Source organism: Thamnophis elegans, chromosome 8 (assembly GCF_009769535.1).
Source record: "Thamnophis elegans isolate rThaEle1 chromosome 8, rThaEle1.pri, whole genome shotgun sequence".
Taxonomy (NCBI): Eukaryota; Metazoa; Chordata; class Lepidosauria; order Squamata; family Colubridae; genus Thamnophis; species Thamnophis elegans.
In genome coordinates this window covers 50,278,618-50,405,231 of record NC_045548.1, presented here as the reverse complement: position 1 = coordinate 50,405,231, position 126,614 = coordinate 50,278,618, and the positions used below count along the sequence as shown (strand labels likewise).

The following is a 126,614-nucleotide window of genomic DNA, read 5'->3' as shown; positions in this document are numbered from 1 at the left end:
ATCTGATAAAAGTAAAATGAACCAAGGAAAAAAAATAAAAATAATAATAATAATAAAAAAAAGAACCACCGTATATAAATACATTCTTGTTCTTGTTAAAACTATGTTAACACCCCCCCACCCCACCCCCCACAATCCCCATCCCTAATCCTCCCGACTTCCCAGGGCCCACACCTGGCACTACCTTCTATCTAAAATATCTTGTATACATATGGATTAAAAAATAAAAGTAATATATCAAAAAAAAAAAAAAAGAAAAGCAGAGAAAGAAAAAAAAAAGGAAAAAAAAAAGAAAAGAGAAAAGAGAAAAAAGAAAAAAAAAGAAACCACTCTCCGGTAGAAAAAGTGGACTAATTTTTATCAGAAGGGAAAGCTGGGTGAAACTACTTTGAGCTAGATTCTAAAGTAACGTTAGCATAAATTTGATAGTGGTTAAAAGAATGCGGAATGATTTATGTTGTTTAAACTTTGTTAGATGGGACTATTTTAAAATAGAAGGTTAACTGACTCTTGCCGAAAGTATTATTTGAATATGATCCATGCTATTTAACTTTTATTTGAAGGGAAAGTTGGTTGTAATAGTTCTGAGTTATTTTTCAAATAAACGCTAGTATAAATTTGATAGTGGTAAATATTAGACAAGCAAGAGATGAGGGTAAAATGCATGTGAAATGAACTACGTTCTTTGAGGTAAATACCAGACAAGCAAGGGAAGAGGGCAAAATTTACGTTGTTTAAAGCTTATTAGAACAGGAAGCCGCTTGGGATTATCTTAAGATAACTGTAAAAAGAATGTGGAATGATTTATGTTGTTTAAACTTTGTTAGAAGCGACTACCTTAAAATAGAAGGTTAACTGACTCTTGCTGAAAGTATTATTGGAATATGTGGAATGATTCATGCTACAAATCGCTCTGAGTTATATCTTAAACAAATGGTAGTATAAATTTGATAGTGGTAAATATCAGACAAGTGGGGGATGAGGGTAAAATACATGTGGAATGAACTAAGTTATTTAAATCCTATTAGAAGGGGAAGTCGGTTGGAATTATCTTAAGATAGAAATTGATTCCTGTGTAAGGTAATATCTGATCTACGCTGCTTAACCTTACTAAGAAGGGGAAATCTGGTTAGATTATTTTGAATTATTGTTTGAAAAAGGGGTAAAGAAAGATCATTTACGTTGTTTAAATTTTACTAGAAGGGAAAGTTTGATTACTTGTCTGTAAAGTTATATTTGAATATATGGCATGATCCACGCTGCTTAAATCTTATTGGAAGGGATCATGAGGTTTAGGAAGGGAATGGGAGAGCCTACAGAAGGTCGGGGTAAATAGCAAAGAAGTAAGAGATGAGAATAAAACATAGATAGAATGATCTATACTATTTAAGCATAGATAAAGATGGGGGGCTGAGATCAACACAAAGAGTGGTTTCCTGCTACTCTAATCTCTCTTAATTCAGTGGAGGACTGGCTGAGATAGGAGGGCAACTTACTATGTCCTCGGAGACCATTGGAAGTGAGGCACAGGAAGAAGAGGAGAACCAGACATGGGTATAAGTATACATCATTATCAGCTTAAAGCATCCAATAAGTAACTAGTTGATTCTACCTACTCTGATTCATATGAGTTTACCTCTGCCAACAGCACATCAGATTTTTTTTTTACTGCTGCTGAATGCCATTGGATTAAGAGGAGAAATTTTATTGATTATTTTAATTCCATCTTTTCTATTTTATAAGTAATTCAAGACAGGGAGCATACATAATACTCCTTCCTCCTTCTGTTTTCTCCATAATGACAAAACTGTGAATGACAGAGCACGATTGGTCCAATGTCACCAGCCAGCTTTCATGTCTAAGGTAAGACTAGAATTTGCAATCTCATGGTTTCTAGGCCAGCACTCTTAACAACTACACCATACCGGCTCTTTATTGCTACTTTAGTAACACCACAGCTAAGTTGGCAGAAGCTATCTACTCCTGGGTTGAAGATATGATTAAGACAATTTCATGATGATCTATCAGAAAAAAAATACTGTTTGGATATGTTTGTAACCATGATGAGATGCAAGAAGAAAAAGGCCCAAAGACCAATAGGGAAACCATCCTATAAGGATTTGCAATGCTGTTTGCAATTCTTGTAATTATTCAGATTGGTTTTACTGACTGTAGATCTGACAACCCTCCTGTCAAAATAAAGGGCATTGTTTTCTTTATGTAACACAGTATGGTGACTGAAAGAAAATGTGCTTATTTGTGTTGCAAATTGCAGCCATAGTTATTGGCAATTTCATTGTCTGTTCTAAAAGCACAGTTCCTTGTTGGATAATATACAAAGGATAAATTAGAATTTCATTTTTTTAAAAAAAATACCCTTTAATTTTTGAAGCCAAGAAAGAAAGATTTGAAAATTGCAGCCTTCATAGTAAGGCTGGATGGGTAAGCATAATTATTATTGTTCAGGCTTTTCAAAGGTTAGGATTTGTTACCTATTATGAATAATAGTTGTCAATCCTCTTTTCTTCAAAATCTCTGCTGGCAAATTTAACACTGATCCTACACTGAACTTGCCATTTTGGAACATATGCACACACTATCAAAAGAAACAGGAGTCTGGTAGAAAAAAAAGAGATTTTTCTTCTTTATCATCATCATCATCATCATCATCATCATCATCATCATCATCATCTCCATATTAGGTTGAACCTAAGTTTGGGCACATGAAGTCTTTTCCAATGTGATGCTCTCTGGATGTCCTTAGTCAACACCCCTATTACAGTGGCTGATTAAAATTTTTGGAAATTGAAGTTCCAAAATATCTGGAGAGTGGCAGATTAGGAAAGCTGTTTTAAACAGTGGGAGGACCTTATCAGACATAGATGTGACACCATTAAAAGGAAATGTTCTTTCAAATGCCAATGAATGAATATCCTAGTGTTGGGAAGACACAAATAATTTAACCATGTAAAGCAGGGGCGTCAAACTCATTTTCATTGAGGGCCACATCAGAGTTGTGTTTGACCTCAGGGGGCAGGGGTGGCCAGGGTGTCCATGGCTCAACGCCACTCTTGTCAGGGGTGCCTGTGGTGGCCCGAGAGTTTTGCCAGTGAAAACGGGCTCCCAAGCTCTGTTTTCAGATGCAACGGCGTCCTGCAACCTTCTGCCAGAGAAAACGGAGCTCAGGGGAGTTGCATGTGGCAGAGGCACTGTAGGCCAGTCCTTTTCTGTTTGCAGCATGGCCCCATGGGCCAGATCTAAGTACCCTGCAGGCCGGATCTAGCCCCTTGGCCTTGAGTTTGACACCTCTGATGTAAAGAGTCTTGTAACTTCAAATATTGCTAAACTACACCTTCGGACATTCCTTACCACTGGTCAGGATTAATTGGAAGTTAATCATCAACTTGAAATCACTATAGCCAAGAAGATGTAAGAAACAGCTGTTCTTATAAGTCACCAATCTTGTAATTCCAGCCCAATCCTAATGCAAGAGCAAATAAAATTCAAGTGCTACAAACCCTTGTTTAGAATTGCAGGAATAGAAGGTCCCATTTTGGCCATCAAGTCCAAATCCTTTCTTAAATGCAGAAATTAAAATATTACCAATAAATACTATAGCTGTGCAATCTCTGCTTAAATAGATCCAGTGGAGGTGTTCTTTTTCTCTTAGGAGGTGGTGACGGCTCCATCACTAGAAGTTTTTAAGAATAGATTGGAAATCATTTGCTTGAAATGGTATCAAATTCAAGGCCCTCGAGTTGGATCTGGCATGTGGGGTGATTAGATCTGGTCTGCGGGGCTGCCCTGGGAACAACGAAGGACCAACCTGTGATGTTTCTTCCAATGAAAATGGAGCTGTGATGATTTCTTGCAACTCTCTGCCAGCGAAAATAGAGCTTGGGAGGGCCACATGCGGCCTTACCAAGCTCCATTTTTGCTGGCAGAGCACTCAGGCCACCACAGATGCCCCGACACGAGTGATGTCGGGCTGGCCATGTCGATCCTGGTCATGCCCACTCTGCCTCTCCCCCGCCCCCCAGGTCAAAAACAACCCTGATGTGGCCCTCAATGAAATTGAGTTTGACACTCCTGGTATAGAGCCTCCTGCATGAGTGGGAGAGGGGGATTTGAATAGAAAACCTCCAAGTTCACTTCCAACTCTATTCTGTAAGTTCTTCTAACATTTCTAACAATGGAATCTGTCTTCCTGCAATTTAAATCTATTATCTGTGTACTGGAGTCTAGTAAAACAGAAAACAAAATTGATCCTAGCTTGTGAGACATGCTCAAAGCTCTCAACACACAATGGGCTTTTAACAGTTATAACTGTTAATTGATAAGATACTTGTAATCTGTCCCACTTTTAACCTGCCTATGAATAACCGATCTGTGTTACATTTTCTTTTCTTCAGCTGCATCCCTGATTAAATCATAATTAAATTGACATGTAGCCATGCATCTGACCAAAGTGAAGTGCAGCTCATGAAAACATGCCTTTTAAGAAAATCTGCTAATTGGAAAAGGTGCTACCGAGCCCTTCATGATTTTTTTTTTGCCAGCACAGAATAACATAGATCTTTTATAATGGCCTCAAAGATAGAGGGGGGCTGTGTGCGTCTGACAATCTGTCATGGGTGGTACTCACATAATGCCTGAAGTGCTGATATTTGTGTATTAGGATGAGCAGATTCTTATATGATAGATAGACAATTGTTCAGAGCAGTTGTAGTTCATATATAGCCTCAGAATAACATTTGTCCACACTGTCTTGTGGGTGATGTGCCAAGGAAAATTGGAATTTCACATCAACATGAGATTATTAGGCATCGCTCAGTGCCGGAAAATGTAGTTGAATGGCTGAGTCATCTTTGGATGTTTGCTATACAGCATGAAAAGGACCATGAGAAAGGTCAGTGACAACCAATATAGTGTCCAGGTCCTTGTCACATGGCAGGTTCATTAATAAAATTTAAAGTAACTGAGTCCCAAGGCTCCTTGTTGAAGGAAATAAGTGCAACAGATTGGCCAGTCTGGTGATTAAAGGCTTAATATGGCAGCAGGAGTATCAGGAAGACAGAGAATAATCAAAAGCAGGTGGTTCCATATCTTAAATATCCAACAGGGTGACAATCATGACTGAACCATTTAAAGACAGTTCTGGTATAAGAAATGTATAGTCAGCCAATATAGCACAATTTATAGGAGATGACCAGAATGAGCCTGAGGGAGGGGTCAAATGTGTCACCAGTCCCATTCAAGAGAATCCATAGGAAGATGGGGTGGCTTGAACTCCTAATATGGTGATTTTGCTTGGTCACAGACATTATTTTGAGTGTATTGAAGGTCAACCAGACACTACTCTTAAGCAAGGCTTATTAAAATGTTGGAGCAATTAAACTTCCAGAATAGTTAAGGTGACCAGACGTCCTGATTTTGGCAGGACAGTCATGATTTATAACAATTTGTCCTGTGTCCCGGGGCGTTTTTAAAAAGTCCCGATTTTCTGGCTTCATGTTGAAAGCCCAGTGGATTTGCTTAAGAAATCCTAACCGAGACACTCTGTCTAAACCCTTTCTCTGTCTCAGTACTTTCATTGAAGATATTAAAACGTTAAAGCAAGAAAACGGACCCCCCACGCCCCTTTTACCTTATTTTAAAAGAAAAGATGACCCAGTACCATAGAGCTCCAGGAAATACTTGGCTAGAGAAGTCGTGAGTGTTCCTTCTTGGATTTTCTGGAGGGGAGGGGCACGGAGGTTGGAGGTCGGCTCGTGTGGAAAAAATGGTGGCAAAGTTTCTTTGAAAAATATTTCCCTGACTAATTTCACCATTTTAATTTGCTCAGTTCTTTGTATTAACATCTACATCATTCTGGATTGACTTGGAATGCTCACTTGTGCCTGCTGATAAGTGAGCTGGGTTTTTTCTTTTATTTTTTTAATGTATTTTTAAATAATATTTTATTTATTGTGCATAGGCTTTTTTTAAATAGTTTGATTCTGTGTGGATTCTTTTTTTAAATTCTCTTAGACTATTTAAAAAAAGATTCTATCCAAAATAAATTGAAGTGAAACCATTTTTAAAAATTCTATGCACAATACTTTGAAATATATTGTGCATAAAATTTTTAAAAATAGTTTTACTTCAATTTATTCTGTGTGGATTCTTTTTTTAAATTGTCTTAGACTATTTAAAAAAAGATTCTATCCAAAATACAAAATACCAGCTGCAGTTATTCACTTAAGAACTGTGGCAAGAAAGGTGGTATAGTGACCAAAGTTACAATGGCATTGAAAAAAGTGACTGATGACCATTTTTCACACTTAGCGACCATTTTCACACTTAGCGACCGTTGCAACATCCTCATGGTCACGTGATTAAAATTTTGATGTTTGGCAATAGTTACAATTTATATTTGTAAATTGTAGTTATGTTGAAATAAAAAAAATATTACAATACTATTTTTGCGTTGTATGAAAATTTTTGTTGCTCCGTATAATTTTTTTAATCAAGGCCTCCCCCCCGCCCCGGTCAAAGATGTTCCTCTTTACCAATCTGAAAATCTGGTATTTTAGTAGTATTAAATGGAAAACAGATTAAAGAAAAAAGTGACTAGGTTCTCATATTGCACTAAACCAATTCAATAGCAGGATTGATTCCAGGTTAATGCAATTACTAGCAAAAAAAAATTGAATAGATTCTTTCTCTCTATACTATGTGTTAATTTAGATGTCCAATGCTTCTCCACAAGAAGCTTTTCCAGGCAGCATCAGCTGTCTGGGAAATGATCTTCCATTTGACTTTTTTTCTTCAGTATTCAATAATGTTGCAATATCAAACCTAACACCTTCTTAGCTGCTGCTATCAGCAGTCCACAGATGGATGATTCTGTTTTACTTCTGCAACATTAAGAGATAATCTATTGCAGCTCAATAAGGCATTTGTAAGTTAATATCAGATAAAGCACCAAGAGTCTTCTGTTTTACTGTATGTTGTGAACCATTTGATCACTATTGCTGATGTCTTCCATTTTCAGCCAACTGTTATTGGAAGGGTAGTATTCCATCCACGTGGAAAGCAGATGGAATAAGGACTGACTCTCTTGATCATAATCTCTGCAGTAAATTGAGTTATTTTGCAGTTTGATTCAAATCTCAATAAGCAAATAATACCTAAGAAAATGTCAATCATCCTAGTTCTTTTTACTGTAAATGCTTAACCTAGATAAACATGGGTGAAGAATAAGATATTGTTCAACATGTTTAAGTAAGCTATAGCTGTCTGGTTCATTAATTCCAATAGCTGCATTTGCACAACATACTCTTTAATTATGTTTTTATTCCCTATTAGCCACCCAAAGTCATATGTTTGAGATGGGTAATAAATACCTAGAAGCTAAACAAAGTATGCTATTTCTTAGCCTGATAGGGGAACCTTTTCATTGTTTCTTTGCTACAGCTAGCTACTTCAATATTTTTTTGGTCCCATATAATACATGACAAACAATGCAGTTTGTTAATAGTTTACAATAATGTTTAATCCAGCCACTGTGACTCACACATTGCAGTTTATGGTGCGGTATCTTGTACAAGTTCATCAACTTTGATTTAGTAAATAAATAGTGGTCAAATAACTTAGCAAAATGCTTATGCCTTTCACTTCAAGTCTGTGATATAGTTGCTGGAGAATTGATCTTTTCATATATCAGCCTGTTGAGACCTTTTAACATATTGTCTAAGTCAAAATCTTTCTTTCCTTCAATGCTAGAAAAGAGTAGGGTTTGCTCTAACTTTACATACAGGACTGTAGATTTTCCTGTCAGCATTGATAGGGGTGTTGTTTTCTTTCTTGGTAGTTCCTTGATAGGCTGTTACTTACTGTTTGCTTTTTGTTTGGTATTAACCCTGGTGTTAATCTCTGCTTATCTGAGTATTGTTTGCTGGTGAGATGTTCTTGCTTTTACCTTTTTTTTTGTGGTCTCTCTTTTGAATGGTGTGTAAATGTCGTTTATCTCTATGTGCTTGTTGATGGCTAATTTGTCTGAATGCTAGGCTTTCAGGAAATCCCTAGCCTTTTTGTATTTAGCTTGATCTAGGACGACCAGAGTTTTCCAGTTGAAACTATGGTTGAAATCTGTCCATTGTTGTGAAACCAAGGAGTTTTCATCATAACCTCTTTCCCTCACCAACATTGACAGGGTAAGCTACTGTATATAAACAAAGAAGCAAACTCTCTTTCTTTTTAACAGTGAGATGTTACCTAGTCTGGTAATGAAAGCTCTGCAAGCAAACAACCAAAGTCAGAGAGCACCAATTACTCCACTGTTCAATCCTGAGCTACATATATTCCCTTCCATTGGCGCTTTCCTTCTATTTCTGCAAATTTATCTCTTTTTCCCATTCTTATCCAATTTAAAGAACTATATTAATTACAGGGAATAAATGTATCCTGGAACATATATGTAAGCATACATACATTTACTTAAGCAGATGTACATATTCTGAAGTTCTGCTTGTTTTATCTCTGTAGAATTTAAAGAGTTTGCAAGGATTTAAAATTAGATAACATCTGTTCCCTGCCCATATCTATATGCAGTATCCTGCATTGGGAAAACAAATTCTAACTCAGAACGAGACTTTATAATTGATTGTTTGCTTACCTAAATTATCTGAAGATTTCAACATTAGCATTTTGGATTTAAAAAGCATTGGTTTACTCCACACATTTGTTGAACTAGATAAACAGTTAATCTTCAAAAACATAAGGTAGAACAGTGGCCCCCAATCTTATGAGAACCAGGGACCAGTTCCAGGGAGAAAGATTTTTCTGTGGACCAGAGAGGGCGTGGTTTTGTGTACTGCCTGCATCTCACAGATGGGGCTTTGCTTGTTTGCGTGGCCCGGTTGCTGACATGCTGCAGCCTGGTGCCAGTCTATGGACCGGGGGTTGGGATCCCTGAGCCAGAATAGAACTTCCAGTCTCCACATATATAGAGCTTGTTTTCCAGACTTCTTGTTCTTGAACATGCTGAGAAAAAAAAATCAACTAATACTTCAAAGTTACCTTTTGTAGCTCTTGCCAGATTAGTGACAGAATTCATGGTGTTATCTCTGAAAGTCTCTGACATTTATTCTAATGGGTGCATTACTAATGGGAAGTATATAACCAGAAACTAAATACATATGTAAACTGGAACATTATCAATACTGCCCAATATTTTATTTGAAGTTCCTGAGGGACTTTTTGGATCAAAACATATTGCTTTTTGACTATACATTTTGTTTGGGAAGACAGACCAGGCCTTCCAAACTCTTACAACACTGCTGCTCCTTCTTTGTATTAGGAGTGAGATTCTTGTCAAGAAAATACTCATGGCTGCCATGCTTATCCCACTTCCTGTCCATAATTTTATATAATTATTATGTAGAAATTGTTATTAGTAATTTATTAAGTATGTTTCTGATTTTGTATTGTTAATTGGTTATCCTGGCTTGCCTGTACTTGTTACAATACTTGCAGGCTCATTAGAGTTCTTGGTTTAGTAAACAGCAGAAAAATCTATTCCTAATCAAGTGTCTTGATTGCTCAATTAAAAAGACACAGTAGCAGTGCAAGTGATTTATGGGATTATGGTGAACTTAGTCCTGTTTGAAGCAGGCTACTAGCAGTCTATGTTTATGCTAAAATGCCTTGGAGCAAGACGACCAAGTTTACTTGTTTTATTAATTTACTTTCAATAGTTTTAGTTAAAATCCCTTATGTCCTGCTTTAGGGATTTAATTTAGGAATTCTTAATTTTCAGCTACGGAAACTATAGAGAAATGGGAGCATAAAATTCACCTTTTTGTTATGGAACATGAACACAATTCCAACAGTATAAAAAAGTAAATTGTGCATTCACCAATTGGTACCTATAGCACTGATAAATCTTTTATAACTATCTTAGTTATTAATTATTGGAGATGTTCATAGTTACATTCTTAATATTCCTAGAAAATAGATTGGGAAGAAGAACTGGTATAGAAGGTTTAAAGGTAAAGGTTCCCCTTGCACATATGTGCTAGTCATTACCACCTCTAGGGGGCACTGCTCATCTCTGTTTCAAAGCCAAAGAGCCAGCACTGTCTGAAAACATCTCCATTGTCATGTGGCCAGCATGACTAAATGTCGAAGACGCACGGAATGCTGTTACCTTCCCACCAAAGGGGGTTCCCATTTTTCTACTTGCATTTTTACATGCTTTTGAACTGCAAGGTTAGCAGAAGCAGGGACAAGTAACGGGAGCTCACTCTGTTACGTGGTGCTAGGAATTCGAACCGCTGAACTGCCAACTTTTCTGATCAGCAAGCTCAGCGTCTTAGCCACTGAGCCACCGTGTCCCTTATTAGTTTAGGGACTCACTTTTTTTTAGATAGATTTCACAATTCTTCATCTAACATATAAAATTGGGTCTAAACTTAAACATGTTGTTTTAAACTTTTGAAAATTCCTGCAGGGCAGAATAGTATTTCTGAAGGTGGAGTTTTAATGTGGATTGCCATTGCAAAGAGGGCTGCAGTTAATTAATTTCACTTGGTACATCAAACCATCCAGAATAGGTAATATTTAAAGCCCAAGACTTTTCACAAATGAAAGTGAGATATAATTTAATGCATGTCAGCCTTAATTTAACACTTTTGATCAGAACATCAAATGTTCCATTAGTGACACTTAATTTCCTCAGCCTGTTTGATGATAACAATTGCTAGAAGCCCAGCTGTTACTGACTAAAGTTCCTAACCAGTCTGCTTTAATTTTCCATCTTTAGGAATTCCTTCCATTGTCAAATTAAGTGAAGAAGTATGATTTCTTTGAACAAGAATACTAAAAATCATGTCCCACATTAAAAACTGATTTTCAACAATTGGCACTACTTAGAATACATACCATAGTCTTGACTTCAGGAACTCTAAAGTCACTACTGCTTAATTTTCAAATGTTTCTTTTTAGTCAAAAAGACATTGTAGATAAACAGGCAAAATTCTCAAAAGAAGACCCTGAGCTGATATGCTGTAAAGTCAATCCCTTATTTAACTTGTTTGCCTAGTCTTCATCATAGGTTTCACTCTTTTTCTTAAATTGTGATTTCGTGTAGACTTTTAATTCAGCGTAAGGAGTTCATGCCAAGAGATGAGCCAAAAAGACTACACAGGATGATTAGTAGGATGATTAGAATAGAAAAACAGAGTTGGAAGGGACTTGGAGTTCTTCCAGTCCAACGCCCTCCTTAGGCAGAAAACCCTACATCACTTCAAACAAATGGTTATCCAACATCCTCTTAAAAACTTCCAGTGTTGGAGCATTCACAACGTCTGGTGGCAAGTTGTTCCACTGATTAATTGTTCTATTAATGTTGAAGCCTACTATGGCTTAGGTAATAAAGTGATGTCTACATCTTTTAACATTTTTATTTTAAATAAGTTATCCAATTTCTTCAATATTTCTATTGTTTTTTGGGGGAGGGGATTGGTTTACAGAAAGTTAAACTCTGAGAACCTAACACAATTAAAAGTCATAACGAATCATGCCTTAGGCCAGGCCCAGTGTCAGAAAAGAAAATGGTTCTATTAGCTATTGCACTGGTGAGCCATACCTAAAACAACCACCCTCTTAAATGCAAATGGTCATTGGGTTTTTTTACCTTTTCTATAAAGCTCTAAAGTCTGAAAAGCTGTACAATAACCTAAAGAAAGGCATCATATAACAATCTTTTTTGAAGGGGTAACAAGTACCAACTGACCAATAGACAATAGCACAAGGCTATATCCCCCCCCCCTCGTTTTCAGTTGTTAAACCCTTGGGAACTGGTAAGCCTTGATACATCTTGGCACATCATTTCAAAGAATTGTCAACAGACGTGGATCTTCTCTTGCCTCTGGACAACTCCAACTCTTCCAGAAATGCCTATCATAAGAAATGTCATGCTAGCAAGAAATCAGGAGTCATGGGCCACCTTAAGAACACTAATTGGAGAAGGCACTTAAATTCATACCATAGTATTTCTTGACTGGTTTTTCAGATTTCACTATGTGACAGTATTTTTTTTCAAACATTGCGCTAATGTGTTGTGTTAAGCAAGGCACATTACTTTGCAAACCTTAGTTTGTGAATTAATAAATGACTCTGGACAGCTCCCCAAATGCAAAAGAGCAGCAATTGCATAAAAACAAACCCTCATCTATAAAGCAATAACCTTTCAAAGAAAAAGAAACATTCATCCATACCTGAATCAAGTTTAAAGAAACAATCCATCTTAATCCAAATCCTGGGGAAAGAGCCAGTTTGTAAGTACTTGAACAAAAGGGATATGATGGGATGTTTGTATCTAGGACATTGTGGTGGATTCAATTATGCACGCTTATAACAAAGCAGAATTTAGCCAAGTTACTGAATTTCTTTCTTTTATGCAGACCACTACATAAGCATGAAAAACTTAAAGTTCCCCACATAAGCCAGGGATCAACGTTGCAGTGTCCATATAAACCTTAGTATAGATAAATTATTTTAGGTTTTAAAAGTTATGTAATTAAAATATATTTAGTGATCTGGAATAACAAACAATGATCAAGTATCACAAGATTGTATTGTTACCAACTGAAAATTTGTAAAGAAATAAAAATGTTTAACATTAAAAAAAAAGATTCCCGTCAGCAAGATGCAATATTAACACACTTTCACATCTCCGGACCAGGGGAGTTTTTTAAGACGACAAGTTGGGATCCCTTAGTTAGCACAGTATGTAAATCTAACCATTTTTTAAAAAAGAAAACAGTCTCTTCCACTGAAATATTACATTGGATATTTTATTGCTCCATATTTCAGTAAGTTGTGTTCAGAATAGCACCAAATGATTGCATCACGGGCTGCTCTATGATACTGTGCTAGGTCAATTTTTTTTTACTAATGTCAAAATTTGCTAGATGAAACAAAGCAAATAATACACAATTCTTTATATTGTGAAAATAACTCCACAAATATGTCCTCCACTTCTTCTCCAACTAAGGGATAGCAACTATAAACTGTACATTTCAATGTTTTTTTTGTTTCACTTTGGCATTAGAATGATTCATTCTGCCTGGGTGAATTGCGTTTTTTAAAAAATTGCTGTTCAAGAGCTGGTGAACTTTCCATCTGACAGAACTATTGGATAGAATTTTCTTGTCAAAACTATCCATGTGCAATTTACATGGGTATTTTTCTTCCAACTCATTTCTTCTAAAGTTATTGATCTGCTGCTCTTACACACCGTGTTAGAAATCCAGGGTCACCGAAACCAAAACTCCTAATAAATTTGCCCACAAGATCAGAATCAAACTGGTGACAAGAGAGGTATGCCACTTTTCTGCATGGTGGACTTTGTACTTAAAAAGTCCATGAAATTTTGACATAAATGTACAGATTATCCGAGGAAGAAACAGACGGCTAGTCTAGAAAGTAACTCATGCTTGAAATCAGTGTAACTAATTTTATCAAGTTTGCTTTCAAAACCTATCATAGATTTCCAAAATCTTTTATCTCCGAAATGTTTCCTTAAATAACAATGTTTACTGGACCTACCATCTTCTTGATATGGTATATTGATTATAAGATTCATTCATTTGGAACATCTATATCTATATATTTGTTTCTTATGCAGAACATGAAAAATATGTAATCAATTTGAAGCCTTATATCAAAGTGAGAAATTATTGCTACTAATCAGGGCACCAGTGCAGTATTTTGGCCTCAAGAGCTCTGAAGTCTGCTACCGGTTCGTTTTGTACGCACATGTGTGCCAAATGTGCGTTTTGCATGTATGCACACAACAGGCGCTGAGGAGCCTTTTCTGATTCTGCAAAGGTAAGTAGAACAGCAAGGGGGGGGAGGGAACAGCTGTTCCACACAATTTAGATTTGCTAGAAAGCAGGATTTCCTGCTTATTAGCAAATTTAAATTGTGCGACAGCTGATTATTGGAACTTTTTAAAAAAACGTTTTTTAGCATATATATTTTTTTACTAACGGTTGGGGTGAACCGGTAGCAATTCACCCCTGCCTCAGAGGCTAAAAGATATTTTGGAGCTATCAGATCAGGAGACATTTAGTATCTCTCTGAAATTTATAAAAGCAGCTGTGATTTTCCTGGGATTTCATAATTCTAGCAGAATTTGGCTATAATTTAGGATTATTACAGCTCTTGCCTCTTAACTAATAAAGCCTTTTAAACTGTTTTAATTATCTAACAGAACAGCCTTATCAGCATTATTAGAGAATGCTGCTTTCTCAAGAGAGTTATCAGGATAGTTTTCTTATATATTCAGTTTCCTGAGTAGGGCAACCAGGACCACATTTTCTTCCCTTTCATTTTCAAAAATTCGCATCATGCTTAAAGAAACATTTTATATAGATGCTCGTATTCAAAAACACCTGTTTTCATTTAACTTCAGTTACGTGGTATTGTTTAGAGAGCACATTCTCAGAATTTGTAGTATCAAGGTGACATGAAGAGTCAATCTTATTTGAAATTTTAATTGTTTATAGTGCTGATTTTTTTTTAGTACGCCTTATATCTGTGGTTGTGACTATTTTTTTTAACTTGCTGAATTAATACAGCCCATTGAAAGATGTGTTGAGATGTCCTGCCTATGAATTACTTTCAATATTGCTGACATTAAAGGGTCTATCATGATAAATGATTATCAGAAAAGGTGTTTTCTAACTTAAAATAGCGCCTCAAATATTAGCACAGATCTGCAGTCACTGTTCAACTGATTTACAGCTTGGAGATAATTCAACCATTTTGATAATTAGCACTATTTTTCCCTCAACAGCTTCAGAAACAATTGATGGAAACTAAGCAAGGAAAGAAGCAACCTGGAAATAAGGTGAAAGTTCCTAACAATGTTAACAATTAACCAGTGGAATAGTTTGTCTTCAGAAGTTTTAGGGACTTCATCACGGGAGGTTTTTAAGAAAAGACTGGACAGTCACCTATATGAAATGGTACAGGGTCTTCTGTTTCAGCAGGAGGTTGGAATAGAAGACCTCCAAGATCTCTTCCAGCTCTATTCTTATCAATTGAAACAATAGCATAAATTTAAAAATGTTTACTTTGGAATAAAGTTTTGAGTTTACACATTATGTATATTGGATGTCAGCCTGATTTTTTTGGGACCCCTGTTAATTTCCCCTAGTATTTTTTTTATAGAGTTTAGAGTTTTTTAGAGTTTTATTTGGCATTTATAGGCCGCCCTTTTCCCTGAGAGGACTCAGGGCGGCTTACAACTCATAGGAGGGAGTGCAAGAGAAAACATAAATGTGAATAAAATAAAACAAAACAGTAAAACACAACATTCATTCAACATTCGGGCGGGGCGGATTAAAATCTTACCCCCAGGCCTGACGGGCTAGCCAGGTCTTAAGGGCTGTGCGGAAGGTCTGGATGGTGGTGAGGGTACGAATCTCCACAGGGAGATCGTTCCAAAGGTTCGGAGCTGCTACTGAGAAGGCTCTCCTCCGCGTGGTCGCCAGTCGCCACTGACTGGCGGATGGAATTCGGAGGAGGCCCAATCTGTGCGATCTGATGGGACGGAGGGAGGTAATCGGCAGAAGGCGGTCTCTCAAGTATTCAGATCCACTACCATGGATCCACTATAGAGGAACTACTGAAGAGAATTAGTCCATCAGAGGAAAATATTTATTTACAGGAATGTAAAATTTATGTTACAGCATTTGAAACAAAATTGTGTTGAATGTTGACACAAAACCAATATGTTCAGAAGATGAATGCAAATAACCATTCTATGATTGAAAACCTCCATGGCTTTTAAAAATGGATGTAGAGTTCCCTTATGGAGGTGTCATGTTTTGGATTTAATTTAAACAAATTGTTCTGGAATTTGTAGGAGCTGAAACTATTTCCTTTCTGAAACTCATTAAAGCAGCTGTTTGTGTTGCCTTGTGTTCTGAAAAACTCCTTCCAAATTGTATTGTTCAATCCTATATTTTACTTAATATTTAAGTATTTAATAATACTTTCCAGGTCTTAAGATTTCTTTTTCTCATTTTATAGAATTGTTCTAAACCAAAATATAACACAATTTAATGTGTATGGTTTTTTAAAAAAAAAAAGGGGGGGGGAAATATCCGTATCACAATAGAATCAACATTCCATCTCTTTTTCTGGATTCATTCGACTTGCATGCAAGAATATTTGGCAAAGGGATGCAGAAAGAAACCCTGCACATTCTCTTCCTTCTCTTGGTACTTTTATAACCACTGCATGGAGTGAGAAAAAATAATTTATACAGAAAATAGATCACTTTTATGGAAAGATTGTAATAATGCAACATACAGAAGATCAGGGTGAAGGAGCTCTTAATTCAAGTAAAACATGTGTTCTGCCTACAGAAAATTCCAGCTTGAATCTCTGGCAACTGAACTAATGCTTAGATTTAGCAGATGGCAGTCTCACATTTTATTTGCAGGTTTAACTGAGCAACAGGCTGTTCCTTTCCCATAGTCTTTAATCTGGTGATACAATGGTGCATTTAGAGATGCTTTACAGATAAAAGTAAAGGTTCTCCTTGCACATGTTATAATTGTTCCTGGCTCTAGGGGGCGGTGCTCATCTCAGTTGCAAAGCCAAAGAGCCAGCGCTGTGCGAAGACATGGTCATGGTCTGTGGTCATGTGGCTGGCATGACTAAATGCCAAAGGCGCACGGAATGGTGTTATCTTCCCACTAAAGGTGGTTCCTATTTTTCCACTTGCATTTAACATGCTTTTGAACTGCTGGGTTGGCAGAAGCTGGGACAAGTAATGGGAGTTCACTCCGTTACGCAGCGCTAGGGATTTGAACCACTGAACTGCCAACCTTTCTGATCAACAAACTCAGCGTCTTAGCCACTGGGCCACCATGTCACTTGCTTTACAGATAGTATACTGAATATTCCTTCCTGAATCCTTATGTATGGACATTGTAAGAGTCACATTCGAGCATTGTAAACTCTATAATGCCCAACTGAGGCACTGTACAATTGAAATCTAGAGCTGGATAATTCATGAATTGTAAGTGTAAAATGATATAGCAATGAATTCATGAAAGCTGCATTTCCAAAAATGAAGACTGAAGAAATGTTTGTGAAAATACTAAGCAATACATTGAAGCCTTTGAAGGTTTGGGGAAAGATCATAAATCCACTCAGTAAACACTTACACAATGAAACATCTTCTATTTAACTACCAATGTAGACATGATTGAAGTTTTGATTGTTCCTTTGGGCCCTCAGAAAAGTGCTTGTATTTGGTAATGGTGTCCTATTAATTAAGTTGGCAAACTACCTTTATCCTACCCTTATCCAGATTAATGTGAATTATGATCATAGAAACAATCTAGTTTTAAGTCTCGTTCTCTAAGCAAGACTGAAAAAAATCAGAACTATGACATTAACACTTTTTGTATGTTACTGAGAAGAGAGAGATGATGTTTCTATGATAAGTCACACACATACAGTATATATGTAATATATACTGTAGAGTATGTGATATGGTTATACCAGGGTTCCCCAAATTTGGCAATTTTAAGATTTGTGGACTTCAACTCCCATAATTCTCCAGCCAGCGAAGACCTCTGGTCTATGTAGTATGATGCACTCCCCTTATTTTGCAATTCAACTCCAGAGAAACCAATGAATCTAGCTACCTGTCTGGCTAAAATAGGTTAAATCTAGAGTCTCCAGTCTCCTGAGTGAAGAACAAAAGAAAAAAAAAAAGATAGGCATCAAACATGACAACTTTACAACATGGCAACACTCATAAAAGTATTAAGAGATTTTTGAACCACACTGATCTATAGTTTATCCAAAATGTGCTTATCTGAAGCTAAGAGTAGCAACATAGAGGTTGGGGCATATTGACATTAATAATAGTTTTCTACTGATATCACAGGATACTGTGTACAGAATATATTCAAATTATATCCATTTTAGTGTAACGATGCACTGAAAATCTTCAAAGACAAATATTGGTTTGTTCTTTTCTAAAACCCACTAATGTGTGTATTTGCCTTTAAACAGGATTAAGAAATAGTTAAAATATATACTGGCTCATAAAATTTTGATGATCTCATCATTATGCTGTAAACATTTAAGTGCAATATCACTTGACTGTAAATATGATGAACATAAAACATGCTAATCATAAAAATAGCTTTTACAAATATACATTTGTATACAGTATTTCTTTTGCTTTAAATATGTCCTTCATATTATCATACAGGTCATTGGCTATCTGACATCAAAATAAAAAAAATACCAATGATTAGCCAGGAGAAACACATTTACAGTCTAAACCATAAAAATATGACAATCGCATAGTTTTAAACATATGTTTTAAAATTTTGAATGGTGGTCTCCATTTCCAAAAGTAAATTCAGTTCTTCATACAAATTGAGTCAAAGATGTTACGAGCTGACAAGAAACTAGTTTAAATTTTCATGTAGGGAAGTCTATGAATTATCTTCTCAGCTTCCAAAGGGTTGTGTAAGGGTCCCAATTCATTTGATCTGTAGAAACTATAACACAAAATATAGTTGTGTTTTAAAACATTTTGAAGAATAGATAATAACATGTAATTAATAGGATAATTTTTATTTTATAGAAAGCAATTGATTTGGATCAGTTTTGTGGAATGATAAATATTAATCTTTTCACCAATTCAAATTTAGTCACCCAAATTGATATGACACGTGCAAGAACCTACAGTTCTCTAATCTTCAGCACTGACTACCTAACTAAGTGCTCTTAATGAGGCAAAAGTAATTTGGAAGTTTCTTATTCTTGTTCCAAGTTAAAAGTAAATAAAAAATTTACCCATTTTCCTAATTTGGTTCATCCACACAATGGCACTAAACGTGGGTAAAAAACACTTGACCATTAATTATTAATGATGATGTACTTTAAGTTTGACAGCTATACAAAAATTTTCTGCTTCTCAAGTAATGTCCTACCGGTGTATGAAGAACAAAATGAAGTGCTGAAATTAGGTTCCAGTGAAATCATGGAACAGACTGATCAAGTAATCTTCAAGGATAGTGATAGGATTATAAAATTAGAGGCATTAACATATTCCACATATTGTATAAAGGTCAACAAGTCTGTAGAGCTACTATTATACAATTCCTATTAATAAGGTAACTTTGAAAACTCTTATCTGCAAGCTCTTCCTATTATTTGCAGTACCAAATTGACCGAATAGCTTAGAAGAGGTCTATTTTGTCCTCCTTTGGTTTCTCTCCTGCATCAGAAGCACCCTGAAGATTGAATAGCTGTGTTGCTCTTTTGGGAATAAAAGCTCACCTTGCAGAGTTTTTGTTTTGTTTTTATTTGTTTTCTTGCTTGTCTTTTTCTATTATATAAAAGTCAAAAGCCAAATATTACTGAAGATACTATGTTTCCCTGAAAATAAGACAGGGTCTTATATTTTTTACCCCCAAAATAAGCGCTTGGCCTTATTTTCGGGGTGGTCTTATTATTTTTGAGGTGCAGGAGACAGCGAATGTGATCACCTCATGGCGGCTCGTGTGTTGCAATATTTTCCAGGAGGGCTTATTTTCCAGGGAGGTCTTATTTGCAGGGAAACACAGTATATTCTTAGCTCATTATAAATGCTAAAATGCTTCCATATAATTAAGAGCATTATCTATCTATCTATCTATCTATCTATCTATCTATCTATCTATCTATCTATCTATCTATCTATCTATCACCTACCTACCTACCTACCTACCTACTGTCTGTGTGTGTGTGTGTGTACCAGGATAACTCTGGAACTCCTTGAGCAATTTCAACCAAACTTGGTACACAGATGACTTACTCTTTGGAAACAAATATTGTGGGGATAAGATACCCCTAACAGTACTCCACAAGTGGGCTCCTTCTGGTAAGAGAGAAAAATCCAACATTAGAAATTACGTTTGGTCCGGATATTTCCCCCCTATAAATAAATACCTGGGTAACGGGTATTTATAGTGTTATGTTCCAGCGTTCATGTTGCATACATACAGAGATTGTTTGTTTGGTGAAAAACTTTTATCTCTAAGAAACTATGTGATAACCAGCACTAAATGACAATGATACAAAGGTAATCAAATCCAAGTCATTTCTAACCAAGTTAACACCTTCACACACACACAAACACACACACACATATAATTACCCTACCCAGCTCCACCTACAACTCTACCCAGATGACATCCACCCACCATCACCAAGACCCACACCCTCAGCCACACCCCCACTCAGTGTCATCACAGCCTCTTTCCTGGTTAGCCGCATCTGAGCAAAAGAGTTACATCAGAGTAGGCAGAGTAGAAGAGCCACATGCAGAAACAGGCTCAATCGACATCAGAGAGGCAACATCAACATGGCAGCGTGAGTGGCGTGTAAGCATGGCCAAGCGGGCATGGTGATGGACAGGTTCCCCCTAGATGGCAGCCTGAGGGCTGACATATAGTACTATAAAATATACAGTAATCTATATTTTTTTTTAAAAAAAAACCTTGCTTTGCTGTTGCTTAAGAACAAGAGATGGGCACCGGCAATCTCAATAACTAGCAGAAAGGACATAAATATATTTGTAACATTCTCAGGTTTATTTTAATGAAATGGAAACGAAGTTCATACCAGAAGTTCGCAAAGAGTTAGCAACGTAAGTTGATAATGCCATTATTACCAACATTCTCAATCTAAAGGTCTCTTAATATATTCATACTAAGACTCCTAGCAAAATCAATGATACAAATGACAGAAGCAGCACTTTAATACATCTGGAGGCACCGAGATTGGACAAACCTACGTTATTAGACTTATGCTTAGATTTCATCACTGTATGCCAGTCTCCAACTTTTCTGGTAAAAAAAGAATTGCTTTACTGGCCCCTGAAACCTAACCAGGAGTTTTGGTAATCCACGTCCTGGATTTTGCTTGCAATTTTTATGCAAAACATGAACTACCCTATTTTTTTATCCAGGAAAAGCTGCTCTTGAGTGAAAAGTTAAGCATTCATATGAGAACAGAAAGATTTTACAACAGATTCACTATATTCATTAAAAAAATAGAGGGAATTTGAACATGAGAGGAGAGCAATTAAGTCTAGCACCATGCCTAAGACTTTTTTTCCAGAGTAATGGACAGCTGAAACAAATGACTTGAAAATTCATTTGTCAGTTCATTTATACATAATGGAGCAGTAATCTAGTTGAGCGCAATGCTAGCTATATTAAGCACAGAAAGTCTGATGTTCACTTTTTGTAACATAATTTTTTAAGAGTTATAGTTTATTATAAATACAATACTTTTAGAAAGTCTGACACCACAACACTTTCCAAATGGTCAAAAGCTTATTTTAAAAAATTGAATATTGATATTTATCTATTGATATTTATCTAGAAAAGTTTGAATTATTCTAACAATAGACCACACCTGGATAGTATACCTGGATTTAGTTCACAGTTGAACACATTTTTAGAACAATGCACAAAGAAAACCACTCAACCTTTATAGTTCTATAAATTGTGTATAGCAATTGCATTTTTTCTGCACCTACCATACAATTCTGGGAAAAGATATGCTCGCTCTATCTATCTATCTATCTATCTATCTATCTATCTATCTATCTATCTATCTATCTATCTATCTATCTATCTATCTATCTATCTATCTATCTATCTATCTATCTATCTATCCATCCATCCATCCATCCATCCATCCATCCATCCATCCATCCATCCATCATCCATCCATCTCTTATCTTCTATCAAAAGCCTGCATAAAAACATTTTCATGAAATGAATGAGTTACAAAAAAGTATTTGTTAAAAAACTGCATATATTAAGAAGAATTGCTAACATTGGAGCAATGAGCACAATAAAAATAATTTGAAATTTTTGAAATAATTCTCAGTTTGAAAAACATTTATTCTATTGCAAACTAGAAAAAATACTTCTGATATATTTGTGAAAACAATAATTAAAAAGCTTGGAAAAAACTGGATTTCCATTATATTTAGACATTAATCTGACTGAATTCAGTAGATATTACTCCTAGATAGGTAGCATTTCACCTTTGTTGTATTATTTTTTCAAAATTCGGGTAGGGGCGGGTTCAGGCAGGCAAAACTGCCGGTTTGCTCATGTGCACGCATGCTCAGTCCAATTAAAATTAGTCTACACATGCACAGAAGCAAAAAACAAGATGGTGGCATCAGGTGTTGGATTCAATGTGAATCCTATTGATACATCTATTGTTCTCAAATTCCTCATACATGCCTAATATTGTGTGATCACAAGCTTCTGCCAGCCTAAAGACTTTTGAATAGTTATATGGTAAAGATTTCTTTGGAACTGAACTATCTTTGCACAGTTATGTGAGAACAAGTATATTTTTTCACCTTTCAAAAAGACTAATTATAAACTTTTCCTCACATATGTTATTTTTATTTGGTTTTTTTTTTAACCATGGAACACACAATCCTGCAACAGGAGCCTGAAATTGCAACATCAAAAATTCTCTCCCAAGCTTTCAATGTTTACTTCATCATTAAAAGGTACTATCAAGAGTGCTGGAAATGTAGTTTTAGCCAGCCAGTGAAACACATTGAATCTAAAATGGAAGAATTAATGTGAACTACATTTTGCATCTTATAAGGTTCTCTGTAGTATTTGTATATAAGCTCATAATAAACATTTCACCAGGCACTTATATCCATTGATGTAACTCATAATTATTGCAATAATACATGAATATTACATTAATCATTTCAATATGATTGTGGTTCTGACTGAAAATATCCTAATGTCAAAGAATTCATCAGATGTCCTTTTTATATTACAAAAAGGCATCAATTATCTGCAGTGACTAATACTCAGGCATAGTCTTTGAAAAGAAAATTCATGATAGACAGAACCAAAATCATACCTAATAAGAATTATTATTACTGTACTAATAATCATCTGTTGATATCATTCCAAAGAATAAATTTAAAAATCTTAAAAATGTTTTGTTGACATCATTTTTATTTATTAAAAAATATAAAACCGCATTTTAGATAATGCTACTATTATAGTTGAATACTGCACTGCCTTCTAAGTTGTGTTCCTGTTGGTTTATCTAGGAGATATTCTTGCCCTCTCTAGTCACAAAGGCAAACTCCTGAATTCCATTAAGTATTTATCTAACTTTATTCTATTTGTTTCGTTCCATTATTTTGCTCAGGGCAAGATAGAAACTCGAGGAATGTTTGTTTTTGGGGTAATTTAGGCTAAAGGAAGACTAATAATCATCAGCATCATGGAAGAAAGTTCTGTTTTTGGAGAGCAAGGCAAAACTAAGGAATTGCATTATATAATCTAAATTGTTCAAATTAGCTTAGAAACATTTTCTAAGAAATAACTTCTGTTACAGAAACCTTTAACTTTTCCATGTTTTCTTGAATTTTGTAGGGCATAATGCAATCTGCAATATTAATATAATGCTGTTAAGAACCTGACATTTGATCTTTAAATGCTTTGTGACTCCAATCTGAAGTAGCCCCAAGCCTCTGTGCTCTGAAGAGGTCAACTAAACAGACATCCAATATGCTGGGAGCTCATTGTGATTGTCCAAATCTTTTGAAGGAAGGTGCTTTGCAATGTTCCGGAAGGCACAGGGCATATAAAGCAGTCACCTCTTTTCCCTGGTTCAGCCAGCTGCTTTGCAAGCTCTACTTTTTGATTCGGCTTGCAAGAAAAGTGAACCTACACAGATGAGAGGCAGCTAAGAGCAGTTGTTTCCAAATAAGCCACAGCAATTTTGAAAAAAATACAGATGCTTTACTCATTCAAAGAAAAGTGCTTTGTAAGGTTTCCCATGCACTGCAAAAAAAGAACTTGCATATGAGCTTTATTATCACCATGAATATGCCTTATTCCTAAATGTCTTCTGATACGTTACTGACCCAAAGTGTGTGTGTCTCTATAATGACACTATCTTCTTGAGGTAGCTAGATAAGAGGAATCTCAGAGTGTCTTACTGAAATTATACTTATGACTACTGAATTTTGAAACATCTGTTTTAGTATCCAAGGGTTTTAGAAGGTCTCCGAGTTATATATTAAAAAAAATAGCTCTGTTTATTTTTAACAAACTGCATATTCCAGATGTGTTGGGATTCAATTTCCCAGCCAGTAGGCAGTTAAAATTAAGATACATTTGGACAATGTCAAGCTATGAACAGAACAGTGGTGGATTGCAGGCGGTATACCCCGGAACAAATGTACCGGTTCCTGCCGGGAGCACCAAGTACCGTTCCGGTATGGTGCTCCAGAAGGGCCACCCACCTGCCCGAGCTCCTTACCTGTATTTGAGCTCTTTAGCGCTTTCACGCACGGAGCGTACAGCACCTGTGTGATGCTCCGCCGAGCAGCTGGAGCATCGCAGAGGCATCACAGAGGCGTTACAGAGGTAAGGATGCATGTGTGTGCTGCGTGCATGTGCTGTGTGCATGCATGTGGGGGACGCCAGACACCATTGCACTGTACCGGTTGCACCGGGATCCGGAACCCACCACTGGAACAGAACTACCACTACACAATACTGATTCCATTCCCTAGTGAAAGGGATGGAAACAGGAGTGAAAAAAGTCCCTCCTGAGAGAAAGAAAGAGATTAACCTTTTTATAGAGACAACAAATATATGCCTCTGTTAAAAAAAGTACAGAGGAGATATGTGTTGGAGACAGAGAGCACATCGATTGAAATGTTTTTTAATTAAATAATGAGAAGAAAATAATTCTAAGGAAAGATAGATAGCTTCCTTTTTAAACAATATTAAATACTTGGGTTCCACCACAAATCCGTGAAGCCCTTATCCGCGGAGACATAAGCGCGAAGACTAATGCGTGCCGTTCTAAGCGCTAAGGAAAAACATGACCCTACCGCGATGACATAATCGCGGAGGGAAAATCTGCGCATTCCCAAGCACTCAGTACCCTAAACCTAACCCTAAACCTAACCCTAAACTTAACGCTAAACCTAACGCTAAACCTAACGCTAAACCTAACCCTAAACCTAACCCTAAAACAAACCCCTAAACCTAATCCTAACCCTTACCTTAATTGAAGTCGGCTTTCTGCCGCGGTGCCGTTTTAAAGCACCCTTCTGTTGCCGCGCTGTTGTCGCGGCGGTGATGACGTGCGGTGATGACGTCGCGGCTTTAGTGCCGCGATTTTATCACCGCGATTTTGACGAGCGCGGTTTTGTCGTGCCACAAATACTTGCACGGCAATCTCTTTTCATATAGTTTTCATATAGTTAGCCCTCTTATTTTGTAAGAATAGGAACAGAAATCTTTTCAGGCAGTGCAATATTTTGCTGCAGCAAAGAAGCCCAGCTCTCTTACTTAAAAATAATAATAAATCAGATACTGAAAAATGGCGATGATCATGCTGTTTTCATCCCTTTCTGGGGAGTGACATTAGTATTGCACTGGTGTCAGTTCAAATCTTTCTCCCTCCAGCATTTTTGTGTGTGCTTACGACTATGTACTAGATAGAGTGGAGTGAGAAGGGAAATATCTTTATATTTTAATTCAGAATGGCTGCAAGATAAAAGAAATAACAACAAGGCCACACATTTTCTTCAAGGTTAGCTTCAAAAACATAGGGACACTTGAAATTTGAAATCACAGTAGCCTATATACTTTTAAGTGTTAAATCAAACATTACATTCATTTCAAATTTAATCCACCATCTTCAGGAAATAATCTGTGGTACATTCCAGCTGGCTATATAAAGCTTTTTAACAGCTGTCAGTCAAACACATTAATTGAAAGCGAATTCAATCATGATCCAGAACAGCTATGCCCAAGCAGATATTTCTATTGCTTTGCATTAATAACTTGACAAAAGAAGTCATTATGCTTTAATTTGCCAAATCTAAAATATGCAATTGAAATGCTTTCAAGCTAGTTTCAGTAGGGGAGATATGATGGATATTAAATTTGCTATTAACGTTACTGCAAGCATTGAGATAATAATATCCATAAAATATTGCCTCTCTCTAACAAGTCATCAAAGAGAGTGCAGGGCAAAGAAAAAGGCATTATTGGTGTAGGAGACAATAATAGTGATGCAAATAGCAGCAGTCCCTTGCTGCAGATTCTGTCATTGATAGCTAAATGGGAGCAGAAGGTACATCCATCCTCCACACTATCTTCACATTTTGCAGGGCAATTTGAACTCAAAGGTTCTTTCACAATTGCAGGAGATTGACATTGCACCCCTGGAAAAAATTATCTTGACAAAACCGCTTCGTGTCGTTGTTTGTATCTGTTCAGCCAATCTTTTTCCATGCAACAATTTGCTCCTGAAAAACTCTTTAAAGAGAATCTTTTTTGCTTTCTTTTCAGAAACACGTTAACAATGCATAGGCATAGTGCACATCATAGGTTACAAAATCTGATGACTCTTGCGTTTTACTTCTCCTACAGCTATAAAATAGTTCCAGCTATTCATGGAGGTAAGAGATGACCTTGCTGAACTCTTTCATGCTGCTGATTTTTGCTGTCAGCAATAATTCACAAGAGAAAAGGAACATAGCCCCAGCCTTATTCAGAAGCCATATCACTGCTATTCCACAAGGCTAATTGTAGTTCTGCCTATGATAGCCTTATACGTTTCAGATGCACAAATGAGGAACAGATTCCACCACCTCCTTCTGTGCTTTGGTGTCTTCTTAATTATTGCCACTAAGTATTGATGTGCCACTAAATCACATTATCAATAAACAAGATTGCTTAGGACAGGTGTGAAATGCTCCACTGTTTAGTTTTTTGTCCAGCTCACTCTATTAATTTCTCTCATTGGCCCACGCCAGCATTTGGCACCTCCATGCCTGTGATCATTATTTAGAAGGCAAGATCAGTGTGATAGAAAAGTATCACCCCTTTATCACTTCCTTTTGGCCAACTTGCTTTATTCTCTTGTTAAACAGGTTTGCAAATTTGAAGAGTTTCATAAAACGACTTTGTTGGAGAAGACAGTTTAAAGAAAAAAAATGTAGACATTTGATCAGTAATAATAAGTATGATATGACTAAACACATTATTCTCAAACATACATTCTCCCAAAACTCCCAAATCTCTATATGTAATTTTCCTTTATTCCCAGATGCTGATTACATTGCAGGCTTTCTTTGGCCATCAATAAGAGCTGAGCCAATACAATTTGAGCAATGTGTGTTGGATTTGGCTGAATCTAAATTTTGAGTAGGGGCAAATCTGTAGTTTAATGAGGCAAAGCAGGAACTTCAGGAAATAGCATAAAATCAGACCTCATTGCTTTGTGAATGATTCAGGGTGCTGAAGATAACAAACTACCAAATACTGAGGTAGAATGAGAAGGTGGGAGGGGAATTCAATTATTTGTAACCACAAATCTTTCTTCTACTTAAAAACACTTTATGGTGAGCTCTATACTCATCCCTCTTTTGTTGAAGATAGACAGATGGCTCAGAATTCCTCTGAGCATTTTAGATAAGAAATATGTGATTGCAATGAATATATTTTGAAAGTTAATTTATATTTTGAGAGGTTCACCAAATTTATTCTATCATTATTTTTTAAAAGTAATTTTCAGTTTTGACAACACATCTTGAGAGTATATTGTATACATAAGTATCAGCGGACAAATGTACATTTAATTTTCCACATTTTTCAGATTTGTCACTAATAATAATATTTTAAGTTAATATGCTTCTAACTCCCAGTGTCTCTGGGTGATTTATGCTAGTTTTGGACAGTTTTGGAATAAGAATCTTATAACTTAGCTCCTCAGTTCAAGAGATATTATTGACCTCACTGAAATCCTGGCTATTTGAATGGGATCAAATCCAATGCTAACTTTTATTTTGCAGGACACATACAATATATAAAATATGTTTTTATGGTTACTTGTGTAAACCTCTCCTGTGGGATAATCTCAGTTTAAAAATAAATTTTGGTGTAAGCTACATCTGATACAAGGTTACTTTGGATCAACTTACATCTAAGGAAGCCATTTTAATATCACAAAGAATTTAAAAATTAGTTTGATTTATCCCAAATTACTTACTGGCATTATAGTCAACTTAAGCACTTGTTATTTGATTTATAAAGTAGAGATGCAATTGGTGGGTTAGGTTAAAGATTTTAGAAGAATTATCCATACAGTGACCTTTTTTTGAAGGAAGGTGATATTATTTACTTAACCTTTGGAATAATGCTTGAAAACCCTATACTGGTAAGCAATAAAGAATTGCATTAAAGGTATAAAATTCATTTCCTATTATTTTAAAATGGAGATTATAAAGCAACAAAAAAGTGTTTTTATTTATTGTGGATATACCAGAGAATGGTTATAATCACTCTACTACTGTAGATTAAATTGGAAGATATTTGTATTTATTAAACTTGTATGCCGCCCTATTCCCAGGGGGACTCAGGGCGGCGAACAAACACATGGGGAGGGGGCAATACAAAAACGAACAAGACAAAAACAGAATAAAGACAGATTAAAAAACTACCCAACAATCGCAGCAATTCAAGTGGGGCTGGGAACTCATCAGCCCCAGGCCTGCCGGAACAGCCAGGTCTTAACGGCTTTGCGGAAAGCCTGAAGGGTGGTGAGGGTCCGAATCTCCACGGGGAGATTGTTCCAGAGGGCCGGAGCAGCCACAGAAAAGGCCCTCCCCCGGGGGGGTCGACAGTCGACATTGGCTAGCTGATGGAATCGGGAGGAGGCCTAATCTGTGGGATCTGATTGGTCGAAGGGAGGTAATTGGCAGGAGGTGGTCTCTCAAGATGGAACATGGTAGCCACCTCTTGTTATTCTGTTTCCCCTTTTCCCCAATTTTAACTGTTTATAGGATGAAAAACATTATTTCTTTACTGTACTAGGACACTTGTAATTTCTTACCAGCTCATTACTACCATCCTCATCAAAATCTTCCTCTATCCCATCTGTCATTTCTTCTCCATCCCCATCCAGCCCTCCTTCAATAGGCTCTTCTGTAGAGTTGTCCGCATTCTCTGATATGCATTCTTCTTGGATCAACTCTACACAGTCTTCTATTTGTTTCTTTTGGACTTCTGCAATATACAAATTACCATATAATTCCACTTGCATGGCATTATCACATTTATGTCAGAATATCATAATAATTAATAGCATATTTATCAATCAAACCACAAAGTTAATTAACTTTTAGACATTAATTTAATAGAAGGGAGTAGACTATATGTTAGTATAGAGGTCCCTTCTCTATCATCTGGAGACAATGAAAGTTGAGATAATGTGGATAAACAGTTTATTTTAATATGAACAGTGATAACAGAGAACCAGAGATGAGTTTTGGAGAAAAAAAATGTATAATATTCTGATTAAATCTAGTCCAGGGGAAAACAATTCTGTTAACTGCCATGAGTAAATGTTTGGGAAGAAAATAAAAGAGTGCAAAAAAAAAAAAAAAAAAGATATTGAGCAATTTATTGTCCTAAGAATAAGAATGGTGACTACAGAGTAACTTCTTAGAAAAGGTCTATTTTAAATATGCTCTATAAGCATGGGCTTAAGAGGGATGCGATGGCTCAGTGGCTAAGACGCTGAGCTTGTCAATCAGAAAGGTCACCAGTTCGGCAGTTTGAATCCCTAGGGTCGCGTAACGGAGTGAATCATTACTTGTCCCAGCTTCTGTCAGTCTAGCAATTTGAAAACAGAAAAAATGCAAGTAGAAAAATAGGGATCATTTTTGGTAGAAAGGTAACAGCGTTCCGTGTTCCTTTGGCATTTAGTCGTGCCGGCCACATGACCACAGAGACGTCTTCAGACAGCGCTGGCTCTTCAGCTTTGAAACGAAGATGCGCACTGCCCCCTAGAATCAGGAATGACTAGCACAACACCTGTTGCCATTGCTAATAGTGGCATTGATTTTTTAAGAGATACTGTTACAGATTTCATTAAAGGATGCATAAAGGTATCTTATTTAGTTCTAATTGTGAACTGTTTCACTTTTAGATATTGCTTTCATTCCTTTTCTATTTCCATTTTATTTTATTTTATACTGTTGAATTATTTAGCCAATTTGTTCCCATCTTTTAATTCCACTGGACAACAGAACATTTTTTGCACTGTCTTGCAAACAGTCCCATAGAGATTAATCCAAATATGTACAAGACATTGTATGGTGTTTTTTTTTTTTTTTTTGGTAAAGAGGGAATCACATTAACATTACATCTAGCTAGATATGAACTCCAGTGAATCAAGATTTAATCTCAAATAAGCAGAAGAAACAGCCAAATGTTTTGAAGAAACTCTACTAATCGACTGGTCTCTCATGAAATCAATTGACTCAATCTCAAACTCATGAATCAGTTTAAATATTGTCTCTTCTATTCAGAAAAACACTTAAAAAAGCAGTTTCCTATGATGCAGATTATAAATACATCCAATCTGGTCGGTTGCCAGGACCAGAGGTTTAGTCTTCCAAGCTGGAGTCTTTAGACTTGTGCTGGAGCCCAACCTTAGGGAACTTCTTTCTCACCAAAACATTCTCATTCTGGAACATTCTGGTGAGAGAGAAGTCCCCTAAGAAGGGCTCCAACACGAGTCTGAAGACTCTGGCTTGGAAGACTAAACTTCTGGTCCTGGCAACCAACCCAGATTGGATGTACTGTATATATAATCTGCGTCACAGTAAAACTGTGATTTTATTGTTGCTTCTTTCTCACCAGAGAGAGTTTCAAAATAAATTGCCTTTTGAATTTAATTTTAACTGGTGGATCGTGATAGAATGTTCAAGGTTTTCTTCAATTTTTAGGTTTACACCTAACTCTAAAATTGAAGAAAACTTAAATGCCTTAATTTAAACTCAAAGTTTTAAAACTTAAGACACTTTAATTTAAACACCTCAAAATATTCACTGGTACCTATCTCCAACCTCAAATGACAATATAATTGATTTTACAGTAGATTGATTCATGTTTTAATGAGTTACTAAGAGTTATAGGCAATTTTCTTCTACCTGATTGAGCTTTCTGCTGCTTTTCAATCTTCTCCAGTCTCCCTAGCAAAGAATCAATTTTTGTTTTGATCTGCGTTAATTCCTTCTTGATTGTCTGCAATTCATCTGATTTCACTGAAAGTGAAAAAAGAATAGAACAGCAATAATAAAATGATATATTATTATTATTATTTTTAGGAGGAACACATCTTCTGTTAACTAAATAATATACTGCTAATAAAACAAACATTTTGGGAGGGTGGATAGTCACCTACACATGTAATTACCCTTGGTTATTTTTAAAACCAAAGAAGTTAGTTCACAATGTATGCATGAACTCACATTTTGATCCTGATGAAGAAGCTCCACTTGATGTAGACCTTGATGTTCCTTTCATGGAAAAGACTCCTTTTCCTCTGCGAGTTGCTGTGACTGTTACTCGTGGGCGTTTCAATGGAATCACAGCACGAGGTGGGGCAGGAACCCGGCTGTGGTAATCAAATAACCTTAAGAGAAATAGAAACAGAGGCTTCGGAATGTTGAATTGTAATTTTATGTTAGATACATTTTCCATACTAAATTCTGCTCTTTCTCATTAGAAAACTGACCTCCAATATCTCAAAAGGTTTAATTAGAGTTAAATTATATTTCAAGAATTCATCAATAAGCATATTTATATTTCATTACAGTCAGTATGTTGCATTTTCTCTAAATAATTTTATTTCAGCCAACTAATTATGAAAATATAAAAAGCAATTCCACTTTCCCTTGCAGATGTGTTTGGTTTACAATTTGCCGTACTCTCAGACATCATGACCTTCCATAATATCTACACATATAAAGAACACAAAACTAAGCTGATCTTATCTTAACAAATAAACAGAAGTACTTCTAACTCACAAAGAGAATGATTAAGAACTTCAAGTATTTTGGAGAACGATAAAAGTCTTTATCTAAATGTCTTTCCTTGATAGAGGAAATGTCTTTCCTTGGTACAGTTTCATTAACTTCTAATCAAATTTTAACTGTTTATAGGATGAAAAACATTATTTCCACTGATATCATACTACCAATTTCAAATCATATTGGTTTTAAACATATGGTTGTCATTAGATAAACCTGCATAATTCTGTGCATACATTCCTGGAACAAGTTAGAATTGTTTATGGGTAAATATGCTCCCAAATGATCTACATATATATGATAAATCAACGGGAAATGCCAATACAGAAATACTGTATTTCTGATTTGTAGTTTATGTGTTTGAAAATTTTACCTAAGCCTGGCTTGTCTTTTTCCATAATGGTGTTAATATGCTGTACTAATATTTATATGCACACAGACTTCCCAGCACAACTACCAGCGAAGTTCTGTAGCTTGAAGAGCTAAAGAGCTCAAAGCTCTTTTCATGGCTAGGAGAGCTTGGCTGAGTGAAAACCTTGTCCAAAAGATAAAACAACAACAGCTGACAGCTTATTAAATTGAGAAAAAATGTTTTACATATAAGTAACTAACTATAACTATTTAATTTATTTAAGGATATTTAAACTTAACTGTAATTAAGACTATTAAAAATGTACATCAACATATATATTGAAACAAGTTTATCCTTTCATCTAAAGCAAGGGTGTCCAAACTCGGAAACTTTAAGACATGTGGACTTCAACTCCCAGAATTCCCCAGCCAACTATTGAAGTCCACAAGCCTTAAAGTTCCCAAGTTTGGACACCCCTGATCTAAAGGATCTATCTAAAATGTCTTTCCCATAGACCCAGTTCAAATCTCTCACAACTCCTGGTGATTTCCTGAGAAAATTAATGCTCTCTTCCCAATCTCTTATAATAAATAAAAAATGCAGTTCATACATGCAAAGGCAGGAACAAAAGTACACATACCGATTGTAGAAATCATCTCTGTAATAATCATAATCAAAGACATAACCCCTGCAAGAAGAGCAAAGAAAAGTCCCATGAAGAGATGAGGCAAATTATATTAGTTAATAATAATTTGCAAGGTATGAATCACAATAAGAATTTATATCTCAGTTTGGTCTTATGGTTAAGGCACCAGGCTAGAACCAGGAGTCTATGAGTTCCAATCCCATCTCAGGCATGAAAGCTTTGTGGGTGACTTGGGGCCAGTCACTCGCTTTAAACTCACCGACCTCACAGGTGGGGAAAATACAAGAAGGAAAGGAATATTATATATGTTTGCCACCTTGACACAATTATTAAAAAAATAATAAAGGCAGGAGGAAAAAAGAACTACTGTATTTTTTGGAGAATAAGACTCACCCTTTTCCCTCAAAAAAGAGGCTGAAAATCTGGGTGTGTCTTATACACTGAATACAGGATTCACTCCGCCCATTTTGCAAATAGGCAAAGCCTTTAGGAGGCTTCCAGAGTGTTCCTGGGGGCTGGGGAGGGCAAAAATGAGCAAAAAACAGGCTGGTTTTTGCCCCCCAGCCCCCAAGAGCACTCTATAAGCCTCCTAAAGGCTGTGTATGCCCTTTTTTGGGGCAAAAAACAGGCCTGTTTTCACGAAAAATGGGCAGTTTTTGGGAGGTCTGCAGAGTGCAAAAACTTTTTAAAAAAAATTTGCCTCTTCAAAATCTTGGTGTGTCTTATACACCAGTGCATCTTCTACTCCGAAAAATATGGTAATTTTTAAAGCAAAAATAAAAGTAATAACCTAAACTTTGTTTATATGTAGTTCTAAAACCTGTTGGCATAATCTTAATTGTATGAAATGGTATATCATAGGACAACAATTTTTGAACCAAAAATTGGTTCATATGGTCTAATATATAGAATATGTCCAAAATCTGAGAACCATGACTCCTAAGAAAATGACATTTTGGAAAGATGTGGTTATGGTCACGTGAGCTTCATTTTTAATATTTTATGACTGAGTCCCAGCCCTCTTTTTTCTTTACCCTCTGCTAGACAGAATCCAATAATAAATTCAAATAGAGTTGTAAAAATTAAATTTAAGTTAAGGTGCATGGCTATTGTAAGCTTAAGTTGAATCAACCCCCCTCCCCTCCACGAAAATAACTTTTGTGACTCATACAGAAATATTTGCCTCGATTATCTCCCTCACCTACCACATTTAAAAAGATGTTCTTGAAAGTCTGCCAAATATCAGGAAAAGGTTTCAGAAATTAACCCGAGCTACAGTGGGGAGCAGAGATCAGGTCACTTTCCTTAATATGAATATCTAGGCATCAAATAATTCTTTACTTTTATACCAAATAAAAATATTTATTATGTGATCTTGATATATATATATGACAAATGGTAAACATATGAATGACAAAAACAAGTTAATAGTATAAACTTCCAAAATGAAACATTTTCTTTTATTTTGAAAAATTCTGTTGAATCACTCACATCCCCTCTTCTCTCTTTCTATGGTAATGAAAATAGAAAATAAGAAAAATAAAGGAGTAAATGAAAACGTAAAGTTGAAAACTGAAGATAGTAATTTTTCTGAATCATAATAGATAGTGACTGTCCCATTGGCATAATATGATGCATTATTTGCCTAATTCACATCCATATGCAATTTACAGTCTATGTTATTATATATAATACGAGAAACATGGAACCTTCTTATTTCTTATGGAGAGATTACTGTATTGAATTCCATTAATTTAAAAATGTTGAGTTCCTCAGACTATCGCTATGTGGAATTGTCCTGTTTATTTGTAGACAGACTTCACAGAAGGAACATCTACAGCAAATGTTGCCAAAATGATGTATAGCTGGTGACATCAGCATACAAATGCCATAATTGTATGCTTACAACTGGCATCAGATACAAGTATGTAAGTCACAGCGATTGTATTATGATATAGATTTTGTCTTTTGTCTCCCAAGCCCTACAGATGTTTAATTTCAAACAAATGGGTTGAAATTGTTTAATTTCAAACAAATGGGTTGAAATTGTTTAATTTCAAACAAATGGGTTACTGACTTTTATGACTTGGTTGGATTAAATTTTTTTTTTCTGATTTGCCCAACTATTGCTATTTTTTATAATATGGAATAATATTTTTTTAAAGACATTTGTGAAAAGACGAGTGGAAGCTTCCTTATACACAAAAAAAAAGTTACTTAGAATAAGTTTGCTTTAATGCACATACAGTAAGTTCACAAATATAATGACAATATTTTCTATTTTCTATAGTACCAGAAAATGGTATTTATCCCACATCATCCACAGCAGTCATCTCTTTTTAGCTAATTTTCCTGTCCTAAACTCTGGCAACCTTAAAATCATAAAATGAGAAATAGTGTAAGCACAGGCGAACAAGGATGGGAAAAAAGTTCTAATACACCAGCAACTGGCTAACATGAGTCTTTTCTCCTATTATTACTATAAAGCAAGGTAATATAATAATATAAATTAAAGTCTCCTTTAGGTTGGGCTCAGCTCCTGGTGACAGAAACACATCCATGCACCAAGGTGCTTTGTCACTGCCTTCTTCTAGGATGTTTTCTGTCTTCCTAGTCTAACCTATACTCTTGGATTTCCATCCAAATGTTAACTAGTCCTGACATGTTGACCAGTGCATGGCCCAAACTTCTTTTGTTGCACTAGGATGACAGGTTTCTCTCCATTATCAATAAATACACAAAACTGCCTTTAGCTCTATAATTTAGCAGATCCTATTTATATTTTACTGAACTCTTTTGAATTATTTTTCTTAGCTGTAAAAAACAGATAGTGGAGTTGGGAGATATAAGCAAGTTAGAGATTTTGCTGGTGTAGCAACTTCCTGTTACTTAGGTAGCTCCTTTCCTGAGCTTTTCAACTTTGAACTGGGCCAAGTGGTAACTCCCATCTCAGTATGTTGGTGGATTTCTAACCTCATAACTTTAGGTTGGGGAGAAGACAGTTGGCATGGAGCTGCAATGGAGGAAAGGAGAAATGCAACAAATGAATTCCAATACTGTGCTATCAGTCTTCCTTTTATATAGTACAACTTTTATTTTCTGTCTTTCCCTGTATCATTTCCAGTCCCTTCTCAATCTGGATAGTCCCCAATTTCCTAATCTGCATGTAAAAGGACTATAAAGAGATGAACAAATCATCCTAATGAAAAATGTTATCTTAGGGACAACAATTAATTGGATACAGTTCTATATAAGTCTGTGTGTGTGTGTGTGTGTGTGTGTGTGTGTGTGTGTATTGGAATTTGTTAAAAGTCACACGAATCTTGATTGTTTTTTCTGCCAATGATAAACAGCAACAGCACTTAATCTGCAACAAGCAAATAGTAGTTGTAATGAATTGACACATTATAAAGTGAGACATAATGATTCTTTCTATACATAATTAAAGTCTCATTTGTTTTGCACTATTTAGTTATTGTACATAATTAAACATTCACATAAAGGATTCCATGAGGATCAGAAAATTATTAATTCATCTACAATCGTGCAATATACTGCTCACTGTATTATTTTGCTCAATTACCCCAGACTGAATTTTGCAGAATTGTACATTTCTATTTCAAGCAGGGAAAATATAATATTCTCATACTGTGGCATAAAAAACTGTTTTAGGAAAATTCTGCATTCAGAGAAAATGGACTGCCATCAAATGAAACCCATCAAGATTATAACTAGAATGTTTGAATCTGAAGCCACAGTAAAGCCTAAGGATGTCTAAAGCATGAGCCGTTACAATTGAGAGAAAAAGAAAATAGAAATGTGCAACAGTGACTACAATAATTTATGAAGCTGTTTATCCCCGGTATACAAACTATGTGCTTGGCATCCCATTTTTTTTCTGTTGTACTTTAGGTTCGGAAGTTGTGGGGGCTTTATTACTTGAGACTTTCAAGAAGAGATTGGACTGCCATGTGTCAGAAATGGTGTAGGATCTCCTGCTTGAGCAGGGGTGGGGTTGGACTAGATGACCTATAAGGTCCCTTCCAACTCTGTTAATCTGTATCCTGAGGATGCGGCTTCGCTTGTTTGCATGCCGCAGCCTGATAGTAGTCCAGACAGGGGACTCATGTTCTAGACCAAACAAGTAAATCAGTTTCTTCTTCTAAAGCATAAAGATTTCAGACAAAGGTTTTCCATCATCTTGACCTCTGGGTCTTTGAGGTTTTCCTGTCTTCATTTTTTATAGGCCTAAAATGTGCTATTGTGGGAACATCCATGGGATTTTCAGCATGTCCTAGGCTTCTTGAGGCGAAGTATACAATTTGGCAGCTTGTTTGTCACTCTTTGCTTCTCTTAATTGGTCTTAAGGATTTGGTTTCTGGGAAATATAGGCATGATGGGAGGTTACTAGATATCAGAAAGGCTTTGCCACCAGTATGGAAACCCTGAGGTCTTCGAGGCTTAAGATCTTAGAATTTCATGTTACAGGAAAGCAAGATTTTTTTCCCCTGAAAACAATTTGCGTTTTGCTATTGCTTTTGCTCCTTGGTAAAATTTAATCACTTGGGAGATGTAGTTCCTAGAATTCCCAATTTTCCTTAATTGTAAAATTAAGTCTCAGCTCAGATGGATGGGTGCTATCTAATGACATAAAAGGTAAATGAACATATTCATAAGAAAAGTATATGAAGGGTGCTTAAGAGTAGCAGCTGTTTGTCAAGAAATATGCCAATGATACTAAGCTGGCATAGTATAATTATTATTTCATATTGATGGCATTATTATTACTATAACCTCACATTATATTACTGTTTCTCCAAATGGTATATATTGGACAGTTCTTCCAATACAATTAATTATACCTCCTGCTGACATAATAAAAAAAAAATCATACTATGTCTACACTCAGGTGGGGAAGCTGACGTGATATTTCACAATAAATTCGCTGTAACTCCTAAACAACAGAATCTAAGCTCTGTCTGAAAATCTGAAATTTAGTGCATCTCTTATAGCAGTACTAGATGAGTCTTTTAAGGAAGACAGAGGCATGATTCTCTTCTGAAAACTTGTTATATTCTTTCTTGTTCAAGCGTTCCAACGTTGTATGCTCTAGGTGTGTTGGATTTCAAATGCCATAAATCTTAGTTAGCTAGCATGGCCTTTGGGAGCTGAAATCCATTACAATCTGCATAGCACTTGATTACAAAATGCTACTCTAAAATGAATTCTTAGTGGCATAGGATTAAATAAAGCTGAAGCCCCTTCAAAATGAAACACTGATTTTCAAATACACAAAAGTGGACTCGCCTCATCCTGACTATGTACACTTTATAACCAAATCCTTAATAGAATATATATTTTTTTACCCACAAGAAGGTAAAGATGTCAACTTGGAGAAGGCTGATTTACCTAATCAAAATTAACTGGTATCACATTGCAGATTCTTCTAGAAGCATTTTATTCCAAAAGTTAAAGTGTCCATTTGATGACAATTATCTTGTTAAGGTACGGAAAGAGTAAAATTGGAAGTGGTGGAAAATGTTTTAAACTTGTATGTTAGCTCACTTCAATTTAACATCTTTCCAATGCATCTGTTAGTATATTTTTATCTGTCTGACTGTTGTTTGTTCATTCTTAACATAGTTATTTTGAGGTCTACATCAGAAGCAGTTAAAATACATGTGTAAAAGAAAACCCTAAAAACCACCCACTCTATTGGTAATTACAGACTTCCTATATACCATTAACAGATTTGACAATCTGCTTTTTACAAAACTAAATTGGAGGATTATTTTTAGTGAGTTTTGGTCAGCTTTTTCACTGAAAAGTGGCCTTTGAAATGTTCAGAGGATCATCTGCAAGAAAAGAGTTGCTATATGCCTTAGGACTTCTGTCCAAAGAACAATGAGAATGCAGGTTCACAAAGATCCATACTCCATATCCATAGATTATTTATATAAAACCACTACAGGTAGGCCTCAATTTAAGATCATTTGTTTAGTGACTGTTCAAAGTTACAAGTGTACTGAAAAACTGACTTACGATTGGCTCTCGCACTTACAACTGTTGCAGTGCCTCCTCACACGTGATTTGGATGATTTTAAATTTTTTTAGATTTTATTTAGCATTTATAGGCCGCCCTTTTCCCTGAGGGGACTCAGGGCGGCTTACAATAGTAAGGGAAGGGGAGTGAAAGACAAAATACAAAAAAAAAAAAAAAAGTGAAATAACTAAAAAGTACTAAAACACAACATTCACTCAGCATTCGGGAGGGGCAGAAGAGTTTATCCCCAGGCCTGACGGGCTAGCCAGATCTTGAGGGCTGTACGGAAGGCCTGGACTGTGGTCAGGGTACGAATCTCCACGGGGAGATTGTTCCATAGCGTCGGAGCAGCAACTGAGAAGGCTCTCCTCCGGGTGGTCGCCAGTCGGCACTGACTGGCAGATGGAATACGGAGGAGGCCCGCTCTATGTGATCTGATGGGACGCAGGGAGATTATTGGCAGGAGGCGGTCTCTCAGATAGTCAGATCCACTACCATGGAGTGCTTTATGGGTGGTAAGTAAGACCTTGAATTGCACCCGGAGATCTACAGGCAGCCAGCGCAGCTCACGGAGGATAGGTGTTATGTGGGCGAACCGAGGTGCGCCCACAATCACTCGCGCGGCCGCGTTCTGTACTAGCTGAAGTCTCCGGGTGCTCTTCAAGGGCAGCCCCATGTAGAGCACATTGCAGTATTCCAGCTTAGAGATCACAAGGGCTCGAGTGACTGTCGTGAGAGCCTCCCGATTCAGGTAGGGCCGCAACTGGCGCACCAGGCGAACCTGGGCAAATGCCCCCCTGGTCACAGCCGATAGATGGTGATCAAAACTCAGCTGTGGATCCAGGAGGACTCCCAAGTTGCGGACCCTATCTGAGGGGTATAAGTTTTGTCCCCCCAGCCTGATTGATGGTACGGTGGTCAAATTATTGGGAGGAAAACACAACAGCCACTTGGTCTTGTCTGGGTTGAGCACCAGTTTGTTTGCTCTCATCCAGTCTTTAACAGCTTCCAGACCCTGGTTCATCACGTCCACCGCTTCATTGAGTTGGCACGGGGCGGACAGATACAATTGTGTATCGTCCGCATATTGGTGATACTTTATCCCGTGCCTCCGGATGATCTCGCCCAGCGGTTTCATGTATATGTTAAATAGGAGGGGGGACAAGACCGACCCCTGTGGCACCCCATATGTTAGGGGCCTCGGGGACGATCTCTGCCCACCCACCAACACCGACTGCGACCTGTCCGAGAGGTAGGAGGAGAACCACTGCAAGACAGTGCCGCCCACTCCCACCTCCCGCAGTCGTCGCAGAAGGATACCATGGTCGATGGTATCGAAAGCTGCTGAGAGGTCAAGGAGAACCAGGATGGACGCAAAGCCTCCATCCCTAGCTCTCCAGAGATCATCGGTCAATGCGACCAAAGCGGTTTCTGTGCTGTAACCTGGTCTGAAGCCGGACTGGAAGGGGTCAAGATAGTTTGCTTCCTCCAAGGTACGCTGAAGCTGGAGGGCCACCACTTTCTCAACAACCTTCCCCACATAGGGAAGGTTGGAGACTGGACGGTAGTTATTAAGAACAGCTGGATCCAAAGACGGTTTCTTCAGAAGGGGTCTCACCACCGCTGCCTTAAGCTCGGTGGGGAAGTGCCCCTCCCGAAGAGATGCCACAACAACCGCTTGGATCCAGCCTCGTGTCACCTCACTGCTGTTGGCAACCAGCCAGGAGGGACACGGGTCCAGTACACAAGTGGAGGTACTCACAGCTCGCATAGCCTTGTCCACATCCCCAGAGGCAACTTCCTGAAACTCAACCCAGAGATGGTTTGCCAAGTCTTTCCCCTGTGTCTCAGCTGGCTCTGCAAGAGTGGAGTCCAGGTCCGCTCGAAACCGGGCAACTTTGTCCGCCAAGAACTGAACATACTCCTCAGCCTTACCCTGTAAGGGGTCCCCCGTCTCCCTCCTATTTAGGAGGGAGCGGGTTATCCTAAACAGGGCGGCTGGGCGGGACTCGGCGGACGCTACCAAGGAGGCAATGTGTGTTCTTTTTGCCGATCTTAAAGCGCGAGTATACTCCTTGGTGCATGCTGTTACAAGTGCCCGGTTCAATTCGGACCTGTCTGATCTCCACAGGTGCTCTAGGCGTCTCCTCCGGCGCTTTATCTCCCGGAGCTCCTCGGTAAACCAAGGAGGCCTCCGGGGGCCGCTGACCCGGAGGGGCCGTAGTGGCGCAATCCGGTTTAGAGACCCCGAAGCTGCCGAGTGCCAGGCAGCGACAAAGGTCTCCACCGAACTGTGGGCGAGAGTATCTGGAATAACCCCAAGCTCCGTCTGGAACCTAACAGGGTCCATCAGTCGCTTGGGGCGGAACCACCTGGTCGGTTCCTCCTCCCTACGGTGGGGGTTTGGCCTCCGGAAGTCTAGCCTCAGTAGGCAGTGGTCTGACCACGACAGGGGTATGATCTCATTACCCCTCAGACCAAGATCATAACTCCACTGCTCCGAGAGGAATACGAGGTCGAGCGTGTGACCCGCTGAGTGGGTTGGGCCTCAAATTACCTGGGTCAAGCCCATGGCTGTCATGGAAGCCATGAACTCCTGCGCTCCGTCAGAGCGTTCACCGAGCGAAGGCAAGTTGAAGTCCCCCAGAACTATAAGTCTAGGGAACTCAACTGCTAGCTCGGCTACTGACTCGAGGAGCGAGGGGAGGGCTGCTGCAACGCAGTTGGGAGGCAGGTATGTAAGCAGCAGACCCACTTGACCCTTGAGGTCCAGCTTCACCAGCAGGGACTCACACCCGACAAGCTCCGGAGCAGGGATCCTACGAGGTACTAAAGACTCCCGGACTACAATAGCCACACCGCCACCCCTTCCCTGGGCTCTCGGCTGGTGTAGCACCTGAAATCCGGCTGGGCACATCTCAACGAGGGGGACTCCTCCCTCCGTGCCCAGCCATGTTTCAGTAATACATGCCAGGTCTGCGCCCTCATCGGTTATCAAGTCCCGGATGAGGGGGGCCTTATGAACCACAGACCTGGCATTTAGCGACAGCAGCCTGAGACCAGGGTCCTGATCACTCGCGCCATCTGACCTTGGAGTGGGACTCCTAGGGCCGGAAGGAGGGATCTCTGTAATATAGCGAACCCTCCTTCCCCAATGATGGCCTGCCCTAAAGTCCCCGCCATATCTGCCTCTCCCTGTTATGACCGCAATGCTCCGACCCTCTCCCGTGGATATGGCCCCCCCAACCACCCCAATGGCCCCCATATAACCCGCCAGGTCCTCCGAATCATTCATACTCAAACTCTCACACAAGCAGTCCTCACTAATAGAATTAAAACACAAATACAGCTAAATAAAAATAAAAGTGAGATCATTCATACAACCAGACAATCCCATGCACTCAACATACCAATTAAAATTAGAAAATGATAGGGTTGCGCAGGTTCAAGATAGTATTAAGTTCGTAGTAGTCCAACGTAATAATCCACCCTCTCCTGATGCTTGACAACCAGCATTTATTTATGATGGATGCAGTATCTTGGATCATATGATTGCCTTTTGTGACCTTCCCAGCCAGCTTCTCATAAACAAAGTTAATGGGAGTGGCCAGATTCACTTAACAACCATAGCAAAGGTAGCAAACTCTGGTGCAGTCACATGATGACTCACTTAACAACTGCTTAGAGATGGAAGTTCCAGTCCCAATTATCATAAGTAGAGGAAATCATCTATCTTCAGTCTACAACACAGTCCCGTCAACAATTCCAAGAAGACTCCACACCCATTTGCCCTATTCAGGTGACCCTGATGACATAGATAAAATTTAATGACTCTCCAAAAGAATGCAAATGCCCAGCTGTGTGCACAGAATATGCATTCTTCCATTCACCACCATCCAGTCAGAACTAAAGAAGCTTCTTGGATGAGAAATGAAACATCTTCAAAGAAAAACCAGAATGTCCAGTTGCCTCTTTAAAAAGCACTTTTGGAACAAGCATGACTAAGGATCTCCATAGACCTCTGGTATTTATGTTATTTAGGTTGTGATAACAATATTGATAAATATTTAGGATCTCTGTTGATTCTTTGATAAGACTATTCTTTAGACAAGAAAGCAATTGGAAATGATATTGTACTGATTATATATACAGGTAATCCTTGACATACGACTCCAATTGGGACTAGAATTTTTTTTATCATAAATCATGGTAATTACAAGTCAAAGCACTTAACTGGACCCAATTTTATGACTGTTGTTATGGTGGTGATTAAGTGAATCGGCACTTAAATGGCAACAATTGCAATTTTCTGTCACATAACCATAGAATGCTGCAACGAGTCGTAAATGCAAGCTAATTGCCAAGCATCCATAATGCGGATGTGTGACTGTGGAGAGGGCTTTACAATGGCTGTGTGTTTTATGGGTTATTAAACATATGGTCATAAGTCAAGGACTGAAGACTTCTGAAAAATATATTCTGTCCCAAATACTCTAAATTTTTCTATTAATTACTGAAAATCTCCAAAAGTAAATAAAATACTACTACTATTCCCTTTGAATAGCTGAAAGCTACTAAAAGATATAATTATGCAGTTATTTTTTTCTAAAATTAAACCAATGTTCTTACTCACCCAACAGAAAGGAAAGGTTCTTTTGATTCAAGTCTGTTAAATAAAATAACAAAAATAGTTAAATTTGTTGAAAAAATTATGCATGGCATAAGGTTTACACTGCATGCTGTAGCTACACAAGATAAAGACCTTATATTATGCAGAATTCAAGGTCTCACAAGAGCCCAGTATCCCAACAATCCATCTTAACATTCTGGAGTGTGTGAGTGCCTTTCCTGATTTCAGAACCATGATTTTGAAAACAGCAGCTTATGTCTGGTTCCCTTACAAGAGATAAACCATTACCATTACTAGATCTGTCATTTCCCAGATCAGTTTATTGAATCAGCAGATAGTTCTTCTCAAATACATTCAGCTAGCCCTGGCTTATCCATGGTGCCATCTCAGCTGCAATTTGTGAAGTTCTTCGTTCGTTCGTTCCTCCCTCCCTCCCCCCTTCCCTGAAGGATACCGCTTTCTTCCACAGAATGAATTTGAGCCCTATCTTCTTGCTAGCAGAGGTGCAAATAACCTTTTCTGTTGACTTGTTTCCTATGACCAAGAAAATGCAGGATCCTGTCATTAATTTTGAAGGACACAGTCTTATATTATAATTTATCTCTGGGTTATTGTGAGGGTCAAAGAGGTTAGAGAGATCTTGAACTTTTGGGGAGAAAAATAGCTTTTCTAGCAGATAATGAAACCCACACTTTTAGAGTTATGTAATGAATATAAATTATAAGATTTCACTAGGTTGCTAATAAATGCAACTAGATATGTGTTTCTCTGAGGAAAAAAGAGGATATGTTTTATGTGCGATGGCCTGTGGATGAAAAACTATAATTAAAAAAACAGTTTGAAATCCATTCTTACAAACTGAGATTCAATTTGCTCAAAATACGGCTGCCCTCAGTTTGACCCTCTTTGAGTGTAAATGGTTTCAAGAGATTTGTGGCAATACAGTAAATTATTTAAAAAAAATCTTAGGCAAGAGAGGAACACAATTATCAATTGGCCTTTCATTTAAATTGATCTTTAAATTAGTAACTTGGGGCTATGAAGTTAAAATAAAAATGTTGAAGTCAGATTGGTATATGAAAGACTACCACTAAGGATGGATGATATTTGTGCATGTAGCATTCATGGTAATTCAGAAACTCGACTTTCTAAGAATTCATCATGAATTACATAATTTTCATGCAATTGTTACCCATGAATGTAGACCAGTGTTTCTCAACTTCAGCAACTTTTAGCTTTGTGGACTTCAACTCCCAGAATTCCCCAATAAGCATTAAAATTAGATTGAGAAACTGCACTAAACCATTAATAGATAGAGCCTGCTTCAAATTTCTTTTGCTGTTTCTTTTGGAACCTGATCTATAATTGCTTCTGGCCTCAAAACACATTTGCATCTCCTTTTCTGGAGGAGAGAAACATATTTATTTGCTCTTTTAGCTTGGCTCTATTCAGATCTGACCTATGACTTTTTCAATTAACCATCTTCAGACATGATCTTGGAGGGCTCTAGCAGCATCTCAGGATGAAGCACAGCAGAATTGGTCAGAAACTGGGTGAACTGGAATTTAACCATCAGTCTCTTTCCATGTTTTGTTGTCCTCTCCTTTATCTATGTAACGGATCATCTTTATCAAGAAATTATCTGCTATACTTTCAGTTTGGAACAATAACAACTGATTTAATAGACATTTCAGTAATAATTATAACCATAAGCATAATTATACTGACCAGCATTCCTATAGTTATTTAGGGTACATGAAAAGACTATATTGAAAAAAAAATATCAAGAGAATTATACAAACACCTTATTTTATTTTTTTCCTCCACTGGATGAATTAGTTTGCCTAAATTATCACTGCCAAATCCAATCTGTAAATCAGATGGAAATGGATCCAGATGTTCAATGTGTCTGGGGTGACTTGGTGAGCAACTGCTCAAGCACCTTCATGATTATTTTTTTGCAAAAGATGAGTGGGGCTACTTAGAATACTAAATCATGTGAGAGTTAATGAAATGATCGGATAGGATGTTTATTGTGTTATAAGCTAACAGATGCATTCCTGAAAGTTTAATAGAATGGAATAGCTGCCAGGAAAACTCTTTTGAAATATCCATGACCACAAAGGCCCATTGGTCAGCAGAGGTCTTTTTTGTATATTGTTCTAAACTGTGGAACTTTTTTAAATGTAAAATTGCATTGAAATAAATTGTTTCTGAGATTCAGTAACCCTCGGAGCTTTAAGCAATATTATCTGTACTAAAAGCAGTTGTCTAGAAATACAATAATTCACATGAGCTCTCAAATATTCTTTCTTCTAAAATGAAAAGCGCAAGACAGGTCTAGAAGGTGAAAAAAGGAGCTACTGACAGTTGGTCACTATTTCTTGCCTAGTTATGTCTGAGGCACTCCTACTCATGAGTAGGGTAAAATAGATAATAGTTTCCTCTCAGGAAGTTCAAACTTATGTAGAATAAGATGTAGAGCATCTCATAAAATGTGGAACATCTCATAAAATGTTTGGAGTGTTGAGTAATTAACTGAAATTGCATTGCCTCAAATATCTATGTGTGGCTGTAACTCTGATAAATCTATCACACATAGAGATTTCACTCAGGTGACAAGAAGTTGAAGTTTTAGATGAGATTCATGGTGTGCAGTGGTTAGAATGCAGTATTGCCCATTGCCAGGACTTAGAACCTGACTTAGAACCTCAAGATTTTACTCAGCCTTACATTCTTCTGAGGTCAGTAAAACGAGGACCCAGATTTTGGGAAAAATTTGCCAACTTTATAAATTGCTTAGAGAGGGCTGTAAAGCATTATGAAAGTCTAAATGCTATTGCTATTATTAAAGTTTGGCTGGTTTCAAGCAGTAAAGATATGTTTCACAAATTAAACTTTAGTTAGTTTACAGAATTGTCAATCTTATTTCTTAATACGGAGCTAAGGGAATGGTGCCAGGGGGTATCCCTGTATGTACTATTTAGGTGGAGAAGTCCTGATAAAGGCTGAAAGAAACATGGCAAGAGAGGTTTTGGATAGAAACCAAGCTGCAAATTAAAAAAAAAAAATGAATACTAAGTGTTGGCACCATTTGTTTCCAGCAAGAGTTCTCTGCCAAGGGGCAGCCGAACAATCAAATATTCAAGCAAGGGTTAATATTTTACCAAGAAAAATTCACCAAAACCTTCAAAAACACTTCACAGGTTCTTTAATTAAATGGGGAGCTTACCTGTAGAGAGCAGAAAGTGGTCGCTTAGTTCCCAGCTTAGGTCTGTATGGTTTTGGCTCCCCTGCCATGTTAATGTCTGAAAATAAGCATGTTGCACAATTGAATTAAAATGAAACATTGAAAGAGAGACAGGGAGATCATATGTAATAATGTATAACATTGCAGAGAGTATTATAGGAACAAGTTGGCTCTTTGGCTGCAGATTATTGCTTCAGTCTCTCACACTCTATATTCTGATTTATGCATAGACCAGATCTTAAGATTTAGTACTTCAGGCCTAAAAAAACAGAACATGTTTTGGGGTTTCCAGGAGAAAGTGGTGCTATAGATATTTCATCTGACTGTTAACATTGTTACCTTTCCCCAAACTACGCACAAAATTCACCCCTAGAATGTTGATAAAACATTCAGAGGATGTTTAGATAAGGTTCTCTATTTTTCACTTTATAAACAATGATATAAACTTTTTATGATAAAATTGTACCTGTCCATAATAATTGTGTGATTATCTTGCTTCTTTTTAATAGTTCTGTTCAGACAAATATTTTGGCAACGAGAAAATATTATCCTCAAATAGGGAGAAAGAGAAGGGAGAATATGCAGTGTCCACTTGCTTATAAAACATCACAGCATAATAAATCACCCGCAATCATTTTCTTACAAGCAGGAACTTTTAAAGAAGTTCCCAAAATTAACAAAAGGAAGACTATAATATATATTTCTCTGATATTATTCTAGCCGTAAATTTCTACAATATTTTTTTTTAAAGGGGAAAAATAAAACAAATAAAGAGATGGAGATGGTGCTTAATTTCTTTCCATGTCACTTTGAATAATGAGGTGGACAGCACAAAAACAAACAAACATATATTAGAAAATTCTTTTTGAGCTAATTTGTTGAGTTTCAGGTTGCATTCTCAGATTCCTTTAGAACTTGGGACAGTATATGATTTAACATGAGTCTAGTTAATAAGTTATAATATCTATATACAATAACATGTGAAGAGTTTAAATTAGTTGAGTGTATATTTACTAACTGAATTCACATCAGTTTTTTTTAATGTTTACAAATTGAATTTTATATTGAAGAACTCTAAGAAACATTTTTCATCCATGCAGAAGTACCAGATTAGTGGGTGTTTCTTCACTGGCTGGTGATATGAAGAAAGAAACAAAGGTATTGCTAGACGAACAAAACAATTATTTCCTTGGCTAGTATGAATGTCACATTCCTATGCAGCAGCAGCAACTTGGAAAAGATTTAAGTAGCAGATTTAAATCAGCATGGTTTAGATCAGGTAAGGTCAGGAATAGGTAGATAGCATCTTAATTCAATAATGGATAACATCTTTTCAATCTCATTTTCTGCAGTTTCTAGGCCTTAGAAGACTTCATTTATATCATCTGACAAACATATGAATCAGAGTCTTTATTCAGCTTTCTATATAGATTTATTCTTTGTGTATAAGAACTATAAAGTTTTGATTCTCATTGCAAGTCACTAGAAAACATTAGCGTATATTAAAAGATTGCTATATTTAAATTTATTCTTGCATTCACTGTTCTAAAAGAAACATTTCATTTGAATTTTCTCTTTCTGAACTTCTTCATTTTTCATTTATCTACCCCTAATTTATCTGGTGTTGATTCTTCACATTTCTATTGTTAATATATATAATTACTTTGTTATTGTTATCCCTGAAATAAGAGGCTTAGTCTTTTTCTGTTAGATCAGACCAATGTCCTAATTTGCACTACATATAATATTGCTTCATGTAATCGTCTACTGATTGACATCCTCAGTTGCAAATTTGTTTTGTTTGTCTTTGATATGCCCTGTTTATATAGTTTTTAATTTGACTGCAAACTGCCCAAAGTCATTTGTGAGTTGGCATACAAGTTGAATAAATTAATAATGTATGTTCCACATATATTCTGATATGTGGATTGAATAGTTGGACGTAAGAAAAAACTAGGTATCATTTCTAAATAGAGAACTAACATTTGACTTCTAAAAGACATTTTGCCTCATCAAAATATGCTTTTTAAAAATTATGTGGGGGATTTGTTTGACTAAAGCCAAACAGTAATGAAATTTTTGCAGGGTAAATTTTATTACCTATATAATATGATACACTGAATTTTTAACAGATTAGAAAAGATCAAACCTTCTCAGATATATCTGTGAAGGTTTTAAAGCTATGTCTTTAAAAAATAAAAAAATCTAATAATTCTCTTCATATTACAAGAAATGATAGCGGAATGTTTTTACCTGTGCAAGACATCTATATGGATGTCTTTCCATAATTACAATGGAAATTTCATCCAGTGACCTTTCGTTATAATTGGGCACTTCTGCAGATTTTTAATATGGCAGTTTTAAGGTCACTTATTCCCAGTATACAAACTTATGGCTCAATAATATGTTGGAAACATGCAATATTTATGAAATTGGAAGGAAAACTACTTTAGACATAGCATTAATCTCTATATTTTCCTCATATCATCATTACTCTTCAGTAAATATTTGATTATATTTTTATATTCTTAGGCATTAAGGATTTCTCAGAATTCACAGGTCTTCCGGAAAACATGAAAACTTCTATCTCCTCCCCCTGCCCCGGACTCACTTTTGATGGCTCAATATGAGGCAAACTGTTAATAGATTTCATGATATCTTTGATTTTATTCCTGAATTAGTTAAATAAAATTTAACAATTACCTCATAGTTTAGATATCTTCAGTCATGTTGATTTCTTGAAGGTCTCTCAACTTTTTTTTTTTTTTTTACAATGATGACTCCATTCAGTTCTGTGTCCTGTTATCCAGTTTTAACAATGCTATCTATACCTGAGTTTGGAATAACATAAGTATTGGCCTACCACTGTGGTGTTAAATTCTTTCTAAGAAGTGAGTCTTCTGCAGTTTACATCGTCAAGTATATGTTTCAGCATGATATGAAATAAAACAATATACTTAATCCTTTTATCCCTCAAAATATTTCAAATTGTCTGTTTTTAAATGCTTTGTTGTTGCAGAGATTTTTCTGGATTTTTATTCTCTCTATTTAAAAGAATACTATTGGACTATTTGGCCAAAAAATTATGTATTATTTCTCTGATTATAGATTTCCTTTCAAAGCCTATCAAAAAGAACATTAAAATATATTCCAGTAACAACAACAAAATCAAACAAATGATGCAGACATCAAGTAATTTCTCATTTAATTGGAGAATGGATATGACTTGGTGCAACACACATACAAAACATCAATCTTACATAAAGTTATGGCCTGGCATTGTGGACATTCTTTTTAACATATATGGACATTCTCACCATACTGAAACTAGCTTTAACTAAAACTAACTAACTTACCTGCCCTTGGGACCTTCTACTTTCAATTTTTACACTATGTAATTTGACTTGAATTAAAGATGTACTGTATTTCCCCCAAAAGAAGAGAGGGTCTTATTTTCTTTTGACCCCCGAAATAAGCACTTGGCCTTATTTTTGGAGAGGTCTTATTATTTTTGAGGTGCAGGAAGTAGTGAGCATGATCACGTCATGGCTGCTTCGTTGCAATATTTTCAGAGAGGGCTTATTCTGGGGGGAGGGCTTATTTTAGGGAAAATAGGGTACATATTTTTAAGCAAAGCAGATACTTAAAAAAAATATGGGATAATAAAAATATCAGATTATCTTCCATAGTATTTCTGATATCTATATAACAGAACTGCCTGAATTGTCGACTGGAATCTTAAGAGCTTAAATTGAAATGATGTTATTACAATTTGATCTAACAGATTCCAATTTGAAAATTTAAAAAATAGAAAAGTTTATCAATATATTCAGTTATAAACCTGTAGTAGCCAATAATCATTTTATGAATTGTAGTAAGCCATTAATTTATATATTGTATTTAATTCTTTTTACTGTCTCAACATACAGTAAATGGCTGGCAATACTGGAAGACCAGATGGCCTGAACTCTTTTTACCATTTATTGCAACATCCAAGAAAAGGTTTGAACAAAATACATCTAAATTATCCCAGTATTTCAAACTGTGATCCATATTTTCAATTGTAAATTTAGCTTCTGAGAATTCTCTACTGAAATATTAAAGAAAAGTCATTTCCCAAAACTCAACATATATACCAGACAGGACGATATCAAGTTCCACAAAACTATTTTGCTTTTATTAGACCTTAAATATGTACCATTTAAAGTCAGATGCAAAGTAGCAGCTCAAGGAAAGGAGGCACTGAGGCCCAGGAATTAATTGAGCATATCTTTAGTTCAAGAATATTATTTTCATCACCAGAATTACCCTTTTACATGGAAAGTTCATGCCTGCTCTCCCCCATTAGAGAAAGACACGATGGGTATAATATAGTTCCTTTAAGAAGTGACTAAAAAGCGACTAAGTCTTAGTGATCTACAGCAACTCATAGTAATACTCACAAAATTCTCTCCAAGTTCTGTTCATCCTTGCCAAACATCAGTGTCACCTCAACCTAGTTACTACATATTATCTGTGCTTAACTGGTAAAATAATATATTATGCAAGGAAATGGAAATGGAAAAGAATGAAGATTTTCTCTGAAATACATGTTGTAATTCTCATTACTCATTTCTTTATGGATAGTTCTCTTTTTGTAAATATAATCGAAGCAGTAAATCTAGTGGAGAGGCTGCCTTATGTTCTCCCAGATATATTCTGTGATAATGTTCTGCTTATATGGCAGGATGGGAGAGTCACAAAAAAGTGCTTATGTGTGAAGGAGGCAATCTTACCCAAGTCTTGTAATGATACATCTCTGCCCAAAGTAATTTACAATCCTGTCAGTCTAAGTCTTTAGGGCATTGTCTGAAGAATACAGCACTATTAATCCTAAAGTTACATTTATCTATAGTTAGGGTAGTCTTACTCTTATTCTAAATTGTCAAGAGTAGCACTTGACCATTGTCCTCCCTCCACAATCATGGCAGGATTTAAATCCAATTATTGTTTTCTGCAAATGCTAACGTTATCTTATATATCTCTGAAATATGTTATTGTTTCTATTATTTTAGAGTTACAATTTCCTTGCTTAATAAGTTTACATATTCAAAAGTTTATCATTTACGTGCTATTATGAATTACACAATCAATGTTTTGTCAGTTATACCATGTTATATAAACATATTTGTAACTTATTTTTAAACAATAAAAACGAAACTAGTAAATCAGTTGGGCACAAGACTGTCCTTGCCCATTTCTAAATACTGAATAAACCTGGGCCTTGAGAAGCTGCTGAGTTGCACCACTAATGAAGAAAGTACAGACGTTTGTGCACTTCTAATGTTTTCTGTGTGATCCCCACTCAACGTATGGTTATTATGTTTTATTATCCATTTATGACAGAGAACATATTCTGTATGTTGTAATTGGTCCCTTTTTCTCCATAACATCATTGCTCCCCTCTATCTACAGGAAGAAAATCTGAAGTAGGGAATCTGCCTAACGCAAATAAACTCTTGATTTAGAACTCTTTATATCTTCCCTGGAGAAAAATCCAGTTGATAGGTGCACATCCCATGGCTTGATAGTGTTCAAATGCATCCCAACAATTCTATAGTTTCTGTAACAAAACTTAGTTGGCACTAATCCTGTATTAAAAATAATCATGTACATTTTCTATTTCCATCAATTAGCAACCACAACTCTTCCTTTTTCAGGTGCCACTTACATGGGAAATGTTATTCAGATATAGGAAATTATTTAAAAGCATACTGCAAAGAACAGCTTTAGCGCTTAGTGATTTAGATTCAAAGCTTAGCCATTTTCAGCCACACAGGTGTCCGTTTATTAAAGGCAATTGTTTTGGAAAAGCCAATTATCTTAAGTGCTTTAAATTTTAGCTTTCACTATCTATTTGCATACAGCTGCAATAATTCATACTTAGTTGAAATTTAAGGATGTTTCTTCTCTGATTACTGCCAGGATAGCTTTCACCAGATTACATGAAATATTTATCAATGAACTAAATACAACTTAATTTCTTCTGTTGAAGGAGGCAACAATTTCTGTTTGAGAAATTATGTTATTTCAGCTACTGGATTAATTCAGTAATCCGAATTATCCTATTGTATTAACTCGGCTTCAAGAAAAAGCACATGGTCCTGGAAATAAAGCAGATGAAGTCTGGCCCAGCATCTATTTTTCAGAAGAGAGAATGGGGCTATACAAGAAGGGGGCCTCCATTCAAATTATGATTCAGTTTCTGAAATGAATATACTGATCAATATATAGATCTAATTAATTCCTGTAGAAGCAGTGATTTGAACCTAAATAACTTCTTTACACACTATATTTTTTAATCCAAGAATTATGCAATTATTTTTGGTTTTCTTACTCTTTCCAATTTACGAAGCTATTGATTTCATTGGAATCTACGTTCTATTTATCTATGAAAAATGTACATAAGACACAATGGAACATGACAATGAGAGTTCAAATGAACTTTGTATTGATAACCCTACAAATGTGTTGAACTTTAATTCCTAAAAAGCTAACTGAGTATCAATAGTCTTGAAAAACCCACAATGTAATGTAGTGGTTAAGATGTTGAATCAAATTCATCTTCACCCAGGGAAAATAAACACTTGACTAAATTACTCACTCTCAGTGCATCCTGACTCACAGAGTGGAAGCAAAATGAAGATCTGTATAGCTGCTTTATACACCATAACTCTTGAGATATAGTAAGATATGGGTTACTGCTATAAAAATGTCTAGTAATTACCATTTTTATAAGTAAAAAGTTGATACTTAAACTCTTATTCCTAATGACTGAGTGCTTTCATAGTTGTCTACTTTTGGATGGTTAAAATGTTTCTTGAAATAATTTTAAAATGTTATTCTGGAAAAAATAACAATTATAATTAATGTAATACATAAAGCACAATCACAGATTTTGGTATTTCTGATCTCTTGTAAATATTTTTGAAAATTTTAGCCCTTTCCAATAGTCAGGGGTTCTCTCGCATATATGTGAAACCTGAAAGTGTTGAATTCAAATTTGCATAAAATTAGAGTTGTCTTTTATGTGGAGTGGGAAACAGGGTAGGGAATTGGGGAATAACTGCAGGACGTGTTAAATGACAGTTTCTACCTCCTTCCTTAAAATCTAACCATAGCTGGCTATACTGCTTATCTCTTACTACCTGTTACCTTTTCTTCAAGAAAAATGACCACCAGAAACACAAAATACATGTAAAATGTCAACAGCCAACTCTTTCATTTTGGAAAACTGCATTACAATTTTGGTTCTATTGTCAAGGATTTAAAAAACCCATTTAGGATATTTTTATTTATAGAATTTCTACTTTGGATTCTAATTGCTGAGTTTTCCATTTTAACTTCAATAGTGCACTTTGGTTTCTGATTGTTTTTATTGATTTGTTAGTCCCTAATTTTCAGCTGCAATGGCAACATATGTTGGGCTGATCTGGCAGAGTAGAAATTAGAGTAGAAGCAATCAATAGTATTAAAACTCAATGGGTCTAGCATTCAAGCAACCTTTATAATGTCAGCATCTACTGTTAAGTATTCCACATTGTCTGGATTGCATCCGAGGTTATCTTTAACAAGTTCATTTTAAAAATATTGTAGAACTGCATTTCTAATATAGTAAAAGTTAAAAAAATGAAGATAAAAATGTAGGAAATAAGAAAAGAACTGAATAAAGAAAAGAGAATTTTGATTTCTGCTCTTCTGTTGACTAATTGCCATCTTACTCTTTCACTTCCCTTTTTAACTCTTTCGAATCCCCCAACTGACAAAGAAATTCCAATCTACAACATAAATTCTAATGTCCTTGGAAAATTTAAGAATGTTTATCAGCCTAGCCTTGGCTGAGTTTCAGGACAGAAGCTTTATTACCAGTTTCTTTGCACAGCTGTCTAGAGAAATTCTTCTAAACCTGGGCAACTCTTAAAATTAGCAGAAATGACCATGCTGATTGAGGAATTCTGGGAACCAAAATTCATCTATCAGGAACTTAGTCAGGTTGGGTAAAACTGCTCTGGAGTAAAAACCACACCAAAAGGGTTTACATGGATGACTGTAGTGAGATAAGGATAACATATACTTATAACAGTACCATGCCATACAATGTCTTGAAAGTGAAGCAAATAATTTCCCAAAGGTAAACTGTTTTACATGAAAATAAGCAACTCCCCAGTCCTTCATGGAATAGCACTATGCAAGCAAATTAACAAAGGAGATCAGCTGCATCATTTACCTTTGGCAAAACACAAATCGTGACATTTAAAGAAAATTGGCAGAATGTTCTTAATGCCTAGGAGGAAAAAAATCATAAGATTTTAATGTTTTAGGCAAAAAAAAAAGGCTTGGCAATCCATTCTTTATTATTTATTTATTATTAAAGTGATGATAAACAAACGAGCACTTTAATGAAACTATACTATTCAAAACAATAAATGCAGAAGACCATTTCATAGAATGTGCAAGTAATGGGAAGCATCTGGTCCAGTTTAATCTTAAAGACTAGGAAAGTATAGGAAAATTTTATCCTACATCCTACTTGCAAACCAACTTACAAAATTAGAAATTGATTGAGCACAAAATAACCGGCATGTAGCTGTAATCCATTGCTCTTCCAAAGAAAAAACTTGGATTTTTCAAAGTGGCCACACCCAAATTTCAAATGAATTGTGGAAGAGAAAATTGACTAGTTCAGTTACTTGAATTCAAGAAAAATCATAAGGACAGGGAAAAGAGACAAGTGGACATAAACAGACTAGACTGCCACAATGAATACATGTGCTGCCTGATGATAGTTCGCGATCTCAGTTGATTAAGAATATTACAGAAAGGTAAGGTGACCAGACGTCCCGCTTTTGGCGGGACACCCCCGCCTTTTGATGCATATTCCCGCGTCCCGCCCGCTTTTTAAAAAGGCACGCTTTTTTTGGCGCTGGCAGCTCCCGCCCATCAGCTGCTGGGCTGGCTCATCGTTTCGTTCTATGCTACCTACAAATTTAAGCCAGCCCAGCCTGCCGCTCACTAATTTGATTGGCTGGACTCCAGCCAATCAGTGAGCTGGCCAACCAGCTCACTGATTGGCTGGACTCCTTAGTTGAGGACGCATGCGCGAGTTCTCCATTTTATTTCGTCTTTCTTTCTTGTTGGGGTTGCAGCTGCTGCGCTTACTCACTGGTGGTGAGTATGTTTTGTATTGTCTAATTAATTTGGTACCGTGGGAATCGGGAGGCGCTGGGGGGAGGAGACATTGCTGGTCGCCGCGTGCTCCCTCGCTCGCGGCTGAGGAGGGGGAAGCAGCCCGGCGTTGCTCGCGGAGGAGGAGGAGGAGGGGTGGAAGGCAAGCAGCCCCGCGTTGCGTTGCTCGCGGAGGAGGAGGAGGAGGGGGGAAGGCAAGCAGCCCAGCGTTGCGTTGCTCGCGGAGGAGGAGGAGGAGGGGGAAGGCAAGCAGCCCAGTGTTGCGTTGCTCGCGGAGGAGGAGGAGGGGGAAGGCAAGCAGCCCAGCGTTGCGTTGCTCGCGGAGGAGGAGGAGGGGGGGAAGGCAAGCAGCCCAGCGTTGCACGCGGCGGAGGAGGAGGAGGGGTGGAAGGCAAGCAGCCCCGCGTTGCGTTGCTCGCGGAGGAGGAGGGAAGGCAAGCAGCCCAGCGTTGCGTTGCTCGCGGAGGAGGAGGAGGGGGGGAAGGCAAGCAGCCCAGCGTTGCGTTGCTCGCGGAGGAGGAGGAGGGGGGGAAGGCAAGCAGCCCAGCGTTGCACGCGGCGGAGGAGGAGGAGGGGTGGAAGGCAAGCAGCCCCGCGTTGCGTTGCTCGCGGAGGAGGAGGGGGGAAGGCAAGCAGCCCCGCGTTGCGTTGCTCGCGGAGGAGGAGGAGGGGGGAAGGCAAGCAGCCCAGCGTTGCGTTGCTCGCGGAGGAGGAGGGGGGGAAGGCAAGCAGCCCAGCGTTGCACGCGGCGGAGGAGGAGGAGGGGGGAAGGCAAGCAGCCCAGCGTTGCGTTGCTCGCGGAGGAGGAGGAGGAGGGGGGAAGGCAAGCAGCCCAGCGTTGCGTTGCTCGCGGAGGAGGAGGAGGAGGGGGGAAGGCAAGCAGCCCAGCGTTGCACGCGGCGGAGGAGGAGGAGGGGTGGAAGGCAAGCAGCCCCGCGTTGCGTTGCTCGCGGAGGAGGAGGAGGAGGGGGGAAGGCAAGCAGCCCCGCGTTGCGTTGCTCGCGGAGGAGGAGGAGGGGGGGAAGGCAAGCAGCCCAGCGTTGCGTTGCTCGCGGAGGAGGAGGAGGGGGGGAAGGCAAGCAGCCCAGCGTTGCGTTGCTCGCGGAGGAGGAGGGGGGGGAAGGCAAGCAGCCCAGCGTTGCACGCGGCGGAGGAGGAGGAGGGGTGGAAGGCAAGCAGCCCCGCGTTGCGTTGCTCGCGGAGGAGGAGGAGGAGGGGGGAAGGCAAGCAGCCTCGCGTTGCGTTGCTCGCGGAGGAGGAGGAGGGGGGGAAGGCAAGCAGCCCAGCGAGATGGCTCTCCTGGACGCCTGACCTGCCGGTATCTCCCCCCTCCCGTTTTCCGCCTTCCGGAAGCCCATCGCTTCGGGCGCTTCAGGCTCTTTCCTTTCCTCCCATCCCTTGCCCTGCTTTCTGCTCGAACGGAATATCTTCTGCTGCCTCCTCCTCCCCCAACAGCACTGCCGGATTTGCCGCCCAACGCTGCGGCTGAGGTGAAGCCGCCAAAGCTCCCGCCAGCATCCCTGCTTAGGTGAGGTGTTCCGAGCGGAGGGGGAGGCAGCTTTGGCGGCTTCACCTCGGCTGCAGCGCTGGGCAGCAAATGTGGTGGTCCTCTTGGAGGAGGAGGGGGAGGCGGCAGGAGTTATTCTGGTGGGGGGGAGGCTCGTCGGCATCTTCAGCGGCAGCCCTGCCCCTGTGAAAAAAACCGAAGATGGAGCAGATGATGTCGCCGCCACATGACTGGAGGAGGAATTCTGGGAGTTGAAGTCCACAGTCTTAAGCTGTCAGGTTTGAAGATCCCTGTGTTTTTTTCCCCTAAAGGGTTAGGGGTGCAAGGATCTTGTAACTTGACAGCTTTAAGACTTGCATGCTTCACTGCCAGAGTTTCTGAGCCAATATGACTGGAGGAGGAATTCTGGGAGTTGAAGTCCACAGTCTTAAGCTGTCAGGTTTGAAGATCCCTGTGTTCCTAATAGAAAGAGTTCAGGTTTCCAATCTAACTTAACCTTTGTTATTTCTTCCAACCAATTTTTGATCCTTTTCCAGAATTTTTTTGCCTCTTCACAAGTCCACCATAAATGATAATATGTGCCATGATGTATTGAATCACATTTCCAGAAATTTAGCGAGGTATTTGTTGAAATTTTGGCCAACCTTGACGGTGCCAGATGCCATCTATAATAAAGCATTTTATACTGGTTTTCCTTGTATGGGATTGATAGTGTCATTCTTAAATTTATTCCCCAAAATTTTTCCCATTTGTCTAGTTCAATGTTATAGCCAAAGTTCTGTGCCCATTTTATCATTGGTTCTTTTACAATTTCCTCTTCCATTTGATACTTCAAGAGGAATTTGTATATTTTCCCTATCATCTTTCTGTCCAGACTTTGAATAATTTTATCCAATTCATGTGGTTCTGTTTCAATACCATATATTTTAGTGTCTTTATTGTATTTAGTTTTAATTTGGAGGTAGGTTAGCCAATCACCTTTCATATTCTGATCTGCCAATTCTTCAATTGTTTTTAAATTTCCCTGTCTGTCAATTAGATCTCTGTATCTTAGAATTTTGTTCCAATCTGTAAAATTTGGGTGTGTCGTTCTTTCTGTTGGTGATAGCCAATTTGGGGTTTTCACATAGTGGATTTTTTTGATTTTGAGCCATTGTTGCAGTAAAGTTCTAATTAAATGATTTTGAAAGTATTTGTGCGTTTTATGTTTGTCATTCATTCCATAAGAAATTATGCCAGCCTGCCTGCAGGTCATGGCCTTCTAAGATCAGAATTCTTTTATTCTTTAACTCAATCCAATCCTTCATCATTGTCATTGTTACTGCAGTTGCGTATATATAGGCTCCCTGTGTGCTTCCATCCATCCCTACGAAGATCTGCTGACTCTGCCTGCCTGCTGGTAAGTGAGCTGGGTTTTTTCTTTTATTTTTTTAATGTATTTTAAAATAATATTTTATTTATTGTGCATATGATTTTTAAAAATAGTGTTATTCTGTGTTGATTCTTTTTTTAAATTGTCTTAAACTATTTAAAAAAAGATTCTATCCAAAATAAATTGAAACAAGCCATTTTTAAAATTTCTATGCACAATACTTTGAAATGGACTCAGGAGTCATGATTGACACTGAGTGAATTTGCACTTTTCATAATCAGGAAGATACAATGGCATTGAAAAAAGTGACTGATGACCATTTTTCACACTTAGCGACCGTTTTCACACTTAGCGACCGTTGTGGCATCCTCATGGTTACGCGATCAAAATGTTGATGTTTGGCAACGGATTCGTATTTCTGATGATAGTTTGAAATGGTGACAGTATAAATTATTGCTGGTGTAATACTTAACAATGGTTTTTAAGGATTTCTTTTATTTATAGAATACCTTTTTTATTATTTTGGGGGGATTTTTACTTTTAAATTGTTTATAAAATGTATTTACTACAAGAAATGTTCCTTTTTGCAAATGTGATCTTTGCAAATCTTTGTGATGCAATATGTTCAGACCAGGTTTATGTGTCTCAAAGTGGCTGCTATTCTATGGGCAGGCCAGGTTGGTGCAAGGCAGCTTTGCCAGATTTGGTGTGTTTCACCCTCATTGAATTTTATATCGTATAAAGAATGGAAGGAGGAAGGAAGAGAAAAAAGGAGGAAGGGAGTGAGTGAGGAAAGAAGAGGATGGAAGGAGGGAGGAAGGAAGGAAGAGAGGGAAAGAGCAGAAGACAGATAAGGTGAAGGTAGATAAGCAAGAGGAATGAAGGAAGAAGTGAGGAGTCTCGAGGAGGGGGAAAACATTTAGTGACCAAAGTTACAATGGCATTGAAAAAAGTGACTGATGACCATTTTTCACACTTAGCGACCGTTGCGACCATTTTTCACACTTAGCGACCGTTGCGACCATTTTTCACACTTAGCGACCGTTGCAGCATCCTCATGGTCACGTGATCAAAATTTTGTTTGGCAACAGATTCGTATTTATGCTGGTTTCAGTGTCCCGGGGTGACCTTTTGACAAAAATTTTTTTTTTTAATCAAGGCCCCCCCCCCCCCCCCGGTCAAGGGTGTCCCTCTTTTTCAATCTGAAAATCTGGTCACCTTACAAAAAGGTGATCAGCTGGAAAATTCTGGCACAAAAACATTTTATCTTTTTCTCTCTCCCTTACCTCTCTTTCTCTCTTGCTTTGGTATTTATATTTACCAACATCTGTCTGAGCACAAGTTTAGATAATGTTTTTGATAAAAATATAATCTCATGTTCATGAAGTGTAATGAGGAGATGTAAAGAAAAATATTCTATTCTACAAATATTCTATTTTGTAAATCTTTTATATTTGCTTGGAAGATCTTCCCTCAAATGCCCTCTAGCAATGAGTCTGAAACTGAGATGGCTATATTTTCTCCCCAGTAGGAACCATATCTTTAACATAGGTGGCAATCAGGCAGATCTATAACAGCATACAGTGGTACCTTCCAGGTGTCATTAAAGATTCACTTTATAGGGAAGATGGGCGGCATAAAAATTTAATATATATTTCAAAATATGGACATCCAAGAGACTAATGTGGTGTCTGCTTTTATCCACCATCATCATAAGCCATCATCATCTTCCTCCACCTTCTTCAGTGGGAAAACTATGCTACCTCCAATCTTTAGTCAGAGTGTTTTTTTGTATTTTTTTTTAAAAAGTAAGAAGACTAAGACAGAATGAACTAGATTTCAGAAGGTCGTTTTCAATGACAAAGAATAGCCTGATCATAATGTTACCTCCACCTATATTGTGGCAGGTGTACAAATAGGCTATATCTTACTATTTTCAGTGCTGTCACTTCTGAATTCTTACAATTTCTGTAAGAAAGATACTGTCTTCCAGTAACTGTGAAAAATGCTAAGAATATCCACAAGGCAGACTATTTAAACAAAACCTACATTAAGTAACATTTCCCTTGTAAACTATGGGAATACAGACTTATTCATACTTATAATAGATCCCTTAATTAATTTGAATGATGACTACCAGACGAATTTTACCAATGACAGATCCCCATTTAATTCCATTTTCACGTTTATCTTCCTAGAGTCTGCATTCCTTTTTAATGCCAAAGAGAAATGCTTAAATGGTGATAATTTTATTGTTATTACTTCAACTATGTTAACTGTTAAATTTTCAGCATGCTGTTATGTTTGCTATTTTTATTGAACACACCACAAAGAGATCACTTACATTGATGGGTAGCATTAAAAGATTGGTCTGACAAAATTGTATCATCACATTTCAAATTTTCTTAATTAACTACTTTTAATTGAATTAAATTTGTTATGTATTTTTAAAATGGGCTAATTTCCTGTCCTTTAAAGAAGTTATAGTACCTGTACAAATCTCTTTAGGTTATCTACTATAACAGATAGTGCTACATTTCCCATCTTTCTTACATTCTGTGAATAAAATGCACTTTGAAAATAGCTATGACAGACAAGCATTACATTATTTTAAGCGCATATTATCAGATATGCAGAAAGTGTCTCAAAAATATTAAAACATTAGAGTTAATAGTTATTTATAAAAGAAGCAGGAAGTTATCAGTATTAAAAGATATTTAAGGAATCCCAGTGATTCCTAAATGCTTTCCATTCTCAAAGGCACACACACTCATTGCCCAAGCATAGCTCTCTAGTTAGTTTAGAATACAGCTCCAATAAACCTAGTTATAATGGCCACCATTGTCAAGTATTGTATGAATTGTCATCCAAAATATCTGTGGGTATCAAGCTATATGATGAGAGCAAGAAATAAAGAATTTTGGGCAGAAAGATGAAAGAAAAGTTGAACCAGAAATCAAGAACATACTGATTATGGTTACTAAGATATTCAACTAAACTAATGCTAACATGTTGGTTTGCCATTCCAATACAAACCATGAAAGTAAATAACAATGAACTAATCAACAACAATATAGAGAAGCTCGCCAATTGTGTATCTTGCATATGTTCCCCATTTCCGAACATTTTTAGTAGGCTACCAATTTCTGCTTGAGAACTAGAAATGCAATTTTGATGAAAAGTAGCCATAATGTTCATATTACTGAGAATTTTTACAATTTAATTTCTGCTGCATCTATCGAATGCCAGAGATTTTTGACTCAAGGTTATTATGATCAGCCTCTTTAATCAATGACATTTCAATAGCAATCTGTTTAAGGGTTTGTAGTCCATTACTTGTTATTCATGTAAGGAAATAATTCCTTGCATCCCCATTTAAGCAATCTGCTATATCATGGCCTGATAACCCACATCTATATTCATAACATCTGCTTTCATTTTATCTTTCAGTTGTGTCCTGGACCTAAATCAGTAGGTCACTTCCAAAGAAGTTTTCTGCTCTCATTTTAATACCAGTTCGGGTTTCAAGTTCTAATTTTTTCTTGTGTGAAGCCTGACAATATGACTGATTTTAGTGTATAGCTTTTGTCAAATATACCCTGATAAAGTTTCTATATTATTGCCCATGTTTCTGCTAAGATTGATTTAACAAATGATTCCAAATGAGTCCTAAACAGCTTTCTTCTAATAGTTCCATAATTTCTTTACAAAATAAGCTAGCCTTTAAGAGTGAACAAATGAAGAAAACAAAGCTCTTGTACCAAATAGACATATATGTAAGTCAAAATTGTCTTCGCAGGGTTTTCATTCTATTCCACTTTCAGCATCAAGGTTCTCTTCGTGTGGTACCATAATATTTTAAGATAAATGCTGCAGAAAAAGCTTGGTATTATTCAGTGTAAAGACTGGGATCAGCAGTGTGGCCAGTCTCAAAGTTTAAGCTGCTGCTGGCAATGTGGAAAAGATTAATGGTCTTTAAAAGTGGATGATTTCCCCACAAGAGTGCTTTTGTTGTTGCTGAACGGAGCAGAAAAATGCAAAATAAATTTCTTGATCAGAAGCACTTTCTGCTACCCGGAAAAGCATTTTTAAAAACAAACGATTAAAAAGTAGACAATTTTTAGATGGAAGTTGCTCACTTATAATAATCATGCTTTGGCATCTACTTGTCTTTCAGTCTAAAATTTCTGTTTACTTTTTAATCATTTACAAAATAATCCCACTTCAGTTACATCATTTCTGTAAAAATAGATGAAGGGACAAACTTGAACTCAATGGCAAAACTTAATTTGATAACACAACTGACTTTAATTTTAGCAATATTCGTTTCAGCTTTGAAACTGACTCAGATATGCAAAAGTAACTGGGTAGAGCCTGCTTTTTAGTTGTGGCAATATTTTCTTGAATCATAATATCACAAACCAAGCCAACCTAATAATGAAATGAATTATTTACATCAATCTCTTTTTGCATGTTAAGTTCTTTCCCCACACCTTGTCTCAGTGTGTTTCCTTCAGAAGTAATGCATAAAAATGAAGACACTTGAACTTCTACCATTTCTAGCTTCCTTAAGTCAATTTGCTTAGGATAACAGATGGAAGAAAAAATTATCCTGCCTTTTTTGAAGGGCAAAACTCCTACAAAATCATTATGTTCTGAATAATGAACACTGAACTAGCATGAACTTGCACTTGATCTTTATTTCCTTGTGGCTTTTATAAAGCAATCACTAGCTCATGGTTTCCATAGTAACAAGGGAGCATATTTATTATTATTATTACTCCTCTTAGGATTTCTCCTTCACCTAACAATATTGATACTATAGAGTCTAAGCTCTGACAATTCTACTTATCTCAGTACAAAAGAAACTAAGGCATAGTTTTCAAATTAGGAAACATTTCCCTTCTGTTCATGTGCCTTCTCTTCCTCTCTCTCTCTTCCTCCCTCTCTTCCTCTCTTCCTCACACACACACAGAAACACACACAGATCCAAGCTACTTACATCTTTGGTGTCTTCGCTTGCTCTTGTACATAGTCATTCTGAAAAAAAGGCTGCTATTCAGGAAGCAATTCTCTCCAACACCGAGACAAAAGAGACACACTGTGCTTTGCAGTGAGGCAGTTGCTCATTCAGACAAGGTAACCAGCATCTCTTACTGAATGCCAGGGTAATACCATTCTCCTCAAAGCTTGGGGAGATATTGCTGCTCTCCTACCTTGCATACAACTTGGGTGTAAAAGGAACCTTCTCCTAGCCACCCCTGTTCCTGTAAATTTAGTGCTTCATTTGAAAACCCGTGTAATGTAAAGAAACACAAATTAAACTGTATTCCTTTTAATACTGCAACACTGGCCTCGCATAGGACGACTTCAGTATTTTTTCTTGGAAGTCATGTTTGTAAAAGGAGAAATAATAGACTAAATAAATACACATCTAATTAATAGCTGATTTGATCATGGAGAGAGTTTTTTTCATAAAAAGAGAAAAAACATAATCTTTCAAAACAAAAACAACAGATTAACTAAGTATTTGCCTTGGAAAGACTATTGTCTCACAACAGCATTTTCAAAAATAGTTTTTTCTTGAAATATCAGTAATGCTAATGTAAAATATCACTGCTCACATGAAATCAAAGCAAATAAAAGCCCACAGGTACGACAGATTGTACAGAATCAGGAACATATGTTCATTAATTCCTATTCATTTCTCTACACTTCATTCATGAAGTTAAAATATTATTATTATATGGTCGGTGGCACTGTGAACCTGATGCTTAGAGTGGATTTGGCATTTTTATCCACTTATTTCTTCCTTCCCAAGGACCTGGGATAGGCAAATATTGTTTGATGGTGTTAAAGCTACCATCACAGGAGATAAGCTGCTCCGAATAAAGCCATCTTTTGCAACTGACATTTGCAATGCTAATAGTACTCAGATCATGTTCCAGATGTTTTGGGATTGCACACAGGGCACCCATTACTATTGGTACTATCTTTGTTTTATTTTGCCACAGGCTTTCTTTTTATTTGCAAGTCTTTGTGTTTTGTGATTTTATCCAGTTCTTTCTCTTCTATTCTTCTGTCACATCCATTATCCAGACATTACTGTTCTTCAAATATTCTTCAAATGCCCTTTTTTCCTTCTTCTTTTTCAACTACCTGGTATATTCGCAACATTCTATACCCACTTATGCTCCTTGGTAAATAGAGTCTGTCAACATCATTGCATGGATGTTAAGGGCATGATTCATTTTCTGATCTTCCTATCCAGGGCTTTTAGAACTGCTTGGATTCAGTTCACTATTTCAACTGTGTATCTAATAGTTAGAATTTCCCTGATTTAATTGCGTTGATATTTCCCACACTGATTTTGGACTTTAAAGTCTTCTTTACTCCCATAATGTATAAATTACTAACGTTATTGACTTCAGTGTGTTTGATGTTGTCAGCTTGAAGGATACCCAGGTATCTGTAGTGACTGTCCTAATTCAGACTCTTGATGTTATTTCTATAGAACATATTATTCCTTCATTTTCACTATTTTTCTGCTATTAATGGAAAGGATGGCACATCTGTCCAGTTCAAATTCTACTACAATATCTTGGCTATACATATGGATACTGTAATGATTCCATTTGAAAATGTTTCCATACAATTTCAGATTGTCCATGTACAGCTGGGATACGTTTGTAGATATTTTTTATATTTGACAGCTATGGCCTGAATTGTTCATTATTGTTTTTGATGAGGAATGAATGCAATGACAATCAGTAGTGGTGATAGTGAGTCTCCTTGAAAGATTTCTTTCTTGATATTAACCTCTCCCAGTCTGTCATCATTGTCCCGCAATTCTGTGTTCTATTATGCCACTGATCTTTGCACAAAGCTTCTAACATTTCTAATGTTATTTCTAGACACTTGATTTTGCAATCATGTGCAAGGGAGTCATATTCCTTCTTGTTATCAATCAGAACTATATTCAAGCTGGTCTTCCACCTCTTGCAGTTTTCCAAATCAACTTATTAATTAGAGGCTGATTTTTTGGGGGTCCTCTGCTGTTGGGCAGTTTCCTGGAAGGAGCTTCTTTTCAACTTGATGCTGTTGAACTGCATCTGTCACCACACCCAGTTAGTAATTTGAAAGTTGTTGGTCAGCAGGCAATGGCCTGTACTTGCCTGTGTCTTCCCTTTTGTTGGATCTTTCACTATCAGATAGATTTTGCTAAATGTTAACCAATCTTCAGTTTCACCCTCTTGCAGTGTGTTGTTAAACTACTTGGCAGTCAGTAAGTTCACACCTGGTCAGATGCTTCAACTCAAACCATGCAGTTCCTCTTCACATGGTGCTGGCCAAGTCTTGATCTTCCTTGACTCTTTATCCACCATTTCTGCTGTTATTAAAAGTACTTTCATTTCAGCTTCTTTTTTATTCTTATCTACCTCAATTATTCAAGCTGTATTCTTGTTGTACAGTACATCTTTGGGTTGTTACATAACTGGATCAGGAACTGTTGACAAGCTCTGTTTTTTCTTTGTCAAGTGGTTGGTCATTGAAGTCTCCATAGATAAGTTGGTAGAAATATACTGATTTAAATGAAATTGGAGATTCTACCTATACTGTCCAATTTCAGCTAATCTTCAATGTGCAGCTGTTATTTTTTGCTTTATTATTTACAATGCTTCCTTGACCTCTCATGTTTCTAGGTCAGTGATGGCGAACCTTTTGTGGCTCGCATGCCAAAAGTGGGGGGAGTGCAGGGGGATTGTGCATGGCCATGCCACACCCATAATGCTATGCACACCACCCCAGCGTGCATGCGTGCATGACCAGCACTCCCCCCCATTTTTGGTGTGCTTTTTTCGTCCTACCCAGGCTTTAGAGGCTCTAGAGGCTCCTGCCTGGGGAGGGCAAAAACAGCCTTACCTGCCCTCCCACCCCTGGAGGCCCTCTGTAAGCTTCAGGAGCTTACTGGAAGTTTGGGAACGTACTTCTGGTTTGCTCATAGGGCTGGTTTTTCGCGCTCCGGAGGCTTTAGGGAAGCTCCTGAAGCCTCTGGAAGGTGAAAAATGGTCAAAGTTAGCTGGCCAGTGCACCCATGCTCGGACAAATGGCTTCGGGTGCCACCTGGGACACGCATGCCATAGGTTCGCCATCACGGTTCTAGGTGATATTTCTTGATCAGGTATTCTTTGGTCTTCTTGTTCTTCAGCTTCATCTACATTAATTATTTTCTTTCTTTTTTTATGAACATTTTTTATTTCCATTTTCATAACACACACTCACATGTATACTATACATAGCCCGTATCATATAGTATTAAATAATAATTACATCATTTTCTTTCTTGAAGTGAGCTGGTACTTATATTTGACATTACAGTATTGTTATATTTAAATACTTGTGGTTTTGTGTAAAAAGCTTCATTGCAAACAATTTTATTTTGTGTTTTGTGATGTTCTAGCTGCTCAATTATTTTTGGTTCCATTCATCTTATTTTTTAGTTTTAGAAGGCTTTGTTTTTTTCCAAGGACAAGTTGCCTGGTTTGGGAATGAAAATGATTCAATAACTATTCTAGCTTTTTCGATTGTTGACTTCCTTTGGTTTGCTTCCAAGGTTTGAACTACTTCTGACAAGACTTCAATTTCTTTGTTCTGGGTAGACCTTTGTGGTTATTCCAATTCTGCTTCTTTCAATACTTTATTTTGTATTATAAATTGATGTTGATCTGCTACCCCCTGTTATTTCTGATTCTGGATGTTGTTGATATCAGAACTGATCCATTCTTTTCAGGTATTTTTCTTGGACTTGATTTGAAATAATAATAGAATTATTTTTTGTTTTTGGACTCAGTATATTTGCAACAGGCAAGCAACTTTTCTTCCAGTAGCCCTATAGCAAGTTGTACAACCAACAGTCCCAAGTCCCATTGCTCAATTGCCATCAAATATCCAGGAACTCCAGCACCTAGAACATTCCTTATTGATTTGGGTGATGACCAATATGATACAGGTTACTATAAATTACATCCCATCATAGTTTATAAAAGAGGCACTCTTTGCCTGACTCCTCTGCTGAAATCTGTCCAGTATGGTTAAACCTCTGGCATAACTCATCCTCCTCAGAACATGCACGTCCTACAAAAGCATCAAAGCAGTGCTTTATTGGAGGTTATTGTTGTTATTGTTATGGTTATTAAAACCAGTTTGATATAGTGGTTAAGTCATCAGGCTAGAAACTAGGTGACTGTGAATTCTAGTCCTGCCTTAGTCACAAGCCCAATTAGTGAGCTTGGGACAATCGTGTTCTCTCAGCCCTAGGAAGGAGACAGACAAACCCCTTTTCAAAACTAAAGGGGTTGGTCTAGGCAATGTCAAAGAAATAGGCACAATTCAGCAGCAGGAAAATGATAATTATTTATACATTATACTTTTGCTTCTGTTATCAGCTAATTGTGAAAGAGTCAATAGTTCATGAGAATTATTAGTGTACATTTTGTGCCTTTAGCTAGGTCTTCAGCTGATTACTTCAGTCTACAATGGCAATTTTATCTCTATAGCTCCATTAGTGTTGTGAGGATCCAGCAGTGAACAGTGATCATATCAGACAGGCAAGAAAGTCTCTTTTTAAAAGAGAGCTGAGCATCTCAGCATCTTTTCAGTTTGCTCTTGTCCCCCCACTTTTTTTTGTTAACTCTCATTTCCAACTAAATCAAAACTATTTAATCTACTACAAAGGGATGCTATGCATTTGGTAGCTGAAGCAGTGTCTTCAACTGGAGAAAAATTCTCAAGAATAATAACAGCAATTTGGTGAAAACCATGTACATTTTATTGTACCTCCAAACACAGTGAAGCAGTATTTTTTTAAAGGCCACTCAACCCCCCGCTTACTATGAAAACAGAGGTGCTAATGTCAACAAAGAGGTTTCTTATTGCTTGCATCAAAAACCAATACAGCAAGGACCAGCATCAGAGGCTTTGATAAACTTAATGAGGAGTTTGCAGCTAGCCATAAAGATGCCAAAATGGGTCATCATGACAAAACTTTTTAATATGTAGTATGATATTGTAGCAAGTATGTCAGGAGTAGAATTTGCATTACAACATATGTACCTCTTGCAACCCATATAAACTTCTTATTGTCCTACAAGCTAGAATTAACAATTAAATTCTGTATTGCTTTCAAAACTGAGATTTTAGCAGTCAGTTTTGAAAATTGACTTAACTTTTTTAAATTCCTAACACTGGCGCACAAAATGCAAAGCTATGCACCTTTTTATCTTCATAAGCTGAATTTGTAGATGACCCTGGTTACTTCTGTTGATTATAGTACCTTATGAACAAATATCTGCTAGCCAGAGGATAAAGTAAAACAACAACAACAACAACCCAGTTCAATTTATTCTGTCACAGGCTTTCCCTGAATTACAGTATCTTCTCTGGCTGAGCGCAGCCCTGCAGTAGTTTTATCACTTCAGTAAGCCAAATTCGTTTTGTTAAATTCGACTGTTTAAAATCTTGAAAAAAATGAGAAAACCACTTCCAACTGGTAGCACTGGAGGACAGATGAGACCCTGAGGTATTTTGCAAGCCTTTATTTTGGTTTTCTCTGTTCCCAAATGGACAGAATCTCAGCTGTTCTTCAATAGCATTTCTCTTCAATAGAGACATTCAATACTGCCTACACCACAGCAAAATCAATCAATGATGTATATACATTTATTTGAAACCATAGACTTTAGCAAAAATTCATACAAAATTACAATAATGTGTATCAGTTGAATATATCCCTTCTAATATTAATAGCACCATTTGTCAGCTTTCGTATCTTCCTCGCGGCCATTGCAAACAATGCAGCTTGTTTTGTTACATGTTCAGCTACATCAGTCAAAAGAAAATAGATTTTTTTTTCTTCTAAACTAACTGATTCATTTGGATTAACAAAGTCACATTGAATCTAACTCCAGGTTCTTGATATAATTTGAAATGTAATGGATCAAATGTTCCTTCTGTGAGTAAGGATCAGGATGTAATTCTTTAAGTCCTTTGTGATAGCACCTTCTTAACCATTTGAAAAAAAGTAGCTTTTATAAATATATCTTTGGGGATATTGATAAATTCTAAAGCTACTGTTTTTGAATTTGAAATACCCTTTTTTTTAGCTACAATAGGTGCTTTAAATTTAGAACACTTTTAAACTAAAAAAAATAGGAAAAAAACCAAACATTTGTAAATTGAAAACAGTTGTTTTGCACAAGTTTTTGAAAGATAAAACCAGATTTAAAATGGTTTGGAGTATAGCGTCTTTACTTACCTGGAATTTCTCACATCTGCTAATTTACTCAATTTTCACCCAGCAATTTAAGTAGTATATAGCAGTATTGGCATTTAACAGAGTTTATGTTTATTTGTTTATTTATTCAATTTAATGTGTGTTTCATCTTTTTATTCACTTGCATATTTAAAGTTTTTGTCCAATACTGTTAGTTTTACTAACAGTATCAATTGGCCTAGTGAAAAATTCTTTTCTCCTCTTACTTCATTAATTTTTAAATTAATCTTTTAAAAGATATTTAAGCTTATAATGAAATCCCAACCATTTAAACCGAATATTGAGCTCATAATGAAACAGCAAGTAATTTCCAGGTTGATCAAATCAGAAAATGCTGATGCAAGATAAGTTGGAATATAGTAACTTGACTTTCACTGTCCTTCTTGAATATAATGGAGGTTGAACCTAGAATCTTCTATATGCTATTAATGTTATACCATTTCTTAATATAAAATGACAGTAATTACTAGATTTTTAAAGTTGGATAAGGATCTACATAGATACTTAGAAGAAGATTCAGATAATCACTTTTTTGGAATTTTTAAAAACAATAAAAAACGGCATCCTAGAAACACATCTATCAGTTTAGCATGTTCAAAGTAATCAACATAGATTATTCTTAGAAATTCTTACAATAAATTTAGGAAACGGTGTGGTCTTATTTTCCACATGCTGCAGAGTAACAGTTAAGCTGAGAGAAATTAATTTACTTCATTGCATTTGAATTTCTAAACTGAATTGGGAGCTTAGCTGTAGACTATTTGGATCACAGCTCTCTATAGGTCAATCTTCATGCACAATATTCGATCAAACCTACTAGGACATTTGCAAATAGTCATATCAATAAAGGATGAAATTCCCAGGCTATATAGTATTGTAAACATGTTGCAGCAGCCCAAGGCCATCAAGCAAAGGAGCAGGTACTTTTTAATCTGGAAAAGTAGGAAGAAGAACTCTAAAGCTCAAACTGTGGAGTACAAATACTAAATATAAAGACTCTCATTTACTAACACTATATCAGGTAATCAATGGCTGTGTTTCAGACTTCATTTTTGTTTGCAATAAACATTATGATCTACTCAAGTGGTGAATAAGAGTTTATGAATTTGGAGAGGTACTGTATGTGTATTTACCCATGGAAAGTTATAAAAGGGAAATATAGTATTTCAAGACCTAGCTAGTATGCCCTACTCCAGTGGTTCCCAAACTTGGCAACTTTAAGACTTGTGGACTTCAACTCCCAGAATTCTCCAGCTAGCTCTTCTGGCTGGAGAACTCTGGGAGTTGAAGTCCACAAGTCTTAAAGTTGCCAAGTTTGGGAACCACTGTCCTACTCTGCCCAGAATGGGACATAATTCACTGCTTTTTTTTTTTAAGAAGACACACATATGGGGTTATTTCTAAAGATGTAATTGAAGAATATGGATGTAACATCCTAATAAGAAAGGGAAGGATACATTTGAATAATTCCCTCACACACACACACACCAGTTCCCCTTCTCCAAAATTTAATTAGGAGACTCAATTAGTTGATTTTCCAAACTGTCTTTAAAAAACTGTCTTTAATAGCAAGGAAAGTGCGAGGTTGGAGGTTGACTCCATGTAAAAGAAAATGAATTTCAGATGTAAGTATACGTAGGTTAGAGCCATACTCAGTTTAAAGCAAATGATAAATCATCTTAAACATAATAATTTATCTTATGGGATCCCAGTGGATCTTCTCTAAGCATTATGAAATCTAGATTCTAGTTTCTTTAAATTAAATAGTTTTTTTGTAATAATTTTCAATTACTAAGTAAAATAAACAGCACTAAAATAGCAGATTAATTTTGCTGGTGACATGTATAGTTTGATTATAGACTTCTACCAATTTACTAATCATTGACCCAAGTTGCTAAAGTATTGTTACAGTATCACAGTAAAAGAGAAACCGGGTTAACAGAGAATAAATTAGCCAGGCCAGCAGGTGGGACAGAATCTAAAACACTAACTGTTTCTGAATGAATACTATTTAATAAATCCAATGCATATTCTACAAATGTACTGCATCCCTCAATGTGACCTCAGATGTCCCTCCTCCCCAGTGACTGAAGCAGGGTAAGTTGTGCAGTTGCCCTATTGATTAAAGAAGCTGTAAAATGACAGATTCCCCTATTGATTCAGAACAGTCCCGATCTGGACAATTATGCTAACTGTGTGGCATGCCTGATAGCTAACTTCAAGGGTCTGGTGAGGCAAGTGATTGCCAATTGTGAAATCCATTGCCTACAAGAGGGTAAGTGACTAGTGCATAGGTATATGATTGACCTTCAGCTATTAGCTCAGAATGGAGGCTGGACTGAAAGAGGCTTAATGACCATTTCCAAGGAGGAGTATCAGATGAAATATGAAATGAACTCATTTGTCAAATCATCCCAGGGGCTATGACAGCATTGTTCCAGATCTGCTTAGAAATTGATGGAACATCTGAAGAACTGAAGCAAAGCAGGGTCAGGAAAGAAAAATGCTACTGTATTATTTCCCTCTTCTTCCTCTGATACTCTACCATACATTTTGATCTGAGTTTGCGGATATATGTGTCCACGTGAGGGTTTGCTTCATTATATATCTTAGCAGGAACCAAGTAAGAGGTTTGTTTAACAATCAAAAACAAATATATTTAGAAACATTCTACCGATTTGATTTAAACTTCTTACTTTTCATCTTCTACTTTATTAACAAAGCTGAATTTCACTTCTTTATTATGTCATGGTTCCTGTGTCTCTTTCAGAACAATCCTTTAATAATGTGATTCCCCAAAAGACACAAATGTTGATGACTGAAAACGGAAACTAAAATATTATAACTCTGGAAGATTCTTAGAGTGCAAGTGCTCTGTGTCTAGAGATTTAAATTCCCATATTGATGAAAAATACTTTGGACGTAAATATTGTTTTATAGCTCTGGATGTATTAATATTGAATTGCGTATTTTCAAACAAAATGACTTCTGAAAAGTACTACCATTTCACTGCATTATGCTATTTTCCTATAGTTCTTTCCTAATTTGTAATTCAAGCTTAACTTTTCGATGATGGTAGTTGACCAGAAACAGTTATTTTATGTTCAAAAGAAGTAGGGAAAAAAAAAAAAAGTCCCAATAGTTTTTAAAAATAGAAAAGCAAGTTAAGGGAGGGGCGGTAATAATCTAAGTGGGAGACATTATATGGCATGTAGGAATACATTTTTTTCAATGCTACATATCAAGACTACTACCTCTGTTAACAATTAATTTATTAAATTTACAGTATATTTTGCTCTTCTTCCAAGAGTATGGTGGTATGCCTTCACTAATTTTCTCTCCAAAGAACAAACTTATGAGATAAAAATATGAACTTTTCATCAACCAAGGTTTCCTTGAGAGCCCATAATGCATATATACATGAGAAACTCCAAAATACCCTACTTGGCAACCAAAGCGTGAAAGCCAATCAGATGTACCATTTTCAAGAGCCTGATTCTGACACTTAGAATTAATGACCAATTCTGAAGTTGGCTTCTAATTAGAAAAGTGAGCAATTTAGTTTGACATGAGTGATGGAGAAATTCTGAAGCAATTTTAAAGAGCTCAATAGGCTTCAACATGAGCTCAGCATGAAAAACATTTTGATTTTTCCCTTGTTCCTGATTGGTTTGCTTCCTGGAAAAATTTATTTAAATGGAGAGGCTGGTTCTCCTCTGATGCTATACTTTTCATACAAGATCTGTAAAGTCCATCTACATGGGCCTTCAAGGTAAAATCATCAGAGAGAACTTTATGGACCAGGTGTTTAAAGGAGTTCCAAACTTAGGCCATAGAAAGTGGTATTTAGGTAATTTGTTTCATAATGTTAAAATCCACTATGAAGTAAGCAGTTCTATTCTAATTGCTATAGCACATTTGAATCAGATACTTCATTGGTCAGAGTAGATTATAACTGTGTGAATGCCTTGAGATTCAAGTTGCATATAAAAAATAACACTAGATTTGCAGCCAGGAAGGGTATAGTGTTAACGTGTGTTAAATTACTTCCCCCAATTATTTAAACTAATTTATCAATTACTCATGGGCCCATCAAATCAAATAGAGTTTAATCATCAGACAAAATGAACATATGTAACCAACAGTATGAAAATATAATGCTTGAGCTTTAACACTTAAAAACAAAACAACCACAACACTTTTCCAGGACAACCATTCATTTTATAATTCCACTATGCATCAAAGAGTGATTTTCAAATTAAATAAATATTGAAACTAATAAACAGAGATATCATAAAATTAATAAACTTCTGCACTGTATAAATAAAAAATATGCTTTTATATAAATTTGGTTTCCAAGAGATTGTTAGAAGAAGCAACACTTTTTATAAATTATTCTTTTAGACCACACCAGGAGTTTACACATATTATTTTCTGATTTACCCTATTTTCTGTATAATTGCTTTCATGTACTTTGCCTACATGCTCAGATTACACACAGATTACAGCAGGCATTTTAAAAGAAATGTCTCTTAATTCTTGCCACACTTTAATTGGGAAAGGACTTTTCAATTATTTTAGAAATGCTTACTGTGATGTTTCTGTTTTAGAGATGGCATTGATAAATTGTTTACTAAATCTGATATTGCAGCAATCATTTTAAGCATGCAATAAACTTGATGCATAAATGCATGTGAAACACCAAGGTTCAGTATTTTGATAGAATCCCAACAGGAAAGACCACTTCCATACTGTTGCCATATGTTCTGACCCAGCCCTAGCAGAAGCAAGAAATAGACTCATCACGAAAAAACTCCTCTTTAGTTATCTTTTGTGAATTAATTGCATTCATTCACCGAAAAGTCCAGGCAATAGTCCTTCAAGGTGCTAACCGCAGTAACAGATCTTATCAGTTCCTTGCAATAGTTGCAAAACGATAAGCTCCCAGCCAAAAGGCTGCAAATTAAGTTCTGGCAAGCAGTCTTTGTGGCACAAAACACAATGAACAAAATCTTCAGAAATTTGAACTGTTCTCTCCTACGACAACCACTCCCCTTTCCTTCTATTTATTCCCCAGCCAGGGAGGGGCCATTCAGCACCCACTTGTGCTTTGCTTCCTGAGTCGACTCCTTGTCCTCCATTGTTTACCTCTCCTAACAGCTCTGAGCATACATCCATCTGGAACTTGCTGCAGCTGTTCTTCCTCCTCACTCATATCACCCTCCAAAGGCAGCTGCCTCGCTGGTGGCTGGGAAATGTAGGATGGCCCTGGCTCTATCTCTGCATCCAATGCACAGCATCCATCAGAGCCTTCCCCAGACTCCAGAACTAGCCCAAGTTCCTCCCCAACCTCCTCCTTGTCCGAGTCTGCCACCAGCTCTGCTGGCAGCTGGCGGGCCACAACACCATATATGTGTCCATTTGGTAACAAAGGAAAAGGAGCCAATCTTAATTTCTTGCATCTGTCATTGGGACAGAAATATGAAAGGGCAGGGTTTATGATGTCTCCATGTGCATGTCATTATTATACTTTCATTACATTATTACCCTGGTTTCTCACCTTTTCAGCTGATAACAATTGATTTTTTTCCCTCTCGTCTGTTCCTACAGTAGTCCTGTGATAGAAAATAGTTTTATTTCCTTGATTTTAATTTAGTGTAATGTCCTAATCCAGTCACTCTACTCCTAATGATTTATAGTTGATATGATCAATATATATAACCATTGCAGCTTGATCATCTGACTATGGTTAAACAGACTATGATCTACGGTAATGCATGAACCCAGCCAGTGTGAGTGGGCTTAAGTCACCTAGTATGTTTCCTTCAGAACTGAACTTTCTTGTCCTTGTATATCACTTTTACACAAAATGCAAAGAATTATATTTGAGGGGTGCAACTATGCCATGCCAACATTGCAGGAAGTTCTATTATGTATTGATATCGATCCTAAATGATTATGTACCAAATCAAGAATGGGTTTTTAATCATGTATGTAACCTTTCTGCCATCTAGTGGGGATACTCCCTTATTTTCAAATTATTGAAAATGTGTAAATGGATGTAATTTTGATTGGGAGGAGGAATCTTTCATTTCTGCAGACTGCTTCTCATTTTATCACAGAGCTGAAGAAACTTCTTGTATGAGAAGTGAAACGTCTTCAAAGAAAAACCAAAAAGTCCAGTTGCCTGCTGAAAAATCACCTTTGGGGCACAACACGACCTGGATGACTGAGAATCTCCATAGACATTCAGCACCAACACCAGTCACATTTGATTACATTTTAAATGTGAGATTTCTTATTTCTTATCTACTCCTGAAGAATGTTTCCAGAACTTTGGTATTTTTTTTCCCTCTTCTGTTCAATCATGTCTGATTCTGGGAGATTGTATAGACAGGTTCCTCAAGATTTCTTTGCAAAGTTTTTTTAGAAGTAGTTTGCCACTGTCTTCTTCCCCAGGCTTTCTAGGGCAAATTTCTTGACACATGACTATTACCTATTTTATTTATAATTGTGATTTTTATCTACAATGACATGAGATTTTAAAAAATGAAATAAAAATACACTAATGCTAAACTGATCTCTGAAAGCAAAGAGCAGAAACCAAAACTATCACTGCATAACACAGATAATAAACACTGATTTGTTTTATTAGCAATGAAATCCCACCTATTAGTTACTGAAAGTTCAGAAAAACATACACATTATGTTGAACGCTTTGCATATTTAGAATTGACTGTCCATTTCTTTAAAAGCAAGAAGAGGCTAAGTCATACTAAGTGAGGAAGTTCATTTTAAAAACTGCAATGCTGAAAATGACTGAAAATTTTCAAAAGTTTCTTTTTGCCGCAGAAGAGACTTCTGTTTTATACCTTAATCTCTAAGTTTGGACAGTGCAGAGAAGCTCCAGAAACAGCCCAACACATATTGATAGAGTTTAAGATGCAGGCAGGAGTAGCATGCACTGAAACGGCACTATCAAGTAGCTGGTACTGCATACAGGAACAGTGTATGGCCAGACATTCCCAAGTCCAGATGGAAGATTCCACAGAAGGTTGTGAAGAATAACAGGGCTAAGATCCTGAGGAACTTCCAGAACCAGACAAACAAGCATGTATTGGCCAATCAACCACACATCATGGTAGTAAACATGAACCAGAAGGTGACAGATGTAGCAGTGCAAATGACAGCTTTTGGAGTGAGGATTATGAGCAGCCAGGGCCTAAAGGAGGAACAAGAGAGAATGTGGAAAGTAAAGGCCAAAATGATTGCAGTAGTGCTTGGAGCTCTCTGGGCTGTGACTCTTAAGCTGGGAAAGTGGCTCCAACAGATCCCAGGAACAACATCCAGAGTTCTCTGTTCAGAAGAGTATAATATTAGGAATAGCGAAGAATCTGCGCAGAACCCTAAGACCCCAAGGCTTTGGTAGACAATCCAAGATTGAGGAAGACACATACTACCACAGTAGTGGGAGTAGTGGTGTGCATCTATATTACCCCTGGCTTCCTCCTGGTTGTTCACATACCCATATATATAGTCTTTATGCTAGATAGCTTATAAAGAAAAAGTGAGATTAGGAATCAGTTTCTCACAGAAAGATGTTCCTAAAGGTCTTACACAACCATACTGAGCCACTGAAACTTATCTATAAGATTACTGCAAATGTCAACATTACTATAACTAAATGTCATTGTTGATTTATGGATTAACCTCCATAAACACAATTTTCTCTAAAATAGTGCTACTTGCGTGAAGAAACTGCCATCTGGTGGGCCAATGCAGATGTTACATTACAAGTCAAGAATCTTAATTCAAAACGATTGCAATTTTACTAATAACGTTACAGCTTCTGTAATCACTCCAGGGACACCTGCTTTTATTTTAGGCTTTTTAACAATTTAATCTCAGTTCAAGTTGTTGTTGTGCAGTAATTTATTCTAAATCATAAAGATGAAACTTCAAAAAAATGTAAATGACCTTGGGTGATCAATTTCTCTGGCTGTATCTCCAGGATTTATTAGCCAGGAATACAGCAGTGACATATCTTTCTGTTACCCAAATGTAGTTGTATCTAATACTGTATTCCTCTGCCCTTGTGTTTCAATCAACCAGAAGCATGTCATCAGAATGTCCCTTTGTCTGTCTGAATCTTTCTGTTCAAAGATAGGAATCCATCTCCAATCTCCAAACTATTTTAGCTAATGATATAGCTCCACAAGAAATCAGGAGAAAAATATAATTTCCAGCAATGTTTCAAACCTAAAGTTACTAGAATTGTTTATACTTATGGTGTGTGTGTGTGTCATTTCTTTGTATGTTTTTTTCTTTTTAATTACTATTTTTTCTTGATTTTCTATTTTCTTTTTCCAGATTTATTTTGTTTCTTATTGTGATACAGTATTTTACGGTAATTTTTAATAACATTAGTACGAAAATTGTTTACTTTAAGCTACATATATCCATAAATTAATATATTTAATTTATAAACATATTAAAAATGTTCTTATAATCCCAAATTGTATTTAATGTAATACCTTTATTCCAATAGTGAACTGTTTTAGTGGCTGCTTTATAACTGCACTACTAGTTTATACAAATCTGTATTTGTTACACAAGCCACAGGGACCTGGTTCAAATGTAATTATAAACATTATTGCATTCATACAACAAATTAAGCCAATAGTAAATTCATTCTTGGAAGGTATATTTGTATCAGTTCAATACTTTAATTGACCATTTGATCTCATTGAGAAGAATGCATTAAAATTTGCAACTTGGAAGAATCCTATTTTTTCCAACTATATTGTAAAATAAAAACTTATTTTTCAGTATGTTCTAATTTAGATATTTTTGGTTCCAAGACAACAAAGTGCTGATAATAGTCAAAACAACCTGGATCCCAGTAAAATAGGTGGGATTTTGTTTGACAGAAAAAGTAATATGCAATAGAGATACTCAAAGAGAGGAAAAAGAGAATTGTTTCATTTTTAAATTACTTAGCTCTTGAAAACATTTCTGAGAAACTGTTCCCTCTTGGATATTCAATGCTGTAAAAAAGGAACAAAGTAATGTCATAATATTTATCGTGTTATAAGATTACATTATAGCAGCAGGGAGCAAATCAGGGATATTATACCATATCTGGGCCCTAAATGTTTTTGTGGTCCCCAAAGTCATCTGAGATTGTGTTAGCAAAGCAGTTGTTATTTATTTACATGGGTAATTTATAATAGAAAACATTTAAAAATAATTTAAAAAGTTGGAAGAGAGTAAAGTAAGACAAAATAGATCCATTCATTTGAGATTTATTCAGGGAAGGCTGGCTTAAAAGATAGTTTTCAACAGCTGCCTAAAGCAGTGTTTCCCAACCTTGGCAACTTGAAGATGTCCGGACTTCAACTCCCAGAATTCCCCAGCCAGTGAATGCTGGCTGGGGAATTCTGGGAGTTGAAGTCTGGACATCTTCAAGTTGCCAAGGTTGGGAAACACTGGCCTAAAGTGTGTGAAGTTTTATGAATTTCGGGGGAACAGTGCTGCACAGCACAGGCAGCATTATAAATAAACCCTGTTTAAAAGAAGTCTTCAGATGACCTATGTTTTTTGGCATATGCCACCGGAATTGTGATTGACAATTGTATCACAGCAATTAGCCAATATGGTTTTTCAGATATTCTAAGTTGTTTAGGGCCTTACATGTGGCAAGCACAGCCTTGAATCATGAGTGGTATTAATTGGGTAACTGATACAGTTGTTTTGGCAATTCAAGACTTGCATGGCCAAATGCCTACACAACAAAGCTACCTCTTGCAATCTGGACAGCTGCTGCTTCTGGATTCAATGCAAGAATAGCTGTACAAACATTATTGCATTCTTTGACAAAGTGAAAAAATTAGTGGTCCAGAGGAATGCCGTCGATACTTTTACTTGGACTTCAGTAAGGCATTTGATAAGGTAGACCATAACCTACTACTAGATAAAGTAGAAGAATGTGGGTTAGACAGCATCATCACCAGATGGATTCGTAACTGGCTGACCAACCGCACTCAACGTGTAGTCCTCAATATTTCATGGAGGGAAGTATGCAGTGGAGTACCCCAAGGTTCTGTTTTACACCCAGTACTTTTCAACATCTTTATCAATGACTAGGGAATAAATGGGGAACTCATCAAATTTTCAGATGACACCAAGCTGGCAGGAATAGCCAACACTTCAGAAGACAGGCTTAAGATACAGAAGGATCTTGACAAACTTGAACGTTGGGCACTATCTAATAAAATCAAATTTAATGGTGAAAAGAGTAAGGTTCTACATTTAGGCAAGAAAAACGAAATGTACAGGTACAGTATAGGTGGTACCTTGCTCAGTAGTAGTAACTGTGAGAGGGATCTTGGAGTCCTAGTGGACAACCATTTAAATATGAGCCAGCAGTGTGCAGCAGCTGCCAAAAAAGCCAACACAGTTCTAGGCTACATAAACATAGCACTTTATAATGCCTTGGTAAGGCCACACTTGGAATACTGCATTCAGTTTTGGTCGCCATGATGTAGAAAAGATGTGTAGACTCTAGAAAGAGTGCAGAGAAGAGCAACAAAGAAGATTAGGGGACTAGAGACTAAAACATATGAAGAACGGTTGCAGGAACTGGGTATGTCTAGTTTAATGAAAAGAAGGACTAGGGGAGACATGATAGCAGTGTTCCAATATCTCAGGGGTTGCCACAAAGAAGAGGGACTCAAACTATTCTTCAGGTCACCTGACGGTAGAACAAGAAGCAATGGGTGGAAACTAATCAAGGAGAGAAGCAACTTCGAACTGAAGAGAAATTTCCTGACAGTTAGAATAATTAATCAATGGAACAGCTTGCCTCCAGAAGTTGTGAATGCCCAACACTGGAAGTCTTTAAGAAGATGTTGGATAGCCATTTGTCTGAAATGGTATAGCGTTTCCTGCCTAGGCAGGGGGTTGGACTAGAAGACCTCCAAGGTCCCTTCCAACTCTGCTATTGTATTGTATTATGCAACATTTAAGATATTGTAGACTTTCCAACTCAAGTTTGACAGAAGAAGCAAGTATTCATGTAAGATGAGATATCTGTACATATGTACAGACAGATGAGAAATGTAGGGGTGTGCATAAGCTCATCAGTGTGCCTAACGTCCCTATCCTACTGTCCTCATTTATTTGTACCCATTTCCTGTGTTCTTATTCATGTTTATTTTTTTCCTGTTATCTTGTACATGAGTGACAAACTAACTAAATAAATAAAAATAAAGTGGATGACAACAATAGTTCAGAATTCCTAACATATTTGAGGCTTCCAACTACTGTGATTCCAACTTTTAGAACCAGGCGAATCTTCATCTATCACTCTGTTAGCTAAAAAATTATGTCACATTTTTGAAAACACCATCATGAAGTTGCAGCCTTTGAAGAAATCTGAATGAATATTAAACACTCCCATGTAAAATATCCTGATGTGTATTTTAACAGCTTTAAGAATTTTAAATTAAAATGTGAGATACAGTCTATTATCCATTTGGTAACCCAAATGTAGAGTATATGAGCATTCATCTGCATGTCTTGAACATGATATTTAGCTTGAAAAGTAGCAATAGCAATAGCAATAGCAGTAGACTTATATACCGCTTCATAGGCCTTTCAGGCCTCTCTAAGCGGTTTACAGAGAGTCAGCATATTGCCCCCAACAATCTGGGTCCTCATTTTACCCACCTCGGAAGGATGGAAGGCTGAGTCAACCCTGAGCCGGTGAGATTTGAACCGCTGACCTGCTGATCTAGCAGTAGCCTGCAGTGCTGCATTTAACCACTGCGCCACCTTGGCTCAATGGAAGCAAATGGAATTACTCTATCCCTTTTTTGCATCTCTATTTATTTCCTCTGGAATATAGAACAATCAAATATTATTCTTGAAATAAAATTGCCTTACAATAGGTATAAATATCAACTGTGACAAAAAGCTAGAGATATATCCTGGCTTATTATTTTGACTAGTTGAATGATATTGAGCCAGATTTTCTAGGGTTTATGCTAGAAATACGCAATACGGTGTCTTCTGGTTGTTTTTGCTATAAACCCACAATCTCTTTTTCTGGGAGTGCAGAGTGATTTCTATCACCTTACTTTTCAATCAACTGCTGTCAAGGCTTTTCTTAGCAGATCAGAACATTTTCAGTCAGAAGCTCTGGATTGCATCCACCCATTACTTTATTTTCTAGAAAATAGACACTAAAGCAGACATTGGCTAGCTTGTGGCCTCTAAGCAACCTATTTTTATTGGTAACTGTATTTATTTATTTAAGATAATTTATATGGCCACCCAATTCACTCTTAATGACTCTGCATGGCTTGCAAAGATAAAAATCCAATAAAAAGCAATAACACAGTATCCCCTTGCGACAACAATTACATAAGTCATTTTATGAGCTCCATTTGAAAAACCAGGTTTTCACCGCCTTGCAAAAGAGTGTCATTGTGGGGGCAATCTTATCTCTGTAGGGATGATGTTCCACAGTGAGGGAGACATCTGTTGGTCCCACTAGATCCATAATGGCAAAACTATGGCGTGTGTGATGGCACATGAAAGAGATGACACATGTATGCATCAAGGCTTGCACAAAACCATGTGGGCTGCTGCAATTTGAACACAAATTCCTCTGAACCATCAATCTGTTTCAACAGCTATGTAATTGTATTCCTAAATAAAATTCTATATAATAAATAAATAAACAATATATAATACATTCAGAGAGAGGGAAGAAGAAGAGACTCAGACAGCAGTAAAAAAGCATTTCTCTGACCAACAGGTTTTATGTCACAAATTGTATTCTATTAAAGCAAAAAGAAGGTGAGGGGAAGTAAGTGGAAATAATTTCCCTCTGCCCACATTCATTTATGGGTATAGATAACTTCACCACTTTACTCTGCCTATCAGCTGGCAGCACATAAGTGACCACAGTGGATCCCAAAAATTTTAACAGAATCAGACATGAGTAGGATTAGGCTGGGGGATCATCAGAAATTTCAAGGTTGAAGTTTAGACTTGAAAATCATAAAAACATTGAGAAAAAAAGTATAGCAAAATTCTTATATACTAGTTCCAAGAAAATTGCAGGCCTTTGCTTCCATGTGGGCTCCAGATGTAAGCTAAACTTGCAAGATACCTATTGTTTTATACTGCAATGGAGAGTCCACATTTGGAATACTGCATCTAATTCTGGTCACCACAATATAAGAAAGATATTGAGACCCTAGAAAGAGTGCAGAGAAGAGCAACAAAGATGATAAGCAGTCTGGACATATGATGAATGAGTGAGGGAACTTTGTATGTCTGGTCTAACAAAGAGAAGGACTACAGGTGTTAGAGGAGAGAGGGTCAACCTATTCTCTAAAACACCAGGGGGCAGGATGAAACGTAATGGGTAGAACATTAAAGAGAGATCCAACCTATAACTAAGGAGAAATTTCCTGATAGTGAGAACAATTAATCAGTGGAAGGGCTTGCCTCCAGAGGTTGTGGGTGCTCTATCACTGGAGGGTTTCAATAATACATTGGACAACCAATTGACCAGGATGTTATAAAGCAGGAGTGTCAAACTCAAGGCCTGCAGGCTGGATCAGGTCCACAGGGTGCTTAGATCTGGCCTAAGGAGTCTCCCCGGAAATAGTAAAGGACTGGCCTCCGGTGCCTCTGCCAGCGAAAACACAGCTCAGGAGGGCTATGAACGGCCCTCCCAAACTTGGTTTTTGCTGGCAGAGCACTCGGGCTGCCACAGGCGCCCCCAACACGAATGTCAAACTGGCCAGACCCACCATGGCCACCCAGCCCCCGAGATCAAACACAACCCTGATGAAATCAAGTTTGACACTCCTGATATAAAGTCTCCTGCCTGGATTAGGAGTTTGGACTAGAAGACCTCTAAGATTTCTTCTAAATCTCTTATTCTATTTTCTATATTTTAGTGTTATTGATACAACATTTAAGTGACGGCAAAAATTTTATGTACTTCAGGGCACCATCACTACCAAAGAACAGTTTCTCTCCTTCCTATTTTGAAAAAAATTAATGATACAAAGGCTTTTTTTTTTAGAATGTTGTCCTGATTCTACTACACTGTTTTCAGTGACATGTGGTGAGCTTCATGGCCGGTGAGGCGGACAGAAAGAGAAAGAAAAAAAGCGGCTCTTCTTTCCTTCCCTCCCTCACCCTACCCCACCCCCTTCCCAAAGACTGCAACTTTGCCTCTCGCACCACACAAAAACTTTCCTGCTCCAGATCTGGCCAAAACACCCCTCGCGCCTCCCCACTTGGTTGGGCCTTATCCATTTCGCTTGGAGAGGGTGGGTGGAGATGGGGGTCTTCCGTGGCACATGCACGCATGCGCGATTCCCTCCCCCACGTGTTTTCCCTCTCCGCCCCCCCCATGCCTCCAGGGCGCTTCTTCACCTGTTTTCTCTGAGGACATTGCGGTGGCTTGGCGAGGCAGAGGGTGGATTTTGGGGGGAGCGGAGGGATGGGGTGGGGAAAGAGACCTGAGAGATGGGAGGGAGGATTTCTGCATCAGCAGCCCCCTTTCCAAAGGCGCCCTCCTCTCTCTCCCTCTCTCTCTCTTCCCGAGAGAACCACGTGGTCCTGGCTTGTGAAGCTGCGGTTTGCCAATTATGGAACGGGGAAGAAACAGAGCAAATTAAAGGAACAGGTGACTCTCCTCCTCGTCCCCACAACCCGTTAGATTGGGCTCAAACCGCCTCTTGTTTTTTCGCTCCCCCGCATCCTTTTTCAGCTAGGTTGTCGGAGGGTCAGACTCTGCGTTTGGCGCTGCCCTGACGCGACACACACACACACACACACACACACACACACGCACGGTTGGCAAACTCACAAGCCCTGGCTTTCCCCAAGCTGCAGCTGATCTGAAGCAGTTTTGCCTTCAGAATGAACATCACGATCCTTTATTAACAGGAGTTTCAAGTACAAATCCATTCAGACCACAGAAAGTCTGTTCTTTTCTCTGATTTGATTTAACAACTTTTCCTAGCTGATTATGTTGAATATGGAAATGAAACAAGATAGCTTGGAGCCTGTACAGAAACTTTGTATTAATGTGCCAACTTTGAGCTTGTAAGATTGCTATTGTTTCAACCCCCCCCCCCCCACTAAAATCTACTTCTCTAACAAGCTGTATGCTTTCCTGTCCGAAGGTTGTTGCTTCACTCGGCCCGGAAGGCACTTTAAAAAATAAGACACACACACACGCACACGATAAAAACAAATTACAATTACATTACAAATAAATTGAATTCCTCCCCCCTGCCCCGTCCCACCTTCCAGCTGCGCCAAAATTCCAGATTTGGTCTAGCCAGGCTCCAGGGCCAGGCAGGCTAGGATAGTTGCTCCTAGAGTCACCATGTGCCCTCTGCAGGAGGAGGCCAGAGAACTATGGGCCTCATTTGCATACTTTTTTTTTTTGCTTTTTAACCCTTGCGTAACTGTTAAAAGGTGAAAAATTCCTTATGCAAAGGAGGCCCATAGTTCTTTGGCCTCCCCCTACAGTTAGCACTAAGCAGACTCCAAGTCACTGTGAGTTGGACTCTGGTAGCAACTAGCTTGGCTTTAATTATTTTAAAAAAATCTTTAAAATTCTTTCTTTTTCTTCAGGAAACTGGTGAGGCCTCGCCTCCCCTTCTCTAGTGAGTGCACGTCCCTGACTGTTTTAATTTTCTCAATTTAACTGTTGTTTTACTGTTAATATATGAGTCACATTGTAAATGTTTTCCTGATTTTATACTTTATAGAAGCCTTGGAAGTCTCTGGGTGTGGTAGATAAAAGTTTAGAAAATAAATAAGCAAATAAATAAACAAAGTCATATCATGATTTTATCTTGCTTTATTTCTGAGCAAAAATAAGCTCCCAAAACTGCAGATTTGCCCTACTGTGCAGTTTTTCTAGCTCAATATGATCATACTTCAGTGCATTATTTCATCTACAATTTTATCAAACCTTTAGCATGCAATTCAACTTTTATATAGGAGCCATACCTCATTCTGACATTTTCACTTACGATTGGATCTCTCTGTTGTGTATTTCTACAGGTCAATTCCATGAAATATATCCATTTATGTAGCTTCTTCTTTCTGCATTTCTACACTCTTAGGAAGCATAGACATTAAGTATATAAAGAAGAATAGATATCTGATTCTGTGGGCTACCAGAGTGTTGTTTGTGAGTTTATCAAAGTTATCCATGGCTGGAAGCTGCAGCCTCAGACCATGTTCAAAAAGAAGTTACAGATGTCATGTCAAGATATAATAAGTGGTCGCAACTTTTGCCTTTTTCTTGTTATTCCAATATTTACCTCCCTTGAAAATAAAAATCTGTGAATAAGACTAATTTCTTAAAAATAATTAGGATTTCTATATCTTCCAAATTTCTTTCATTTTTCAGTTCAATTATGATGACACAACTGGTCATAAGGTGGAAGTGAAAGAACTTATAAAGATATTAATACCAGTGTACCTTCTTATGTCGGAAAATACTATTTAATATTCTAGAAGACAGTATATTAGCAATAGTGATACCTATAATGTTATGAAATCTTGATTTTATGAATCCTATGCTTGATCCTATGCATTCTCGCTTATAAATAAGTTCCACTGAACTCAGTGGAAAAGATTGATATAATTAACACTTCTATACAAAATCTAAGGCAGTACATTACTTATGCCACATGGTGGCACCAAAGGATTTTGTTGAAGATTCTTTCAAATTTTTACCAGTCACAGCATGTTTTCCTTTAAAACATAAAACCAAGATTATGGTTTAAAATACTCTTAATTTCCCCGGCAAGAAACAAACGGTATAGTTGACATCTCAGATTTTTAAAAACATATTCATCACAAAATGATCCAAATAATTGTGTTGAAAACATATATAACGAAGAGAGTTAAGAACACATTACTATATTGATGTCATTCATAAATGTTCTCCTTATTTAGATTACACATCCTGTGATTACATATATTTTGGAAGATATGCCTATGAGGCTTTAGATCCTGAAATAGATAGGAATATAGCCACCTGTAAAATTTAAGTGAGAACTATTATTGAAATGAATTAAATTTGATTGATCTTTAGTATATATTACATTCTAAAAAAAGAGTTCATACTTTTTATTCAGCTGTGCATCTGAACTTCTAATACATTTCTGATCTCCTTAATGTTATCTCAACTTATGCATTATGCATGATTGACATTTCATATATATCAGATCAAAGCCCAATCAGTTTTAATTTACCACTTCAACAGTCACTAAGCTGTCTGGAAGTTGGCATTTTAATGCCTCTACATTGAATTATAATGAATCCATAAAGCAGATGAATTTGGAAACATTGCAATGCTTTGAATTAAGTGCAGGGACAGCTAGTTTCTTAATCTTTGAATGGGAGGCTTATAAAGCTTATGTCCATGTTCACATTATTACATCATATAAGAAGAAACTTATATATGACACAAATTTGAAAAAAAAATCAAAGATGATTAGAAGATATCTTATTACCAGCCTACCAATACCTAGGAGAGACAGTAAATTAAATCTGAGCTGAATAATATTACAATAATGTGATTTTGCATTGACATACTTACGTCAAAAGTACTGAGAAAATACTAAAATATCTAACCAGATCTTGGCAAAGTGTCTGAAGGAAAAACAGAAATAAGCATCAACTATAGGTATGCTAAAAGTATATAGTATTCGTGAAGTTATAAATGTTCCATGTTTAAATGTTTATTTTAATCTGAATAACAAATCAGAAGACCTATTTTCTAGTTTAATGCCTTATCCACATCAATTGGTCTAATAATACTTGCCCTATATTTACACACACACACGAAGGAAATATAAATTTCCTTTTCTTAGCCTCAAAAGACAACAAACAACTCAGCAAGAAAAAAAACCACTCGAAAGAGCAGACTACTTGAGAGGTATTAATGGTCTCTTTAGAAGATCTCATAAGAGACAAAACAATGCTACAGTAAAGTGTGTTATGTTCAGTAAGCATACTTTCAAATATGTATTTAAAACATAGGTCAGAAGTATAGTAAACTTAAATAAAACTACTATATATGGTGTACGGTAGGTAGATAATGATATCTGCTGTATGATGTGATCACTCTAGAGAGACAGGAAGATACACAAAAATATACACAAAATGGGAGAGGGAGAGAAAAATGTGTAAAATTTTGCAAGATAAAGACAATTATAATCCCCAGGCTCCTATAAAGCCTCTGGAGTCTGGGGGAGGCAAAAAAAGCATGCAAAAAAGGAAAACACCTGCCATGTGTGCATGCGCCCGGAGTATGTGTGTCACGCATTGCATTGTTACAAATAGATGGATATAAATAAGTACAACATGGCCATGAACACATAAAAATGGTACATATCAACAGCCTCCCTGAGGCCTCCGGAGTGCAAAAAAATGGCCCTACAGGCAAACTAGAAGTTTGGGAACGGACTTCCGGTTTGCTTCTGGGCCAGTTTAAGTCCTCCGGAGCCTTCAGGGAAGCCTCCTGAAGGTCCCTGAAGACTAAAAACAACCCTACAAGCAAACCGGACTTCTGGTTTGTCCGTTGGGTTGTTTTTAGTCCTCCGGAGCCTTCAGGTAAGTCTCCTGAAGGTCCCTGAAGGGTCAGGAGGGCTTAAACCGGCCCTACAAGCAAACCGGAAGTTTGTTCCTGAACTTCCAGTTTGCCCACAGGGCGAATTTTTTGCGCTCCAGAGGCTTCAGGGAAGCCTCCGGAGGGCCTCCAGGACAGCCTCCGGAGGGCCTCCAGGAGGATGGGAGAGGATGTTTTCGCCATCCCCAGGCTCCAATAAAGCCTCTGGAGCGGGCAAAAAACGGCTTTTAAAAAGGCTGAACTCAGCTGCCAGCGCACACATGCGCACTGCCCAGCTGACAGGGCAATGCCTCGCATGCTCTGACAAATGACTCCTCATGCCATTTGTGGCAGTGTGCCATAGGTTCGCCATCCCGGACATAGGATCTTCTGTTTGAGGGGATTGGACTAGAAGATTTCTGAGGTTCCTCCCTCTATTATTCTATATTCTATTTATTTATTTAGTATATGTGATATAATATATGAATTAGTAATATGTATTAACATTTAACCCTGATTAATAAAACACAATTTTACTATAGAACATTGTAACCAGAGAACTGAAGTTTTCACATCTTTGTTGAAGACTTGGGAGAGTCAGATACTGTTTTGAATAACTTCTAAGATCTTTATGTATATAACATTCATGTACTTCTCATAGCAACTTGCAACTTGCGTTAGGAAGAAGCCAACTCTTATAGCAAAGATGCTTTGGCTCCAGAAGATATTTAACATTTAAAAGTCGAGTGACACCCATATAAAGTTTGCCTTATTTTGTTTCTAATGTTTAAAAGTTAAATTTATTCCATCCCATTTTGCATTAATCAACAAATATTTAAAAAACCTGTTTATATATTCATTGTTAGTCATGGTCCACACATACACAAACAAAAATACACTGTTCCTTATATACATAAATGGTTACCAATGTCTTTCTAACATATTGTGCCTTGAGCACTTTTCCACAATACAGTTATCAGTCGTACATTATATAATATTCATCAAAGTGCATATCTCAGGGCATAATGTTGGTGATATATATATATATATATCTTCCTCCCATAATTGGGGCATACCAGGGGTTGTGACTTTAAATATATACCTTTCTCCCTGGCTCAGTTGATAACAGAGGACAGCCTGAGGCTCAAGTGGTTAATACATCTGCCTAATATGCAATACAGCCCAGGTTCGAATCCCAACAAGGGTATGGCTAGCTGATGAGAGCTAAATAGCTTGAAATAGATCTATACTAGTCTCCCTTTATTTATTTATCAGCACAAATACTACACAAATGTAACAAAAGGCAACAGTAAAATATTGGGCTTTCTGTCTGGATGGTCTCTTGTGACGAGCCGATGGACAGAAAATGGAAGCAGTTAGCTTCCTCCCATAATTGGGGCATACCAGGGGTTGTGACTTTATATATATATATATATATATATATATATATATATATATATATATATATATATATATATATATATATATATATATATATAATGTGAGAACTGATTTATTTTGCATAAAAATTAAACATCTACCAATTTCTCTCTATTTTATGCACTAACCTATTACCCCAATATGCTTTGAGGAGTAAGAAAGATTACATAATTCATATTTCAAGTTCTTCCCACTCAAAATCTCACTCTACCTATAATTGCACAGTCCTATTTTTGTGTTATATCATGCTAATTTCACCCTGCATCTGCTAATGAAAGCTGCAGCTAGCAGAGAAACATTTAACCAAATGCTCTGCAGTAGCTCAGATCACTTCAAGAAACCATCCTTTCAACCTAATACGCTATAAGATTCCACAACCTGATACCATACACTTATAAACAGACATTTACCCAATCAGGCCATAAAATATATATAGTAGATTATCACAGAGGTAAAAGGTGCTGAACCATGTCTGATTAAGTATGATAAATTATGTTCACAGCCAAATGACCAGAACTCCAGTAACTGAACATGTGGTGAAGAGTTGGACTTCATCCAGGTTACTTGATCAGGACTCAACTGGCTTTAATCCCAGATTCTTCCCATAAATACATGATGGACTGATCTCCAATTTATGCATCCTGCCACTTATTTAGCACTGCAATACAAGCAAAGTAAAGGATACATGCACATCTTGATGATGAACATATTTAATATATGGTATCAAAATAAATGGACACTACAATTCATGAGTACTTTTCTTATACATGAAAGAGAAGCTTTCACATTAAGTGTTCTTGTTATTTAATAAGCATGTGTATTGTCACTCTTGGAAAGTTATTGGAAATATCTGACTTCTAGACAAAGAAGATGGTGAACTAGAAGTCTCAGAAAGAGCAGAGACAAAACTCAATGAAAACCAACAAACTGACGCAAATTTGGTTCAATGGAACCCCTCCAGATAAGTAGAGGATAAGTCACTGCCTGCTTATATTCCAGACAGCTGCTCCTCACAATGAGACCATAGGATAATGGTCAGCTTCTGGCACAAAAAGTACAAGTTTTGACAAGATCTCACTCGCCATCCTCAGGCTGGTGTTTTTGGCTTAGTGTGATCGGAGCTGCCGTCTTTTTATAAATCTTGGTGGGGTGTGTGTGAAGTGCTGGTGCTGTTTCAGTAAGTGGATTGATTGGATGTGTGGCTGTATCATGATTGGTAGATTGGTGCTGGCTGTGTGTCTGTTGTTGTTTTGTGTTGTGATGGGCTGGGTGGTGGGTGGGGCTCGTTTGTTGACTAGGGCTGGTTTCCAGATGTCTGGTAGGCGGGAGGTATCATCATGTTTATTCAGGTTGTGGGGGTGTTTCTCTATTTCGATAGCTTCCATAATTACTCTCGTGTTGAAGTGTTCAGTTTTGGAGATTAACCTGGTTCCTTCAAAATTAATTTCATGTCCTTTAAGGTGCTGGAAAAGGGAGGAAGTTTTTTTTCATTTTTTCTTACTGCGTTCTTGTGTTCTGCGATGTGTGCATTTATTCTCCTGTTCATTTTTCCTATGTATGTTGCAGGGCAGATTTTGCATTCGTAGACTCCTTGGTTTTCTACCTGGATTTTGTCTTTGGGGTTTCTTAAGATGTTGACTATTTTTTGGTCAGTGTTGAAGGCTGTCTTGATATTGTGTTTGTGGAGAATTTTGCTGATTTTATCTGTGGTGCCTTTGATGTAAGGGAAGAGGGCGATGCCACCACCAATCAGCACCAATGTACCAATCATGATACAACCACACAACCAATCATTCCACTTACTGAAACAATGCCAGCACTCCCCCCCACAAAGATTTATAGAAAGACGGCAGCTCCGACCACGCTTTAAGCCCAAAACCCAACTTGAAGATGGCGAGTGAGACCTCGCCAAAACGTTGCCAAGACAATCTCAATCTTACACAGGAAAAGTCCCGAATATATCTCTATCTCTGTCTGTCTGTCTGTCTGTCTGTCTGTCTGTCTGTCTGTCTGTCTGTCTGTCTGTCTGTCTGTCTATCTATCTATCTATCTATCTATCTATCTATCTATCTATCTATCTAAAGATTTGACAGACAAAATATGAAAGAATTTGAAAGAATATGAAAGAAAAGAAGATATAAAGTCTAGCCATCAGCTACATGACTAGAAAAATATTGGAAAATAAAGAAATCGATTATAAAACACATACGACAATAAAAATGGAAACACAAATGACAAATCAAGAATGTATAACAGAAGATTTCTGAAACCTTGAAAATATTTTTGAAATGAGAGAAAGAAAGTTTGCATGGCGATTCAATCCAACAAACTTGGCAGGTGATTGTTAGGGAAAAAAGAAAGGAACTTAAACTTAATTACTTATTACAGGCCACCACTCAATATTTTGCAAAACACCAATTTTTTGTGTATCTTACATTAAATTAAATAATATTTCATATCTCTCTGTCTCTTAGGATACATTTCAGTAACTCTTATTCAACAAGTGCATACATTTTGGGGTTATTTTATTTTATTAATATGAATGGAAGGTGCAATCCCAATATGCACTGGGATTGGGAAAGGAATTGTCTTGATAACTTTCAAGTTGTTTACATATCAGAAAGCTGCCAAGGAAGAGAAACAATGGAACAGATGAAAATCAGGAGCCTGATAGTATCTTTTCACTTAACACTTTTCAACTACACTTAAGCTTCTTAATAAAATGTGTTAGTCTGAAAAAGTGAAATGAAAATTACAACCAAACAGATTTATTACTGACTCAACATCTTTTAAGTTTCCAACAATTTAGTGATTCTGTATGAACTTTTCTACATAGACAGTTTTCGATTAATAGGAACCATTGCAGAGGATAAATGTATAGACCACTATTTTCAGCTATATAAATTCTACATGATCAGTTCAACTGATATGCAAACTGTACTCAGGAACTGCAAAAAATATTTATTTTCCCAGTTTACTAGCTGAAGGAATCTTCCCATTCTTGAATGAAAGTAACATTCATAAACCATAAATGGAGTGCACATATTCCTGTTTCTTTCTAATTCTGGGCCAGTGAGAACTGTATTGAAAGATATCCAACTACAGATTGTGGGACTCAGCAGAACTCATGGAAATGTCAACTGAAGAAAAGTTGTGCTGTTGCTGAAACAGAAATGTACTTATGCGGCACTACCTACAGCATTCAACAGCTTTGTTTCTTGACAAAACTTTATATTGGAAATTGTTAAAAATCATATTGGAATGGATGGATGGATGGATATGGGAAGACTAATTTTGGCGATCTACACTTCAATTTGAAATACTGATTGATTTGAATGAGGTTGACTCTAAAGATCAACATTCATATAAAAAGGTTATGCAGGCAAGTAAGACAAGTCAATTTAATTATTCCTATTTCTCATTAATGTCAAAGTCCCATAATTGAATTAATATAAATGGCAACACTACAGACCTGTGTTTTTAATTCACAGTATTATTATTTTTACCTTCAAACTCTGCCAAATTACTGTTGGCTATTATCAGTTCGGCAGCTTTGCTATAACTCTTGACAGTAGAATTTGTCTGTCATTTATCTTCACATAGTTCAACTAAGTCTCTGACTTGTATTTCACTTAAGGCTTTCCAACATGTGACATGGCACCATTAAGTAAGAATCTTTATGACACATACTAAGAAGAAAACACAAAAATAGAGACTTTTCCCTGACAGTAAGAGGTTACAATTCTCTCTTTCTATCCAGTGTAATTTAAGTCCAGTACTTCTTTCTCCCATGCTTCCTATGATTTAATGCATTTTTTTGCCCATATTACTATATCTTAAAGATGAGCTGGGGTAGTTTGGTTATTGACATAACTGACATCACTACATTGATAAATTGGCTCTCAACTCCCAGTGATGAAGAGATGAAGTAAATTAAGGTAGACCATAAAGTAAAATGTTTCCAAATATTGTGCTGTATTGAACTCTTAAAATGTTAAAAATTCATATATTGCTAGCATAACAAATTATTAGTGCTATTTTCAGAGCTATTTCAAATTGCATGGCATATTTTGGTGATTACTATGCAAGTAATAGTAACCAAATGTATATTTAATTTATTAGTAAGATTACTCCCCATCTTTTTGTTTTTACAAACAGTAATTGTAAAATATATTTTTATTCCCAGTTTGTAACTGATAAAATGTGGCAGAGTCAGAACATACTGTGGTCATCAGTGATCATCCAATCTTTCTGGTTGTACAGACCAGCAGCAGGGGAGGAGGGGAGATGGTTTTGCGCATGCAGAGTCCAGTTGTGCAAATGCAGCTTTGCACCCTTGTGCGCTCACCCACCACTTGTGTGGACGGATCCCAACAGGCTACAAACCAGGGACCTCTGCTGTTTATGATGATTAAGAAAAAGGATTTTCCTTCCACAACTACAACTGCTTCATAAATTGCTTTTTTATAACATCTAAATTTACCCTTTTTGAGGATTTGATCTTCTTATCCAAATAAACCTTTTTCCATCTTCCGATTTCTTTCCATTCTCAAATCCATTTATTTTTCCTTCATATCATATACTTTACATAACTAATTCATCTCAACCGATTTATTTTACATGTAATCTCTATTTTTCCAGCACATCATTCTTAATCTTACACATTCCTACTGTGTGATTACTCAATTCTTATTTCCATAAAGAGTAGATAGAAACATGCACATAGATAGAAACAGCAATTTTTGCTTTCTTGAGCAAATATCCAATTATTGCAGCAAACAACATAGCAACTACTATATTTTTATGAATATTTGGATGTTAAATTACTTCATTTCCTAACCTTTAATAAACTATGAAGGTATACAAATTCATCTGCTTCATATAGGTTTTTTTTTGCATGTATGTGTAAATATATAAACCTCCTAATTGGTGGGATATGGAACTAACTCTATGTTGGCTTGCATGAGAGTCTCTACATTAAGAGACCCTAAACCAAGCAGAATAATGTAAGTATGACTAGGATAAAACTGGACTTTGGTTGTACGTAATGTGCCAAGCAAACTTTGTGGTCCTTGTCATTAACAGGAAATGCTACATGTAGCATGTGTACAATTAAGGCTGATAATCTAATCTATACCTTCATGATCATACTAAAAAAATGCATTATATCTTTGACTTATTAGATAAACCCCGTAACTTTTTCTGAATGACTTTGCATGTGGGAGGAACACTTAATGGTGCAGAAAAATCCATATTAGCCTGCTAGTTCAATTATATAAAGATTTACCGAACAAAACAATTTAAGGGGATAGAGAAGACAGGGAAGTATTCTGATAACCGAATAAGAAAGTTAGAATAAGAAAGAAACACCAGGACTAATACCAGAAATAATTAGGATTATTTGGTTGTTTGTCTATGGGTGACTTTACTGATAGGTAGAACTATCAACTGGGTATAAATATTATTAGAATTTATCTAAGTAAAATTGAAATTTACCTAAATAGGCAAGAATAAATTAAGAAGCAATGATCAAATAGAGCCGTAGTGACACAGTAGTTAGAATGCAGTACTGCAAGCTAGTTTTGTTGACTGCCAATTGCCAGCAGTTCGGCAGTTCGATTCTCACCAGCTCAAGGCTGACTCAGCTTTCCATCCTTCCGAGGTTGGTAAAATGAGGACCCAGATTGTTGGAGGCAATATGCTGACTCTGTAAAACGCTTAGAGGGCTGTAAAGCACTGTGAAGTCTGAGTGCTTTTGCTATTTTCCTGTGAAATAATCTTCTACACTTTCAAAGAGATGCTGCTGGGATATGCCTAAAATGAGGCACAAAATGGAACAGTCATCTCAGTCAATTGTGAAATTTTATACAGAGCAAGATAAGCAAACCTGAGTTCTATCACGGATTGCCTTTCAAAAATACATTCCTAAAATGTAGTCTCTTTGTTAAACTTGACTGCTTTCAGAAAAAATGTCTTGGCTTTGACCTTTCCTATGTACATGCAAACGAATGGTGTTGTTCTAGAAGGGTGGTTAGATGTATTTATAATGACTAAGTTGCTTCTGCAGATGAAGCATTTGTATTATTTGCCCTCTTCAGTTCTCTGTGTGATTAAATTCTCTCATTACAATGAAGGCCATTTATCATTCTCAATGTACAGATAATGTGATGATTGATGGCTTTGCATCCAACTGTATAATATGCAAATATAGCCTTTTTCTTTAGCAAAACATTTTTCTTTCGTTTTTAAATCCCCTTAAACATGAATACATTACATTTCTTATGGAATATGATATTACAGGGCCTGAACTCCCCTTGACCTACCCCTCAGACAACAAAAAAGATGATTTAATAGCTATTAAACTGAGCTAGCATTCCCATATTAAATTGATGCACCAAGAAAATCATTTGGCTTTTTAAAGCTATCTGAATGGAAATACTGCCTTCATTTATAAGTGAAATATTAAAAACTGAAAGCCTCTGAAACCTTCTTCAGCCTTTTGGAAAGTATATACAGCGGATGGGAGTCAGGATGGCCAATTTAGAACTCCAGCTTGAAGAAATACCACAGACAGAGTGGGGATTTCTCTGCAGGCTGTTATCCTCTTCCAATAGAAACTGTTTGGCGGAATTATGGAATGAGAAAAGATAGAGCTAATGCGCTCAGCCGAGCCTTGTTCCATGCAACAGTGTCACATTTTACAAATAAGAAAAGTCTGATGGAATAAAAATGATTAAAATGCCGATACTATATTTTGGTTCCCAGTGAATAAATTAAGACCCCACAGTTTGTGACCAAACAAGAAGAAGAAAAGCCAGCAGGTACTGTTCTTGATAATGACCTTCCCCAATCGACAAGGGACCTAGTCTAAGTAGCTGGGAGGCTTCCTTAGATTTTATCATGGCTTATTTTACAAACCTGGAATGACTTTATAAAAACCAGTCACAATGCACAATTGTATTATCATGCCATTATGCTTAGCACAAGAGGAGGGAAAAGACTCAGTGTAATACATATTGGGGGAAAATCTCTTTGTGCATTACTTTAGAGGGCTTTTTTTTGTCAAACATTGTCATTTTTTGAACAAGTAAATTGCTTGTAGGAATAATAAACTCTCATTCTGGAAACATGTCAAAACTATTCACTGTCTTTGGACTCTGAAAGAATACAAAATCTATAGGTGTTTATCTAATACATGGTAGAAATATTGCTGTAAAACATGTTTTATTCACCAGAATCAATTCTACTGCATAATGAATATAATATGGTGCCCTGAATTCTACATAGTTATAAGTTTCATGTTTACATTTTTCAAAAGCGTAAACTAAATGAAACTGGAATGGTTATTCAAATATGCCTAGTAAGCAGCAAGAGAAATGCTGAACATATAATCTAACTATGGTAATCCTCGCTTAGTGACTACAATTGGGACTAGCAACATGGTTGCTAAGCAAATCATCATGCAATAAAGTTACAACTTCACTTCCCACTCAGTTGTTAAGCAAACCACTGGTCATTAAATAAGACATCACATGATTGCAACCTGTGATTTTACCGCTGGCTTCTCCATTTACTATGTTTGTTGGAAGATGATTGTAAAGTGCACAAGTAGCAATCATGTGAATGTAAGAATCATGATGCTATGATAGTTGTAAATATCCACTGGTTGCCAAGGCCCAAATGTCAATCACATGACTCCAGGACATTGTGACAGTTGTAAATATAATGACTGGTTGTAAAGTTACTATCGTAACTTAAAACAGTTACTAAACAGTGCAATTAGTGAGGTCTACCTACAGTGGCTAAGGCACCAGAATAGAAACTGCAAGGCTGTGAGTTCTAGTCCTGCCTTAGGCATGAAGCCAGTTCTCAGCTCTAAGGAAGAGGCAATGGCAAGCCACTTCTTAAATCTTGCCCATAAAATTCCAGGGATTAGTCGGGGATTAGTCACCAGGATTCAACACTGACTTGAAGGAACAAACACAAGACCCACAAATATACTTTAGCAGAGACAATTATTAATATTAGTACATGGTAAGTATTACTGAAATAATTAATTTGCTTTGAATCAGTACATTTATTCTTACTTATTCAATAAGTAAATGCTATCTCTTTTTCCTACCTAATCATTATAGGGGTCATTTTATACACTATAATTATAAATATTATGGATACAAAAAGCAACCCTGTTAAATATATAAATCAGCCATTCATTTTCTCCACTTTTAGTTCTTATGTCAGTCTTCATTCTGGATGCTACTTCATCGGTCAGCCTATGGCAGAGGACACAAGTTTAGACTTGAAAGACTGACATTTAGCCTTTCCTTAGCTGTAGTCAATCAACACATTCCTGTCTGAACTTTGGAGTACATTTTGCAAAATAGTTGGATAGTGTCAGTCAGATTCCTGTTTAAAAACTGCCCCTTTCCCCTCTAGGAAATGAAGTCATGTGTGCAAGCTGTTTTGTGGCTTGTCTGACAGCCTTTCCATCATAAACTCTGTAGGGGGGAACCTTAACACTATCATATAATAGCTGTGTGTGATGGAGTTTGTACCTCCTTCAAGAAAAATACTTGTCACTGTAAGGTACAACCCCAAAATAAAAATGTAAAAACTACAACTAAAGGAAAATAATTCAAAGACGATAACTTCATTTTGACTATTTTGAAGATGACTGGTAAAATATAATCACTATATGTCAATCAGTAACTTGGCTGATTGGCAACATCGACTCAGATAAATCTTGACATGCTCCATTAAGTTTGTTATAGAATGACAAATCTTTGGTCAATGTATGCACTGAAAATTGAGCCATTTTCAAAATATTGCTGATTATTTGTTTAGGAATTTGAAGTTCCCATTTAGTTAGCCAAAAGTCTACCTAGTGCTTAATAATGCTTTGCTAGCTTGCAAAGCAAGGGAAAAAAAGCCTGCAGACATTCATTTGAAGTGAAGTTGTGGGTGCTCTCTATTACGTAACATGGCCATTCACTATGTGTTATAAAATCCTTTGGAGATTAATTGGTGAGAAGGTTTTCTAATTGCCTTCAATTTTTTCAACCACCAGGGTCTTTTCCAACAATTCTTGTTTTCATATATTTAAGTTTCAAATTCATTGTGTCTTCCAGTGACCAGTCTAGTTTTACTTTATTTAGTATTGAATGATTTCTTGATTTTAACTATTACTAAATTTAGACCCAACTCTAGGCATTTGCAGAATGGTTCATTCTTTATGATTAAGAGTGATGTTGCATATTAACTTACATGATAAGCAGTTATTTATCTGAGCAATCATAACATGGACAGTCCATAAGGGAACAAATTAATGGAATATTGCTTTCTTAGAATAACATAATTTATCCTTAATAACATTTTATCACTTCGTTGTGATGGTTGGCTATAGAAATCAGTTGAATAAATAAATGCATTTTAAAATAAGCATTTGTAAATTATGCATTTATAAGAATCCTGTGAAATTAAACAATGCAACACCAAGGAGAAATAATGTTTGGTGTGACTGGAGCCAAAGCCTTCAGCTATCACTAGTTACCCAGGATAATGTGAGCTGTTACACTGACTACTTTATAGGATTATTTAGTCTCTATATCGAGGCACAGATGCTACTTGATGGATGTTGTATAGACAGTAAGGAAGATTACCTAGATAGAAATATGCAAGTTTTGTTATCAAAACAAAAAGAGGTAAAACATAAGTTCACAACAGGGAGATAGTGTTTGTAAAGGCCTAAAACAGACACCTGTAATTCACAAGAGTATAATAAAGGGGACGAGGTAAAGCACAATCAGATGCCCAAGATTTTGTTATTATAGTCAATCTCAATAAAAGTAGTTTAAACAGTGCTGTGGTCTTGAATTTATTCATTTGTTTATTTGTTTGTTTTCCCTACAACATCATCCCTGTGAAGTGAGTTGGGCTGGCTCAAGGTCATCTAGTTGGCTTTCAAGGCTAAAGCAGGAATAAAACTCAAGGTCTTCAACTTTCTAGCCTGATGCCTTGGTCTGATTTCTTGGTCTACTCTATGTAGAAGAGCTGATAGATAAGCAACAATGATTATTAAAGGATCATGTAGATGACAACCTTGCAAATTTCCCTTCTTAACTAAAATTATACTTTAAAAAAATCAGATTATTTTTTCTAGCATATTAGAAAACCAATTTCATTATATAAAATAGTGCATGATAAGGTGGTCTTCATATGAGAACATGCATATTTTATTAATGTTTTATTTCCAAATGTTACATTTTTTTCATTGGGAAACAAATTTTGTATGACAATGTTTTGCAAGGCTTTCTCACTGAAAACTGGAGCAGTAGAATCACAAGCAAGAAAAAATTGGCAGTATCAACATCGGGGAAATTGGACAAGAAGCAAAACTGAACTGACTCACTTTGAAAATTGAACCTCTAAACCATTTCCACTCATCCCCCTGTAAAGCTGTGATAAATATCAATAAATGTTTGAATCAGAGTTATAGTTTAAAATGAAAGCATATCAGAATCTTGCACCTGGGTCCTTGATATTCATCCTGTTCCAAATGGGGAGAAGGCGGCAGTATTATTGAACTTATTGGCTATTTGAAACTATACACACAACACACACACATACACAAACACTATATGTATATGTATATACATATACAGTATATATATATGTGTGTGTGTGTATGTGTGTATGCATATACATACGCCCGTGTGCACACACATACACACAAACACACTGGAGAGAGGGAGAGAGAGGGAGGGAGGAGCGGAGATATCCTGGCAGTAGATATTGTTCTCCTTAGATGTATTCTCACCCAAGCGTTTTTCTTGTCACTTTGTGATAATTCTTGTGTAAGAGTTGAGCTTTATTTTCACAGTTGCCCATTAGCAATGAAAAAGAACAGATTGAACCAACAAGCAAAGCAAACACATTCGTAGTCTCAGTTTCAGTGTTGTTTTGCAATGAGCAGCACCTTGTCTTTTCCAAATGAGAATTAATCATTATGTAAAACTAGTGTAAATATGTATATTTGTCATCTTGGTATATCTGAAGAGCTAAATTTTAATAAGTCTCTGGAGATTTTAGAAACACTTATGATAGAATAATATAACCTACCTATGATACTTCAAATACAGTTCTCAAGGGAGATGAATCACCAAACAATCATTAAAAAAAATCAAGGCATTTTAAAGAATCATTTTGTAGTGAAATAGGAGACTAAAAGGTAAATGTTTCCCTGTCCAGTTGTGTCTGACTCTGATGGCAATGCTCATCTCCGTTTCTTGGCCGAGAAAGTCAGTGTTGTCCAAAGATAATTTTAATCGGCACATGGCTAGCATGGCTATATGTCAAAGGCTCACAAAATGCTGTGACCTTCCCACCGAAGTGGTACCTATTAATCTACTTGCATTTGCATGCTTTCGAACTGCTAGTTGGGAAAAACTGGGGCAAGTAATGGAAGCTCACTCCATTGTGAGTGCTTTCCAGCTGACAAACTGTGTCCTTAACTGCCGAGTCATTGCACCCCCATATTGTTATATTAATTAGGTTACAAACACATGACCTTTAATTTCACATCTAACAACTGCTTTAGTTAGTGGCCACTATCTATAGATAATTCTCACTAATTTTTTTTTACGTTCTCCTTTCTATTCCACTTTTGGCCCCACCAATTCTTATGAATGCATATTTGCATACCTATAAAATCTATACCTCTATATAATATAGGACAGAACTCTATTAATTTGATGTTGTGAATTGTAATCCACAAAAAAGTATGCAACAATAAATCTAAATATAAATATATAAATGTGATATAAGATGATACAAGACATGGCATTATTGCAATAGATGAACACTACTATCTTATGCATACAAGTTATGAATTCCAATTCCTTCATGTTGATTGAATCTTTATTTGATGGTGTCGTAGACAGTTGCCTGCATAAATTTGAAACAATGGATATTTCCATGGGGTAGACTTCAACTGGAGGAAAGTTTGAACTACCAAGGAGAAAACCATACCCACACCAATATTAGCAGGGCAAGCTGTTGTACATAAGCAGAGAACAAACCTGACAGTCTCTAGCACTGATGATGCTACTTAGTCAGATAATGAAACATTCAAGCAAACAACCAATCTCAGAAAGCACCAAGGCTTTTAAAATAATATGCAGAGGTCATTTAATTCTTCCTTATATAAAATGTAACAACTACAGATTCCCTCCCCCCACCCCAACATTTCCCTAAACCTGCAAGTTTGAGGATCTCTGCCATATTTGCCATGGCACAGGAGTCCCATTGTAATTTACCTGCATGTTATGAACAGACCTTCTTATGTCGGACAGCCAAGATTGGAAATAATGGCACTTTATTGATTAAACTGCCCATCAACATCTGTGCCCAGACAATGTAATAACATCAGAACAACAGATGTGGTTTAGAATCTATTGATAGATTGATACTAGTGTCTAAAAATGTAAGTAGTTGGGAAGTTCATAAGGCTTCAGAAGAATTCCAGATCAGATTTCTATAATATGAAAGGATAATGAATGCAGAATGTTCATAGGGGCTATATTTGCATTTATAAAGTAAAAGAAGTAGCACTGAGGGATGGAAAATGAATGAGGAGATGAATTGAACAACACAATTCAACTGACTCTAATAGTAAGCCAGACTATCTAAGAGAGGGATCTCCAATCTTTTCAGCTCATATTATTTTCATTAAGTTTCAGATTTGTTCATTGGTACACAAACATTATATTAAAATAATTTAATATTAACTATTAGTCCTGTGAATAATAGTAATAGCAATAATGAATAGTTCCACTGATCCTTGGGATGGATACTTACCATATTGGGGAAGTCCTGATCTATGACACCACAGCAACACATGCTTTTATTTCTCACATGAGTTTGACCTTCAAGTACAGGGGTGGGTTCCTGCCAGTTCTAATCTCTTCTATAGAAGAGGTTCCACAAACCTACAGTGCCGTTTAGAACTGGTTCCAGCTCCCTCTTCCCGCCAGTCCGCACATCATCAAGATGAAGAGCGAGAGGAGGAATTCTGGGAGTTGAAGTCCACAAGTCTTAAAGCTGTCAAGTTTGAACACCCCTGGGTTTTTTTCTAAAGAGTTAGTGGTGCAAGGGTCTTATAACCTGACAGCTTTAAGACTTGCGTGCTTCAAATGCCAGAGTTTCTGAGCTAACATGACTGGAGGAGGAATTCTGGGAGTTGAAGTCCACAAGTCTTAAAGCTGTCACATTTGAACACCCCTGGGAGTTTTTTTCTAAAGGGTTAGGGGTGCAAGGGTCTTGTAACTTGACAGCTTTAAGACTTGCATGCTTCAAATGCCAGAGTTTCTGAGCCAACATTTTAGTTGCTAAGCAAAAGTATTGTTAAGTGAGTTTCACCACATTTTACAAGTTTCCCACGCCCACCCAGTCACATGGCTGGCAAGCCATTCCCACCCAGTCACATGGCCAGCAAGCCACTCCCACCCAGTCACATGGCCAACAAGCCACTCCCACAAAGCAGGCCACATCTACAGAAGAGGTTGTAAAATTTTTTGAAACCCATCACTGTTCATGTAGAATGCAAAAATGCTAACTAGGGACAGAAGAAAATGTATTAAGTTGCTAGACCAAACATTCTACAATTGGGTAGAAAGGTTAAGTAGTTTTCGTCTGAAATGTTTTATCTTTGTTTTACTAAGAAAACCAGCAACTATGTCTCCAGATAAGTAAAACTATTAAATATACAAGGCTAAGCCAATTGTTTAAGAGCTTGCCATTTTGAAAGTATGTTGAATGAAGCTTACACAAACTGCATATTTAAATATCTAATTATTAGTCTAGTTAAATAGTAATGCATTTTCATTATAAAATTATCATTATAGCTGTGAATCATTCTGTTTTCATGCTCTGTGGCTATGGTGGGAAATGGGAGTGAAAATGTTCTAAACAGTACGTGTGCCAATGAAGATCTTCTCTGGTTAAAGACATATTTTTCAGAAATTTGCAAATACATAGCCATTTAATTGGTAATAGAATGCCACTGGATTTCCATTTTACTTATTTGAATCCCCAATTGGAAATATAAAACTTCCACTAGTGAGGGGTTGATTATTAGCCTAGCCAAAGAAGTCACAGAATTAGAATTGTAGGACATGTAATATATCTGTGCTACAAAGCAGAACCTATAATTTGTTTCAGCAATGGCACATTTTCTGCCCAATTACCTTTTCCTAGGCCAAGAACTGCATTTGGTCTTTGAGTGGCAAGCCAGGGGCCATAGTTTTAAAAATAGCAGCTGCAGAAGTGTTAAAAAGGACTATATTTACATATATTTATTTAATTTAAATATTGTCCATAGATTATTCCCTGTATTTAATCACGTTCTCTTTTCTATTGTTTTCAAAATTAGAACTGGTAATTTTGAAGATCTTTTTCTCTCTCTCTCTTTCTCTCTCTCTCTTCTTCCTCTCTCCCAATTTGTGGGGTGTTCTGTAACCTGAAATAGTGCAATCTAATTTAAAGAAGCAATTATGATAATAATATAGGAGAACATAGACATCTGCAGTTATGTCAGGCACAATGAATCAGGACATTTGTAAGATTGCAGCATAGACAATTTATTGAAGTCTATACACAAGAATCTAGTCAACTTACAGTCAGCACTAAATTAGTGCTAGATAAGGGTTAAAGGAATTTCCGGGGGACTTGGATCTCGAGGCAATGCAAGGATTCTACACTGATGACACATTTAAGTCTCCCTCCCCACTCTGCCTGCTTTTCGCCTACATCCTATCTGCCATGATAACCCCCCAATAATCTTCACCAATTTATAAATAGTTTGAACAACATGAGCTGAAGGCAATTATGAGAATTTGTTTTTCATATTCTCATGAGTCAATAAAATATTCTGATAATTCATTAATAAAATAAAAGAGTTATAATCTCATCCAGAAATCCTATGAAATAAGTGGACAATCATAAAACACTCATGTGATTTTTAGAGTTAACATTAATTTTAATGAATTAATGCATATTATAGTTAGTGGGTATGATGTGCAATTTATGGGAATTACTCTCTAATTTAGCAATTAAAATACAATTATCTTAAAATGATCCTAACCATCTAATTCTACTTTCCCTTACTTATGTCATTTTAGCATAAATTAGAGATTTGCAACTTTCTTAGCTCAAAAACACTACACAAGTAGGAGTACAGATAAATGTTAATTAGTTTCTAGGGAACTGCATGTTATAGAAAAAAATCAAATAAACTTGTGTCAGTATAAAAGCAGCAAGCAGCAAGAGCACATAAAATATGCTAATCTACATTACAGGTACACCAAAGGTATCACTTACATATCTCTCTTTGAAGGTAACATTCATCATTTTTATCCAACAGAATAAAATAATAATTGAACTCAGATTATGAAATTAAGAAAATTAAGTTAAGAAAAACTAAAGACTATAGGAAATAAATTTTAACTTATACTGAGGTACTATTTTTAGCCTGTTCCCTATTGCAGTTTTTCTTGTCACATACCATTCCCATCACAACAGCTGTATGTATAACCCTGCAGATAATAATTATATGGATATATGAGTCATACTTGTAGGTCTAAGACATAAGAGTTCAATTTAGTGTAGTTGTACAAAGAAAGTAAGCTCTTTTAAATTAATTCTAAAGGGAATCAACTGTGTTCTATGGAATGAATGAAATGGACAGAAATCTAGATTTTTGGTTAAAATGAGAACTCTAATGACAGACAGGACTCCCTTGAGAATGAATTATTTAATTAATGTCTTTACATTCTTCATTCTCAATGTATATGGCTGGCTTTTGTTGTACGGGATACTGCATAAAATATAGTCTGAGCATTCAATTATTTTCACTAGAAAAGCTAAACTCTACAGATTGTATAAATCTACTATTGAAATGAATGGACTAGTTTCCATATTAAATGCTGCACCAAGATTCACATGCTTTAAGGCCAGCTCTAACTCTCAAGGAATATAGGAATTTATTTACTGTCTATTCTGTCTGATAGCAATTTTTTGGGAGAAGTTTGTAATATCTTCTGCTACCTGAATCCTAGTACCGGTAATTGAAACTTGGATCTTTTATATGCAAAACATTTGAAATATGGTCCTATTGTGTCACATTATTTTGTATGTGAGATTTTATGAACACTAAATGCATGCAATATGTACAAGACTCAGTCCCTGACATCTTTATGTTCAGCTGGAAAAGCTATTGCGTGAAGCCATGTCAGTAAGCATTGACAAACCTGGACTACACAAAGAGCCTGATTCAAATAATACGGTATAAATTCTCATATCTCTGTGAATATCTTGTCAAAGGTGTAGACTAAGACCTATTTCCAAAACGAGAGTACATATTGTTCCTTGTTACCACGAGGCACTTATTTGTCAGCTACTGCATGAATGCAAATAATTTTTCTACAATATCAGGCAATCTGTGAGTAATTATTGTAAAACATTTGGGCTGATAAAATAACAATGAAATAAAGAATGAACTGCAAAGCACAACCTCAAGAATAAATCAGTTGAAAGAAACTTGAGATTGCGATCAAGATCTTTTCAAGGAAGCAAAGTTCTCCCACACAGAATGTCAAAGAGCTAAAGAACTGTTGCTCATTGTGAAAACATGAATTGTTCACTAATGCTACACAATTGGAAATCTGTTTTGTTCTGTATAAAGATTGCAGTCATAAGCAACAATGTCATATCAGTACAATTTGTATGATATTTTCTAGGCTATGAATATAAGTATGAAAACCTTAAAGATGAATAATTACATAGAGGCTGCTGACATCTGAAACAAGCTACTTCTTATTTCAACTGCATAGAACTAACAGTTGCAAAGCCAAAAGATTCAGAAGAGCTAGATTCTATATCATTTCAGCAAATCTGAATAAAGTAGGGAAAAGTTTCTGATGTTTTAGAAATTCTAGAACAGAAATAAAATGCCTTGTATAATTTGTCCCAATGTTACATAAACTGGACATACTGTAAAAGCTATCTACGTTCAAACATTTTAGTTCCACAATTTTATCTTCATTGGTTTTACTTTGTGCATCACGTATTGGAATCCCAAAGGCAATCTATCCAGATATTATATAAGAAATAGAAAAAGACACCATGTGGAGAAGCACAGAAGTCAAATTCACAGGAAGCGACCAGTGTTCAATCACTGACATTACAAAATTTGCAAAGAAAAAGAGATTATTAGGAGACAATATGGGTGACATTCTACTTTGTAAAATCACCAAACTGTTTCTCAAAAGTAGATGTGGTCTTCTAAAATTAATTTCAGGATTATTTCCTTAAATAGAATTTGTAGAAATACATAGAATTAGCCTTGCATTGGAAGTTACACTATAAGGACACAATCCAGGGGTGGGTTCCTGCCAGTTCTAACCTCTTCTATAGAATCTACAGTCCCGTTTAGAACCGGTTCCAGCTTCCTCCCCCCTCGTGTCCGCACATCATCAAGATGAAGAGCAAGATGAGGAATTCTGGGAGTTGAAGTCCACAAGTCTTAAAGCTGTCAAGTTTGAACACCCCTGGGGTTTTTTTTTCTAAAGGGTTAGGGGTTCAAGGGTCTTGTAACTTGACAGCTTTAAGAGTTGCGTGCTTCAAATGCCAGAGTTTCTGAGCCAACATTTTGGTTGCTAAACAAGAGCGTTGTTAAGTGAGTTTCACCACGTTTTCCAAATTGGCCACGCCCATGCAATCACATAGCTGGCAAGCCACTCCCACCCGGTCACATGGCAGCAAGCCACTCCCACAAAGCAGGCCACACCCACAGAAGAGGTTCTAAAAAAATTTGAAACCTACCACTGACACAATCAGTCCAGGTTTTGCTACAATGCACAGTGGGTAATGAAGGTACCAGTGACAAGCTGGATTGCCAAGATGCAGTTCTTTTTCTTCCATGATTTCAATTTTAGCACAAACAAGAGTGTACTTGATTCACAGAACTGTACCTTTTGTTCATGCTCTAGAAAATTCCGCCAATATTTCTAGTTTTAGATGGTAAACCGTTGTATGCTAAACTAATATTAAGATTGAGCAAGTGAGCAAAACAGAATAACCTTGTCACCTGATGAAATTTCCACTTCCCCTACTCTGTGGTGAGTTCCATCATGGTCATTGTCTCTTTAAAATTTCAGCAGTATCCTTCATAGTGTTTCTCTTTTGGAGATATCATATCTGTCCAGACTCCAGAATGATGCAAAACTTCATTCCATTCTACTTTGAATATTATAATGCATTTTATAGCAATCTGCCTTTGAAAGGTTTTCAGAAGTACAGTACTGTAAATCTCAGTTTAAGAAGCCTTAGACATGCAGGCTTTGGACAAAAGACATTAAGTGTCTATGTACTGAATGTTTCTGTCCACACATAAAGTATGAATAATGATAAAACCACCACCTCCTCCTCCTCCTCCTCCTCCTCTTCCTCCTCCTCCTCTTCTTCCTCCTTTTCTTCTGCCATTGACTTCTAGTATTAGGCAGTCTTGGCAACGGTGGAAAGTGCTGCTCTCTGGACACATCCATATCAGTGGAGCCGACCTTCTCTCATCTGCTCTATAATTGGTGCCACACCAATATGCTGTCAATGGTGTCATTTGGGATGTGGTCAAGAAGGGAGATGACCGATATAGATGTCCATATAAAATGTTTGTTTCAGCACAAAATATACGAAGTATCACCACGCAAAATCCTTTATGGAAGTATATGTCCTTGTAAAAGTAACAAAATCACTTTTTAAAATCACAATACAATTATACAGGTATCTATTCTGAAGCAAGTCCCGAGAAGCCATTTTGAGGTAAGTTTATATACAGTAATGAGGACTGAAGCTTTGAATCCATTTTCGTAACTCTGATCTCTCAGATGAGCTTATCAGTAAAATTCTGCAGAATTGGTTGCAAAGGAAGATACTAGACAGTACTTTCATCCCTTCTGCTTCTGGTTTATCTGGGTTCTTCTTTATTGCCTAGCCTTCTGGGATGTCTGTGAGTTGGAACTACATTGTAGAAGTTGCAAAGTACAAACAATACTTTAAATGCAAAACCTTAAGTCCTGATGTGTGCCTTTGTGTGCTAAGCCATTTTCCCTTGCTCACACTATTGAAATCAAACAACTACTGTTTCCAAAGCAAATACAAGAAATAAATAAAGCCCATAAGTGGCATTTCAGGAAGCATTTTTCTCCACACAGCCTGGCAAATAGCTGCTTGGCATGCTTTAAATGTAAGCCCTGCAGAGTAACAGCTTTTAGCATGGAAGGAAAATGCTGAACAGCAATCAATTTCCAGACTAAATGAGACAGAAAGGTCACGAGGAATGGGAAAATAGTAAAGCTGCTTTATTTAAATAAATAAGGATCTGAATCAACTATAATCAAGGGATGTCACATGTTATATGGTTGTTTAGTTGGATAAAGGATTTCCTGGAAGAATTGCGCTAGAATATTATCTCTTGGAATTCTAAGGATAGTCAATAATTTCTTGTAAAATCAGGTCTCTCTTGAACCACAAAGTTTATGAAGTTCCTGTAGTTATTCAATAGAGAATAGTAAATTTCAAAATTGCTTCAACATAGGGTGGATAAACTGTGGGATGTCTATAGTAGGCAGCATGATTCAGCTGCAAATTTTGCAAAGAACAAGTTTTTATTTTATTCTATTAATACTGAATTCTTTGAAACAGATTACGGCATTCCAGAAAATTAATTAATTAATTAATTAATATTTTACTACTTAATTAAATTAAATTAATTAATTACTAAATTAATTAATATTTTACTACTTTTGATGGTATAAATGTTCAATCCATACAAGTCAGTAAGGACAACAATAATAAATTTCAACTAACTTGGTTAATTAGGAGCATCAGTCTAAACTGCAAATCAGGCTTAACTATTAGTCATATACACATAACTATAATTCAGACAGAAATTTAACATGAAATAAGCAATAATCCTTCCAGATTCAATATACTGTCGCACTTTTGAAACAGATTTCAATGATTTTGATCATAAAAATTACACAGAAGCTTGTGATTTAACATTTCCGATCTGATAATTTCCCCTTACCTATAGAACATCAAAGAGTTGTTAGAAGTTATTTTAGAATATAGTATTAGAACATTTTATTATAGTATTCATATTTTATTAAAGACTCTGAAATCATTCCTTATTTTGTTTTCTAAGATTTTGTTGGCCTTCTTACTTTTTACAGATCTTGAAGATAGCTTACCCATGACGAGTGAAATAAGGTGTACATTCCAAGAATAACTTCTCCTTAAATAAATATATTGTTTAAAATGTTAGAGGCTCTGGCAAGGAAGAAAGGAACTTCCTTATTCAGAAGGATGCTGTGGTACGATCTGTATGATCGTAAGGGATGATATTCTATATGAGGGGTTGAATGGAATGTATATAAGGTGCTGTAAGCAGGAGGGTGGGTCCTGAGTGGCTGCCCATCTAATAATGTGCTGTCATTGGTGAGAAGTGAACTGCCAAACTCCGCAATCAGCAGAATTAGCCTGCAATAATTCAATCTAACCACTAAGCTACCTCCAAGCACATTACTCCTTTTGCACTTCTATCACCACCATGTTCTTTTTTTTAATACGTATCTCAAATCTGCTCTGGAGGTTATTCCAACTTTCAAGAACAGGCTTGGGGATGAGTGGAAAAAGATCAAAGCAATTATCACTGGAATAGATTATATATTATTAGATATAATATTACAGTTTATTTATCAAATTTCTGTGGTCGCCCATCTATCCAAAGAAATTGATGGCAAAATTAATCATTAAAAATACAGGTAGTCCTCAACTTACAGCAATTCATTTAGTGATCATTCAGAGTTTCAATGATACTGAAAAAAGTGAATTATAACTATTTTTCACAGTTATGACTTTTGTAGCATCCCCATAGTCATGTGATCAAAATTCTGGTGCTTGGCAATTGGTTCATATTTATGACTGTTACAGTGTCTCAGGGTCCTTTTGTGAGCGTCTGGCAAGCAAAATCAATGGGGAAACCAGATCCACTTATCAACTATGGCAAGAAAGGTCATAAAATGGGACAAAACTCACTTAAAAAATGTCTCGCTGAACAACATAAATTGTAGGCTTCATTGAGGACTACCTGTAGAAACGAATCCCAAATTAATGCCCTTGTAAAAGATACCACTCTTCCCATACACCTTACATACACACAGGTGCTCCACTACTGCAATGTGCTCTACATGGGGCAGCCCTTGAAGAGTATTCGGAGACTTCAACTCGTCCAGAACGCAGCCGCGCGAGCGATTGTGGGTGCACCTCGGTACACCCAGGTTACACCTATCCTCCGCGAGCTGCACTGGTTACCGATCAGTCTCCGGATACGCTTCAAGGTGCTAGTCGTAACTTATAAAGCCCTTCATGGTATTGGATCTGGGTACTTGAGAGACCGCCTGCTGCCAATTACCTCCCACAGACCCATTAGATCTCACAGGGTTGGCCTCCTCCAGGTGCCATCTACCAGCCAATGCCACCTGGCTATTACCCGGGGGAGGGCCTTCTCTGTGGCAGCTCCGGCCCTCTGGAATGAACTCCCCGCAGGGATTCGGACCCTCACCTCTCTCCAGGCCTTCCGAAAAGCCGTCAAAACCTGGCTTTGCCGGCAGGCCTGGGGGTGATGAGTTCCCTCCCCTCTCGACATGTATGGTTGTGCGACTGTTGTCTACTTTTATTATTTGTATTTTGTCTTTTATGTTCCCCCTTTTATTGTTTGCCGCCCTGAGTCCTCCCGGAGAAGGGCGGCATACAAATAATACAATACAATACAATACAATACAATACAATACAATACAATACAATACAATACAATACAATACAATACAATACAATACATTAATATCCTGGTCCAAAACTTGGAGGAAAAGTCAGGTCTTCATAGCTTTCTAAAAAACAAACATAATGTGGGCCATCTATATCTCTGGGAGAGGCTAATCCAAAGGCCAAGCACCAGAACAGAGAAGACATGCTTCCTAGGGCCCACTAGGTGACACTGTTTCATGGAGGGGACCCAAACGATGCTCACTCTGCTTTGAATGGTCTCATATGTAGTTTGGTCTCATGCCATATATGTTTTAAAGGTGACAAACAATACCTAAAGGCCTACTGGAAACCAATGTATATCACATGGCAGGTCTGTTATATGCCTCAAACTACATGAACCATTGTTTTCTGGAACAGCTGAAATGTCTGAATACTTTTCAAGGACAGCTGCATCTAGAGAGACTCAATAGTCCAAGCAGGTGATGACAAGGGCATCAATGATCAGGAGCAGTGCCTTCCAATCCTGGATTAGGTGCAGCTGGTAGTGTTATTGATTTTTCTATTTCAGTTTATTATTATCATTGTGAATATTAGAGTAGTTACCTGAAATGATTTTCCATCTGTGGTATCTTTTTTGGTTCCGTTCTACTATTTTTACCTCTACTCTGCTCTTGCTCATAGACATAAACAGTGATATAGCATTATACTGCCATTTAATTCAACATTATAGACCTATATGCAAAACTAATAATTCTTTAGAGGGCACAACAATATTTTGTAACCAGTTTTTAGAACTGGCTTTAGATTGGGTACTTTCAAATTTCTAAAGCCTTTGACAAGCCATATAATATGGTATAATATACATGTTTGTTGACTTAAAAGTTTTTGGTTTTAGTTTTGACAGGTGGGTATGAAAGTTAATTAAACTTTTATCCAGAAGTCTCCATGTTCTCTGCCATCATTACAACTCCAAATGAAAAACAGTAATGAAAAAGCATAGCAGAAGAGGAATATGGCTTCATAATGCCAGAGAGTTAACTAAATTAATGACTGTGTTGGAAGAAGACTTGGAAATCACATTCATGGAGAAGCTATACTTAGCGCAGAGCTTAAATTGAAGAGTCTATTTCTGTTATAACTCATATTCAATTAATTGGAGCAGTGCCGAAGTTTAGGAAAATGCAGCATCATTTTTTATTGTAATTTCATGCTTGTTCCCTCTGAAATTGCACACAGTGTGGGAAGGAATACAAATATAAAATGCCAGATCAAGAGCTAAACAGTCAGTTGAAGCCAGCACTTTAATCTATCTGTGAAAGTCTTATTGACGTCAATGGGATGTTTACCTGAATAAAATTATGTAGGAGTTACGTTTTCACAAGTCGTGTCTATCAGTAAAATGTTCTCAAAATAGCTTGTACTTCATCCAGTTTTGACAAAGCATATGCACAAATAAATTTAAATAAGCCTTTTGATCTTAAAAGGGAAACATCAAAATATGAAATTAAATAAAAGACCTGATTTTATCCGTCTGTTTTTCTTTCACTACTATGAAAGCAGTAATAAATTGTATCCATATTTCACCATCTATAGTTCAATATTTTAATACTATTTAACCTTTCCTTTCCCCCATTATTTATTTGAATGCTGATATGCCAAGCCAGCTGTTTGAAAGCATGCAACTGCTAGTATATGAACAGGTACCACTTTAGCAGGAAAGGTTACTGAGTTCTGTATTTTCATACTGGCCACGTGATGTTGGAAACGTCTCTCAAACAAAGTAAGCTCCCTCGACTGAGAATCAGAGAGGAGCACCACCCACTCGAGTTGGTCACAACTGGACTAGGAAAATCTTTAAATCTTTTATAATATGATATCATTATCTTTTATATCATAGTCTAATATTGTTTTTCCTTTTTTAGAAAAGAAGAGCTGTAGCTTTTAAACCTCCTAATCTCAGGAAACATGTTCCATATCAACTGTTTGCTTTGAAAACACTGCACAATAGAGATTTGGGGACAATTTTGAGCACATAGTTTATACTGAGTCAGTGTTGTCTGCAGAAGGAGATCAAAAAATCAACATGATGACTATGACTTTGTGATCAAGCATTGGTCTGTTTTTAAAGTGCAAGTCACATTACAGTTTCTGATAGCACTTTTATGCCTGCCATCTTGACTTCTGCAGATACCCCTGCATAGAACGGTTACGACAGTAGGATATAAATTCTGGAAATAAATAAACATTCAACAGAATTATCGCCATAATTTATGCAACATTTATTCTCAATAAGAAACAAATCAGCTCAAGGCTGGTGTAGCAAACAAATGAAGGAGAAATTAAAGAAATAAATGGTCTCCACAAATTCCCTTTGCATTTCTTGCAACATAGTCATCCAACTTAGTTATAGCCCTACTTTTCTCAAGGTCTATTTTCAGAGAGGGAGAATTGAGCTAAAAGGACAGGGATAGAAAGAGATGTCTTTAAAGCTATTGCAGCAGTTCCCAACCTTTTGCAGCTTGGCAGCCCAGCTTTTGGGAGCAGGGGGAGGGGGAGCAGAACTGGGCTGCATGAGTGATGGGTTGGTATGCAAGCGTAGCTCAACTTGCACAAGCAGTGGGCCAGGGTGCACATGCAGCACTAGTTGGGTCTGCACACACATTACTGTAATGCGCTTTACATGGGGCTGCCCTTGAAGAGTGTTTGAAGACTTCAGTTAGTCCAGAATGCAGCCGCGCGAGCGATTGTGGGTGTACCTAGGTACATCCACGTTACACCTATCCTCCGCGAGCTGCACTGGCTGCCCATTGGTCTCCGGACACGCTTCAAGGTGCTAGTCGTTACTTTTAAAGCCCTACATGGCATCGGACCTGGCTACCTGAGAGACCGCCTCCTGCCAATTACCTCCCAAAGACCGATTAGATCGCACAGACTAGGCCTTCTCCGGATTCCATCTGCCGGCCAATGTCGGCTGGCGACCCCCCGGCTGGCGAACCCCCAGATCCAGCCCTCTGGAACGATCTCCCCATTGAGATCCAGATCCTTACTATCGTTCCGGCCTTCCGTAAAGCTATTAAGACCTGGCTGTTCCGGCAGGCCTGGGGCTGTTGAAGTATCCAGCCCCACTTTAAGTTATGAATGTTGCTGTGATTTTAAATTGTTGTATTGTGTTTTATATTCCCCTTCCCTTTTTTATTGTAAGCCGCCCGGAGTCTTCTGAGAGTGGGCGGCATACAAAACTAATAAATACAAATACAAATACAAATGTGTGTCTACTGCCCACCACTTGCTCCAGCCTGATGCTCACTCGAATCAAGCTGTGAGTATACTGCTCACATGAGTTGAGCTGCATATACATGCCGGCCCATCACTCACATGCCCCAATCACGAATAGACCATGACTCAGTAGTGGGTCATGGCCCGGTGTTGGGGACCTCTAAGCTACTGCACAAGTATTCACTTCATCAGTCAATATTTCAGGTTTATTTCTGCTACTTTGTTTTGCCGAATTTTTGCTGTTTTATTTTTAACATTTGATTAAATATCAAATATTTTATTAACATAATAATATGTAAGCAACCATTAATCAATATAGTGATTTAAAAAGATTACACAACCATAAAGTTTCCTTTCCAACTCTTTATTGAAGCTGTAAGACAATATTGTGTTATCTTGGATATCTCCTCCCTGCAAGTGGCAGGCAGTTTAAATAATATTCTGAAGACCAAAACATGAGCAGATGAAATCTGCATCATATTCTTTTGATGCAGCTAGATCAGTAGTATTTTTCTGTGATGAGCCCAAGGCCAATTAATGAGGCTTGGAGGGAAGTAGAGCAGATGCTAAGCTTCAAAATAGACTTAAATCTACACACCCCTCTTTGCTAGAATCAGAAATGTTTGTTAGAGGATAAAGAGTAAACCACCACAATGGAAACTAAATTTATTTTTACTTAGGGCAAACTATTCTAAAAGATTTTACACAGCAATGTTTGCGTGCTTAGCTACATATATAGGGGATTTACCTAATGTAATACATACCATACAGACTGTGCGGTTATATTGGCTTTAAGTTTCAGGTCATACATAATTTGTACACTACTCTAAGCGCTGGTATTGTGAAGTAAATAGAGAAAATAAAACTCAAGGTAAGAAAGGTAAGAAAACACAGCTTTAGTAATTCTAGGAACACGGTGGCTCAGTGGCTAAGATGCTGAGCTTGTCGATCAGAAATTTCGGCAGTTCGAATCCCTAGGGCTGCGTAACGGAGTGAGCTCCCGTTACTTGTCCCAGTTTCTGCCAACCAGAAGTTTGAAAGCATGTAAAAATGCAAGTAGAAAAAATAGGAACCACCTTTGGTGGGAAGGTAAAAGCATTCCATGCACCTTCGGTGTTTCGTCATGCTGGCCACATGACCATGGAAATGTCTTCAGACAGCGTTGGCTCTTTGGCTTTGAAACAGAGAAAAGCACTGCCTCCTACAGTAGGGAACAACTAGCACATATGTGCGAGCGAACCTTTACCTTTACTAGTTCCAAAGCAGAACTGAAAATATGTATTAGGCAAAAGGTGGGATATGGTATCATATTGGAAATGTGGTGATACTAGCATCTATATAGGCAACATTGAGGATCTTAAGCGGTTGCATAAAATCTACTCCTCCTTGTTCGCTCCCTGTGCTGAGCCACATTGCATCACAAGCTCTATGAAAGCAGGAAGCCTTAGTGAAGGAATATAACAAAATTTTGAGAACCCCCCCCCCCCCTTCTTCCTATGCATCCTGATCTTCCTCATCTATCAATTGGCAGGCTTAAATCCAGAAAACCGTCTCTGGCACTTGCTGAACAGCTGTCTAACAACTTTGACAACAACGCACAGTGGAAAGCCAAGTGGACTGTTGAACATCCAGATACAGGCAGTTATAAAGATGACCTTACAGAAAAGGTACCAGGTTTTGACCTTTCTTGCCAGCATTGGTCAACTCTGAACAGGATCCATACCCAACATGGTGTCTGCCAGGACTCATTGTTTAAGTGGGGTCTTGTCTCTACCCCTCAGTGTGACATGGTACTCTTCAACAAAATATTTATCACATTGTGTCTGAATGCCCATCATTCACCACCAGCCCAATGTCTGATTTTTTTTTCTACATAAACCATCCTATCCTTGAATGGCTGGGTGGACTAGACATTAACATTTGAACCACTATAAGTCCATGTATTTGCCATATGCTAAATAAATAATAACATTATGATTAATTACTATAAATGGAGTAGATCTCAACAGTAGATGTAGGCTGCATTCAGATCCAAAACAGGCAAATGGGATTTGGATTTAAAAGAGACTTATACCTTTTTCTGAGATATAGTGATATATATCTGGCATGACTCAGTAAAATAAGCATTTAAATGCTTATTTACAGGACTAGAATTTCTACAGCTAGGTGGAATAGAACAGTTTTTTCAGATTTTATAACCATGTTCTGCATTATCTAAAAATTAAAATACAAATATTTGGCCCTCTTGATGAAAGGGAAACTGTTTTACATTAAAGGGTTATCTTTTAGAAATGAGAAAGGGTAGTCATAAAAGATAGCATCACTCATAGTCTAGAAGACTGCATTTGCTGTGATTAATTCATTCGCCCTGAAGTTTACAAGCTCTGAAAGTTGAAATGTTACATATCTGTAAGTCACGACAAGCAATGAGACTCAAAGATGGCCAAGGCATATGTGATTTAAAAAAAAGACTCCCTTGCCAATTGCCACATCAATCAAATATACAACAGAGATATATAAACAGTCTGTTTTGATAAAGACATTATTTATTGCCAAACCATAAGTTGTATTGTTTTTAGAGTTGTTGTGATTTAAAAACCTCCTGCAGGGCACTACTTTCAAAGACAAGTAAGGGAGCATGTTGTCCAAAATAATTATCTGTGTCCACTAGTTTACTTCGAGCTACATGTCGCTGAGTGCCAGGAAATCTGTGCATTTTCTTGGTGGAGACAGTGTCTAATTTATATCTGCAGAGAGGCAAGCTTTTAATACTATTTAAAGGGACTACATAGAATGGAAATTTACTTATCAAAGAAGCTGTATTTAGTCTTTTGTTATACCCACTAAACATAGACTCTTTTGTGAGATTTCTTAATCTTAGTTTAATCGTTTGATTCTTCTATAAATTATTTGATTCTTCTATAATATAATACATACATACATACGTACATACATACATATGCATGCATGTATACATACATACATACATACATATACATTTTATTTTTAATTGGAGTTATAGTTTACTTTCATTCAGGATTTCAAGACAGCATAGATATTCATCCTTTCTATTTTTTTGCACAACAGTATCCCTTTGAGGTAGATTGGGGTTGAAAGTATGGCTAGCCTAAAGTTACCTACCCAACTTCCATGACCAAGAGTAAATTAGAAGTAGAAAATACTAGATAGATTGGAAAATGAGTTTTCTTTCCACATCTAATCCAACACCTTAACCATTATGCCATATTAATCAGGAAGGAAGGAAGGAAGGAAGGAAGGAAGGGGTTTTTTTGCTCACAAAAATCTAATAGTTGTTCAGCTCAAGAGATCGATCAACTATTGTTTGAATGGCTATTTTGTTTTCTTAAAAATAAACATAAACAAAAATACATTTGATTCCAAAATGCAGACAAATTGACTCCATCAATCTTGTTCTTTTGTTATTAAATCAAGTGACTAAATAACATTAGTTAATAACCTAAGTTCTTATTAAAAACTATTCAGCTCAACGATGTATTAAAGCACTCAAAGAGCAATCCTCCAATAACTTTAATGGAAGACAGCAAATATAGACATGTCATGGAAATAAATGCATATTTCGGGGGGGGGGGGGGAAATCCAGCTCATGTGAGGAAAAGAAAAGAAAAAAGAGACTATCGGGAAATTTCAGAAGAATAGAGTAAAAAACCCAGCATTTTGAATAAGAAGAATTAATTATAAACATGCCACTGAAACTTGATTTGACAAAATCTCTGGAATGAATCCTACAGAATATTTTTGCCCTTTATATTGTATGATACAATTATCCTCAAATTTTATCTTCAGGATTATTGCTAGAAATTTTGTAAGATGTTGAAACCTTTTTCTGTTTTAATAAACCTTCAGTGCAGATGGTGGACTTGGGCTACTATTAAAATGTTTTCTTCCTGAAAGTGATGCTTGTTATTTATGGCTTATATTTTAATAAACCACCCTGAGTCTTTTGAAGCAGAATAGAGATATATGAATGTGTGTTTATGTATGTATAGCAGAGCAGCAGAGAACAAATAGCTTAAGTAAGGTGGCAGTAAATTTTTACAGGACAAGGATGTCTAGTCCATGTTCATAATCTTTCTCCAGAAAATTTAATTGAACTATGATGGCTTGCGTTTTTTTCCTATTTATTTTAAAGATTATTCCAAACAAGTTTCTATACATCTAAAGACAAATAATAAAGCATACCTTATTAGCTTCTATACATTACAGTCATTCCATAAAAATGATGGTTTCTGGGCAGTATACCAACTCACTAATGATTGTAGTACTTCAAAATTCCTCAATAACTTCTGCAGGGACCAGACTGGATAAAGTTTTTTTTTTAAATCAACCTATGGCTGACCTTATTTCATTTTCCATAATTATACCATGCCTTATATATTATGCTAGCTACTAAATATCCACTTAAAATTAAGATGAAAGATGTACCAGCAACTTAAAATTTAGGCAAGCCTATAATGAGTATGACCTCCAGTCTACTGGTGCAACTGTCAAACGCCAAATTTAGTTATAATTAACAAGCAGCTCCTATCTACACTTCAAAACACATCCTGAGCACTGATAATTTAATTACAGGTAGTTCTTGACTTACAACAGTTCACTTAGTGACCATTTGAAGTTACAACAGCATTGAAAAAAGTGACTTATGTTGTTTTTCACACTTACAACCAATGCAGCATCCCCATAGTCACATGATCAACATTTAGATGCTTGGCAGCTGAGTCATCTTTATGATGGTTGCAGTGTCCTGGGGTCACTTGATCACATTTTGTGACCTCCTGACAAGCAAAGTTGATGGGGAAGCCAGATTCACTTAAAAATTATGTTACTCACTTAACAACTGCAGTCTTTTACTTAACAACTATGGCAAGAAAGATCGTAAAAGGGGGCAAAACTCACTTAATAAATGTTTCACTTAGCAGCAGAATTTTCATAGACATAAGGAGTGTGGAAATTCTCATTCCAACTACAGCAGTTATGTTTGCTGTCCAAATCATACATATTGGTTCATGGTAAGTATGGCACATTAAAACAAGGTCATAATTCATTCTGAAGGGCTGACCTTTGGATTTGTGGGCCTAAGAAATACCCCCAGTTAAAAGTGCATGTTGTGTTCACAAGGGTTATATGCCCCATATCTTTTTATGTAGTTCTAAACTTCCTTTATGATGTAAAGAATACTAAGTGCATTGTAATTTTTGCTCACTGCTAGAATGCATATAAAATACAATTAATTGAATTCATGCAGATTCAGTCTGGATATAAAAGAAATGAATCTAGAAACTAAAAAGGTAAAAAAATATATTAAAATTAACATATGAGGGGCCATATGCAGACACTCACCCAATGGTTGTCCTGCAATGATCCTGGCATTTTCCCCTGCCACAGCAGCTCTTGCGTGCCTCTCACTCATGTACTGTACAAATGCATAACCTTTGTGCACTGAACAGCCAACTATTTTTCCATACTTTGCAAAGATTGCTTCTATATCTCCTTTTTTGACAATGGCTGTATTAAGATTACCAATGAAGACTCTAGAGTTGATGGATTTGGGGTCATTCTTATTGGTGACATTACTGGTCTGTGTTTTGCCGGTCATGGTTGGCTCACTTGACTTCAGCCCTTGAAAAAAGATGACAAAGATTTGATTTAGTTGCATAAAAACATGGATAGATTAATGTAAGAATTATAACCTAAAAATTGTGATGAAGTTATCATATAATGCTGATCAATATTAAGAAAAATGTAGAATTACTAAATACCCATTTTAAATATTTTTTATTTTTTATGAACTTGAAACATATAAATAAATCTGATAAAGCCAGCACTTCAACAATATTCACTTATTTTAGATTGAATGTTCAATCTTTGGCGTATTCACCTGCCTTCATCATGTAAAGTAATAAAAGGTTTAGATACTACAGGTATCCCTTAACGATCACAGTTGTGATCAGCAACTCCGTCGCTAAGCAACATGACCATTAACACGACATGATGCAACCGACTTATGACCTCACTTCCACCATGGTTAACCAAATCATGGTTTGGTTATGGTTGTTAAGTGGGGTATCACATGGCCATGATTTGCAATTTGTAATTTTATTGCTAGCCTCTCTATTGATGTGCTTGTGAAGACAGCTATGAAGCATCCAAATTGGCACATGAATTTCAATCATGTTATTATAGGGAAATAGCAATGGTTGTAAGTGCAAAGAATGTAAAGTTACTTTTTCAGGACTGTTTTCAACAGTTGCTAAGCAGGGCATTCATTAAGTGAGAATTCATTTATTCCATTCATTTATGGAAAACTATCTGTATTGGTGAACTTAATAGTATGGCCAATCTTGGAATAAATTTGAAATATGATGATTCTTCACATGTTTCACCAGAATTCGCTGTATTTTCCAATTTATATTATTGAGTAATTACTATTTAAATACTAGAGTCTACTCTAGGAAATTTAGATCATATTAGATACAAATGCTCTGATAATATTTCCATTTGTTTCTTCATATAATAGCTTTTGACATTAAATAAATAAAAGTATTAGTAGTTGGAATAAATGCTAATTTTCATCAAATCTCAAAGCAGTCTTTTGTTTAGAGTTGAACCTGACTGAAGTCCTTGTGAATAAACAGATAAAAATATACATGTTATAGCTACTCTGAGATGACATGGTTTATCACAAAGAGTTTATCTTTCAACTATGATTTAACCTGAAATTAATATTCAGGTAATACATTAACTATAGTGATCTCATCTTTATCATTTTATTTCTTAGAAAACTAGGCAGAGTGTCATTTGTTTTAATAAGTAGAAATGTCAGGCACAAGTAACCAGGAGGAGGAGCAGAATTCAAAGCACTAAAAGTAACATGCTACCGATACATAAAAATCTGATCTACTAATGGTCAAGGCAAATTGGCACTAAATAAAGAGTCAATGGAATTCACGGGTGACTGGAATTAGGTCTCTTGTGGCTGCGTAAGGATTCCAAACTGATGATGCATTTGACCCAGTCTTTGGGCTTTGCCCATCTCCTATAGAACAACTGTTACTTCTTAAGTTATTATTCTAAAATTGCTAAACACATTCTGACAATTAGAAAATACTTCTGAGTACTTATGGATATATAAGTATATTATATTTCATTTTTTTCATCTTTATTTATTATTTTAATACTAAAGATGATAACCTACCTCCTCAATACATGGAAAGTCCTATTAGGCATCATAGTAACCTAACTACAAGATGGACTAGTACAAAAGCATGCTTCGAAGGACACTGGGAACAACATCAAGGCTCAAATCACTTGTTTGTAATAGATACAAGAATTGTCTCAAAGGCCTAGAGAGACCAATCTGAGCACAGCCTGGATTGATTACAGAAAAGCCATGACTCAATGCCACAAGCACATGATGTGTGAATCCTTGCACTATACAAACAGGACATAAGGACCTTCCTCAAGAACTCAGTGGGACTGGAAAACAACACTGAAAGTCAACTAAAGTTAATTTGCACAAGTGGCCATCAAATGAGGCATATACCAAGGTGATACTGATCTCACTGCTGTTCCTCCTGCTCTGCGTAGGCTTGAACCCAATCACAAGGACTGGATACGGATATAAGCTAAGAGTGGAATAACCATTGGCCAGTTCCTTTGCATGGATGACATTAAGCTGTGTGCTAAGAATTAAAAAGACAAGAATTAAAAAGACTCACTGATCCATCTGACACGGATCTACAGGAAGGACACTGGGATGTTATTTGGATTGGAGAAGTGTGGTCAGGTGGTAATAAAGAGAAGGAAAATAGTTCAGATTGATGGGGAGGAATTACCAGTGAGTCACATAACAGACATACAGATTGGCTACAAGCATCTTGGGATTCTAGAGTCACATGAAAATCATATGAGGCAAGGAAGACAGGAACATTCAAGTACTCCAAAGGATAGGACAGATCCTGAAGAGATGGCTTAATAAGAAGAACAAGAGTCACGCCATTACCATGTATGTACTGCCAGTCATCAGATACCCTGCTGATATAATGAGTTAGACAAAGGAGGGCATGAGGCTGCCAAAGTGAAGACCCAGAAGTTCCTTGCAATTACTGATATTCCTAAGGTGGGAGAGTGGCTCCAACAGATCCCAGGTCCAGTTCTCTGTCCAGAAATGTGCAGTGCTAGGAGCAGAATAGAATAGAATAACAGCCTTGGAAGGGACCTGGGAGGTCTTCTAGTCCAACCCCAAACCTAGGCAGGAAACCCTACACCACTTCAGACAAATGGTTATTCAATCTCTTCTTAAAAACCTCCAGTGTTGGAGCATTCACAACTTCCAGAGGCAAACTGTTCCAATGATTAATTGTTGTCACTGTCAGAAAATTTCTCCTCAGTTCTAAGTTGCTTGTCTCCTTGTGGCAACCCCTGAAATATTGGAACACTGCTATTATGTCTGTCTCCCCGAGTCCTTCTTTTCATTAAAATAGACTTACCCAGTTCCTGCATTCTTCATATGTTTTAGCCTCCAGTCCCCTAATCATCTTTCTTGCTTTTCACTCTTTTTAGTGTCTCCACATCTTTTCTACATTGTGGCGACCAAAACTGAATGCAAGTGTGGCCTTACCAAGGCCTTATAAAGTGATATGAACACTTCACATGATCTTGATTCTATCCCTCTGTTGATGCAGCCTAGAACTGTGTTGGCTTTTTTGGCAGCTGCTGCACACTGCTGGCTCATATTTAAATGGTTGTCCACTAGGACTCCAAGATCCCTTTCACAGTTGCTACTATTGAGCAAGGTACCACCTATACTGCATTTTGTTTTTGTTGCCTAAGATCCAATTCCAGTTCTTTTCATAATCATTGATTATGGATGAATATCAATGACAAGTCTCTCCAAAACTTTGCCCAAAACCCTATAGGGATTACACTAGGCAAGTGCCAGGAGTCAATAATGATGCAAAGATACCAGAAGAAAAGTCATTTCATATAGATGTGAAAAGACATAAAGGGTGGATGGAATCTTCCAACATGTTTTAAATTAGTGGTAAATTATCATGGAGCACAAATTAGCTGCACCATCATTTTACTTTGGAAGGACCCAGAAAGATTATAATTCAGTTTCTCTTAAATCCAATTCTGAGAAATTATATAGAACTAACAGGATAACATTTTCAGTTCCAATTGTTCCTGACAGTTTCCATTGCATAACCAAAGGAGAAAACACACTTGTTAACATGGTAGGCAGGGCAATAAGTATAGTTTAGCCTTTATTGTCATTGTACATCATGTATACAATGAAATTGGTTTACTAATAATCCAAACCTTGAGGAAAATTTAATTTTTTTAAAAAATAAATAAATTCCAAAAATAAATTGTAATATCCTCAGCATACACAAATAAGCACAAAGCAAAATCTTATAAAAGAAGCATTAAAAGAAAACTTCTTACTTCTTAAATATTGGCTTGATTCAGATTAAGTAGAAAAACTGAATGCTGGAGGGCTATATGAAACTCTTTGTGTTCCACTGATTTATTTTCATCCAGAATAAATTCTTTAAAATTGGTTCATATTAGCAGCCTTAAGAAATGTACAGCATAATTCTACAAACTTCCACTGACATATAAGTCTTGTTGAATTAAATGTGACTTATTTGAAGATAGATATGATTTCAGTTTAACATAAACAAGTGAACCATAGTTCAAGTTTTTTACATACTATCAAAAATTGAAGATAATCCTTGCTTTAAATCTTCCAGTATTATGACTCACACACATTAGAGATTTATAGAGTATTTTCTTTGTTTTATGTCAAAACAATGTCACATTTTAAATTCAGTGTCACTTATGAAGGCTTCAACAAACATTAATATGATTTTGTATTAAAAAACAAGCATTAGAATAGCAAAGTGCGGAAAGTATTATTCAAAAAGAGAATAATTTTTCCAATGGTTATGTTCATATTATTAAAATATGCGTTTTAGAATTTTGGTAAAGTAAGAATAATATTGATGTTTGCATAATTAAAATTAGATTGACTGCAATTTGATTGCCTTTAATGTGGAAAAAAATAATCTCTATTGTTTAAATTTCAATATAAGAAAAGAACTCAAGAATTTCCATAGCAATGAATAACAAAAAAAATTATGTATTACTTTTGAACCTGGAGTTACTGTTTTACTTATAGAATCAAAATGTGTTTGTGATACATATAATCCTTACAGTATTAGATTTCTGTATCCACAATTGATCTTTATTGCAATAATGATAACTTTTTGTAATATTTGACTTTAGAAATTCATACAATTCCCAGGCTACTGGAACAAGTAAAAATAAGTAAGATCAGGGGAGTTCTCATTAACACCTCTTCTTCCTTTATTCCAAGCATTTCAAATATGCAAAGCATATTGTAGATAGTACATATGACCTAATTTACATAAGAGTTTAACCATAGTATGTTTTCTTTTTGGCTCAAGGCACTTACAGGCCCACCCATTGTGGTGTATTCAATGTGGCATGATTAAAGAAATCATTTATTAATAGGTAAACATAATCATTGTCTTCTTTTCTAGTTTGTAACTTAGCCTATAGAGATCTGGATAAGCAAATGAAAAGAAATAGAAAACCTAGTTTTTTCCTTCTATCTGTTAATTATCTGGAACATGCAATACAGACAGGGTGTTGTCATTCTGGATGAACACTAATTATTTCTCTCCATTAATTTTTATTGAAGGCCAGACACCCTTATTCGATCTCTGCATCTCAGATAGCGGGTTAATAGAACAATTCAAGCAAAGCTATCCCCCACGCCAATTTCAGTATGCTGAATTCCTGGCAGTAAATTCCAACTGAAAACAAGGTTTTCCCAGTTTCCTTCAACAAGACTTGACAACAAATGGAATAAGATTATAGAAATCTCAGCAATTAGATTGCTTTCACTGCAGAAATGAGTTTGGCTCCACTTGTT

At 36.8% G+C, this 126,614-nt stretch overlaps 1 protein-coding gene across 1 annotated transcript; it reads right to left on the bottom strand.

Annotated features, from left to right (window-relative positions):
- Positions 1 to 28,965: 28,965 nt before the first annotated feature.
- RALYL (RALY RNA binding protein like) lies at positions 28,966 to 121,250 on the bottom strand. The gene is made up of 7 exons (XM_032222280.1): positions 120,992 to 121,250; positions 46,894 to 46,969; positions 43,665 to 43,697; positions 32,983 to 33,030; positions 31,430 to 31,593; positions 31,109 to 31,222; positions 28,966 to 29,177 (listed from the first exon to the last, which is right to left on the bottom strand). The coding sequence occupies exons 1-7, from the start codon at positions 121,245 to 121,247 to the stop codon at positions 28,966 to 28,968; spliced, it is 903 nt and encodes a 300-aa protein (XP_032078171.1). The 5' UTR covers positions 121,248 to 121,250.
- Between the last annotated feature and the right edge of the window lie 5,364 nt (positions 121,251 to 126,614).

Coding starts and splice junctions, on each gene's coding strand:
- RALYL (XM_032222280.1), bottom strand. CDS start 121,247: ATGACCGGCAAAACACAGACCAGTAATGTCACCAATAAGAATGACCCC. Junction 43,698..46,893: donor CCACTTTCTGCTCTCTACAG/GTAAGCTCCCCA, acceptor TTTATTTAACAG/ACTTGAATCAAAAGAACCTT. Junction 33,031..43,664: donor GAACCTTTCCTTTCTGTTGG/GTGAGTAAGAAC, acceptor CTCTTCTTGCAG/GGGTTATGTCTTTGATTATG.